The sequence below is a fragment of the Takifugu rubripes genome, chromosome 3 (genome assembly GCF_901000725.2).
Source record: "Takifugu rubripes chromosome 3, fTakRub1.2, whole genome shotgun sequence".
NCBI classification, from domain to species: Eukaryota; Metazoa; Chordata; class Actinopteri; order Tetraodontiformes; family Tetraodontidae; genus Takifugu; species Takifugu rubripes.
In genome coordinates, this window is record NC_042287.1 from 4,764,540 (window position 1) to 4,908,718 (window position 144,179).

Below are 144,179 nucleotides of genomic sequence, written 5' to 3' on the forward strand. Positions count from 1 at the left end.
TGTGTCCTGTAATGGTCAGGCTACCCAACCAGGTCGCATTCCTAACTCTGGGCTGCAGCATCCTTGAGACAGAGAATCCCCTGAGTATCGTTGGCACCTTGCTCATTTGTCTTGTTCTTTATCTCTTTTCCCTACAGTCCTCATATGATGAGAGGAAGCGTACACCCACAGTCTGCTTTCTTTCCCATCCAGCCTCTTAGAAGTCATCAACATTTCTTTGGACTACTCTGATTTTGATCTCCTCTTTGAGCTGTCATCAACCCATTGGACTTTCAGCAAAATTAGAATTATTGCTTGATTTTGTTTAATATATTCTAAGTAGTTCCTCCTTTTTAACCTATTCCCTGCAAGGGTATTTTGGGCAATCTTTAAACTCTAGTTGTAACAAAATTGGCTGAAGCTTGATAGATAAAATGTCTCATGTTTCAAGACTGACCGTGATTTATATGAACTTGTTTTCACAAGGGGAGGACTTGGGACCAGTGAAGGATGGAAACCAGCGAGGTTCATATTGCCTGCACCATCTTTAAATATGACTTTTTACATTTAGCTGTGAAAATCCCATAAACTTGATTGAAAAAAGAATTCTAATAAAGAAGCTAAGATTAACACAAGTCTGTGAAGTTCTAGATTCAAGCATTCTGAAAATACTTTTGACATTTCAGATGAGTGTAAAAAAATCAGAGTATTTGTGCTTAAAATCAGAGTGTTTAAAATCAGAGTATGTATTGTGCAGCACTCAATAATGTTTTCTCAAAAGAGAACTAGTGCTTCAGCCTTGCTCACACATGTTCATGTCAGATCCAGAGTGACATTTTTTGTATTTTTTTGTTCGCGCATCTACTCATTCATACTTGTATTTTTCACTTCAAGTTGAGCTTCCAAATTGATAGGATTAAACTTCCAGATAAACGTCAAAATGTATCATCATTTAAAAAATGAAAATCCCTTCTGCCCCACAGCTGACTTTTTTGATAACTGATACTTGCATTAACATTCCATCCAAGGAAGTTTATATTTTAAAAAGGTTTATCAAAAATGTGAAAAAAAACATGGCTTGTTAGCTGAATTAACATTTATATAAATGGGTAAAGATGTTCCTCATCGGCCATCTATTTCCTATTTATATTTGTTAAACCAAATGAAACATTGGATTTACTATAATGCACCACTATGAACTCCCTAGTCAACAACTGTGAAAGAGTAACACAAAAAAATCCGACTGAAGATTAGCACAGTGTGTTGCACTGTAGCGATCCTAGAAGTCAGTACAGCTGTGGTGAAATGTTAGCTGTAAATGTCATTGATGGATCACCATCAGGGAAAAAAAGACTATAGCATGCTGGGAAACGCAGTTGAATGGCCAAGGATCAGAGGCTAATAGCCCCAGAAGTCAGCCAGGCACAATGCGCACTGTCGAATTGACTCATGATTGATTATAGAGGGACTAGAGATAACCAAGGACGCCCGTGATCCTGTTGTCACCATGTGGACTACTCGCTGCGGCCCGGACGAATGACTCTTAATGATATGCATTGGCATTGGTAATTCGCTTGACATTTTAGAGACATCTTGGTAATTCCATCCAATCTCCTGCAAATTCCATTGATAAGCAACAATCTGGGTTTACCTGATTAATGATCTGTCAGAAAATGAAGCGTGGAGACCATCTGAATTTCACTTGGTGACGTGGAGGTGGAATAAGTTTGTATATTTATGACATGGAAATTGGAAGGTGTGAGCACATAGGGGCTTTACCTAGAAAACCCTGCAGTGTCTTCTGTCTTGTATGGACAATGGAAATAACGAGCAAATGGCAATAGGCATCACTGAATGTTTTGGACAACTCTGTTCTGGTTTATATTCTGCTCACATCTGCAGGAGAAAAAATGTTTGGTGCCCCTGGGCCAAATACAAGCATGAGCCCATCCAAATCTCCCAGACTAGCTCTTCTGAGTCCAAGATCTGAATATTAACTTTAGATCTTTAGTGCCCGAAGCTAGAGCTTGTTCTCTTCTGTCCCTTTTCAAGGAGCCTTTTGATCATGCTTTACGGCTCACAACTATAAGAAATAAGCCAGATAAAAGGTGTAGGAACACTTGCAACATCGATGAAAAAATTTGGCAGAAGAAGGTGACGCACAGCCTGGTCCTTGCCACCAACCTGCAAAACTTCCTCACACTGTTTCCATGGGAACAGAGTGTTTCCAACCTGTATGTATAACTGAAGAATGATGATTTTTGTAGTGTTTATATGGTGAGGGTAGTGGCATTGACAAGCCCACTGGGAAAAAATGCACCCCAGGAAATGGAAATTATAAAGGTGAAAAGCCAAAAGTTCGCAATCTCCGTCCCATTACTGAAATTATCATTGTATTTTAAATCTTAAATTGAGTAAAATGGAAAAGATTTTTCTTCTTTCTTTCAAAAAACAAAAATCCATGGCTTCATAGGAGCTTTGCTGGATCTGCATTATGTTGACATCGGAGGACTGGGATGCAGCGTTCCCCCCACAACACATCCTGTGGCCATACCATTTAGATGATGTATGCAGCAAATGTTTCTATCAGCGCTATTTACTGTGTGAAGAGAGACTGATTTATAGCCATCATCTTGGCTCATATTGTACAAGTGCATTATAAACCAATAAAGAAACACGAGGGAAACATGCATTATCTACCACCATCACCATATTGGAACATGCTTTTGAGCATCACCCACAGTGTTATTATCATTTTCTGCCTTTGAATACTTGGTCTTGCATTACTCTTGAGGCACACACAAAAACATGAGAATGGTGTTTAAATATCAGCAATTTTCTCATTGTTTGATTCAGTTTCCTTGCTTTTATTGGAAAGAAAAAGAAAGGTAGAGCCTGCTTTGCACTCTTCCTGTTATATTTCTCAAATGATACATTAGTGTCTTTCAAATTGGGTTGATAATAATCAACAGGACCATGATTCCAAAACTAACAGAAATTCTATACAAAGCACTCAGAAGGAATATATTTCCTTTGACACCATTATTAAAGTGAGCGATCATCTACTATACTACCTTTGGGATAACAATAATAGCGCCACGTTTGCCCTTTATTTCCCATTTGTAATTATGCAAAGCCCCTGGCAGTAGCATAGTTTTTATTGTGTAAACATGTGCGCCATATCTTTTGAGCGATTGCACCCCTGTAGAACCACGCGGATGCCTCAATGTGAATGAGGTGACTGCAGAACAACCCTCTTTGTACAATTTGACACGGGTGAATGTCACATCCATGCCCTTGAATTGAAAATTCTGAATCAGCTGCAGCTGAAAAAACCGTGTGTGTAGGAAAAAACCAAAATGAATCAGTAATTGAATTTCTGTGCACTTCTGACTATTAAAAATGTTTTCTCTAACCTAAGGCTGATGAATGAATCAAGTTCAATGCCGATATTGCCTGATCAGCAGGACCGCTAAGAGCATGCTTTCACTTGATCCGTAATGAGGGTTGTAAAATTTAAATACACCCAACGGGGTTGTAAAAATCAATTTTGTCTCATGTAAGTACAGCTTGTGCTCATGTATGTGACAAATTTATCCTCGGAATTTTTTAATAGCTCTTTTGGTTATGGTTTGTTTGCTCTACTATAGTTCAGGCGCTCTTTAAGGTTTTTTTGTGCCTTTTTTTGCACCCTCAACCTCAGAAAACAACCAGGCTTAAAGTTTCTGTGCATTTGCGAATGATGTCATAATTGCTTAATTGCATAATTGCTTTTCTTAAATAAATTTGATTTGCACAATTACATTGTTTCAGCGTGCATTAGTTATTGCATGGAAAAAGAAAACAACCATCTAGAGAAAAGCTCTGTGGTGATGTAACACATGTAACACGCTGACTGCAGAGGAAAATTTGCTCCACATTTGCTTATAATTGCTTTACTACTCATAATTGTGAGTTGTATTCCTGTTCATATTTTGAACGCAAAAACTAAGCTAGAGTGTGAGTTTCCCTTCCAAGAACAGGACCACCAAGTCAGTGATCAACTTTTGTCCATGTTAGATTAAATATTAGATACATTGGATGTATTTTAGAATTTTTCTTTTGTCCAGAATGGCAAATATGACTGCTCATTTATTGTATATACTGTACATTTGTGAATGTATTTGTTACTAAGCTTTTTTATGCTATGGAAAACCAATCGCAGTTGACTCAGAATTCTTGCCCTCTGTTCCTGTTTTCAACATTACAAACAGGAATCTCATTAGGATAGAGAGACTTCCTTCTTTCCGGTAGGTTTAGATTATTGGAAAATATGTTTAAGGTGTAGTGAAAATAGTAAAGGCTGCCAAGAGAAACTCACTTCCACACTCCTTGATTGGCTATAAAGGAATCATGAAGCTGAAATATTCTTATATGTTAGTATTAAGTTTATTTCCTTTGTGACATTGTGACATTATAACACTGTTGCAATTGGTCTGTATAATGATTCCCTATCTGTCCATTGGATGAAACACATAAAGGGTGAACTGCTGTCTTCTATGCACATATATGTTTTTTAAATCTAGTGGTGTTTGTGCCTACTGCATTTTGCTCCAATCAAAAAAGCATTGATTTCATATTAGCTAAGCAAAAGCTCTCAATAACACTTTGATCTCTGTGCCTCTGAATGTTTGGTGAGGCTAATTGACCATCAGCCGCTGCCTGGACTTTAACTGGGTCCATCTGCAGCCTATTTTCAGAGATTAGATAACCATTAAAGGAAGCACTTATACTAGGTGGAAGCATTTTCCATTTTAAAAGGTGGTTCTTTAAAAATCTCTCTTACACTTGAACACAGTCTTTTCCCCAATTTATTTATCTGTTCTAAAGCACATAAAAATGTCAGCAAGGTATACAATCACAAAAGAAAGCATGTCCTAGAAACATGTTTGACTTGAACCTGGGGTGATAAATGCAGCCTTAGATTTGCCCATCTTCCCAATTTAGACGAAATGGTAAATTTTGCAAAGGTCTGAATGAATAAAAATGAATAATCTTTACACCCTGAAGGAGATCAAATCAAAGGAAGGTGGGGTACCTGTGTTTCACCGTGATGTTATCTAAAGCACGACAGTTAAGACAGAGGTTCAGCGGTGCTGTCACATACAAAGAAGAATTCAGATAAAGAATGACGAATAAGCCCTTGTGTAGAGGGAGAGCTGAGGGGAGCTCCTGTCTCTGGAGGTGAAAGTATACAATCTCCCCTCAGGATGGAGAAGTCCATGGAACGGCCCAATTATATGGATGACAGTTTAATTAAATCACATTTTATTCATATACTGTCAACAAGAATTCATTTTCTTACATCTATACAGAACACAAAGTCCTTTCCTGTACCTGTTGCGTTGGCAGCGCTACACAGAGATAAGTGCATGTCCAAGCTCCCTGTTCTCATCTCTCTAGCAGGGTGGATATTCTGACTTATGAGATTTAGCTGAGCTGGTGGCCACAGGGGTCTGGAATAATGAGAGCAGTCCAGCATGCTGTGGTGACACAGTATGTGGCACTTGAAAAATCTATGAAAGAGTCTGGATAAAGTGACAACCCGAAGACCCTCTATGTCAGACCACAGTTCCCCAGGCTTGGTATGTTTTCTGCCATTACGGCTCTATAACGTGAGGTGGAGGCAGCTTGAAAAGTAAAGTGTAATTCACATTGTGGCGAGAACAGGTGCGGATTCGCAGACTCAAGAAGTGCTTTAGGAAGAAAAACTGGATGTGAAACAATGCAACAAATGTCACCATTTTTCATGGATACACAGTTTGAATTGAGCAGAATTATATCTATTTTTTAAATTATATGTATATCTGCTTCTAAGAATGAATTCACTGGGCTGCAGAGCAAGATGTGCATCCAAGGTTTCTTCCTGTTAGAGGGGAGTTTTTCCTTGCCACGGTTGCTTGTTGGGGGTCAGGCCCTGAGATTCTGGAAAGTGCCTAGAGACAATTTGGATTGTAACAAACGCTATATTAATAAAGATTGATTGATTGATTGATTGCTTGATCGATGTTGGTCTAGATTGTCCAGCTGTGATCTCAACAAATCTTTACTTCCATGAAACTGATCCAAATGAAAAAGGTCCAGAAATAGATTCATTCAGTCCAGGTTGAAGCAGAGTAACCAGAGTTTCCACAGTTCCAAATTAAACCAGTGCCAGCTACAAGTCATGATTCAATTATAAAAAATTAAGTTAAAAGGTTGTTTTTTGCCTCAGTATGCTAATTTTAATATTTTGTTTCTGTTATTATCGCTTTAAAGCTTTTTCACAAGAGGTGGGATCACATATTCCAGATCATCGTCCACAGATCAGTTTTTTTTTTTTGGTTTCCAGGCCTACAACATATGTTCCAGACCTACATACCTACTACAGATGTTATATCTTGACATGATGACAGCAACGTATTTGTACTTCCCTGATGCCTGTGGCACAATTTCAAGTCAGTTCCTCAAAATTATCACATTAAAAAAGGAGCCTTAACAGTCATAATTGAACAATCAACCCTGAGGTAAAAAAAAACCCAAAAAACTTCAGCGATCACGGCTGCGCGTATCCAGCGTTCACAGAAATAGATTACAGAGGAATACTAAGTCGCGGGGAGTGGCTTTTACCTGAACACAGGCTTTTAATGGGATTCACTCATTCACAAATTGATAGCACATTTGCATGCATATGTTAACAGATGGGCCCGTACAAAGTCTGTGATTACACTGTAGCTGTAAGCTTCAGTACCTTTTTTTCTGTGGCACTTTCAATAGAGCGGTGTTTGATAATTAGTAGGCCTGCTAGCATCTGCTTCCACTGGCTGTGTACTAGCTGTCACGCTGTATTTAAATGTTACAACAGTAGGAATCTTTGAGTTAAAAAAAAACAAGCAAACAAATATCCAGAATAAACCTTTATAATTAGAATGCTCTTGACATTTACAGAAATAAAGACATATTAATCATGTTCCCATTATACATTTTGCCCTAATTTGTATTCAGACCCATCCCCAGTAGCCACCAGATGGCTATCTGGCTACTTTCACTCACCCCGGGGCCAGTGCAGGTGTTTGTGGTTGGCATTCAACAGTGTTAATGATTGTGCTTGCCAACACGTTCAGGATGGATTCAACAGCCACCCAGTGCTTTGGGGTGCCAGTTTGTTCCATTTTAATTCCATCTCATATACTGTACAGCTGACTATAAAACGCTGGATAGCAAAAGGCAGGAACTCTCTATTTAATGCCTGACAGACACAATGGCTAATTTAAGCCCCTGCAGGGACATTGAGTTGTACAAGACGTTTTCTATATGTTATCTACTTCTCAACTTATTTAAAGCAGGAATATCTATGATTGACAGGCCATCCCCACAGTCTTAGCCCCAAAGGTGCTAATGCATGCATTGAATGATTATGTGTATCATGTGGATTAGTATTCAGGTCCAGATGTGACCGAAAGAGCCACGTGGATCACCCTGGCGATCTCAAAATCCTGTTCCTGGTTCCACACCTCATATAAATTGGTTTCTCTGGGAAAACACCCTGTGATTTGACCCTTTGATTTGATCAATACTGGGCGACTCACACAGCATTGCTAATGGATCAATTTTAGTCTTGAAAACAGATACTATTTTCAAGCGCGATTACATTAATTGCTCCGGTATTGTGAATAACAAGGGAGCGCAGATGCCATCATCTTGTTAGTCCCTTAGGTTTTACTGTGTTTTCCAGATTAGGCAGATAAAGCTTAAATTCATTTTAGTCACCACTTTAGAATTCATATTTTGGTACTTCTGTTATTTGTAAGCCCGTCTTTCTCCTTATCTCCATGGTTGTTGCTGCCTATTTGTCATCCCCTGTGCCTTGTTGTCTTCCTCCTGTATAAACGCTCTGTCCTCCCTGTAGTGTTAGTCAGCCTGGCTGCTGTTGCCTGTGAGCGTATGCCTGTTGCTCTGTCCGTGCTTTAAGTGTATCCCTTCCTGATTCTTGTCGAATGTGCTGGATGTGGACTAATACGTCTCTCTGGCCTATTCTCCTACCCAGGGTTCTTTGTGTTTGAGATTCGACCGTTTTTTGCTTTTGTGTCTCACCTTGTAAAAAAAATAAATCGCAATTTTAGGCTGCCACTCGGGGCTCCGACCACCGCATCCATTGTCGATTGTTAATACTGTGACATCCACAGTGACGCACTACTATTGTTCCTAGTTTCATCTAGAAGCTAGCTAGTCACCGAATCCTTATCAAATAAAGTGACTGTGTGTGCGTGTGTGTGTGTACAGGTATTTTTTTTATAATACGTATATTTTAGATGCTCATGTAATGCTTGTAAAAACTAGAAAAAACTGCTATATTAACCATTTGTGGTTCCACAATTATTGCAATGTTGCTCTAAGTGTGCTTGTGTTCTAAAAAACATAAAAGTACAATATAACATACACATATCTAATGAACATTTGCTTATAAAATGCACACAAATCTGCAGGACTACACACAGTGCATACCATTCGATGGATACCTAAACTGGACCAGTCATTGTTATTATGTTTGAAGTGAGTCCAATTAGAATTAATTTTAGTTAAAGGAGTGACATTAATTATTACAGTAATATAAATCTTGTCATTTAAAGGCCAGGATACATTTCCCCCAAACTGTCTTAAACAAAACATAGTATATTATGTGCTAACAGCAAGCACATAAACCTACGAGGTACAACAGTGAAAATATGACTATTGGCTCTTGAAATAGATTCAAACAGACAAGTATGTTCATCTTAAGTTTATTAAAGCCTGTTCTCACTTTGGTTTGAATGATAAAGTAAATTACTTTTTTTTTTTGTACATGGAAAAACTGACACTTAAGATTTATTTTCAATATATTTAATAACACTAGTTTAATTCACCTCCTGAAGCACTGGCAACTGAATTTGAATAGGGCTATTTTTTATATTTAGCCTTATATCATTGGACAGGAAGGACGATCAAGGCTAGGATGGCTGAACTAATAATCTGTCACTTTCAGCGGTTGTTCAAATTTACCGAATTTAAATTTGTCCTTTCAAAAACACCCTGCGCTTCATGAAGACAAGTGTAGCGACGTTACATAAGAGCACCATCTGCAGTGGAAACGGTTTCGGTACTTTCATTATTGCTGAGGTGAAAGCGCTTTGCAGATTTTCTGACACTCGAGACAGTGTCTGACTCTGAGAGAGAACTTTTCCACACCCAAGGACAAAAAGCCTCAAAAGGATTGGAATTTTTTCTAAATTCCCACGCTTGCCGAAGACCCCTATAGCAACAGCTTCCACGTCAACATAATGGATATGCCAATTATGTCTTAATGTGCAGATCCTGTTCAGTTTCTGAGTGCACGCTGGAGCCTATGCCAACATTTCTTTATCAGTCAACTGCGGCAAGCATAACATTCACTTGCACGCATCTGGAGAAAATCCACAAGGACCCAAGGGGAGCGTGGCAACGTGACATAAAAAATAAAGGAAGTCTCTGAGTCAATAAATTCCAAACTCAATGACAATTCAGTGAATAGATTCACAGAGAAGCTTCTTGAGGTATTCCTTTTTGTTCGTTATATTTTGGCATATATTCTTCCTTATTCACAGCGTTGCAGACGCTGGAGGCAACCCTGACAGCTTATAAAGATGGCCGTGACGCCTCAAGGAGAGTTATGCTCTGTGAAGCTGAGGTCAAAGTGCTTACATGAGAATCACCAAGTACTGCTGCTTCTAAAATCCATTTGTTGTTGAGGAGCACAGATGGTGATTTCCATCAGCTGAGGTGGCCATAGAAGGAGTTTATATATGTCCGTACGTGGGTGAGAGACAAGGGAATGAAAGTGTGAACTATCAGGCTATAATTGTTCTATATGTACCCCCTGCCCTTTACTGATAGTAACATTTCCTCCTCTGATGCCCCCAACCCCCCGCCCCCTGCTGATGCATCGCCCTACTTAGAAAGCCCCGTTGGACTCCTGTCCGATTTCAACATGAATTATCAGCTATCAAATCTCTGACGGTGAGAAGATACATCTGTGTTGCAGCCGCACTGAGGGGAAAAAAAAAATCTCTTCATCCGTCAAATCACCGTTAGTCATCACTGGATCAAGCGAGCCACCTCTTTGATTAGAAAGAAAATCAATGTGTACACTGTGGAGGCTTTTCTCTGTGGGCTCATGGCATATTCAAAAGGAAATCATCTGACAAACATATACACAGCAGCAAAACAGATCTCCTACTGGATCTATTTTCTTGCTCTCCATCACATAACAGAGATAAAAAAGATCCGCCAGAAAGCAGCGAGCAGATTCACTCTCAAGTACACGCGACTCTCGAGTTTCTTCCCCCTTTGAATAAATATCAGACCCGTGCAACAATTGAAGGAGATAACCAGCCTTGACTTTGAACTCTGCTTTAAAATGAAAACTGCACAGGAGGCTGAGAGAAAAAGTGCTTGACTGCAGGTGTTGGTCAGGCATGTTTTAAATGGTGTTAGATGATTGGATGATGAGGGGGGGGGGGGGGTATGCCCCTGGGAAACATGCTAGGAAGGGATTGAGGAGCATTCAGGTCTGACTCACAGGCACCTCTGCATGACCAGACTTTGACAAGCACCTACAGACTGCTTGCATATGAATATCCAACTGTCAAACACACACACACACACACACACACACACACACACACACACACACACACCTTTACATTCTCTCATCTCATTCACTCCCACTTGTTTTCTTTTTTTGTGTTGGTTTTTTCTCTCTCTCACTCTGTGTGTGTGTGTGTGAGAGAGAGAGAGAGATGGGAAAAAGAGAGGGCGATGAGATGAGGAGGCGGAGAGATGAGAAGTGAAGGAGGACGTAATGTAGACAGGGAGGGTAGAGAAGAGCAGAAAACGTCACACTTGGATGTACAATTCTGTGGAGCGAGGAGGGACTTTGAGATGTTGGATCAACTAAACTCTGCGCTTGAAGAAATAGATGCATGAAAGTTGGACGGACCCCGGATCAGCATGACCTCTCCTTTTGTCTAAAGATAATTGATTTTACAGAAGAATAATCGATCACTGGGACTGAAAACTGCTAGAAGTTGGAACAAGTTTACACACAGCATTGGAGACTAAGGGCATGATGGATTTATACAAACATATTTTACTCTTCTTTGCACTTATTCCTCAAGGTAAATAATTGCCTTCAATGTCTTGTGTTTCTTATGTGAAAATAAGAAATTGCAAAAAAATAATCATAGCAGATTACCATTAATTAATAAGGAAGGAAGGGGTTTTAATATTTATAGATCATATTTTAAAATGTCTCTTAATTCTGGAGTAAAAAGGTAATGCCTGAGTCACAGCACACAGAAATGAGTCTCAGACTAAATGAGTGGCTGTAACAATCTATAAATTATGGCTTTTTCTAATGTGTATGAGTATATATTGTATGTTAGCATCATTTTGCAAGAGATGAATTTAAGAACAGATGTTTACAGACATCTATATACAAACATGTGTTTCTAATGTAATTTTTATAATCTCCAGTTAATCCATCTATTAATTTAAAATTCTAGACACATTTTCTGTCAGAAAATTCAGCAGCTACCAAAAATGAATATAAAAATCACACAAAAGACAACCTTCAGCATATAAAAACACTGGTTCATAAATTCTTCATTGAAGAAGTTGGAAAGAAAAGCCTCTGTTGCTTAGTGACCTGGTAACAATTTTTATGGAGGTGCTGCCTGACTCATTAAAAAAAGGGAAAAAATGACATTTGCTTCTAATGCATTAGTGACCTGTAAGAGTACATTGATCAAACGAGGACAGAACTGGGTCCAGGAGCTCTAACACCCCTGGTTACCTGTGCAGGAAAAATCTATTTTTTGTCTTTTGAATGGAAAAACATCAACAAATGCTGTCATTGGAACTGTTTTTGGCAATAACAAATGGAATAAATTTTAGAAAAGCTTATAGAGAGTAAATAATGGAAGGAGACTTCAAGAATAATGTTTAAAAACCTGTGTAGTAGAGTGCAACAACAACAAAAAAAAAGTGCAAAATTGAGGGAAAAGTTGGTGACAGTCAACCTGCTTGAAAAGTTCCACTGTAAGCAGAATTTCCTCCATCCTGGCTGCATATTACAGTCTGTTCTTGTGCTATTCATAGTGTCATGTAACACACACTGTGCAGAAGTAAACTCATCCAACAGTAACTGCGTGTGCTTGCAGTCCCCTGCAAACATGACTGCTTCATCTGTCCGGTACATTGTCAAAGTCAACCCCACCCCCAAAACATCACCAGATATCACTCAGTCTTGATAAGTACCGAGCAAATGCAGTCTTTGTATTCACCTTTAACTGGACAAGCTTCTCAAGGTTGCTGGGCATTTGGACATGGCCACCAGATTCAGCCACAAACTGGAAGAAATTCAGAAAAAGCCGTATCCATTTAATAAGTTATTGATCTTGAGCCTTCAAAAAATTGAGGATACCAGTTTTCAAGCAACTGCAGAGCCCATCTGTTTTGATTGAGTGGCCAGGAAGACCCTTGAGGATGGCCAGCAGCCCACCAATACCTGTGTTCCTGTCATACATGTCAGAGCTGCATATCTCTGAGATGGATGGATGGATGGATGGATGGATGGATGGATGGATGGATGGATGAGATAGATAGATAGATAGATAGATAGATAGATAGATAGATAGATAGATAGATAGATAGATAGATAGATAGATAGATAGATAGATAGATAGATAGATAGATAGAGTCTAGAATACAGAAAAGCTTAACTGAGTTACACAAAGCAACAGAAACTGTAGGCGGTAGACAGGATTGCCCGTCTCTCATTAATTGTATCCATACCTCTTTAGGTCATCCTGAATGCTGTGTGCTGACTTCTAAGTGAGTGCGCGCACACACACGCATGTATATGAGTGTGTGTCCGTGCGTGTGGACATCGGAGAGGCTATGAAACAGTTGGAGAGTTGGGGCATTCAGTCCATTAGTTCATCTGTTTGGAGACAGAATGGATATCCTCAGGTTTAGACCCCCCTGCACTCCCCCATCATCTCCATTTGAGTCATTGAGATGCTGGATCTCGTGGAACCATTTTCCTACCTTTCCTACCTTTTCCTTCCCAAATTTATCTTGGATTAAAGACAGTGTGAATATGAATTTAACATGAATATAATGCACTGACTTCATCGTCTCTATAAATAGCGTAAGAAAGAACACATATTCAACGTTGCTAATCAATATTTATAAAGGCATATAAATTACTTTTGTTTTATAGACATGTGTCTTACGTTATTAAATTTACAGTCACTTTGTCTCTTTCAGTTGTTTACTATTACAATTTCAGCGGTATATTAAAGTAAAATGCCACATGCATTAGTAAGAGAGTAAACACCATTTGGTATGAACAGGGACCATCTAATTATTTGAGATTATCCAGTGTGGGGCACATTTGAAAGAACCAAATATTGAAGTTTTTTTTTTCCTGCTAAGCTATAAAGGAATAGAGCCATTTTTAAACTGAGCATTCTACCGCTTTTAAGTTTACTTTCTATTGTGTGTGTCCTCAGTAATTCCCCATACCCCAATAAACCATGTGTGGGCAGAATTGTTAGAAAGGTGTTAATGTGTTATTTTGTCCAAGACGCACAATATGAGTCTACAAGTGAATTCAGTTTATCTGGATAACCTCTTCTTCCCTTGCAGGCTTTTCCCAAGTTGCACCTCGTGCCCATGCTGAAGAGCGACTGCTTCAGGATCTGTTTGCGCATTACAACAAGCTCTCCCGGCCTGTGGAAAACACTACAGACACGGTGCTAGTGCACTTTGGGCTGTCTATTGCCCAGCTTATTGATGTGGTAAGTTACTAGCTAACAGCCTGAGTTCCTCAGGAGTTGGTAAAGTCTGAAATTATGCATGAAGACAGTGCAGAATATTTGGATAAACTGTAAATGAACTGTGACTGAGGCAAAACTCGAAAAGCATGAAAAGTGACGTCGCTTTCAGCTGAGGAAAATGTGCTGCTAATGTGATATTCCAGGCTCAGTAGCTAAACTGCCAGTCATATATTCTCAGTGCACATGAATAAATGTTTGGGGTTTTTTTCTTCTCACATGTTAGAACCTATTCATCAACATCTTCATGAATTGCCACCAGCTCGACAGGGACAGCAATTTGAATAAACAGATCATTTATCAGCGGAAATGAACCCACCAGAAACAGACTGAATCCAGATTAACATAGGCTGTCAAATATGTGACAGATATAAGAATAAATATTCATAAATGTCCACCGTACAACACAAATAGCTGCATGCTTGCATTCCAGATTAATTACTGTTGTTTTTATTGCGTGCATTTTAATAACACCGATTTACAAGTGACACTTGAAAACATGCAGAGACGTCGTTCACGCCTTGAAGGTTGACTTGGATGACAGTTACGTGCCAGCGTATGTGCCACCTGCCTGGCAATGAGAGAGACTTCAGTGGCTGTGCTTTTCTATGCAGGGCTACAGTGGTCATTTTATGAGGTTTTTTTTATATGTCTTCACTTGTTATTGGAACAAAATATTGACAAAATGGAGCTCTGATTTTAAAAAGATAATGAAGCTCTACAAAGCACGGCAGTGTGATGATAAAGTCCAGACTGGTATCTCATCTCTTCTTTCTCTCCTTTGTTGGAACCTACTCAGGATGAAAAGAACCAGATGATGACAACAAATGTCTGGGTGAAACAAGTATGTCACGATAAGTGACAACGTACACACAAACTATACGCTCTGGCACAAACCTACAGTACTTAAAATGATTAATGTTTCCCTACAGGAATGGAATGATTACAAGCTCCGCTGGAACCCAGAGGAATATGAAAATGTCACCTCCATCCGTATTCCCTCAGAAATCATCTGGCGGCCTGACATTGTCCTCTACAACAAGTGAGAATCTGAATCAATATTTTGACTAAGACAAAACTGTGAGGCATCCTGGGAGTTTAAACTGCAGTTTTCAAGGCGAAGATAATGATGTAGCAACTTAGGTTCAGATGGGGATGATTTATTTCCAGCAGATGGCCTGGCTGTGGGGGAAAACCCAGAAGACCCTAACTGCTTGCCAAACATCTTGTCCTATGCCAATGTCATAAAGTAATTTAAGTAAAATAAATGCGAGTAAGGTCAGTCTTATTGGAGATGGATACAAATAAACCTTGGGACAATGAACAATGCAGTACATTAAAAATGTATGCAAAATAAGCATATTATTTAAATTGGGTGTAATATCTTGCCCACACAATAAAAGTAATCAGAGGAAATTTCAGCAGTCATAGTTCTTGAGTTTTTGATGCTACAGTAAATCACACGAGTGTCCATGTGTTGCTGTTTATGCTTCTCATCAGTCATCTCCTCTGGGCCTATAGATACACTTAAATTTGGAAATAAGCCAGGGATTCACTGGAGTCTAACAGATGTTCTAGTTCCCGATATGTAATGAAGACGCACTCCAAAGCAGAGTGATTGATAGATAATTGTGGAGATGCTGAAGCTAATTGTAAAAAGGTGGGCAGATGACTGGAAAAGGAAGTGAAGTGTGCTCGTGTGGGTAACAGGAGGGCTGGATGACTTGAGAGGATACAACAAACAAATAATCCAATTACAGAGGAGATTAAAAAAAAAGAGCTGGCCAGTCTACAAAATGGCTGTGGTGTGGTCAACATTAGAGTTTTGTTGTTTGGTTTTGTTGGAATTACAGAGGCATTTTTGATGGTAGCAATATTCCATCTTCAAGTACGTGTATACAATAGAATACATCTTATACTTTGAGCAAGTACATGCATGTTGACTCCTTTTCAAAGCCAAACGCCTGGGAGCCATATCTGACCCATGCCGTCCAGCCTGGGGGACGATATCAGCTTTCCTGTAATAGACCAACTACTAAAAATTCAAGAATTAACTGCACCAATTGCTATCTACTGGCAATGGGTTCCCTTCCTCTCTGCTCATTAGAAGTTAGTTGAGGACTGACTGAGGGGAATGTCCCCTGATGAAGTCACAGGCCCTTCATCCACTCAATCTTGATTTAAAAAAAAACCCTACTGAAGGAAGTAGTTAATGAAAACCAAGTCTTTTGGGACTTCCAAGGAAGCTATGACATAAAGCACCTATTCAGTTTCTTTCTTTTATTTTGATGTTCAATTTGATGTCAATTTTAGAGATTTGTCTTTCCTTCTCTGTGTATCTTCTTCAGCGCCGACGGCGACTTTGCCGTAACTCACCTGACAAAGGCTCAGCTGTTCTACGATGGTCGAATAAAGTGGATGCCCCCGGCCATTTACAAGTCTTCTTGCAGTATAGACGTCACCTTTTTCCCGTTTGACCAGCAAAGCTGCAAAATGAAGTTTGGTTCGTGGACATATGACCGTGCCAAAATTGATCTGATCAGCATGGCAAGCGATGTGGACCAGATGGATTACTGGGAGAGCGGCGAGTGGGTCATTGTCAACGCAGTGGGCAAGTACAATACGAAAAAATACGAGTGCTGCACGGAGATCTATTCGGACATCACGTATTACTTCATCATCCGGAGGCTTCCATTGTTCTACACAATCAACCTCATCATCCCCTGCCTTCTCATCTCCTGCTTGACTGTGCTGGTCTTTTATTTGCCTTCACAATGTGGAGAGAAGATCACCTTATGTATCTCAGTGCTACTGTCTCTGACCGTGTTCCTCCTTCTGATCACGGAGATCATTCCATCAACGTCTCTGGTGATCCCATTGATAGGTGAATACTTGCTGTTCACCATGGTCTTTGTCACCCTCTCCATCATAATTACTGTCTTCGTTTTGAACGTACACCATCGATCGCCACAGACCCACGGCATGCCGCACTGGGTGAGGAGAGTGTTCTTGGACTTTGTACCCAAAGTTCTCTTCATGAAGCGTCCACCAGGCACAGCCAAGCAGCACTGCAAAAAGCTTATCGAGATGATGCACCGTCCTGCCACCGTGTCAGGACCGGGAAATTCGCAACCCTTCTGGACAGGGCTGGAGACAGAACTGAGACAGATGGGCCCGGTCCACAGAACAATCCCAAAGGCTCTCACTGATAGTCCAAGCATCCATGTCAGCTCGCCCTCTCCACCCTCTTCCCCTCTCGCAAACTGTAATAAGGACAATCAATCACTGAATGCCAACACCTTCTGCCAGTCCATATCGGGACGGTATTCACTTCTGTCAGAGAAACAACTCCTGCATGGACATAAATCAGCTGCCTCGTCTTCTTCCCAGTTATCGTTACCCCCCACATTGCCACTGGGACTACTTCACAAACGAACCAACAAAGAATCCAACACCATGGCTTCAATTGGACGCTCCCTCAGTGTGGAACACATGTTTGATGGCCAAAAAGAGGCGCCTTGCAGGGGCAGGTATCGGCGTCGCTCCCGAAGCTTCCAGTACTGTTGTCTGCATGATGAAGGAGCAGGGCTCACAAGAGCCACGTGGGGGCAGAAGAAACATCCTTCTGCAGATCATCTAGTTGAAATAATAATGGCAGAATCGACAAAAGACACAAGCTCACTGCAAGACTTTGAGGTTTCAACAATTTCCCCAGCTATGCAGCGGGCCATAGAAGGAGTCCAGTACATTGCTGACCATCTCAGAGCAGAGGATGCCGACTTTTCGGTGAGTTGAGAACTTGACCATAATGTAAACATCATTCATTTGCTATTTTTGAGTATTTTTGTAGTTGCACAATTTTGCATTGCAATTTATCCATACATTTAGAGATTACCGTTATTTCAGATAGAGTTAAATAAACACAAAGCCTGCAGAGTAATCAGAGCTAACATATTCATATCAAGGGTACAGCCCTTATGGTCACACTTCCATTATCAGCATCGGTTAACGGGCAATATTTAATTAAGGGTTTAGCTCATGTAGTATTTACCTCTCAGTTACTGTACAGTCATGAAAATAATTACAGTGAGACAAGCAGGCATTTAGGTATGAAAGATAGAAGTTTGTGTTTGCAACCCATTTGTGTTAGTCTGATTAAAAAACAGACCAAAACTAATTTCCTCGCTGGACAAACATTAAATAGTGTGGTCAACTGTCCAATTATTCATGCATACATCTTATGAGGACTCAAATTGGCCTAGGCACTCTACTAATGCTCAATAGAATCCCCATAGATGCTTTTACACACAAGAACCTGCTGCCTCAGCTCTTCAGTATTCAACAGTCTGTGTTGAGCAATTAGGGCAACATGCTGCATTTTTAGCCTATCAAGCTACTCTTAACCTATGTGGTACGTGTTCACATGCTGTACCCCCACTATGGCTTGACTGTGTAAAATTATTACATGACTTCAATATAATGGCAGAGACACCACTAAGAAATAATATGGTGCATTTATACAGTACAGAATCACTTTTAAGAGCTAAATCAAAGGGGATCATGATATACAGGTTCAAAAAATAGATACAAATTCCAAAACCAATGGTGGGAGGTATTGCATCCCTTGTTGGAGTCATTTCCAGAACAGCTATACATTCTCTCTCTCAGCCAGGAAAGGCCCGTGTGTGAGGGAATAAAATAGGACCTCTGTAATTTGACCTTTAATTTTTTATAAGAGAGACAAGAAAAAAATTGACCTTTAAGGAGATCGCTGTTTCGTAATGGAAAAATCAGCCATTGGAGAGGAATCACTCACAGGTGAAAACTGACAGCTGATTAAGAAGATGACGGTGATGGTGTGACTTTTTGAAAAGTCCCCCTGTGTTGTGTCTCCTCTCTTTCAGGTAAAGGAGGACTGGAAGTACGTGGCCATGGTCATTGACAGGATATTCCTCTGGATGTTTGTTTTGGTTTGCATACTGGGATCTGTTGGACTTTTTCTTCCTCCTTGGCTGGCTGGAATGATCTAAAAACTCACCACTAATCATTTTGTCTTAAAAAAGAAAACAGTCAATCCTTGCTCTTGGATCGAGTTTTACGCACGAAAAAACTAATTCTGATTCCAGTGGTAGTAAAAATTCTTTATGAGGTCAAAGGTCAACAGATATCACTCACCCAATTTCATCTGGACAAATATTGCTTCAGTAAAACAGTGAAAGCAGGCTTTAAAGGTTTACTGTTTGACTTCTGAAAATGTCACAAAATAAGATAATTTATGATATTTATTTTTTTATGATTCTTTTATAATTCCAATGATAGTATCAGTGGTATTTTCACACAGCAGATCTTCCTGCTCCCTCACCAACGCCATTATGAACTTGTTAGCGTTCAGGTTGATTTTTTTTTAATTCATCTCTTTCAATGGCTGCAGCTTATGTATATGTGCACATACCTCAAGCAAAAGTGGAATGTTTTAGGGTGACCCCTGTTTTTGCTGATGCATGATTTTCATTATTTTCACTAAAGAATACTAGTGATTGATTTGTTCAACTAGAATTCCTAATTAACTTTTCTGTGTGTTGGTGAGATTTTTATATTTTAATAGAGCACAACTTAGAAATGACAGCTCCAAAATTCATGCTTTCTCTTGCCATACAGGAAGGGAACCTTTGAATTTGGCTCTGATGTTAGTTCTGATGTTAGTTCTAACAACGAGATGAGTTGCAGCAGCTTCGAAATGTGTCTGCTGAAAGTGAGTGTGCTGAATAAAGGCATGAACAAAGAGCTCCAATAAATCCACAGAAATCAGAGACTCTATTTCACATTCCCAAGGCCAGACCAGAGTCAAATCTTAATCTGCTGTATCAAAGTGCAGTGAAAAGGTATTTTTCTTGCGAGCTTTGCAATGCTTGAGAGAGGTTAGTCTTGTTAAAATCATTACAAAATAAAAGTAATATAATAGTAATGTTCCATATGAATATAGCTGAAGTGAATGTTTTAAAACATTTTTGTTATACTTTGTTGTGTTCAGAAAAAGTAGAAGATGTTTTTTTTAAGTTGAAAAATAGATATGTGAAAACATATTTTGGGATTTATATAGTCTAAAAGCTAAAAAAAATAAAATAAAATCACATTTAATGCCCTTATGCAATACACTCGGTACACTCTGTCAAGATATATTTTGCCTCCTTCCTGTCATGTCATTTGTTTTGACATTTTTCAAGGATTTTATTTTTCTGTGCCTTTATGACTAATAAAACAGTACTGAATAAAAATAGGATGAATGTGTGATGATACAACTTCCACTTTTCTTATCTCATGAGATATACAGTTACACTTTATCAAAGCAGATTCATATTGATCCAAATTGTATCAATATGTATTATTCATCAACTCGCATCTATATCACTCTTTATTCGTCTACCAGTAAGATGCTCTTCCATCTCAGTACAACCTCTGTGATTTATTGACGTTATCCTAAATCACCTTTAATTTTGACCTCCAACAACTGACGATTGTATTTCTCCTGGCTCAGCAACCATTGATCATTATGTAAAACCACAGGCGGGAGAAAATGGCAGGCACAATGACAACACAGCACTTTAAAGAATGGGAAATATGCACTTCTGCCTGCACATGTTCAGCCACTGATTCTACAGGAAGCGCACAGTTGTCATTTAAAATGTGCCATCAATGGTGTCGAAATAAATTTCTATTAAAGGAAAATATTTAATTTTGGCCATATTCTTAAGGGTTTTCTTCCACCTGACTGCGAACCTTAGTTAAATATTAGACCTTCACTATGAAAAATGAAAGAGGTAGTATAACAAATATAGAATATTAAACTCCAAAATATAACTTTTGGAGTGTAATAGCGTGAACAATCTGGTCAGTGTTAAGGGACTTACAGTATTACAAAGTTATACCTAAACAGAATGTTGGCATCACTATTATCAAGCGGAAAAGGCAAAAATGTATAACAGTCATATACACAACACATTCATAGCTCTAGAAATATGTGTGTAGTCATCCAGTCTGAAGCTGGGTCTGTCATAAAGCAGCTAAACATTATGCTTGTCCCCTTATGGCAAACAGAATATGACCCATGACCCAAGTGCATTAATTACAGCAATATTATACAAACAATGGGTGTTTTATTTTCCTGTCTTTGATTATTTGGTTGACTGCTTATGCTAAGTCTAGGTGAGATGTTAAAAAGGTGCCTCACAATTGTAATCTTGAAGCATCCTGTTTTTGGTCTTTTCTATGGCATCCCCCTTTAAAAGGTATCATTAGAAAATTGAGTTGGAAAGACTATCAGACAGTAACATTGTCGTGATCTAATGGACAAGCACAGAAAAATGTGTACCTTTTCATTAAAACTACACCAGAATACCAATTATTTGTGGAAAAACACTGGCATTCACTTGATAAATAACACATGGCAGGATCAGGTCATGTTCTAATCTATCTGGAATAAACAGGGTCTAAACTATAGGGGACACAATGTCCAGTCAGGACCAGAAATACGGGACAGTGGGGACGTTTACATTCCCTACATGATCTGATTTTATTCTACAGCCGATGCCAGTTGTAGCCAAATTACTGCTGAAGAAAGGATCCACTCAAACGATCACAGGCTTAAATGACAAAGGTCACATTGATTCCTGTGTCACTGTGCTTTAACAACTGTCATTCAACACCTGATCCTATGTTAATCGGATTGCCCAAGATGGCAGTAATACGGCCAAAAGTAAACTCTGCATAGTACTTTTGAAAAGAATCTTTTAATAGCACACGTGCATCGAGTGTGACTGGTATTAAATTTGTTGGTAATTGAATGTTATATTTAATCAAGTCTGACTCTACCCAGGACGCATTTGAATCTGTTCATGTAGACAAGGACTGTAAATCCTCTCTGCAAATAAAAAAAATCAAAATAAAAACGGGACTTCGAACTTAACAAAGATGTATGAAGGTTTCTAAATATAATCTATGTCAAAGTGAACATCTGCCCAAAATTAGAAAGCACCACTTCAAACATTTGTAGGCCAACACCTAAAGGCTGGCAGCCGCAGCTAAACAGATTAGCATAAATTTCTGAGTAAAACATCTGTCAAAGTGGCCTTCCAATCAATTTTTCAATCACACCTCTTTAATCACTTAATCCTGCCTCTGATAGGTGCTGATTAGCAGTGAAAACACCCTTAATAGGCCGGTCTGAATCCATATATGAGATAGACAGATGTTTGCAGGGATGTGCAAAGAATACGCATAACAACGTCAAACAACACACACAGACATTAAACAGACACATTAAATCAGGTGCCTGAGCAAGAAATACCTGGAGACCTGCAGCTCATAAATGGGTTGAGGTTTAGAGCACATTGTTGAGGGATTGCACTAAATCAACACACAATGCACAATCTTAAAGTGGTGCCACTTAAGAGATCAGAACGCACCTTCCCTCAGGGTAATGACATCAGGGTTCCGAAGTGTTGCACGTGAGACTGCCACCAGTCCATCAAACTTCCCGGATTGTGCTCATTCCTGTCCCAGCTATCCATCCCGAGAGACTTATCTGCGCTTTATCAGCCAGATAAGGATTTTCCTCAGAAAAATAAAGCATCCAGCCCAACAGGACTTGAACCTTTACTTGAGTGCCTGAAGGTCATCACCCAACACTCTCCCCAAAGACAAAATGTACGTTTTTAAGAAGACAAGCGCCTTCCCAAATGTATTATTTAAAAGTGAAGTTACAGCCGCGCACAGGCTGATAGCAGCCGAGTAAAATGAGACGCCGTGTCTGCAAAGGTCTCTCAACCCCCGAGGATGTAATTTTAAAATCAGCAGTAAAGTATACTGTGCTAATCTGAGGAGCCTCTGGACTTATAAACTCCTTTGCAGAAAAGTTTTTTAAAGTTTGTGAAGCATTTCTATCCTGGAGTTCAGTTGTGTCTCAGTGTGACAAGGAAGACAAAATGCACACCGAATACACAAAAGAAGCTTTTACTGCTGATAGAGACAAATTCATTTAGACAAAATGCTCATTACAAATGAAACTGTTACACTGTGAAACAGGAACCGCTCCGTCCTTGAAAATAAAATGAGAAGCATAAAAGGTTTTGCTTTTTCCTCCCCGACCAAATGATCATTTGTACATATAAAACAGCAGCAATAGCGCAAAACCATGATGCTGATGCAAAATAAAAAATGACTAAAAAACAAACAAGTGTACAGGTAAGCGACAAAAGTTCATGCAAGGGAAGAAAGTTCTTCCTTTATGCTTTAAGTTTTAGAGAGAAGCCAGATTAGAACTCGGTCATCTTCTTGTGCGTGTCGGCCTTCTTGTGCTCTCTCTGGAGGGACATCTCCTGGGCTTTCTGTCGGGCCAGCAGTTGATGGGCCGCTGACAGCTTCTCTTCCAGCTGCTTCACTCTGGATGAATCCCTTTGCACACACAAACAGCAAATACATTAGGGGGGGGGGGGGGGGAGTAGCGAGAGGCTGGCAGTCCGCTTGGCTTTAGCTGCACTTTAGCAGAATAACTTGAGTTGGCTTTCAACTGAGTACAGGTTTAAAAGAAAATGTGTGGGAATGTGTAAAAACTGATGTAATCTGTTCTGTACGCACAGCGCCATGGAACATTCATGCAGGGGAGGAAAAACACAGCACAATGATGCTGAAGACATATCACTGAATTTGAGCAGTGATATTGCTTGTTTCAGTGACTGTCACATAATTTTATGACAGAAACAACCCCAATTGCCAAAATCTTAAACACTGAGCAACAGGTAAAATACAGTCACTTGTAAAAGAATGAAACTGCAGCAATCGTGGAGATACATAATAAATGGGAAACATTTGGTTAATATCATTCATTATTGCATCACTCCTTACTATCAGTTACGATTTACTAAATTCTGCGAGCAAGCACACATTTTCTGTAAGTTTGAGTTTGCAGCTTCACATCAGCCACTATTGGCGGGCTTTAAACCACTTTTTTCCCTCTTGAAACATTGTTTAAGTTGTTATCTTGGACACCAAAACACTACAACTGTTACCAACTCACAGTTCTTGATCAGCGTGAATCACGAAATGCTGCAGGAGCTCTCTATATTTTGTTAGTCACTGTTACCTTTGACATTTATAAGCCTTCCAAGACCTCGACGCACATTGCTTTAGTAGTGCTTTAATGGAAATCTGCAGTGGTTGGTGTGGTCTACTTTCATGGGAGAGAAGTCCATTTTCCATATTGATATTAAACATTCAAAACCAAATACAGTAATTCTCACTATCCATCTATCATCACATTTTAATAGATAGATAGATAGATAGATAGATAGATAGATAGATAGATAGATAGATAGATAGATAGATAGATAGATAGATAGATAGATAGATATTTTTGAATTCCTTTGTTCCTTCAAAAAGATAAAACTATACATACACATTCACACCTCAGGCCAATTTACCACTTCAGCCAGTTCTCCTATCTTCCAAATGCATGTCTGAACTGTGGGAGGAAGTCCGCACACATGGATAAAACCCACTCAGACATGGGGAGAACATGCACACTCCACATAGAAAAGCGCCAGTGACCCCGGGGGTTCAAACCTGGAACCCTGTTGCTGTGAGGCGACAGTGCAAAGCACTGCATCGCTGTGCTGCCAACAGATAACATTAAATATTGAGTATACGCAGAGGTCGAGATTTACCTTCCAGTTTGTTTGCTGAGGGACTCAGTCAGTTTCTGGATCTCTCTCTCAGTCTGGGACACTCGCTCAGATGCCTGGAACAGCTTCACATTCAGGCTCCTCTTGGTGCTTTTCCCTCCCCTGTAAGCCTCCAGGCTTGTTGCTACAGATGATGCAGCAGCGCCCCCCTCAGGATCAATGCTCTGGCCTCCCAGCTTATTGTTGAGAAAATCAAAGACAGTGCGGCGCTGACCAGGAGCAGCCCGATGTTTCCTGAGTTTTTTTGGGCGCCGCGTCTGTGTGCCGTCTTTGGCTGCCTTACTCTGGGTGCGTCTCTGAGTGAGCTCAGCACACTGATCAAGAGACTTTCCTTTTGGTAACACCACGGCCATTACAGGTTCCACTCGTCCCTCCTGCATTTTTCCCAATCCTGTCAACACAATCAGATGTTGAGATGCAGAGGAATGATTTCATTCTTTTTTGTGTATCAAGAGAGAACAAATTATATTATTGTTTTGGCAGCTCACCTACCTTTTCCATATTCATAGCCCATTTTGAGCATCAGTTTAGACCCAATGCCTCTGGTATGTGTCTCCCAGCCCCCAAAATCTAACGTTACTGTGAATTCTTCAGCAGTGTCCAACACTTTTGGCCAAAAGAAAATTAAAAAATTAGTTTTTTTAATAAGAGATAAAGTTAGAACATTATCTGATGGATTTATACACTACACACACCTTTTGCGTAGGCCACATCGGCTCCATCTGCAGACTCATCTGGGTCAGATTCAGAGGAAAGCGGAGCTTGTTCTCTCAGGGGCGGAATAATGCTGTCAGCCTCAACAACAGCCTCTTTGAGGAGTAGCGAGTCAAATTTCAGAGTGTAGAAACCGCTGTCGATATCTGTATCAGAAGAAATATTTCACTCTAGTTATCTTACGCCATTTCATCGACCATCCATCCGACCAGCATTAAAAAAATCCCGGGTCCTCTACCGGAGGCCTACAAGCTTAGGCATTCTGAAAGCTTGAGTATTCAGCCTCTGTCTTTAATTTGCATGTGGCTTTTATCTAAGTTTTTCTTGGGAATGTCTCATTTTGACCTTGGGACTTTTGGTTTCAAAAGCAGTGCAGATGTTTGATCGGTTTTGTTACCTTTATCAAGCCTGTTAATGTGGCATATACATGTAAAACACGCGATAAACCCCACTCATTTATACCTTTGATTTTGGCTGGGTACCAGATGCCATCCTCATGTCGAGCCAAACAAGATGAGCCTTCTTCCAATTTACTGAGGTCAAACTCAAGGAATTCTCTAAGCTCTGACACATACACCACTTCACCATGGGAAAACCTTTTGAGAATAGCAAACATTCATTGACGTCTGTAGTCTATACTGCAACTATAGACAGACCAAAGTATATTACCACTATAATTTACACATTACACAAACTAGGAAAATGTTCAATCCTAGCAGGTCACAGAACAAAAAATATTTGATAAAAGGGTGTACCGTTCATGGAGAACCTGAAAATAAGCAGTTCAGAACAATAATAATAAACAGAATTCTGCTTCATTACCTGCAACTTTCCAGAAAGCGACATTTGCCCTCTAGGTAGAAAGGACAGGGTTTCATAGACTTCTGGGTAGGGTAGATATAGAACACTCTCACTTGTGCCTCCTCTCCCTCGGGTGGTTCTGCTCCCACCACCATGGCATTGTGGTATTCCAATGTCCCCCATGCTGTGTGATAGGGCGCTCTTACTTTGGTACCACTCAGTGCATCTTCTTCCTCTTCTTCTTCTTCCTCCTCATCACAATCCTCTACTCCTTCTCCCTCCACCTCATTTCTCTCTCTGTTGTCAGAACCACTACAAGAAGATTCTCCTAGTTCCCCATAAAATGCAGCAAACTCAGCATCCAACCTGTTGTTTGCAGCATTTGTTTCAGCTCCTGATGCTGGGATGTTTGATGGCAGTCCATTACTCTCTTCGAGGCTGGCCAAAAGTTGACTCTTTTTAACAGAAACCAGGCTGGCTTCTGTTAACTCTATCAACTGAAGAAGGTCCTCTTTTAGTTTAAGCAGATCTGACTGCTGGGATGGATCAAGACCGGCTGATATGGCTGTCTCCACCTGCTGCAACTGGGCACCATAAGCTGAGATGGCTGCCTCAAGGGTTTCTTCGTCCATATTTGAACTTGAAACCGTGCAGGTACGGTATATGCAGCATCAAAGCCTTAAAACACTTAAAAAAAGAAAGTATTGTTTAGCTCAAATAGAAACAAAGCTCACCGCATACCTTCTTAATTGTCATTTAATATTAACCTGGCCATATATAGTATTTACAACAAACACATTGTTCTCTTTCAAACACCAGCAGCAACAACATACGTGTATCTTGAAAAGGTTGCAACTTCATAAATAGATTGACAGTGTTAAATAGATAATGCTGCGACATTTCAGAAGTAGTTTGGCGAAATGCTAGCCATTTAAGCTAACTTTTAAAAGTCCTTATAATACAAATCCTTATAATATTTTGTATTCTACTACATTACCTATGCTCCGGTCTAATATGTTGCAGACACAAAAAACAAAATCCATCTTTGGAAGATGAACGTAAAATTTACAAAAAAGAAAATGTCACACACCGAGATGCTAAAATGAAAACATAAAGGTTACCGGCGAAGCAGTCACGGTGACTGAAGAGTTAAATTGAATATAGGAGTGAATCGAAATGTCCTTCAAAATAAAAGCAATATCTGAAAACAAATTATATTTCTTCCATTATTTTCAATCCATTTATATTTTTATGAAAGCATGATAATTTCTATAATAATACAAATTTATTTCTCAATCGTACTATTATACGATTACTATTATTTTCAGCTTTTATTTTTTAATTAATAATGATTCTCTTTTTTATTCTGAAGACATTTCAAAAGCGGAAGTGTTATTTTGCTTGCGTTAAAAACAGGCGTCCAAGACGCTGGATTGTGACGTCGGAATGACGACATTGTGTTGTGCATGTGCGATGCTTGACGTTTGCTGCAAAAAAAAATCCTGTTTTATAGGTTTTTGAACAAAACCTCAATGGTTATTCTCTGAAGGTAGGTTTACTCTATCTGTTTTAAGCTAGTACAGCAGTGGAGAGTTTCTTTACGACATTAATACACTTTAATCTTTGTCAGTGTAGACACACAGTGTGGCTATCCCAAATGTAGCTGCACTGTACTTCAATTTTATGTCAGCCTGTGTAAACAGATTTATATTGGTGATAAAAACATCGTCCAATTAAAATCATAGCCTGTTCAACAAAATTATACTGCTTGGCCTGTGACTTTGACATGGTGGGGTTAGGGTTAGGGTTCTCTGGGGAACTGTCCCCACTTTTGAGGATTCTGTATCACTAAATTTTCTGGTTGGCATAATCAAAAGTATGAAAATAAATTTTGGTTTGTACTTCACAGTTAAAGTGGCGCCCTCATGCCTTCACCCATGGCGCAGATCACTGATCCCAAGATTGCATTTGCCTACCTGCGTCCAGCCTGTGTCTTGCTCACTAAAGAGCCCACTGTGACCAACGTGGAGACACTGAGCAACCAGCTGAAAGAAATAAATGATGCCACATTGCAGCAACTTCAAAATTATGTCCTCTTCCCTCTTCGCTTTGTCCTTAAAGTACCTGGACCGAAGAAGGAAATACTGGTGCAGACTGTTGCAGAAACAATCTCCTATGTCTTGGAGAACACTTGTATCCAAAGCTGGGAGACCCTTCATGATCTTTTCTCAGAGCTTTCCCTGTGTCTATGTTCACCAGCTGATCCTGGAAAACCAGCTGAAACTTCAGAGGAGCTGAAAATAGCTGTGCTGAGGTGTCTGGACGCACTGTTTCATGCTGCTTATGGTGACATTGTGTTCAGATTGTTTGAACCTGCTATGCTGCCTGGACTAGGAGCGGCCATATCATTACTTCTAGCTCTTGGAGAAAAGGCGAACTCTCGAGATATACAGGCTGCAGCTCTAAAGTGCCTCCAGGCCTTGACTCTACAATGTGACTGTACTCAGGAGCATGTACAGCCATGTGCAGAGGAGAGATTTTCTGTTGGCAGGACGATGGCTTCATTCTTACCAGGAATCACGATGGCTGTAACCAGGATTATTACAGGTGATATGAAACAAGGTCATACAGTCACAGTCAGAGCTATAAAGGTAATAAATCTCAATTGTTTCAAGACATTCATTTTATATTTGTTGGAGTCTATGTGAAGCTTTAAAATGTGGGTAATATCACTATTGACAATGATGGAATTTTACCCAAATTTTATTTATTTTACTGTCAATACTGTAAAAATGAGACATAGTAATGCTGTAAATCCTCTCTTTTCCCTACTGTAATTCCTTAGGTCTGGACCAGGATAGTGGGACTAGTTTTGGAAGATGCCCAGTTTCAGGCCAGGGAGGAAAGCACAACCCCATCAACGGAGCTTGGAAGGATCGAGCAGCTGGTGGTCCGTCGCACACAAGATTGGGTGAAGGCCACAGTGGGAAAGCTTTCTGTGCTCCTTAAGAAGATAATATCTTGTGCGTCATCACATCAGCACTGGAGGGTTAGGCTAGAGATGGTGGAGCTGGGTGATCATCTCTTGGCCAGGTGTAGCCAGTCACTGGGAGAGTGCGTGGGGCTACTGGTGGAAGCACTGGTAGGAGCAATCAACGATGAGGAACCCAGAGTCAAAAAGAGGTATGAAATGTTCCTGACTTTAGAGAGGGGGAGAAGATTGAATTTAAAAAGTGGACTTGTTTCCTTTCTTGGAGATGTGAGACGGCTCTCAGAGAGGTGTCGGAGAGGAATCAGAGCCTGAGCAGCAGAAGTCAGTCTTTCACTGATGTGTTGTCAGAGAATCTCCACTCTTTGGCTACATCTTTGCCCAGACTAATGAGGACATCTGATGACCAGAAGAAGCTGTTTGTCCTAAATGCATTTCTTGGGTATCTAAAAGTCTTGGGGCCACTAGTCTCTGTGGTCCTAAACTCTGCTGCACATCTTGAGAGAATTTCCAAAGCTTTGATGCAGGTTAGTTCAGGTGTTTCCTGTTGTACTCTTTATTGTACATTGAGATGAGGATAAATAAAGCTGTAAAGTAAAATTGCCCAAAATATGCCCATACATGAAGAACGTTATTGAAAAATTAGCAGAATGCCTCGCAAATAATTTTCATCCAGTGTATAATCAAGATCATTCGGATGTAGACTGCATGTAATAAAATCTTTGAAATGAATCTATTTTCCAATATCTTTCTATTCGTTGCAAGGAAGCTTGTTGTCTCTCACTGGTGATGACAAAGGTTCAACCAGCCTTCTCTGTGCTCTTACAGGTCCTGGAGCTGGATGTGATGGATATCCGGATTGTGGAGGAAAGGAATTACACAAATTCCACAGACATGAGCTCAAGCACTCCCGATGAACTCCACATACAGAAGAAGCATTTTCTTTTCTTCACAGATGAGAAGATCTTCTCAGTCCTCATGGAGATTTGCCGAACACTTGGTACTGATGCACTTTTTTACATAGCTCTTTATCTTCATAATAACTCATTTAGTTGAGCTAAAAAAAAAAAAAGTCTTGAAATTAACAATTTGTCCTTTTTAAATTTTACGTCTTACTATTTTAGGTTACTATGGTAACATATACCTTCTGACGGATCACTTTTTGGATCTATACCAACAATCTCAAGTATATAGAAAGCAGGCTGCCATGGTTCTAAATGAGATTATCAGGGGTGCAGGAGGCATTGCCGTGGCAACAGAAGGGCCAGTTAGGGGACACTCCACCACCCAGGAAGATCTTAAAGTGGCAGTAGTGTCTGTCATTGAGGAATATACCAGTCTGAAGAACTGGCACTTGATAACTCTGAGTGAAGAAACGGACAGAGATCGACAAGACCAGCAGGTGAGAGCTGTTTCAACATTGCACCCTTGACAATTTGTGCATTTTTTTTTTAAACAATAATTGAACTTTTAGGTTCCAGCCAAAGGTGGTAACTAGCATATTTTGTTCACAGTAAAACAGGAAATGTAGCTAAAATGGCCTAATGATTTCACTTTTGGTCAGAGACAGTTTCCTACTGATGCCATTACCAACCTAAGCTAACCACTCTCTTATATTTAGCGTACAGAATTCCCCAGGTCATCCTCTTTTCGGAATGATTATCCAACACTGATATCGGCACAAATCGTGTTTTGTTTTGCTATTTTTCTCTGTAGCTGCTCAGTCCATCCAGACTCCTCTCCATATCCAACAATATCAGCAGCCATGCGGACAAATATTCTTCCCAAGTGGTTCCTGCACCTTTCGGTTCTTGGCCGCTATCGTCGTCCACCCCCACGATTCACCAGCTCAACAGTAACATCTGGCAATTGTGCATCCAACTTGAAGGCATGGCCTGTTTTGCTCAGGCCCTGGAGCACAGGTTCCGTCCACTTTTGATGACATCACTATACCCTATACTAGAGAAAGCAGGGGAGGAGACGCTGGTCGTCAGCCAAACTGCCCTTAGCTCTATGATGGTCATCAGTAAAGTGTGCGGCTTCCGCTCCCTGAAGGAGCTGATCAATGAGAACTCGGACTACCTCCTCAATGACATATCGTTGAACCTTCAGAGGCTCAGCCAGCATCCACAGGTAATAATAATACAGCACATGAATGACACCCCAGAAATGCACTGGAAGACAAAAGAAACAGATGTGTTAAAAGGCAAATAGGAAGGAAAAGCACTGCTGTAGCAATGAAGTTTTGGGTTCCTGTTCTGATTCTGACGAGAACCATCAGATAATGGCAAAGATGTGTTGCAGTCATTCGAGTGAGTAAATGCTTTCTACCGACCACTTGATAATTCACCTGATCTTTGTCTTGCTCAGGCTCCACGGGTGTTGACAGTGATGCTGACTCACTCTGACGGCAGCCTGCTGCCGCTGGTCGAGGATATTGTCCAGGACGTACTCATGGCGCTGGATCTGAGCTATGACCACACCGCCGCTCTCTTCTGCTCAGTGCTGCACGCGCTCATGAAGGCGCTGGGTGAGGATGCGAAAGTGATGCATGCGATTTAGGAACAACAGCTGTTGCCTCTGCTGCAACCTTTACCTGTTATATTTGGAACATTCATAGATAAATTAATAGCAAATCGGCATTACATGGTTATGTGATGTTGGGCGTCATTCATCTTTTTTCTTAGAGAGATGGTTTCCCTCCAGTCGTGCCAGGACCGGTAAATCTGCAACCCCTAAGCCGAGCTCCAGTCACAAGGAAGTCTTTAACATTCGCCAGTTCCTGCTGGATTATCACAAACAGAAAGAGCTGGCAGAGGGTATTGGTATAGAGGAGGATGACGGTGGAGACCTTGGTAATAAAGAATTACCTTTACCTACTGTGGGATTCCCAAATTCTGATAGTTTTAATAACCAGGCTCACAGTGAATGTCACTGTCCCTTCAGACGTCCCTCCTCCTGGGGAGCCCGAGAATGTTGAAGATCTTCTCGAACCTGATGTGAAAGTGGAGCTTCCCCTCCACCTCAGCATCACCAAAGATGTCATGGAGCGCTGCATTCATTTGCTCTCCGGCCCTAGTCTCAGGCTCCGACTCAAGGTGCTGTATCATCTAGTGTTCAGGACAGGAATGGTTTTATTGATATAAATCTTGAAAATTCATCACCACAGAATCATGATGTGCAAATGCCATATATTCCTTATGGTATGTGACTTATGTTGCAACCAGAATATTTTCAGAGCTTCATCCTTTTATTTTTGAAAAGCTCTTGAGATAAGTATTTAAAACCCTTTACTCAGTAGCAGAATCACCTTTGACAGTAATTCTAGCCACCCACCTAAGGACATTCACAAAGTTGTCCCTGAGCTTAGTTCATCTGCACTGTATGTTTCCAGGAGACCTTATTCCTCAGTCTGAAGGTGCTTTCAAACTCTAGGTGGGTTTCCATCTGCCTTTTACTGAAAAGAGACTTTTGTCTTCTGAAGCGCAGATAAAACTTATGGCGCCATGCTGCAGTGAGGCCTGACCTCTGGAGCTCAGCCGCTGGCCATTAGGTTCTTTGTTCACGTCCCGCACATGTCCCTGTTCCTGCGATTGATCAGTTTGTCTGAAAAGCCACCTTTGAGAAGATTCCAATTGTTCCAAACTGCTTCTAACTTCAGGGCAGCAGGACCTTTAGTCACCTTCTTCATTGACAGACCAGTCCCTGAACCTTGGGTAGAGTCATCTAGAACTCACTGCTTGGTTTTACTCTAATGTGAGACCTTATATGATAGTTGCGTCTTTATCAATCATGTCGGTCAGTTGATATTGCTACAGATGGACTTCAGTTGAGCTCCAGATATGAAAATGGAACACTCACAGAGCTTTATTTCAAGTGTCATAGCAATGCAATATTTTAGTTTGACTACTTATTGTTTTGCAAATGTGGGGGGAAAAAGATCCAGTTTCTGTCTAACCACACTGTATATTTAGACATGACAACCATGACAGGAATACATACTTAAGTGTTGTGCTAGAAATTGTAACGCTGTGGTTGTGCTTAAAGCTCTTTGATGCTAACGTGTGGATAGTGACAATGCTAGCATGTAGATTCTCTTTAATATTTGAGACTTCTCAGCCTCTGTCATATTTTTACATAGAATAGTGGAAAAGCTTCCACTCAAGAAACTGCACGTAGAAACATTTTAATCAAAAAATTCACATACGCAAATGCACAAAACAAAGGCAGTAATTATTAGCAGTTATTTCATTTCTACTGCCAAAAGGACTATTTGGGCAGTGTGTCAATACTCAGCAACACTGCATTTTGAGGCTGAGGAGAACTATTGCTGCTCTTTGCTTGGGGAGATACTTGATGTTTTTGTTTTAAGGTTTTGGACGTGCTGGAGCTGTGCGTACGTGTGCTAAGTGAAAAGGAAAATGAGTTGCTGCCAATGGCCCATCGCTGCTGGCCCGCCCTGGTACAAAGGCTCACGGCTGATGACCCGTTAGCAGTGCTCCGAGCCTTCAGGGTATGTGATGCGCATTCTTTCCTGAATTTGATGGGGAGAAGTGTTCATTTAATGAATTAATTTATTTTAATTTGTTAATTATCCTGTTTTAGTTAAAGGTTTATGAGCTTGGAGGGCTGTTTTTTTACACACAAATTAGCCCCCTCATATTTTTTCAAAAATATATATCCAGACGACTTAACCCTAACCCTTTGTTTATGTATCTTTTTATTCGCGTTTTAATTGCTATTTTGCAAATAGTCATGTAGTGACTCGCACTGCTGATGGCAAACGGCGCTGCAGTGTTTTGTAGTAGCATGTTCAAAATGTCCCCCAGGGGATAATGTAGCATTTTAAGTTGGCGTTTATGTAACATTTTTATCACGTTTTGGCTTGTTTTTTAATGTACTTTCTATTCTGGCAGGTGCTCTGCACGCTGGGTGAAACCTGTGGTGACTTCCTGGGACGAAGGGTCTCCAAAGAGATTCTACCCAAGCTCTGTTCCTCCCTGGAACATCATGCTCCCGTCAGTGCCAAGGCTGGACCCGTTTACACACACACCATGGCCTACAAGCTGCAACTGGCTGTCCTACAGGGACTGGGCTCGCTGTGTCAAAGACTGGACCTGGGTAAGTGCCTACAAACACTGACCAGCCACAGGAGGATCCACAGGTTAGGTCTGGGTCGACGCAAACATACAGGGTAGCAAATGGATAAAAAACTATTTAGGTATGTTAACAATATGGGCTGTACATGAACATATCAAGTGCTAATGAATTAGTAAATGACATCCTTATCTGTTTTGATTTCATTTTGAATACAAAAGAGGCCAATGATTTATTGGAATCAAGCTGATTAACATAGAAATCTCTCAGCATATGAAGAAAGCTTTTATATCTCAATTTTTTTGCGGCCAGTATTTAAATGTTTTATGTAAAGGTTAAACATACTCGTAATATTACTCACGCACACACGCACTTCTACAGTTCTTCACAGACGTGTTCACAGATTGACCGCTAGATGGCAGCGTCGTACTACAGATAGTTATGGGTGCTACTTCTGCTCCATTTAGTGATGAAGTCATAATCCATTGTTTTATCTTCAAAATTTGATTGTGACTATTTTAAAGGTATTTTGTTTTATTGGGAGTATCACATAAAATATGTCACGACCCACTTGTTCCTTAAGCTCCATTTCATTGCAGTGGTGCAGGCAAAAATCTTAATCATTAATGCTGTTAAATCTTTTTCAGCTATTATCAAATTTGGCATGAGGCCATTTCACTAATCGGCTTAATAACTACAATTTTATGTTGGGGTTGTGTGTTTTGTGCTTGGCTTAGCGTCGTTGTCTTGAAGGAAATTGATCATTCACAGTGATCTGCAGTCGTCAGTGAGTCGTCAATTTATGCAGCATGAATAATTTCCCATATCTCATTATTTTCTAACACAATAACATCCAACCAGTCCAAGAAACAATATTTTAACAGAGCTCAAAGCAGCTTCATATAGTGACTTAGTTCTCAACTTGCTTTGGTGTCTTGATGTAAGTGTGCTACGGTAGTTTGAGCAGATTATCGTTGATACAAACCAAGAATAATAACTCATATCCTGCAGTAGGAAGTGATGGTTGCAATCACCGACAACAGGAAACCTTAAATGGTAATCAGAATCAAGCCGCGTGTGCAAGAGATGCTTGATGGTGTCGAAGCGGCAGAGCGTGGCTGTAATTCATCAGGGCTTATTATTTTTGCTAGAATTTAATCCGATTTCCACAAATGGTAATGATTTGCTTTAAAATGTAAACAAAAACACAGTATTTAAAAAAAGAATGGTGATTAAACTCTAAACTAATATGTATTTCAAGACCTCTTAGTTTAATTGCTCTTATAGACTTTACGGATCAACGCACAATGTTTTTAGAGAATATTTGATATAAATATTAGTGGCACGGCCTTTTTTCCTTGCTAAAAGACCTTTTTGGACTAATGGTATCTGTTGAAGATCTGCAGTTGTTCCTGCTACTGTGAAAACCTTTTCAACGGTATAATTTCAGAAGTTAGAATTTCATAGAGGGAGCGACTGGAATGCATTTCATTGAGTTTACAAGATAGAGACAGAACTCTGCATTTCAAAATGCACCTGAACTACATCTTTTAATCAGTTACCTGGCGTGCAACTCTATTTTCTGTCTACAGATGTACCTGAAGCATAATACATCTAATATACATTATACAAGACTCACAGAAAACTGCGGATGAAAGTCATTCAGCATCTGTGCTTGCATTTGAGATTGAAAGCGAAGGTTGAAATCAAAGTTTCGCAGCCTTCAGGAGTGTCCGCATACTTAATCTTTAGAGTTTCAAATGATAGTAATTTAAAATTATTTCCTCCATCTATGTGCAGTAACTCTGAATCTTTTATTCATATAAGACATTTATTTGATAAAAATCTGCAGTCTGAAGCTGCTTTGTAATGTTGAGCTAGTCAACAGTGAGGCATTTGAGTGTCCTTTAGTGGTGCCCCATCCAAATATTTCAATGGCTGGAACACATGCACATGCAAAAGAAAATGTTTTGCATCTTTTTGGTAACTGGTGTTTGTCTTGGGCATTTTTGGATAAATGACTCCAGATGGCACTCGTAGAAATAAGGGACCTGTCTGGAATTAAAGATGGGGATTAGAAAAACAAGTCAAATCAAGTAATATTGAAATTCAGACAGATTTCTTTTTGTTTACCTGTCAATACATTCCAAATTACTTCTGTTTCTGAATGAAATTGTCAACCAAACACTGTTTGCATTCGCAACCTTCCAAGAAGAGCTCGGGTGGCCTGTATGGACCTTAAGAAAAGACCTGCTGCTCAGTTGTCTCTGGTCTAATAAAGGACTTGAATGCAACTGTAGATTTGATTTAGTCTTACCTGTACTATGATGGACTCCCCTCAGCCTCAGGTCACGCTCAGGGCTTGTATTCCTTACAAATCATCTTTCCGGATGATTTGGAATCAGAATGAACCTGCTTATTGTCACCTGGATGGTGAATTAGTAAAACTTTCTTAATTTGACAATACCTTATTTAATGAATGTTGGTCAAAATCTTTGCTTGTGAACATGAACTTTTAAAAAAAATCTGAAGAAATCTGAAATACAAACTGTGAAAAATAAACGTTTCACTGCTTTCACAACTTATATTATTCCCAGTAGTTTTCCCAACTTGACGGTAGTAATTCTAAATAATTTCCTCCATGTTTAGTAAACCTGAATTATTTTTTTCTCACACTACAGCGAGACTAAACATGTCATTTTAATCAAATATGTACTTTGAGGCAGCTTATTAATGTTACATGAGCAAATTAAAAGCAAACAAAACAAGATCTCGGATGTATAATGGAATTCCATTTTGCTTTCTTCTATGAATGCTATTAAAGATAAAAAGATTTACACGATATGTCTTAGAGCACATTCACAGAATAAAAGTTTCTTAACCATTTACCTGCCAGTAAATATATTAATTGAATGTACAAGAATACACACATATTTATAGTTCTTTGTGCACATGAGAATGTATTCATTAATAGATAATTAAACACATAGTCAGGAACTTTTACCTAATTATGTAGGCAGTCATGAAATCACCAGACATCTCCAGGTCATGCTGGATTGCAGGACCTTTGTAGCACAGTTCAAACTTTGCCTCTATATGGTTATAGATCTTTCCATTCTGCAGCCTAGTAGGCTGCTATGGCAACATTAGAATACTGACAGGGCAGGTGCACTCTGGGTGACGGACAGAGTAATGCAGTACCGCCACAGCGTACGGCTCTTCGTGTTCTACAATAGCTTTTTTTTTCTACAATTCCGACAGACATGTCATTTCTGTGGTCTACATAAAAAGGATGGAACAGAAGCAGCACTCCAGAGTCCGGTTCTGTCTGCTCAGCAACAGACAATTTCCAGTCTGCTCAACAGTGAACCATTGAGATCAGTAAGCGCCCCCTCTGTGTGCAGACCATCCTTTCGTTTCATGACAGAACTTAATTGGGGCCAAGTCCAAAATTAAAGATAATACGCTGGATTTCCTCTTGTATCAGCAACTCATGTTTTTAGCTGATAGATCTATTGTATTATAAAGTGTAACAGCAACGTCTTGTAACTCCCCAGAGACAAAAAAAAAAATGCAACTACAGCAACATTGTTTTCTCGGTTCAGATGTTTTGCATACGATGCTAATCCGAGGCCTAACTAGCCAAGAAATGTAGCTTTTCTGTCACATTAATGTCTATTCTGTCCTCAAGAGCCCCGTTCGAGACTTTCTCGCTACTGCTTACGATTGTCGGTCTCCTTGTCAAAGTGAGGCAGATTTGGCATGGGTGAGAATGTGGAAGAGGAGAGGGGAAAAGTCCGCTGCTGCAGCCTTACCCACGTGAATACCGATTTGGGCTCCAGCTTACCTCTGGGATGCCTGCAGCAAGCCAATTACCAATGCTCAGTCAAAGAGAAAGACAAAAACGCAGACTGACTGAAGCAAATAATGCATTGCGGCTCCTCTTCTACCCTGTTTTTCATTTACTTTAACGCCTAAGAACACCTGACTCTCTGTTCTTGAGTATTTTTCCCATCCCCCCCTGAAGCACCTTGATTCCACAAAGACTACAGGCTAGAGTGCGGCACCAGAAAAGACCCAACAAAAAGAGATAAAAGTGGCTGCTGAATAATCCCATTTAACTCTGAAATGCACACTCCTGCTTTTATTCCTGACGCATGGCGAGCAAGCCCGCTTTAGAATGAGTGTGGGTTGAATTGGCAAATAGAGAGAGCTGTGAGGGAGACGGACCTGTCTTGAAATGAGACTTGAAAGGAGGCCCAGTTTGCAGCTTAGAGAATTGCTAAACGTCTGCTGGGGAAGATGGAGAGAGAGAGAGATGGGAAGAGGAGATTAAATAAGGGAAAGAAGTCAGGCGGGAGGTGGGAGCAGGTGCTGGCAAGGTTATGAAAGATCAAGACAGGTGGTAAAGCCAGAAGACGCAACGTACACAATGTTGCAAGAAGTGAGTGAAAATATGAAAAGGAGAAGAGGACTTTGGCTTCCTGTGATTGAACACACAGATTCTAGACCATCAAGCTCTTTTTTCCCCTTTTATCTGCCCTTTTAATTTAGATTCTGCTTGTGCTTGTAAAATATATCCAAATGCTCCCTGATCTGCCACTGCAGTAAACAGTAATGCTGTAAACAATATTTGTGTGAGGTCACATCAACACCTCATTTTATATAAAGATCCTCTACTTCTCTGTGGGTGATGTGCGCTTTCCTCTGTCTGCCTTGCACAGACTGCTCCCTGCGTGAGCTCTATTTTTAGCATATGGGGGAAATGCCTCATTTCTGTAAATATCAAATGGTTAGTTAGCGTACAGTCACGATTATGGTTTGGGGTTTTTTGCCAGGTGAGAAAGATCTGGATGTGGTGTGTGACACCTGCCTCCTCTACCTGAGTTGCAGACAACCCATCAGACTCCAAGAAGCCAGCATGAGGTGAGACTGATGTGCTTGAAATATCTTAATATGTTTTGGAATTGTAAACAGAAAAGTCCCAGATACATGCAACATTCTCACAAAACAACTGCAGCAAACATGTCCTTGGGCCATGCTAAGCATGCTAAATGCTCTCTCTCCCTTCATTTAAATATACTGAATTATTTAAAGAAAAACAAAACATGGTGTGTAATAATTAAGAGCGGAAGTGATGAAACACTGATAAATGGGTGCAGTCTTCAGACCCCCACATTACATCACCATAGGCCTTCATGGACCCGCCGACCTTTTTAACTTTAGCGGTTATTATGAGCACAACTGCAACAAAACCCCAGGAAAGATCAGTCACACTTCAAAATATGAATCATCAATTATGGATAACAACAGTAACATGTCACTTGGGCCCTCCAGTCAGACGTGACTCATGCCGTGTATTAACTTTATTATTAGTTATTATAGAGAACGGCCCCTTTCAGGATCGTATACAGTATTATTGAACTGCGTTATAATGCGTTAGCCTCAACAATATGTTTATTTATATCTTATATTCATCTAACTCTGAAGTTCCCCCTCACAAAATAATCATCTTCTGCTTTTTTCAGTGTTTTCAGGCATTTAATCCAGGTGGACCCAGACAGTGTGTGGTTCACTCTGGCTGAGCTCCACTGCCCGTCCCCCTACGTCCCACCTCACCCCGAACTGCATCCCGTTAAGCTGAGCGGGATGGGGCGACCGAGAGACGAGTACTCCGACAACGTCCTGAAACTGCTGAGGGAGGAGTTTGACTCCGAGATGGTCGGCGAGTCGGTCGGCTAATGAACTGCCGAGTGACGCGAACGACCCGTCTGTCGATGGATGCTTTGTCACGCCGCTAACTCCAGGCGAGTCAATCGAGAGAATCTGACAATCGTGCCGGAAAGCAGCCAGCGGATGTGATTGCGATAACGTCGGGGCTGTTCAGAGTTCTGATAAGCATCCAGGTACAAACGGTGCTGTCAGTGCGACGGCTCTTCTGCTGCGAATGGAGAGACGGGGAAACGCTGCAGGCTTTTGTGCTCATTACTCACTGACAGCATTTTCCTCTTTCCCCGTTTTGCCACCCTATTAAATGTGTTTTGCCTTCTGTTTCGTCCACTGTCTTTTTATTCTGCCCGGGAGCATCACAATCATGACCTCAAAGATGGTTTTAATGAATCGACCTGCAGCTTCAAAGGTAGTCGAGGGCTCCATCTTCCATACAGCATCAAACCTTTGATCTGTTGTAATTTTGATCTTTTCTGACACAAAATGAGGATGTTTGTCTCATCCAAGTGTTCAAAAAACCAAATACAATGATTTGCATTTGGTTTTGTAAATAAAATATGGTTTGTGGTACATCAGCAATGGCTGGAAAACTGGTCTACTCGACATTCTGCTTTATTTTATAGATTTATGGTCATGGCACACATACCCTGCATTCTAAGCTAAGCTTTACACTCATGACCAAGCAATTTTTAGCCCCAAGCTGTACACAAAAAAGAGCACACCTGCTTATTATATGGCATATTTTGCTAGTTGTAGTGTGTTATGGTCCAGATATCTTCATTGTTTATGTGATAAAGTCCAGCTCTGCTGTACAGCTTTGCTCCATTAAACCAAATTACCCTTGTTACACTTTATTTAAATCAGATGTAGATTATCAGTATATGAAATATAACAAAGTGAGAATGTCCACGGGTAGCTGTGGCAGCTTTAATGGAAATATTCATCGTCGGTTCAAAACAAGTGCACTGATTTGAGGTCAAAAAGAACTTAGCCGACTGCTGAGGTCTGTTCCAGCTCTGAGTGTGTTCAAGGCTACATGAGCAGAATATTTGACAAGACTGTCAGCATCGCTGCTGCATTGTGGGAAAAGTAGTTACTCTGTCGTCTCTCATGTTCAAAAGATGGATGGTGCAGGCTCTGTTGGTAATATTCACTATTTTTTCTGTTGATTCCCACAAATAGCCTGAAATAATAACAAACCAATACATGTATGTGTTCACAGCTTTTTTTATTTTAAACTCACAGAGCTTCCATATTCCCCCCCAAACTAAAAAAAACACCACACTTAAAAGAACTCCAGAGTTTGTAACAAAGGCAGAGGGTATTTATACTGTCAAACTGTCAGAAAGAATTTGTCAAAGGGACTATTTATTTCAGAAAATAATTTTATGCAAGAGACACAAATGGTATGGTATTAATTTATTTATTTTCGATAAGCTGTGCTTTTGATCAGAATAAATATTAAGTAGAATAACACTGGACACCACCAAAACACTTTGTTACATCTCACTATATGTCTTGTTAAGGACTTTTATCTCTGCAGGGGTTTGAGAGGGGTTTAAATGATGGAACCCAGTTTTTTCCTGGTATCAACTGGACCTGGACAGCGATGCACCATAATGAACAGATGAGCACTTTAGTTTGGGAAAACACATGTTCACTATTTAGCTGGCCTGGTTTAATGCTGCTGAACAGCGGCACAGTGCCTCTTTATCTTATCCTGAGCTGCGGCTATTTATCCTGCTGCCAATTGCGGCAATGATGCTATTAGTCATGAGCAGCAGTGAAATCACCGAGGGTTCCTTCAGACTTACACACAGCGAAGTCAGACATAACAAACGTGAGGCTTGCTTGATTAAAACTGCAGATTCTGTCTGATGATATGTAGGACTTTTGGGGGGAAGAAATACAGCTTAAATAACAAATAAATGAATTTACATTGTATGTTTTCCATAACACCCTGCCTAATCGGGGTAGTCAAATTGCTGGCAGCCCCTGATTTATAATAATGTTATAAATCAACAAGTCAGACAGAACATGATGAATGTGCTGTGTGTCAGGTTAGAATTCAGCAGATGGAGAGTCCCTTTAGCTTTGACCTAAAGTTTGTGTGCCATCCCTTCTGCTTGTGGTATTGGATTAGTCGTGTCTCAAATAGGCAAAATTGTTTTAGGTTCATCCCTTTGTTTTTGAACTTTTAAATTTTAGGAAATGTTTTTGTTATTGTGAGAAAGTTGAAATGCCCTGAGGGTCCCAATGTGTGAGCTCAATAAGAGGATGACGATATTGTCAATGTTGTTTCATATACAATTTATTTCATTTGATAAAGCCATACATTTAGTATGAGACCAAACATTCTAGAAGAAATGTACATTTTCCTTTTTCTACTTTTTTTAAATAGTAAATCCCCACAATGATTAATTCCCCCCCCTCCTCAGTCCACATGAACCACCACCAGTCACTATAGTTCCTCAGATGGAAAGTACAGCAGGGCTCCCTCATGGCCTTGAGGCAGGGCCTGTAATTTGAGGGAGCGGCAACAACCATCATTTCCCCACAACATTTTCTTCTCGCGAGCCTCCCTGTGGGCTCCACCCCGCGCGACACCTACATTCATACCACTCAATATCTCCCATCGTGTATTGTCCTTCGCTTTATCAGACAACCAAAGGGAAGAGATTATCGCCCCCACACAGAAGTGGCAAAAATGAAAGAAAGAAGACCGTCAAGGCTTTTCCGATCAACTCCAGAATGCAAGAATGATAAATCACAGCAACACTCAGGTTAGCGGCCCTGTACAGTTTGAGAAACACTGCTTGAGTACTAAGATACATTATGTTAAATCCCTTTCTGAGCAGCTATGAAGAGAATAGGTCATTCATTTGTCTGTACAGCACTTTTGGAAAACAGTAAAGCAAAATAATCCTACTTTGTAATACAAACAAAACGTAAAGAAAAAACACTGTCCTTGTGTATTGGTGGCTGAAAAAGGGTTTTCAGAAAATTACTGAACATGCACCCACTTCATTTTATACTATACAGTCATATATATACACGGTGGACTAGAGGCTTGCAGTGGAGGATTGAGGCTTTTTTTTAATGACTGATGCGCACTGGGTCAGAGCAAAAGCATGACAGAGCGTTGAGCGCCACTCTCCCAAAATAATCCCACATTCCCAATCGATTCATAGTCAAAGCAGGCTCGGAGGCAACACGGCAGTGTTTGTCCCCCTACTCCACTTGGAGCGAACACATCTGCGGTGACACGAGAGGTGAAACAAACGCGATCAAGGGTTTGGCCGTGTTGGGAAAAGCGCGGCAGCGCCACAGGGGGAAAAGCAGCGACTGAGTGTGGCAGAAGTATCGCACTCATTCACTGCATTTATTCCATTTATTCAAACGGATTGGCACCAAATCTGTCCTTGATGAGTACTAATTACTGGATTCATTTCATGCACCCTCAGAATGAAAAGACGACTTTTTCTTTTTTTTCTTTTTTGGTGACAGGCCTGGTGACAAATCTTTCCCCCAAGGGTGAATCAAATGAGAGGAGAAGGCAGTGCGAGACGTGTGCGCATGAAAGCATTGTCGTGTCATTTACAGTCTAGAAAGTACAAGAAGAGCATGGGTTGATAGTGAGAAGTCTAATTCTGTGTCAATGCGGAGAACAAAAGCAGCGGATCTGCTCAGATCTACACCCCCCTTCCCACGCCGATCATAAGCAATTGTTTTATAATCTATCTCTCAGTGGCGTTAAGCTGACAGCTACAGCGTGCAGCTTGGCTCGTTGGTGCAATCACTGTGGCTGTAGTTCGTGTCCAACTCCCTCTTCTTCAGCTCCCTGCCGGCCTTGTGCTGCTGGTTGCTGTGGCCATGGTGGGCTGGTGGTGAAGACTGTTTCCCATGCTCCTGGTGGTGCCCGTGAACCCTGTGATGCTCCTGGGCATGCTCCCTGTGACCACCGTCGCCGCTGTCGATGAGCGCCACTCCTCCTTTGGTGTGATCCAGGGCCTCGAAGTTGCTGTTGTGGTCACTGATGTCGCTCTCCGGGGCCACCTGCAAGTAGGCTCTGACGCGGTGGTGGCGGGGACCTTCTCCGTCGCTGAAGTCGATGACGCGGCATTCGTAGGTACCTTCATCGGATGGTTTGACGCGCGAGAGCCGGAGTTTGTGAGAGATGTTGCTACCTACAACCTTCACAACCTGGTAAAGTTAGAAAAACAACATTACAACAGGCAACATTAATCATTCTAAATAAAATAGAAGGCTTGTAAATTTTTGGTTTTACCCAGTAGTATCTGGTTATGGATAATAGCCTTATGAATCAATAGGGAACATATAACCTAAATACTGTATTACTGCACAGATGCTCACCCAAATCAACCTGTGATTTACGCTTTATGAGCATTTTGAACACAAACAAATATTAGCCATAATCACAGACCTGCTGTATTTCAGCTGTGAACAGTGTTTCACCAATCAAATATGGCCTTGGGCTGCAGCACTGTGCTGTAGCCAGCAGTGGACCCAGCCAAATAGGGAATACGCCGTGGTTAATGATATAATACACAGGCTGCTTGTAAAAGGGCTTGTGACTCCTGAGATAACCAGCAGGATGTTCAAGAATGACACTATTGTTAAATCCAACTAGGAAAAAAATGAAGAAGCAGCCTTTTTTAGCATTTATTAAATAAGAAGGAAAAGCTCTGCAACTACCCGTACGATGCTTCCAATTGAATCTTAATAGTTGATTACAGAAGTATTTGTAAAGCAATAGGGGTTTACTGCAGAGCTACAAAGCAAGTTCAAGCCTTTTTTTATGAGGCAGTCAAGCTATTTTTCCCTCAGATAAATGCTGTGGGCGACCTCTAAACTGGCTCCAGATGGAATTGTTGTCAAGATTATACAACCCTCAAGCCATAATTAATATTCCATTATTATTTGTCCTGTCGAATTGGGTGAAACGTGTCTGCGTACTTTTGTATTTATGATGGCAAAAATGTGCACTTAATAAGGAAAGGAAAGAAAAGGGAAGGGATTGGAAAGGTTTTCTTTATCATCATTATACAATTAAACATATTTCTCCTTTTCTTATTGAAATTAAATGTGAAAGGTTGTCAAAATTATAAGCTTATACACTTATTAAACACACTCTCATTGACACTACGCTCCTGTTATCTATTTGTGGGGTATTCTGGTGTATTTGTAACTATTTGTCAAAGTATAAACCCAATCTTGTAAATCAAAGCTTTGTGAGGAGCTCTGCCGAGATGACAAATCCATGTGAAGCATCTTGACATAATCTGTGACCCCTGTGAGCCTTTCCATGACTGTCAATGTTTAAGCCTCAATGCTACTGAGTCTGTAGAACAGATTACAGGTTTTCTCACCTCTTGGTACCAACATTAATCACATAGACGAAGCTCAGAGCCTGCAGAGCCCCTGTCTGTGTACCTCACCTTTAATTTATATTACATATATTACACATCTGAAACAGTGTTTAACAGTCTGCTTCTCATCCGCTTTATCCCTTTTGGGGTCATGGGGAGGGCATGCAATGAGCGAAGGCAGGGTCCACCCCTGGGTGTGTCACCAGTTCATCGCGGGGCCCTACATGAGCATTTGTGGGTTCGGTACCTTTGCTCAAGGACATCATCAAAGGTGAAGGTGGTCTTGCACCATCCCCTAATACCAGAAAACCATTCATGATTTGTTAGCACTGGGGCTTGAACCCACAACCCTCTGCTTCTCAGCCCATTTCCCAACAGACTGAGCTGCCACCGCCCAGACAGTCCACTTACTTCTGCAAATTTTTACAGCTCTAAACACAGCTGCCATCTCCGCCTGCCTCTGCAGTGTTTATTAGTTGAATTTGGTCTAGAGCAAATAAAGTCTGCTGGGGCATTTATAAAAAAAACTGAAAGAGATTCTAGGTGGACCGCGGGCCCCCTCGAGGAACACACTTAATCAGCCAGCAGCGTCAGCTCTGGCTGCTCGCTGGATGGTAATGTGATTCAACAAACTCATCAAGCATGAAGTGAAGGTTTTGATGTGTAGTCTGGAGCGCACCGAGGGAAAATTCCATCCATGTGTGTCATGTAGCACAAGCTCAACATCTGCGCCTCATCCGCAACAATAAATGATATGCAGTCTTTAGGGTTTTGTGCCTCATATTATCACGGGAAACTTACACTTATCTTGGTGGCATCCTTTGGCATCTCTTCCTCTGGAGCCACCTACAAACCACCGCAGAATTAAATTAGCATCCAAAATAATAATTGTATAACAATAACGACAATAAAAATGTTACACATAATACATTACGTGTTACACATAATACATTTTATTTGTGGGTGGCTTTACTAGCACTCATGACACATTGCATAGTCATAGATAAGGAAAATAGGCAATAAAATATTAGGACAGAAAAGAAAAGCCTAAAAATATAACTTTAAAACAGCATATTTTTAAAACAACAGTGGGGTGAAAGGGTCTAGCCAGAATGAGTAGGCTGTATAGAAAAGGTGAGTTTTCAGACCAGATTTGAATTAAGCGGGAGTGAGTTGCTGTTTTGGAAGTCCTTTGGTGAGAGTTCTGAAGACAGAATGGCAAGAAGGTTCAAAACCTCACGGTGGACAGGCAGGCGGTGGGTTGATAGGCAGAGGAGGAGCGGAGAGTTTGAGAGGCAGTGTAGATGTGAAGGAGCTGGGAGGCATAGGGAGGTGCACCATTGTGAGGTGCCTTAAAGGTGAGGAGCAGAATTTTAAAGTTTGCTGTATTTCACGGGGAGCCAATAGAGTTGCTGAGGAACCAGAGTGATGCGATGTTATGATGATAAGAAAGGAGTTCCGGTGTTGATATGGGGTGGCAGAGTTTTGAACCTGTAGAGCCTGTAGTGAAGTTTGTGGGAACAACTGTACATTTTAAAGGACATGCGTCACCTAGAAATCAGTCTGTGCAATCCTTATGTTTAGCAGTGAACATGGACATTTTTAATGGATTATCCTGTGTCTTTCTTTGTCTTTCTTTTCTCTCCCATATGCAGTGGTTAATATGGGATGTGACCAGGGCTTGAATGCTGATTTATAATGGACGGGTGGATACGATTAATACTATAGAGGCGCATAGCGACCTGTCAAGGATGATACTAATGCTCTTAACATGGTGGGGAGGGGAGAAATATGGCAATGGTTAGAGGTTGTCAGGTGTGGCTACAGTGCACTTGGAACTAATGAGAAGAACTTCTGTTTTATTACTGTTGAGAAAGTTGGATGAGAACCAGTTTTTTAGTTCTAATAGGCAGTTGCAAAGGGAAGTGGGCAGGTTTTCATCTGTGTAACAATGACATTGGATCCCATGTTTCCTGAAGGTATGACCGAGGGGTAGGAGGCAGTTAATCAATAGTAGTGGGCCAAAACAGAACCCTGGGGAACACCACTAGTAGCTGAAAAGGATCATGATCTGAAGTGCTTGAGTTGGACAAAGTGAGTGCAGCCAATGAGATAGGACCTAAACCAGATGAGGAGGGGTCCGGGGATGCCAGTGGAAGCTAATATGTCAAGGAGGAGATTAAGCGAGATGGTGTCAAAGGCTGCAAAGGATGAGTTTGGGGCCAAAGGTCAGCTGCCATCATTAGATAGATTTTTGATCTTGACCATCACCTTCTGTTCATATGAACTTAGACAGTTTTTTTAAAGGACTTCAGCAAGTTATGATAAATTTGAGACTGGGTGGAGATTAGTCACCTGCTTTAAAGGACGGGGAAGGCCAGAGGTAAGGGAGGAATAATGTCAGTTGTTAAAGCAAAAAGAAAAAGGGTAAACAGGCTTTGTCCAAGGCTGTTTGACGGCGTTTAATTATTTCACACTGTTTTCTGGTGATTGACCTACTTCATTGGTTGTCCAGGGCTGTCTGTCCATCCAGTCCACGTGGTTCCTGATGTACCACCACTGTATCTCCAGTGAATATGAGGGTGTTCCTGCCCCTCTGAAGGAGCAGGCCATCTCCACGTCCTGACCTCTGTGCGCGGTCATATCGTGAGGAACCTCTGTGAACATAGCTGCACACACATTGAATTGCAATTAACATATAAAAGTCTTTAAAGTAAATGAAAAGCCTGTGCACATTCCTCCTTCTGAAATGAATAATTATTGTTTGAAATTTAGACATTTTAGCTGCTCTCAAAGGAAGGGAGAGAATACCTCATATATCACGTACAGGCGCCTAATAATATTTACATGGCAATGAATTAATTACTGACAAAAACATTAATTATAATTATTGGGTTTGTTTCAGTAGGGCTCGGATATGCAAATTATGACTGCATATTCAGCAATTATCACTGCATACTGAATGCTAAAATTCTCCCTTGTATTTTTAAATTGCAAAGCTCATTAAAATTGATGGTGCAAATGTTAAACATATAGAGGCTAAAGTAGAGAGAGAGAGAGAGAAAGAGATGTAAACCTTAATTTAAAAAGGGAAATCATTTGAATATAATGCTGTTTCAGGCTGCCTTCAATAAAATAAAATGGGCAAACATGGTCTTCTTTTGAAAGCACCACAATAAAAACTAGCCTGTGAAGTCTATTTCACATATATTTCTCAGTAAATTCCCAGAGATATACAGCATCTCCAGAAACAGTGATTTTCACAGCTTATACATTGAATTATATTTGATTTAGTTAGCTGCTGGGGGACAAATCGGTCCAGATAGGATCCACAAGTAATGCAGGGCTCAAGAAGTCCCAAAAGGGACAGAAGTGAGAGCCCAGGGATCTGTCCACCAATGGGGCCACCACTCACAGGAGGAGTCTTTAGGACCTTAGTTGATTGGAATAACTGACCGTGGGACCAAGACCCAGGTCCAGATCAGATGCAGACAAAAAAAGCAAGAAATCCTTTTGTCAGCTGTGCTACTCAGAAAAAAGAAAATGACAGACACCCTTCATGGCATGAAAGAAACCTGTCTCATCTCTTCGACCTTTAATTGTCTATACAGCTTGTTTGATTCTATGTTCACTGTGGCTGCCTACATTAGATTGGGTCTTTCAGACCTCAGACGTCTTCCGCACCTCCACCCATTCTTTAACGGTCTGATCCCTTCTCTGTACCATACATGTTTTGTTCTGCTTTTTTACCTATCAAAGTAGTTTCGGGGGGTTAATTCTTATTTAATATGTGAGTCTAAGGCCAGTGAATGTCCACTATTGTAGGGTTTTGTAAAGCCAGTTTAGGTAGCTATAATCCAGATGGTGTACTCAGCTGGCCTCTGACCAATGCGCCATTATTTGTCTGTGTGGGGGTGAGATTGGGTTCACTTGAGCTTGATAATACGAAGGTTTAATTTGTAGAGAACAAGGATATCATCCATCTTTACAATACTGGGGAGTGAGGTTATTAAGCTGCACACATCGAGAAGTAAATGAGGAATTCAGGAAGAATCAGCACTTGTATTAATAGTGCTTGTGAGATTTTATTGATCAAATCATAACTCACTGGACCCTGGGAACTGTTCCCACACTGCAAACTTTAATTAACAAAGGAAAATAACCTATCTCGTAAATCCAGTGTTGAAGCAAGGGCAGTGCAGGAGCAAACAAAGTGTTCTGCATGTAATTTTGTTGTTGATGTCACAGCTGAGCTGTGTAAAACTTTGAGCTGAATTTAATCTCACATTTCACGCTGTCTCCGTGCTGCAAAATGACATTGAGACAAAACCCAACAGACCGCATGTCACTTTTGATACACCAGGGAACCACAGATATTCATTTAGGGGGAGGCATAAATATTCTGTACTCATGAACATGCAGTAACAAGGGGAAAGCAGCACTTTATACCGTGCTGCTGACTGGCCTGTAAGCTGTTTGCCTTCTTCTGGTGCTTTATTGTCTTAGTATGAGGATGTTAAGTGCAATCTAACAAGCTAAAATAGACTACACATACGCTAAACATTTATTAAAAAAATAAAAAGTAAAATTAGTAATTAGCATTTTTCAACATTAAGTTCCACTTTTACCAGACACCAGTGATCAGCTCATCTGGTAAGTTATTCTCTATAATGTATTTGCATGATGTCTGCCTATTGTCTCCTCTCCTCTCCTCTCCTCTCCTCTCCTCTCCTCTCCTCTCCTCTCCTCTCCTCTCCTCTCCTCTCCTCTCCTCTCCTCTCCTCTCCTCTCCCCTCCTCTCCCCTCCTCTCCTCTCCTCTCCTCTCCTCTCCTCTCCTCTCCTCTCCTCTCCTCTCCTCTCCTCTCCTCTCCTCTCCTCTCCCTCTCCCTCTCCCTCTTCCTGAGCCTGGTCCTGCTGAAGGTTTCTTCCTGTTAAAGAGATGCATTTCCTTGCCACTGTTTCCTGTTGGGTGTCAGGTAACGTGCCTAAAGACAATTTTGACCTTAACAACACTATATAAATAAACATCAATTTAATTTAATTGATTTACACTTTAAAACAAAAAACAGGGTTGCTCAGGTGTTTTTTTAATAAAATGTGCACATTTCTGTGACACCACAGCACTTCATTGTTATGCTATTATCCCACACAAACTGCGAGTATTTGGAACTTGTTGTGATTTTTTTCCATGCCTCTCCATATTTAACATACTGCAGTTTTTTTCGCAACCCTGTCAGAATTAGACTGAATGCCACATGATACTCACAGAATACCAAAACCAAAAAAGCCGATTCAATTATTGTAATCTATTGTAATGGTTTCAACTGGACGATAAATATAGAGTCATCTTCATGTTATATGTCAAGTCAACACAATGTGATGCTTAGCAACATTTTATTAGAAATGTGAGTGAACAAACAAATTAATTGATGCTTTTATTCTGACCATTTTTTTTTTTTTTAAAAAGGTGCTTTCAAATGCTCAAGAAAACTCAAGAATAGAGTTCAGAGGGAGAAATTAAAATGTTGAATAAATCCCTGCTAAACTCACGTTACGAATCACTTATTAAAAACAATAGCAGATAGAATAGTTCTGCTGATTCCACGGTGGCAGTGTTTCCCACTGGGCACATGGGAATTGTCTTTGAAACAGGTAGATCAGATGCGTTTTCCCTGTGGGAAAATCCAGCGCACAGATGAAATCGGCACCCTGGGAATTTGTATTTCATTAACATAATATCTGATCCTTGATGTCACTTCTGTTTATAGATGGAAAAACAATGCTTGTTCTTGTAATTACTGGTCAAAATTAGGTCCTTCTGCAAACTTTGCTGCGATCCCTCATTATTTATGGATCCGTCTGGTTTATTCGTTCGATCACTAGGAGTGAAATTTGTCCGGTAACCAGATTTTTATCAGAGTCCATACATTAAAGGGAACTGAGGTTGCTGTATGGATCTCTCTTGTCTCATAAGTGCAGGGCCTCAAGACAAACATCCCCCTTGTAAATTGATCAAATCTGTTTGTATTTTTCATTTGTGAAACCTGCAACACAGACGGCATCGATTTGCCATTAGGCCGCAGCAGCGGCAGCAGCCGGCAGCGATGCCCACAGCTCCTCTTGTTGATAATATTCAAAGCTGACATACGAAAACTGCTGCCTAACAGATAGAACGCGTGAAGTTGCTCTCAGCGATCATAATCTGTCTACCCCCATTGAGCCACGAAGTGTGCAATTCAAAGTCTGAGCATTTCTGACACGATTCGTCATCATCGCTTGACTAAAATAGACCTCACAATGCAGAGGATCAGCATGCACTAATTCCACACTGCTTGAAATAATAGTCAAAGCTTGTTACTCTTCTACCTATACTTGAAAGTTAAAAATGTACTGATTTTTTAAAAATCAATACATTTTTAAACCCACCTTTTTTTAAACTGGTAAGTCCATTATGACCCAATTTGACCCAATCACAATCTGTGCATGATACTGGGGTGGGGGGGGGACTTAGAGCACCCAAAAAGACCAGAGAGGTTGTAGAAATGCAACGCAGAAAGGCCTGTTGTAGCTAGGGATCAAACCGTGACTTTCTTGCTGTGAGATCACAGTGCTAACGACTATTCCAGCCAATAGTTTTGGCTGTAGCCATTCTGAAACACCACCATTACTGCCAAGATAAACAGCGGTTGGCTAGGAGACGATGGCAACCCTTCAGCTGCTTAAAAACTGCATCTGACTCTGGATCAGCCCATTGAATTATTAAATTAATAGGCAGGTCAGTGTTTATGATGGCCTTGTGGGTTTGTGTAAACACCCACATGCTGCAAGTCTAAAGGAGGGAATTAATATGAGTATGTGTATGTGAGAGAGGGACCAAGTGTGTGTGGTGGCAGATAGCTTCGCGCCGCATCGTTTATTTCTTTGAGAAATGCAATGTGGTAATTACAGTTGTGATAAAAGGGAGCAGATGACGCTTCCTTTTGCTGCCCTCCTCCTCTTGCACAAACTCCCACCTCAGTCAATTAAATAGCTTGTTTACACGTATAGAAACCAATTTTGTGTTCCAGAAGCTTATTTAGGACAACAACCGGGGAAAAACGAAAATCAATAACCAACAAACGGACATTTTTTAAGGAATAAAACAGCAATGTCAAAACTACAAGCCTCCACAATTATTTTATATTGAGTGATAACAAACTCAACCACCCCTACGGGGGATTTGTCTTCTCTATAGCCTATTATTTTGTTCGTAGATGGTATATTTCTTCATGATTCACTTTTAATCGTCCCGTTAACCAAACGTCAACAATAACAAGATGGAGAAATGAAAATATTCTGAAAAAAAAAACTCCACTCAGTGTTAGTTGTACCCAGCCAGTGCTATAAAAAAGTGCCAGCTGTGCTCTAAACTTTCTGCCTGCATCCACTGAACAGAGATGTGATTCCAAATAAACGATTATCTCACCGCTTGTACAACAGTAGCTGAACAACTGTTGCCATAAATATGAGATAATTGTAATTTAGAGGACATGCAAGTGTTTTTTTTCTGCATATAACAATCAATATTCATGAAATCACATAAAGAAACTGCAAAACTGCCTTAAATGTCTATTTTTAGCCCATAATCTGTGAGAATAAGCACCCAGATGACAGTTGACAAGTGGAAAATTGGCACATTCTTGGTTCCACTGTCAGTACTCGCTGCAAAATAGATGGTACTGGCAGCTTGTTGTGCTCGCCGGAAGCATCAACCTCTGAATGTCAATGATGCTGGGTGTGAATGATGGCTGCTTGGAAACAGTTGAAGAAGTAGCCAGGGAGTATTGAAGTCAATTCATTAATATAACGCTAATTACGATGATTTATATGCGTGTTTGTTTCTACTCTCTGTGAAGGAGCCTGATCTCTGAAACCACTGACAGTAGTGAGGTTATTTCCTATGTCTGACCCTCCACTGCTGGACAAACCTACCAACCCTCCATGTATCTCTGTTGTTTGCCGTTTACCCACCTAGCCCATTTTACATAATGTTTGATTAGAACGTCAATTTTAACCCTTTCTGATAATAGCTTTTCTATTAAATAGTCTACATATTGAACAACAGGAAAAATATATAAATATAATGGATAGCGGCACCAATGATGAGCAAAGACATTCATTTTAATGTGTCAAATGAACCCGGTTAAAAAGCTTCAGCCTTTGTAGAGGAATTTGAAATTTATTTGAAATTCTTAATTCTCCACTCTGCTTAGAGGTTTCTTTCATGATACCTTGCACATTTTTTTGTTGGTTTATTTTATATCTGTCCATAAAGGTTTAACCTCTTGAATTTGAAAATAGAAAATTGAGAATCTAAAGAATATGTCATTATTGTAATCATAAAGTTAATTTCACAATGAAATTTTGAGGCGAGATCAAGGGACAGTTTTGAGCCAATGCAGATTTGGCCTCTGTGGCCAATATAACCTGTATTCTTTGGATGTTAAATCCATTCATATTTTCGTTCCTTGTTTCTCTTGCAGAGTCTCGAGGGATAGTTAAATACAAATATTATCTACTATATGGCTACTGTTAGCATAATCAGTGATGGTTGCAGTTGCTGGATTGGAGAAATCTCTTCATGTGCCATATGGATCAGTTCAAACGCACTTTGCTTGCACAGAATACACACGCCTCATTGCCAGGGACAGCTGGCCAACACATGACAAACACATGACACAGTTAAATTTACTCAGAGCACTGTGCACATGTTGAATGTAATCAGTACTCACTGCTCACCAAAATAAATTCAAATCTGACTTAATAATCATATACCTCTATAGAATATGGCTGATGGCTGTCAATAGAACTGATTGTTCAGATCCATGCATGCATCCAGTTTTTCCAATGTCTTTCATCAGGTCATTCTATATATTTTCATTTATGGAGATGCATATTTATTCCATATTTGCCTGTGAAGACAATCCCAAAACTCACATGTTTGTGTGTACTATATCAGGATGGTTGCGTATATGAACATTCCCTCATGTTTTTGGCACGTGCGCACATACGAATGCAGACATGTGTGTGTGGATGTAGACTGATGAGCCTGGTCATTGCATTAAGATCCACTTCCTGTTGTTTTGGCCCAAATCCCAGCTGCTGGTATGGGTCAAACACTGTTTTCCCTCTTAATCAAATGAAAAGGTTAAAAGGACAACACCATTTCCCCAGCCAGAGGGTTCAGCCAGGATTGCAAGGACCTTTTGTCTTCTAATTCAAGACAACAAAGGTGCCACCCCGGCACAAGTCATTATTACAACATTAGCTCCTGTCTGGAATAACAATGATGCCTAACTTCAGTGTTCCTTATTTATTTCCTTTACCACGACATCTCTGTGAGAGAGGCTTACTTTGTCGTTCAGTGGGAATCAAAATCTGAATGATGTTTTACAGAATTACTGTAGATCATTCGATTTCAACCTTTTTCCCTTTTCTTCTAGCATGATGTGGACTTTATTTAAGAGATCCAAGATCTACAAAAATGGATCTTCGCTTCAGCTCCGGTGTATAACGGGATGGGTTCATCTTCCCACCCAGCAAGGGCTCCTTTAAGGACACATCAATCATCTGTGGACCCAGTTGAAACAATAGTAAGTCATTTCAAATGTCCTGTTTTATTCATTGAACACAGCATGATTCAAATGACTTCTAGAATTCAATGCTAAAACACCTCAGTACTTAAAACAGTGACTGGCAGGGGAAAAAGGTCTTTTTTGTCACTAGTTAATTAGTTACTTTTCGAATTTGCACTCTTGCCTACATATTGTTTTCATTATTAATTATTATCTGATGTAATTATTTATCTAAAGTAACCTATTGTTAGACATATTTCATTTGAATGCATTCACTTATTCCACTTAAAGCGAGGTAAAAGCCCTGTACAGGACCTCCTGCAGTTGTGTCTCTCACCTTAATTAAAAAAAACTTGCCCTACTGCGCCTGGGAAAATGTCAGTGATAATTTGAATAAACCAAAGCATTGCTTTCTACATTTTAAGTCTCACAGTGGGACTTCCTGACACATGCGACCTCTGTCCTTGCCACACTCTACCCCGTCTCTCTGCTTCTATCAACTCGTTTTCATCCACACTTGTCAGGCAGCTCCTCAGAAATAATTAGCAGACCAACAAGTCTCTCATACGGCCTCATAACAAGCTTGACATCCAAATAATGAGCTCAGTTCTGCAGTAAACAGCTGCCCGCTGAGCGAACCAGCCTGTGCAAGCACACATTACCAGATTGATTCGTCTCTCTGGAAGAGCTTTGTTTTTATTTTATTTCATTGTCTTTCAGTTTGAAGATTCACTAAGGAGAAACCACTAATTTACCATTTTATTAAACAAGGGAGCTGTCATTTGCTCAGCTTATTGCTTATTTATAAGGATGTGATTCATCTTTAACCAAGGGTTTAAACAGTCTTACAAAAAAGAAAAACTAAAAGGTGAAAGATTCTGGGGATATGAGATTTTGAGACGGAATCACTTCTTAAGAATAAGAAACACAGCTTCAGGGCCTTATCCTTATGTGTAGGAATCCTCCTGCTCTCCTGCAGTCTCTCGACAGTTCTCCTGTCGAGGACTTAAAACTGTTTTCCAAGTGGTGAGAATCAGCAGCTTGAGTGACAAATTTGAAAATACCATGAGAAACTCTGTAAATACAGAAGATCCACTCTCATTTTTTGAAGGATTACCCTTTGTCCTGACGTTTCAGCCCTGAAATGCGACTTCAGCTGCACGTAACTCACACCGTCATCGATCATCGTATATCTGACGCTGTTTGTGCTTCGCTGTAAAAACACCCCATCCAAAATAATACACACAGCCAGTAATATAGTATTCTGTCTGTCTGTCTGTCTGTCTGTCTGTCTGTCTGTCTGTCTGTCTGTCAGTCATGCAAATAGTATCAGACTTTGGGATCCACTGAAATAGCTTCCCCAACATGGTCTCTGTTGATATATGTATGTATTACCTTCAAGCACATTTCAGTCGAGTTCAACAAGGCTGCTTTGAAACCAAGAAACACCTACCGAAGCGGGTGAAGCTGTGGGAAGAGGTTCACTCGAATGTGAGCAGTCACCTGCAGGAGGGACGCAGGACTCGGCCCAGAAGACCAATCATTAATGGTACTGAGGTAGGTCTGTGGGATATAGAGTATAAGCAGACTGGTGTGTCTACCGAATGAAAACCTGACCAGAATTTCCTCAAAAAGACGGATATTTAGATCTTCTACTGTCCTGAAATGTAAGGACGACATGTACTTTTCAATTTGTCAGAGAAGCATCTTAATAATAGGAGGAGGAGAAGCAGGAGGGGGTTATTCCCTTTAAATGATGCTTTGACCTCAGGTTTGTGGCACCGTGGGATCATCTGTGCTTGCTCACAGTTTAGATGAACAGCATTCATCATACGGCTGCTCTTTCAAACCCTTTCAAAGGAATGAAGATGAACTGACTGACAGGCATTAGTTGTCAAGGTGACTGTGCCAGAGCAGCCCGTGCTGATTGTTTGGGCAGATGATTAAGCCATCACTTAAAAAAAAAAAGTTGTCCCATTAATCAGCGAAGCAACAAATGGCAATTTACCAATCCAGGTCCCACTGTGACACCCATGTTATTAAGGTGAAAGTAATTAATGCCTCATTATGCGGCTGCAGATGTGACAGTTGCTGCGAGCTTATACTTCCCACATCTGCATTTCCCAGCGGACTCAATTTCCCTCTTTCCAAAATTTCAACGTACCAGCGCGCGGCAATTAAAGCAGCTCGGCAAACATTCAGTGGAGATTTCTTTGGTTTTGTTTTAGCTCTGCTGCTCAGGCTGAGAGACAATGCGATCAATAAAGCCATCTTGGAGGTGAATCAAGAGCAATTCCCTACAGAAGCAGAAAAGTGCTGCGCCAAGTGCAGTGATAAAGGCGCGTCTGTAACACGCAACAGGAAACCGAAACAGCGGCGAAATAATGAACAAACACTCAAAACCGTCCTAACTTAAAGCGACAGCATTTTTGGAGTCTGGAAACAAACTGAAAGAAAAAGGGATGCAGGACAAAAGAAACAGGCCAGCAGAAATCCCAACTATCAGCGTCTTTGGTCCTGTAGCTCTGCCTCCAGCAGCCTGTTCTCCTGGGCACAAACGACAGCAGATATCAGCACTTAGTATCTAATCTGGGAACCCTCCCTAATGCACCCTGGAATAGCCTCTCCAGCACTGACACGAGCAGACGGATAGGTGTTGACAGCTGCGGAACCTAAAAGCTTGTAGCCAAGCTTTACATCTTAAGGAAGGCTTTCACTGTAGGAGAGGGGGGGGCGTGAGGCGGGTGTTGGAAGTTTGAACAAACCCAGAAAAGCTGATTCAGCTGAGCTTGTTTAATATCTTGTTTATCACCCCCCCCCAACCCCGGCGCCTTTCAAGTCTACATTATAAAAACTGTCAGACTAAGCAAGAAGCACATGCCGAATCAAACACACGACGCCTTTTCAAACAAATAAAAACTCTTTTCCAAGATGAGGTGGGTTTTTTTAATGGCACAATTTCCTTAAGGCTTATATCTACACATGGCATTTATTTAACCTTTTCTTTTCTTTCTTCATGAGGCCTCCTAAAGACATTAAGGCCCTCGTCCTTATATAATACAGCCAAGGAGATTTGTCAATATTGAAATAAAAAATTGTTCCAGTGGAGAGGATGCTAGCAAAGACTTTCTTCCAGAGATATGTATTTTAGCCTAACATGAGGATCTTCGAGATTATATGCATATATATGTGTGTGTGTGTGTGTGTGTGTGTGTACTGTATATATGGAGTATATGGGGAGGGGCAGTAATATGGAATTGCATTGCTAGTCAGGATTGTGCACCAGTAATGTGATGTGATGACATTATTAACATTTTCTTTTAACTGCTACCTATTGGTAATTAGAGTCGTGACAGTTCTTGAGTCTGGGGCCGTCATGGATGACGAGCAGAAGAACACCTTATCCCTGGGCACCCACACGTTCAGTAAGACACTCACATCCAAGTCATTTAGAGTCTCCCGTGAACTTAATGGGCATGTTTCTGGACTGTGAGAGGAAACAGGACGAGCTGGAGGAACGCTACAGAGGCTTAATGAGAGCATACAAAGTACACAGAGAAAAGCTCGGGCCTCTCTACAGTCAAAGCAGGAACCTTCTTGCTATGAGGACACTTTTAAATATCAAATGTAGCTAAAAAGCTAGAATTATACTTTGCACCAGTGTTTTAAAATGGTTATTTTCCCTTCCTACAGCATTGTAGCGCTCCAGTCACCGTGACACTCACTTTGGCATTTGAATTAAAAATCCAGTTAGAGGCAGAAAATCTGCAACAGGGAGAAGGAGGAGAAGCAGAAGGAGGAGGAGGCTCATTGATAGACTGAACAGTGGAGACTGAGCCACCCTGAGTGGCTTGAATTTAAAAATAGATTTTAAAGAAACTGCTGCTTTTCACGGACTTTCTCTCCTCTTCGCTGCAGGTTACTGTCATGTAAAAGAGACTTTTTGTAAAGCTAAAAACAACATTAACAACAGTCACACAAAGCTGCAGTGAAATGTAGTTGTTGGTGTAAAGAATTGGGTGTCCTCCCATTGAACCGTGTGGCCCAGAGGACTTGTGCTATATGTTATGATGGAACGATGCTGTTCAGGTTCAAAAACTAAAATCTTGACAAAAACTGCAAAGCTATTGCGCTTTGTCAAAACCCAAAGAACCCACGGACTGGAACACAGCACATTAAGCTTACAGATCAGTTATATGCCTCGAAAGGAAGAAGAAGTCTGGCGGGCAGGGTTTGTTTGTTTTAGAGGTTTCTTGACTGCTTTTTACAACAGAAATCACATTTCAGAAATGAGAGGTGGGTGGAAAAAATGCAGCGTAAGCATCAGCTTTCAGTCTTTTCATCCTCTCTGGCGCCTGTGCCATTAACACATGCAGAAAGGGAAAGTAATAGGGGGGAAAGGGAAGTGAAAAAGAGGCAAGCACTCAGCTCTTTGTGACTGACGACACACGGGCAGAGACGACTGAAAGGCGTCAAGAGTACAGCCTTCATGAAGCAGAGGGGGGGAAAAAGAATAACTAGCGGAAAAAATTGTCACCGCTGATCCATCCTCAGAGCGACACTTTAAGCTCCTGCTGTGATGCCGAAGTGCTGAAGAACACCTCTAAAAACAGAACAAGTGGCATTTCTGTGGCATTGATCAGAGACGACGTGGAGAAAACAGCAACGTGGTTCAGAGTCGAGGAGAGGCAACATACAGTGATTCTTAGAATCCATCTAGTGTCGATGAGCTTAACGTTGCTGAGAATGCATCAGAAGCTTACGTTAGAAACTAAAGAGAATGCCATTTTATCCATGAAATCAAAAGCAGAGGCAAAATGAACTGCAAAAATAAAACTATTAAATAAAAATACATATCCTTCATCCTCCAAAACCATGTTTCTTTAGATCTGCGGGGCACTTGCAATAATCTCAGAGGAACAGTGAAGGAGCTCTTTCTATCGCTGTCGGGCAGGACAGATTGTTCTGTTGGATCACCTAATTGATGCAATAAGGTTTAAACGTAGGAAGGTAAGATAAGCAAGGAGGGCGTTTTCTCTTTGAGAAACCTAAGAGTTCAAACTGAAAAAGATATTGTTCAGAGAGACAGGAAACGCGCTGCTAATTTGGAACACGCTCGGATTTTTAGTGCTATGAAAGAAGTTACTCAGAAAAGGGTCAGTAAGAAATGCCTGGAGATGCCACAAATTGGGAGTGAAGTGCAGCCCCACCTGGACCCAAATTGGCTTAGACTATAGCTTGTCCTGCATTAGATACAGAAAAATGCATTAGACTATATTTCATGCATTGAAACATAAGACTGAGCTTCTGTCACATGATCCACGTAATGAGAAAACACTTTTTGTCGGCTCTTTAATCACTTTGCGATTTATATTAGTGACGCTTTACAGTATGAGAAGTGTTGTCAAGGTCTTCCAAAAGCATCCTGTTATAGCAACAAATCATCCAGCTTCATACGAGATCATCAGAAAGGGCTGCGAGTGTTTTCATGTTTAATTCACTGCCCATCGGTATCAAATTGTCTGCCTCTGCAGACCTTTGTAAATACCACACGGTGCCTCAAAGATGGCCAAGAGCCTATTAGTTTGACATGAAAGAATCACTGGCAGACTGCTAAAGGAAAGAAAGAACAGGGCTGTGTGTGTGTGTGTGTGTGACTCCCAAAGCAACACTTACAGCTCCATGTGTGTATGCCAGTTAATTTGGCCTGACTTTAGCTAATTGTGTAACCGATCCGGTGGCTGCAGAGGCACACACACACACACACACGCACGGGGCCACAATGGAACACAAACACACACACAGCACGTCTATATTCATGTCCGCTCACACCAGCGATGTAGAAAAGAGGCTCTCCACAGTGGTGTAATTAGGCCTGGTCACTGCGGACTGGTAATGGATAACCCTGTCTGGAAATGGCTGGGAGCGGCACACGTAATTGAGCCTGCTGTGACTACGCGCCTGAATGCGTGTTTGCTTCACAAAGGAGGGCTATAGAAGACGGTATTTCTTGACACCTGTTTTGTTTCAATTAGCTGCATTATGCACTTAACAAATGGATGCAGCAGGCGCCCGTATATGAGCACCCTGGGGTCCACATTTGACTTAAAGGGGTGCCCAAAATGACAATAGATTCGATTTTGGGGTTCTGTAAGGAAAAAAGACAAACCTCCCCCAAACATTAACATGACGTTAACATCTGTTTAACAAGTGTTCATCTCCAGAACAGTTTGTTTAAAATTTAAAAAAAAAAAGCTAAAATGGCTGATCGTAAACAATTCACAAGCATGTGATGGCACCTATGTCCCTTTTTTTGGGCACATGAAATAAAGTCCTAAATATGAAATCCTTATGCCAGTTAAAGGACAGTTTGAAGTCTTGGAAGGAATGTTTCCAACCATGTGAATAAGAGCAACATGGTTGAATGTGGATAATAATTGTGCATGGGCACGTGCACCTATGCAATTCCTGAGTATCTGGGCGTGCTGCTGATGAGACGACAGATGATCTCCTGAGGGATCTCCTCCCTGACCTGGATTAGGGCATCAGTCAGTTCCTCTACAGTCTATAGTGTGATGTGGTGGCGATAAATCCAAAGATGGATGGGGGGGGTCCATCAATACCATCATCCCAGAACTGTTGGCACAGACCAGCCACAACAAAGGGAACCCAGCATCCACTACAGCAGCATGGAGTCACATCCCAGTACCTACCAGCAGCCAGTTCCTCTGGCCAGCATGCCATGGTCGGTGTGGCCCTCCATAGATGTGCCTCCGCCAACGGATCTACTACCAAAGGTAGCTAGAAAAATAACAGCGCAGAGAACAGAGCCTATTTCAGCAGCCGTAACGAACTGGAGCAAATTACAGAATAAATCATCAGTCGTCATTTCACCCCTTCCTTCCAAATGCCTGCTGGCATCTGTTTAAGTCCCCGGGCTTTAACAGAGGTTAATTCCGAGTTTACATATGTGAACGCAAGGTCCAATTCGAATACTGACGTCAACGTTTCCGTGCTAGACTTTAAACTTCCAGCAAATCCTCCCAATGAAAATTCCCCTTCAAAATCCGCCACATGAAAGGCAGAGCAAGACGCGCACATATTAAAGCTTCAAAGTGAATTCGCTCCATATGCTGGAAGTGATACTTTCCGTTATGTGATGGGCTGATTTTCAAAGCACTAACGTGATATCATTGCACATATAGCCGGATAAAAGAGGGCAGAAAAAGGCAGTTGCCATGGTGAGGAATTGGTAGGTACGGCCACGGAAGGTGGGCGTAAAAGAATTAAAGCAATGCATGACACATTACTTTAAAATGGGAGCTCGTGTTAGTTGCAGTCTATCCTGTCAGAATTTTGAGTTAGAAAAACTGTTGTTAAAGGGAGATTTTGGTTTGATTCGGGGTTTTTTTTTTATCCACATTAGGATATATTATGATTATTGTTATTATTACTAACTTAACCAGCACCAAAAAATATCCCACTACATTGTCATAAATCTGAAATACTCAAGTTAAATCTTACAAATTAAATCTTTCAAAATAGAGGAAATAACTTATTGTAATTGGAATTACAATATGTACTAAAAAAGGTAGAAAAAAAGGTTCCAACAATTTTGTCAAGCACATGAGAACTGTGTTATACAGTATATATGAATAATTACTGCTGCTTGGGATCATTTGTGTTTGTATGATCTGTCAGAATTTCATGATTTGCTATTTTAATATGCATGCCAAAGTGTGCTTAAAAGATAGGCAGGATTATTACCGCCTCAGCAGAAAGGGAATTACAAATTCACTGCAGTAGTCAGACAAAACATTGCAGCATTAAATGGGATTAGGCAGCAATATGGCAGGGTTCTGCTCTGTTGTTGCTTGATTCCTTAAAAATGTAGCAAATATAGAGCCGGTATTCATTTTTTATGACTGATTTACTATTCTCATTTTTCTTCCCTGCATCCTGTGGGGCCACCAGAGCTGAAACACTCTTACTTAATGTACAGAACCAATGTTATTGTCCTCAGAGTTTAGGAAAAAAACCAAGTCAACCTCAACTGGAGTCTGGATCTTTCCGGCTATCAGGCAACAATATTTGCCTTTAAAACTGCTCCTAGTTTTGAATTGAGTGATAGCTGAAGTGCAGCAGGCCCACCTGTTGGCCCTTCTCGGGGTGATCTCTGAGGTGGTGCGTTGTGCCGTCATGGACCGTGGCCTCTGTGATTACCTGGCACTCTAAAGCTAGCTTTTTCCTCACTTCAGGTCTCGGGTCTCAGTGCCTGGCCCCTGATGGACAACTTGTGTGTGCGTCAGTTGCACAGTGTGAATCTGTGTGTATATGCACATGCGCGTGTGTGTAGCATTGTGCATGCAACTGCATGTGGGAGGATCAGGGCTTCTTGTTTTCTTTGTTGGTTTACCCTCTTGTGCTACTCAACCGTTAGAAATGTGCTCTATAAATAAATTTGTTGTTTAGATAGCAATAAAAACACATTTTTCCGTTACATTCAGGGACGCAGCTGAGAGGGTTTGTCCCAATTTCATCCTTGGTTATTCTTTGGCATTTAATGTTTTGGGTTTGTTTTTTTAAAGAGAAATCCTGTGGAAGCACAACTGCGGTGTGTCTCTTAACGTTTTAACGAACAGGAGAACTTGTCCTCATATTCCAGTATCAAACACGTCATCAATGTGCATATTTACATAATATGCACATTGATAACGTGGGGGTCTGCTTGGGTTTGGACTCAAATTTGAGTCCTGGATTTAGGGTCTGCATTTGGACTCTAATCGCTTCAGATTCCAAAACTGAGAGAATCAATCATAACCTACTATTTGAATTAGGTTAAAGGCATTTTATCCTCGATCTCTGTATTTTTGGAGGGTTTATTTAATACTTGTTGCACGGCACTCTTCTTGGGAATAAATGATTCTTCAATACTGTATCTAAAGTCTTAAAAGAGACTCACCAGGTTACTAAACTACAGGACGATCTGCTGGAGGTTGATGAGATCCTTTAGACGGTACCTAACTGATTGTGGATACATCACATTCGACTATCTGCCTGTCCTCCCTGCTCCTATTTTTCTCCCTCTGTGTGACTGCCAACAGTTGCACACTGCCAACTTCCTCCCCGAGAGGTGTGTATGTGTGCATGTGCGTGCGTGTGTGTGCGGGGGTGTGTCTGTTAAAATCTGTGTCCATGTGTGGGGACGTGCCTTTCCACTCTGAAGGCAATGTTGGCAGTAATGTGCCTAATGGAAGATAAGCAGCCCTCTCTCAGACAAGCCTTTACAGCCAAACGTTTCACCCCCCTCGACATTATCACGCTGGGTGCAACAGTAGGGAATACGCTAACCCTCTCCATCACTTTGAACACACACACGCACATACAAGTAACTCACAATGGACAGCCACAAACACACACACACTGCTTGTGATGGGTTCCGATGTGCCCTGGTAATGAGTGCCACTCCTGTACACCTTGGAGAAAGTCAAGCTTTAGATGGCCATGTTCAAAGTCATTCACAGCCATTCCTCCTCTAAACTGTGTCTTCACACACACATACTCCCTCTCTCTCTCACACACACACACACATAGAGCTTTGGAAAAACAGAGTGATAGACCTGGAGTCCTTGACTGCTAACTGACCCAGGAGCTTGTTTGTGCCTGTTTTGTAGCGGATATTGTGACGGAGGGAGGGAAGGAGAGGATCCAGGGGTTTTCGGTACACAAAACACCGTGAGCAGTGACAGACGGGGGTCAGACGAGGAAGCAAGAATGATGGAGGACACAAAAGGTCCCACAACACATTGTCAAGCAATAACTATAACAGCCAAACATCCATGTTTGGTTGTTATAGTTTCTTTAGGGGTCAGACTGATAAATAGGTTGGATGAATCCCACTGGAATCCCACTCATGGTTGTCCACCAGGATAGCGTCTATATGGACCCTGGCTACAGAGGGTTCTGGAGGTGAAATGTGATGCTCCAGGTCTAATGGATTGTCTATTCATGTGTAGGTACATTAATTAGGCTTCTCATTTATAAGCATGCTGTGCTCCAGATCTGTTGTAAGGGATGGCTCACCTGAGCTATAAACACTGGAGGCACCGATGAATCACCTCACTTCCAGGTACTTTATAAATGCAATGACTATCAATCTAAAGAACTCCAGCCTTAATTAACAAATAAGAGATAAAGTAGAGATTTGTCTATCCAGCTAAAGGTTCTTTAAATGCTTTAATGGCATCTTTTCAGATAAACTTCTTCTAAATTGCTATTTGTTTATTTATAAATCCATCTCTTTTCTCCTGGGGCTTGATGAGCAGTGGGGTGACACCGTGAAGATGTCAGCAGCTCATCTCAGGGAGGGATTTCCTAATATTTCAAATATAGGTTTTGGTGGTTGCAGTTCTCTGATTCGCGATTTTGTTGTTGTAATGGCAGGTTTTTGATCTTCCATTTGAATTTTCAGCCAAATGTTGGCACGTACAATAATTTAATTGATGTAAAACCTTTTTTTTCTTTGACTTTAATATCTATTCTGTCATATTTTTGCAATTCCAAGTTAAAACCATTGAGTGGGAGAACAGAAAAACTTGGATGACAAAGCAAAGCAAGCGAGAAAATGGTGCTGTTGTGTTGGATTTAGGTTAGTCTTTGGTTATTTCATATTTTTTTTGCAACACCTTAGTGGGGGGGGGGGGGGGGGGATGACTGTATCAAGAATAGATTTTACCTCTAGAAAATGTTATGGTTCTTCAAAATAAGGGGAAAAAAAGAGAAAGAGATTATCCGGTGACCCTCAACCCTGAACACTCATGATCAAGTACAGCAGTTGAAATTCAAATGGCTGACAAGCCGAAAACTCATTATTACTAAGTACAATTTGTTCACGGAGGGATGTGGAGACGGAGCCGGGAGATCGGTGCAAGATTGATTTTTAAGTCCTGTGACAACAGAGCTGTGCATTGTGTGAGGACGGTGCAGCTACAGTAATCATTTCTCACCTCTCTGTAGTTCATCTCCGACTGCCCTCCAGCACTTGTCTTCACAGTTAGACTATATACTGAGGTCAGGACCTAAATACATCACCTCTACCTACTGCTGAGCGCCAACAAGCTCCAGAACTGTTCTTTCCTCTGTTCCCTCACCCATCATCCCTGTTTGCTCCGACACTTCCCGGCTCACATTTTATGGCTCAGCGTTAACAGCTGGCAAAAATGGACACAGCGTATAAATCACAGTGCCAGAGCTTCGAAACAATAATATCAGAATCATTAGCATTAGCTGACAGATTGAAAATGATTGTTTTTTCTCTATATATATAAAAAATACCTTTTATACATTTTTCATCTGAATGAGACCTTCAAAAGTGGATCAAAGTTTAGATCTTCAGATGGAATTTGAGAGGATTTAGAAAGAACTAAAAGAATAAATGTCTATTTTCAGGTTCTCACAATTGAATGACAACTGGTTTGATGGTCACGTGTGGCCAGTTATATCTATATTTCAAGGCAAATAAAGTAGATCAACGTTTGGATTGTGGTCAAGGGTGGGACTGATGTGAATACTGTAAGTGTGTGTCCACAGAAATACTGTAAAAACATGTGTGCAAAGGTGTGAAAATGGAACAAAACAAAGGGACCAATCACAGAGATTTCAATACAAATGATAAATAACATTCAAGGACACAAATGTCAGGTTAAAATTTGTATGGAATCAGCCAAACACAGTTCTAGCTTCAGATTCTTAGGACTAATGAATGAATGAATAAAGCGGAAGGGGTGACCGCTGACACGCGGAGGACAAGTGAACCGTATAGGTCTATTCTCTTATCTAGACTAATGCTGCGAACACGATTGGATTGCTTCACAAAAAAGTCTCTGAAGGTAAAAAAAACAGAACAATATTCAGTGGCCAAACCAGTCGCCTGGCCTCAACCCCAAAACGACAGCATCCGCTCACCAATTACCTGATGGCAGACAGAAAGGTCCGTTAACTAGCAGCGAGTGAGGGGAGCTGCAGCAGAGGGCTGACAAAGCCTCTCCAGGGATGAGACTCATTTGGTGGTGTCCTTGGACTCCAGACGACACTGACATCTGTTGTCGGCGGCAGTGTTACTTCACAGCAGTAAGTGCATATGCCTCTGACGCCATGATACAACCATTAAGTTCACTTAAGAACAGAAAGCAGTGCTGAATCAGGGCGTGGGGTCTGTAATTCTGCTCCTGACATGAGTAAATCTCACACCGCAGCTGCTGCAGCCACCATGACGGCTTCTGTATAAACCGAGCGGCAAATGATTCAACTTTTTGGTGCTGCCGACCCGACTTGGTAATGGTTTTTCCACTCATTTGCTTTGTTTGATTCAATGTCAGTAGAGAACTCTACATGTCTTATTTGATCATTATGGAAAAATGTTTGGACACGGGCTGATGCTGCAGTAAGAACAGCGGCCTGTCAGGAATCGGATGGCAGGAGAAATGTTCGCAATGGCGTTTTTGCCTCATTACTATTCATTTTCCTTTGTTACGTTTCCCATCTTGCTGGCCAGACAGCTCATTTACCCGCTGCTGATTAATTGCGGCAATTGATTGGCTGGAATAATCGCTTTGCAGGATAATCATGGCCTAATTAAGAGTTAATTTAATGACCAAAGCAGAGAGTGGACAGATGCACTCGCAAACATTAAAACAACCCAGCAAATTCAAACTGTTTGCCCTTCATTTTAACAAATGGCGGTTAATTTTTCCTCAGCTCTCTCTTCTTTGGCAGCTGTGTGCAGACGGGGGATAAAAAGTAGGATGATGGTGGCCTACGAGGTCTCAAAAATACCAAATCAACACCATATTCTCAAGAAAGCAGAGCTTTTTGATATAGCCTTTATCGTCACTTATTTTGTGTTAGAATCAGCTGCTAGCTATAAATGCCTTTTTCCAGACAAATAGAAATATCTTTGCACATAAAAATGCTAAAACTGAATTGGAACTTGTCTCATTAACATCCAAAAACTCAAACATCATCAGCTATAAAAGTCATTAAACCTACAATTTATCTGCTGATCGTAGAAGAATTAGTGCTGCATTATTTAGCATTATGTGCTCTGTTCTGAATATAATACTGCTAATTATTGCCCTGTGCTGCTGCTTAAAATTTCAATTAGGACATTTGGTACATATGCTCTTTGCAACTGCCTGCACTCGCCTCGGGACAAAGCAAAGAAATCCTCTGTGCGCACATTTCAACAAAAAAGTGAGAAAAACATAATAATGAGGTTATATTCACCGCAGTTTAGTAGCCTTTTAGACATGCCTGTTGGTAAAAGGTGAAGGCATGAGACAGGACTGCACCGGTAGCAGCACAGAGCCGGAGGAGGTCGATGTCCATCGACCAGGAGGAGGGCAAAGATCAAGTGGAACGTTTATCTGTGGCTGGATGCGTTTGGACAACTGAGCCATTTTCAGGACACTACATCAGCAGCAGGTGTGGCTTATTATAGATTATATATGCCTCTCCGTTCATAGCATGCTTCAACGAAGGAAAGTAAGAAAGATTCCTCTGTATTGTAACCATGGATACGATTTCATTTTAAACATTGCAGAGTGCAGCTCCTTGTGTGGGATGGCCAAATAGAAGCCAGCGTATTTGTAATTCGTAACAGCAATTAAAATATCTGCCTATTTAAACCAAGATGAGGGGAGGAAATCTAATTTTCAATACTTCACGTTTCGAACAAAGCCCTTTATGATGACACAACGTGACATCCGACCAGCACTGTGCGTGGCTGTGTGTGCGTGTGTGTGTGTGTGTGTGATGAAACAAAGTGTAAACATTTACGGAAGCACTTGATGGAACAGAAGGCGTGTGATTATCAGCATCCTGAACGAAAGAATATTAACTTTCATCTGCCAGCTGACATCACCTGTGCTCCGTCTGGCTGAAGCAGCCAGTGAGGAAGAGGAAGAGGAAGAGGGGGGACGGGGAGCACTGGTGAAGAGCTGCAGCTCTCAGAGAAAAAAAAAAGGATGCTGCCAAGTCGTGAGGACAGCCTGGAACAATAACGCAGCCACGCCAATTACACCAAAACAGCCGAAACACTTGTTAGAAAAGGGGAGCGCACCATCCTCACTCCGCATAATTGATGATGAGGACGGAGCAGCCTGTTTAGATGGTTGGTTGCCAGCACGTCGACAAACTAATAAAATTGCGCATCGGAATGTTTTCCTGATGTTTTTGTTGTTTTAAATCGCCCTTGGGTTTGTGACTGCCCTCCGATCACCCATCACCTCTCAGCACCACATTCATCAGACGTACCGTTCCCAGAGATGTGGTTCCCCATCTCTCCGTGTCCAGTCTGTCTCCCGGAGACACTAAGTTGGATGTAAAGTCCCACATAATGTAAACTCCTTAGCAGCAGCCTGAACGCCCCCATCTCTTTTCTTGTATCTGCTTTTCTTCCCTTCCCGATCGCGTCTTTTTCACATAGAGTGAAGTGCACGTTGGGAAACACTTTTTTTTTGTCCCCCTCCTCCTTCCTTGTGGTCCTTTCCTTTCAAATCCAGATGAGTTGTTCCGAGGAGAAGAGAGGAAAGTGGGATCTGAAGACACGACTGAGTTGCTGCGGTTCTCCTCAGTGTGAGCTGACTCAACGAGCCTCCGCTTCTCTTCCGTCGGCTCTACATGCGGCGGAGGGACATCTCTCCCGACAGTGCTGCGGCTCTCAGTGGAAAATGTCAGACGGAAGGAGAAATATTAAAAACGTGTATTTTTGGGGTTTTTTATAGTTTAAATAAACGAATAAATATCACACACACACACACACACACACACACACACACACACACACACACACACACACACACACAACTATTAATCCAGGCCTTTACTGTAGTACAGTTGTCCTAGTGCCGCTGTCCATTGTGCTGAAAGTCACGAGCATCGGTGTAAGATAATATTTCTAATGAAAAGTAGCACTGTGGTGTGGATTGATGGACTTTAAGAACTAGTTCTTTCATCTTTATTGAGCTCAAGGTCTACCCAAGGCTGTTTGGCATTTAGTCATGCACTTACAGTTTATGTTGGGCTAAATGATAAACAATGTGGCCATTTTATCGCAAAGAAGAGCAGAGAGAAAAACGACTTTTTCCTTTTTTATATGAACGGTGTTGGGGGGAAAGTGATCCGTTTTCTTCCCGTGCTGTTGCCGTCAGAGGAATGAGACGGAAGCTTCAGTTTACTTGCTGCAAGGGCAACCACACGTCTGCAGTGTGAGCTACAAGTGTGGCCCTGGTGAGGTTTATTCTTATACTAGCACACGGACATGTAAGATTACAATAAGCGTACGTGTAAGCGCCATATGATAAGACAAAGCATGATATATACAAAAGGAACATATAAGAAAATGGGGGATGGATGGTCAGGTTGTCTCCTGCTATCCTGAGGCGATAGATCATCAGCTAAAGTAGGTCACAGGGTTCTGCTCAGGAGTGATAATAAGTAGTTACAGCATTGTTATATGAACAGTTTGAACCTAACAACGGAATAAATTATTTAGTTTAGAGTCTTTCATTTGATGAGTTGATCAGATATTTCATTTAGTTCGTTTTCTTTATTTTGGAAGTTTCTGGCTATAACCTTTTCATTTGTAGATATGAAATATGTGCATCTGGTGGTGAACTTCAACTCTAACCTATGCATATCTTAATGTCACATTGATCAGTCTATAATTACACCATTTAGTAAAGGGCATTCTGCTTGTTTCAGCCCAAAGGTTCCATGGAAAAAATAAATGAAGAAATAATGCCTCAATAGTTGACTAAAACAGATGGAATAAGGTATAAAATGAATGATATACAGTAGTTATTTTGTGCCTGATGGAGGCTGGATGCCAGTTTAGTAACATGTTGCAAGATCCCAGTAAAACAATCCCAGGAATAAAAAATGTGCGTGGGCAGTGCAAGTAACAGGAAGGGAATTATACATTTTCCGATTAGCAGTTTCAGTAATTTGACATCATGCAGTCACAGCAAATGAGCAACACGTCCATAAGCCAATTCCTCATGTTGCTATAAAAGCCTATAAAATTCGTATGCCATCATTTCCTGATGTCACTCAAACATTTTTGTTTGACAGCTCTCTGTCCATGCGTTACTGAACATGCCCGCACCAGTTCACTGGACACCTGTCACATGCAGAGATGGGGCTCAGCAGTGGACACGGACTGGGGCCTTAATATGTGTAACCACAGTGAGAGCGCACCATTATCAGCAAATTATATCTGCATTCTTGCAAATCTAGTTTTTCAGGTCCGTAGTGGTGAAGAGAGCTGAGCCGAAAGGCGAAGCTCTCGATTGACCGGTTGATCTTCGTTCCTACCCTCACCTATGGTCATGAGCTTTGGGTCATGACCGAAAGAACAAGATCACGGGTACAAGCGGCCGAAATGAGCTTCCTCCGTAGGGTGGCTGGGCTCTCCCTTAGAGATAGGGTGAGAAGCTCTGCCATCCGGGAGGAGCTCGGAGTAGACCCGCTGCTCCTCCGCGTTGAGAGGAGCCAGATGGGGTGGCTTGGGCATCTAGTCAGGATGCCCCCTGGACGCCTCCCTGGTGAGGTGTTCAGGGCATGTCCCTCCGGTAGGAGGCCCCCGGGAAGACCCAGGACACGTTGGAGAGACGATGTCTCTCGACTGGTCTGGGAACGCCTGGGGATCCCTCCGGATGAGCTGGAAGAGGTAGCTGGGGAGAGGGAAGTCTGGGCTTCTCTGCTTAGGCTGCTGCCCCCGCGACCCGACCCCGGATAAGAGGGAGGGAGGGAGTGAGGGAGGGATGGATGGATGGATGGATGGATGGATGGATGGATGGAGTTTTTCAGGAAATAAACTCGAAATTGTGGAACCTTCTCTTGTCTGCATGATAGGATACTTCTGTTCTTTATTTTTGAAATTAGACATTTGTTCTTTTAAATCCATGTGCGATATTTAATCCTGTGTTTGTACTTTCCTCATCCACCTTTTTTTAAAATTTACTCTATTATTTAGTTGGGTTTCATTATATTTGCTCAGGTATTGTCCTAAATATGCTAAAGCTGAATTAGAAAAGTCACAGAAACCAATAGAGACGACACGTGGTCTATATGTCTGAATTGTAAATTAAACGTAACGTACAACGTCACACATAGATAAGAGTCATCAAAGATGTTGGTGTGCTTTTCATTTGGCATGAAACTCGGTGCGCCATAAATAAAATTGATAGCCACATTTGACAGTGAATAAAAGTGGCAAACACGGAGCCATGTTTGTTATTAAAAACAAGAACTGTGGCTCTTCGCTCCGCTGCTGACACCCGGATGATGTATTTTGCTGAGCTTTATTTTCAGGTCTCAGAGGTCACATAAGCTTGAAGACACCCTGCTCGCCGTACGCACCAATAAGAAAATACCATCCCCTCTCGGTCTCTACAGCAGCAGGTTTGGACCCAGTCATTCAGAAACTATGATTATTCTTCCCTTTGGCTGTGGAATTGCTGTACAACTCTGTTTAACACGCAGCTGTCATAATTACTGGTGAGAGACCAAAGATATCCCTGCTGTTTTGGCCCATTAAACTACGGAGCGTCGCCACAGCTTCTAAAGGTATTTAGAGGCTGCCAACAGAGGTGACGCCTGTCCTGGAGTCTCATCCTTCCACTGTCCTGACTGCTGCTTTGAGAGTCTGAGAGCTGCGAATGAGTGATTAATGACAGAGACTTAGATCAAATGCTAATAAAGCCTTCATCTTGGACATCTGGAAAGCCGTCTAGACCTCGTTATTGTAGTCAGAGGGTGATATTGCTATTAAAGAGAAACTAAAATTACTTAGTTCATTTAGAATTTTATAGACATTCTGTAGGATTTTACATTAGCAGGTATGTATGTACCTTTATTACTGCAGAAAACAGACTAAATAATAGCTTACAACCCTTTACTGAACACCATCTTTTACTTATTTTATTAATTTGTCCTAAAAGCCTAAAAGTGAGGAAAGCTATTTTTCACTGATAAGTGAAGGAAGAGAGCTGTGACGATAAAGGGAGAAAAAGGTGATTTATGTATACAGGTCGACCAAAACACACCTGTTGTGTGATATGGTAGACAAGTGTTGTGTCAGAACAACGCCACAAAGCAGACAGAGAGCTGAGAGCTCAGGGACATTGAGCGGTGGGTGGGTGGAGACAAGGCCAAGAAAGAAGCTGCACTCGCTTCCATCTGTGCAACAGTAACCAAGCAGAAGCACAGACTGTTATCAACAAGCTGTTCCTACCTCACATACTAAACCGTGATATTAATCAAACAAAAGTAAACATGGAATTGGGATTTTATCACCATATGTTTTATTAGAAAAAAAAAAAAATTACAAGGCAATCTAAAACAAACAAGCCAATGTGGAGAGGGTATTAAAAGGATATCAAGTTCACATCTAAGTAAAGTCTGTCTGTAATTACCCTGCAGTGTTCAACACCGAGGTACAAAAGATAAACTGGAGCTCTGAGAACAAACCGTGTTGGAGTCTACTGTGCATGGATTCATACGCAGCGACCCCAACATGTTTTGATGGGGTTGAATATTTGTGTGTGACTGCGCGAAAACAGCTACTAGAAGTTGTCTACGAGGTCCATGATCCGTTTGCGCTCAGCCTCTTTGTACTCTTCGCTCTTCCCGTCTCCGATACTCTCGATGTACTCTGCAGGAGAACAAAAACCAGGAGATTAGACATAAATGTGATGTGGCTGACTTTTTAGGAACGGTGGTGAAGCCAGCCACGTGCAAGGATTCCTCTTGAACTTGCACTACTGTGTTCATGTGAGCAAAATAATAGTGAGGGAAGGTTTTAATAAACTGCACAAAAGGGGAAAGAAACTCTCAGATCAGTAAGCAATCCTTTCAACACACCTAGAATAGGCGGTATAAGTTTATATTAAGATATCTGGGTGAGAAAAACAAAATATTAAGCGGCGAGCACCTTTCAAACAGTGGAATTATCAAAGTGCCACCACCCCTAACGACGCCACCTGAGAGGTCTCTCTTTGAAACACCGATGAGGGCAACCTTCCTCTAGTGCTCAATGTAATCGGGTCATGTGCACCGAGTGCTGCACATACTGCACTGTGTGCCACCGAGTCTTTGACTGTTTTCTTCATTTTCTTGCATCTGCCTCCCACACGAGACCTTGGAGACTGTCAGAGTTGGTTTTGAAAGTCTAATGCGTAGCAGAAAGAGAGTTGCAGCTGCCGCAGCCTCTGTGGGCTCCAGGCATTGGCGCCGTCTCTCAGCCGCTCCCTGAGGCTCATATTATATACACAAGCCAGTGTTGCTGAGACAGAAAGATGAGAGACTCGTTGTCTCCACAGAGGGAGAAGAACGAAGCTATCGCTCCTGACAGGTGAGTCGAGATGGACCAAACATTGCTGTCAAGCTCAACAAGGGATTTTTGTCATTTCGGCAGGTAGGGGTGTTTTTGTGTTATTTGATAGAACACAAAGAATGGTGACAGCCACAGAGGCAGGAGGCAAGACCTCTGAGACGTAGGAGAGGAGGAGTGTGTGTTTGAGAGGAAAACTTTCAAAAGTAAAAAGTACCGGTTGAAGTACCGGTTCAAAAATACAGCATTGTGAAGAAATGACATGGTTCGACAATAGGACCGGCTCTTTAGAAAAACATCGTAAAGATTATCGCAATAAACTGTGATCGACTTTAAGGACTGTAACTGACATGAAAAATTCCAATAATATAACGTTTCCTTCATATCAGTTTCAGTTGTAAAGCAAAATCTGTTTTTTTGTAACACAATTCCCTTTTTTGTGAACACACCTCTTCCGCTGCAGGCTCAGTAACACAATCTGTAACTGTTCCGAGCGAAGTATCAAAGGATACAGAATATACATATACAGCAGCTCTTTAACTCCTCAAAATCTGTTCTTTGGTATGCTGGCAACCTCCCCTTCCTGTCACCACGGCAACACAATGGAGTACAAGTGAGTACGGAGCATCGCCATTACTCAGGTCAGTGACGAGGACCGATCTGCTGTGAGTACAAGGAGACTCGCTCCCAGGAGCAGCGGCGGCCAAGAACAGGGACACGTAAAAGTGGGAATAACAGAGTGCGTAAAGCTGCAGCAGAGACGCCACGGGTCACTGAAACACTCGCTCGTTGGTCTGAAACCAGCCAGATCCAGCTGGCACAAACGGTCCCGTAGGGTCTTCATTTGTTCACTAATGTATTTTTACAGCACAACTGGTTATGGGGTGTCTCAACATCATGATTAACAAGAACTAAAATCACTGCACCTTCAGAACAAAAACGAAATAAAAATGAACAAACGCATGAGAACAAGGACACCTTGAAAAAACATCAGCAGCACTAAATACTGCGCCTCGCTCAGCAATTTGCCGCTGCTTTCTGGGATCAATGCTTTTTTTTTTCTTTTTAAAAAAACAACAACCTTTTCAAGGACAGCCTCATTAATGGAGGCGAAAAAAAACTACTTAAGGCGCTAAATGGCCAACAATTATAGCTGTCACTTTTCATGTGAGTGGCATACAAATGTCATCCACATGATTGCCTAAAATCATGCACTATTTTGCACATATACAAATGATTTCTAGTCTCTCTTCCTGCTATGACGTCTTTTGTCCATTTGGAAAAGCTGCTTATCATCTTCCAGTCAAGGTCACACACAGTGAATATATTAATAAAATAATTATATCATACCTAATATAGTAGTAATAGCTTAATATGGCTGCTCATACCTTGACTCTTTATACTTGTGCTCTGGCCAGCGTATCAAGATAACTTCTATTCAGATTCATGTAAAACACATTAGTCCCCCAAAGTTCTATTTTTTGTTCAAACTATCCATGTTGATTTGTCTCACTCCCTTTAAAGTATTGCACCCCAAGGTTCTGGAGCAAAAACCTCCTATTAAACATTAGTGAAATCGATATTCCTTCTGGCAGAATGCTAAACTGTCTTCCTGCTGCTGCCCCTCATTCAGTGAGCTGTGGGTTTTAAGGTCAAGATGACGGAGCTGGGAACACACTCTGCATGTGCTTAACCTTTTTCTGAGGTTTCACTTTGGAAGGATGGGGCACTTGAAACCGGAAAGGTCTCTACAGTGCAGGTTAATGGAACAGCTGAGGACGTGCACAATACATACACACACATTTTTAACAGAATTACTTGTTCCCACACGCACACAAACGCACGTATGCAATCTGAAAAATTAATAACGTCGAGATTGCGGAGGGTCAAGTACAGCCAACGTGCAAATGGGAATCCATAAAAGTGATGCATTCAAATATAAACATGCGGGGGCAGATCTGAACACAGTGTAAACATACACTGAATACAAACAAAAATCAAAATATTTTTTAGACATTAAAATAAGGACCTGAAATTGACATTAAAACTGCGACCATGACGAACTCATTTAAAACTACAAATTCTACTTTTCTACATTCATGGTAGCATTTCTTTAAAAAAGTAACTACACTCCAAAACGTAATGTTTTTGATTGATTCGGTTGCATCTCTTGACATTTTAGTCAAAGCTTTGCAATTTGGTGTATTTCGCTGTAAAAATGTAAGTGAATGCCCTCTATGGGAGGAACCCGGTTATTACACCCAAATGTTCGGCCTCCATCTTAGCCCCGCCCCTCCTATAAAATCTGGCAACTGTCGGCTCTGCAATCGGTGGCGAGTAGGTTGAATCAAGAGAATTGCTGTGCTCACGGCTCCAACGGGTATGGCTCTGGACCACCGTGGTCGTGATTGATGCGAGGAGACTGTGGAAGCGACAAGTCCTCAAATGACCGCTCTGTGGTAAAAGTTAGCGATTGGCTACTGGTACTGTCAGAGTGGCTCACCGTCAGCTTGTTAGGTAGCATACATGTCGATGTCTGTTGGAGAGTAGCTGGGTGTGTCATAAAGAGCTCATAATCCAGCTGTGACACACGTCAGCCAACATTTAAGGGTTTACTTACTCTTTAACTAAAACTAATACGGCTTTAATTCTTCAACAAGTAACTGTGCCTGAACTCAGTGATAAACATAACAGATGCCAGATGGTCTCTTATACATCAGCTAACCTTTTAGCATTTAACTAAATTTTATTTGACATGGATTGATGGGAGATCTACGTGAAATATTAAGATCCGAAGGACCCGACAGCTATTTTAATGAGCTTTTTGGGGGGAATTTTTGAAAAATACAGAAACGGGAGATTAACATTAACAGGTTTCATCATCAGAATCCACAGGCATGTGTTTGTAGACACACTGGAGGGAGTTGAGCGTGAGGACAGACACGCTAAGAAATACAAAAACACAGTGGGAAACCTGCCATGCTGGCACTGCAACGCGTGACCGATGACTCCATCTACACTATTGCATGCCACGGAGAGTCGCTCTGTGCCCAACGGCTTGTCCTTAAGCTGACACTGATACAACAAAGATGAATGTCACACAGGAAAGAAAGCAACATCACTGCCAGCTTTAGCAAAAAGTAGCCAGAACACAAATGGCACAAGACATTTTTGAAATGGTGAATTGAAGGACATTTTCATTATGACTGAATTCAGAGTTGTGTAATTCCACAATTTCATCTGTTTGCAAAGATTTAGAATAAAAAGAATACTTAATTTTTTACTCTGCTCAAAAATTCAAAGACGTTTTAAAGTAAAATGGTAATGCTTCATAGCCGGGTTATAGTAAATTACATTTCTTCTTCAATTTCCCTGCTCTTGTGGGTAAACTTGTGACCACAATGAGCATAATTGTGTGACCAGTAGGATTTAGTTTAAATCTGTGTCAGTGTACCAAAATAAACACAGCAGATTTAAATATCAAACAGTGATTATCTCATTTATCCTAATCTATACTAAAGTTGTCAAAAATGAATCCCTGCTACCTTTTTTCCGTGACTTTCTTACCTCTCATTATGTGGCGAACAATTTTGACAGAACCTCCTCTTAGGTTGAGAATCTGATGAACCCTCTGTTGCAGCTAAAAGGAAAGAAAAAAGGAGCAAATTTAAGTTTTAAAGTTAGTCTGATCAAAGGTAGTTCTCATTAAAATGGAACTGCCAGAAGAAAATGTATTTTAGAAATATACGCACATAAATATATAAATAAAGATTGTCAGGACATGATGCATGATGTCACTTCTTTTTATGTTCGAAATAAATGCAAAAAAAAAAAACAGAGCAACCTCTCCCCTCTCCCCAAAGTTTTCGTAGCTGTCCTGAACGTGCATCGAAATTGAAAGTGAATCTGTGCTACGCTAACGTCCCTAAAATGACTGTGCTAACTCGATTGCTCGGTCTGTCCATTTATATCTATATCTTCATGCACATTAACCCCATCCACCCCCTTGGCCATCTTGTCTGTGATTGGCTGGAATGGGGTTGGTAATATTCTGCTGCACTGCCTGTCCCTGCGTTGTCTCCAGAGACAAACATGAGATGCGTTGAAACCATGCAACACAGTGCACCTTTACAGACGCTCAGACGCTTAGCACGTGTAGACATGTTGCTATGCCTTCTGAGCACATTTCAGTAAAATATCTATTCATTTCAGCAAGTTTGAGTCATCTTATGATTTCCTCACTAGTCCACATGCGCCGCTGTAAAGCGAAGTGAATCAGCAAAGGAGAAAATGAATTCAATCATGGGATCAATAGTGGTAGCTTAAAGTAGCTTTTAAATTGCAGTGTTCTGAAAATGGATCTGACACATTTCTGCTTCAACCGTATGGGACATCAGAAGAAAAACCTCCTTCGAGACGCCAGAGTCGGTGTGTCTGTAAATGTGTGTACCTGTGATATTCCTGAGTTGTTGATCTCCACCATTATGTAGCAGATCAACTGAAGTACAAAAAGCCCGGCATCCAAACGCCGAAGATAGAACTCATCCTCCATGTCATCATCCAGAATCTCCCCCCGGCGAACCATCTCCTGCACACACGTAGCCAAAGGTAAACACACTTTACTTGCACGCATTTGTAAGTGTGGTGAAAGAAATAAAACATACTGCTGGATAAAAGTGATTCTTTTGTTCCCTGCACACCTAAAACAGATCCTACTGAGAAAATTTGGACGTGTATTCAGCTTTTGCCGCAAATCTATTTATTCAATTGGCCATGCAAATCAATTGCTAAGCTGTAAAACAGAAGCCTCTGTTGCTCATGCACACACACACACGCACGTACATACACACACACGCTCACACACACTGTGTGTAGTTATCCATCTTAACAACCCTGTCAGTATACCAATAACACCAGGCTGCCAATATGCAAGCAGCCTACATTAATCATTATTAGAGTTTAGAAGCAGACCTGAAAGGAAGAGGGGAGTGTTAAGGGCAGAGTGCTACATAAATACTACGCGCACATCTGCTGCAGATGCACCGGTGGGCTTCTACACACGGGGGAAAATAATTTACATATAAATGTATATGTACATTTCAAATGTGTTTTACTTAATGGTTATGTTAGTTACAGAAAATGCTAAAAGCATTTTATTAAAGTACTTAGATATTTTCTAATAGACTTGAAATGTATATTTCCGTTTAAAGAAGCAAGGCCCAACATGAGATCTGCTACACTACAAGAGAAAGAGCATCAAGAGAAAGGGCAACATGTTAAGGCCGTGCTAATGAAAACAAATAGCTTGTACTGTCACGCTAAAGGGTAAAACACATGACATTTACATTCCAATGATTTAATTTGGGAGAAAATTAAAACTTTCAAAAGGCCTTCTCCTTAAAGATCAATTACATTGCAAAAGTCAATTATAGCTTAAGTTCAGCTCATTAACAGGTCCTAATCAATGAGCAGTTATTAAGACTACAGAACAAGAACAATCTGAAGGGGGAAAACAAAACTCTTGCAGCCATTTTTGGTGATATTAAGGAAAGACAGGAAAACATTCACTTGTTTATAAATTAATAAATGCTAATTCAGTATATTAAACTTTGATCAATGTAGGATATGTGTCCATTTTATTTCCCTCATGTAATCCACCAAATTCATTTAGTGCACAGAAAGGATTACAGAAGGTTTGGTAAAGTACCCCTCGAGCTTGGCCTTCTATAAACCGTCCCTAACAATCAGCATTCAATTAAAGATGCAAGGAAACAAAGCTATTTGAATGTAAGCTGCATATATGTCTCCTGTAAGGGGAACATATCTCTGTTTCTAGGACAAACTCATTATTATCCAGTGTGAAAGCTCGTGGCAAAGTTACAATTCATACTAGCACACTTAAGCCAGATAAAAGATAGTAGAATGTATAATTAAATGGCTGAAAGAAATAATTTATAAAAGACCTGAAGAAAGGGGGGGAGTGTAGCAGTGTAATAAATACCCTGTCTCTCTTTTCTCAACAGGAACTTAGCACATTTGCAACCACCGCTGTACAAGTTCTTCAACAGCTAGGGACATTTAGCAAGGTGAAACTAAATCAGTTGTGGTCTACAGAACAGAAAATGGTACATTAGATCTATGTTTTGTGCGCTGGCAGACACGAATAAAAATCCAACTAGAATTAAAACAAGGAAAAGCACAATTCTCTTCCATATGCATCAAATGGCAAATGGGTTTTTTCCTGCTTCTCTTTGATTGAGAGAAAGCCTGAAAGGCACAAGAGCTACAAGGTGAGCCTGGAAATGGTCTCTGTTTGTGTTTAATTGTGCACATTAGGAGTGGATAAACATGGGTTTTAATTCTTCCTCATGCCTTTCTGAGGTGAGCCAAATTAAAAAATCTATTAAATAAGTCAAGTTCTCATCAAATATGTTTATCATTTATGTAGTTCTTATTATGCTAAGTAATGAGGGCTAACCAATGGAATAAGGTCAAATGTCTTTATTGTCATATAAAATGACCTCTGCTTGTGATTCCTTGGAAAGTTGACAGTAATTCTTCTACTAGCACCATATGCTAGCGCTTATATCCCAGATATTTGGCTTTAAAAAAGAAACTGCGGGCTTCCTTCCTTCTTCATTCATATCAGTGGTATGGCTTAAATTTTGACATATGCATTAAATATTCATTGTCACAGAAGAGGTGGGCATTTGGGATAAAATAAGAAGATTAAACATTTAACTGGTTTTGGACAGTATGACAGTGTTCATTAGAGCAGCACAGTTGTGTTCGCTGGTGAGGTTTGACAGTGGAGCCACTATCTTCTGTATGGCAACTTGGTCCCTCTGGCAAACACCAGACAGAGGAAGTAGAGAAAGAATAACGTGTTGAAGGAAAGGACTCGACAAGTCAATTACTGCAGCCCCGGGGGAGCCTGGCAGCTGAGCAACAGTGCAGACAAAGTAATTTGCAGTGATTTTTAGTCTGACTTTCTTCACTGTACTGTAGTGAGCTTGTGCATGTATGTATGGGGTAGCGATGATTTATGAAAGCCTGGACCTGTAGTTCAACTGTTACTACTGTGCATATTAAAAACCATGTAGGCACATTTTTATCGTATTACCGCAACTTTAATCTGGGAGTGTTGACTGTGTGTGTGTGTCTGTACAAGATTTTGTGTGTGGCTTTGTCTGGTTGTTATTTCGGTGCTTTCTTTTCCACTGGGATGCTTAGATGCAGGATTAAAGGGATTTCTTTGTCAGCACTTTGCAGAAATCCACTGTGACAGTGCTTCTAGGATTTTGTGGAGGTCGCAATGCTCTTTATGCAGCTTAAGCAAATGCTGGAAAGAGGGAAGTAAGATACCCTCATTAAGGACACAGATATACAGGTCGATAATGAAGCAACGGGGAGAAAAGTTTGAGAGTTCGAGAAGACTTAATTCAAGTGGTTTGTCATTAATTAAGTTATCGGCCTAATTTATATCTGCCGGGCTCCCCTGACGTCGCACTCGTCCAGCAATCAGTCTTTCACATTTAATAATTATGCTCGCATCCCCTCATGAAATATCTGTTATTTCCATGTAAAAGGTGAAGGGAAGGGCAATTCTGAAGAAATGGTGACATGTAAAAACATATCGTCAGCAAAGTTACAGCCGCCAATTTCATGTACTCGTTTTTTACAGCGCAAGGTATACACAACCTACCAGGCAGACAGACAGGCAGACAGACAGACAGGCAGACAGACAAATATGAAGCAGTATGTGCTTAGCTATTAGAAAAGTGCACTGAGGCATTTCACAGTATTGAGGTCGCCTCAACCATGTTTTGCTGAGCTTCATCAATCTTTAAGAGCTTTTTTCAACAAGCTGAGAGCAGGGAGACTGTTTGCAAGGAAAAAGAGGCGATGAGAGAGGGATGGAAGCGGTTTTATTTAAGAAGGATCAGAAGGAATCGGTTCCATGTGAAAGTGAGACAGAATTAGGGACTACAGATAAAGAAAAATGACAGAAAGGGAAAGAAAAGAATGGATCTACTCAAGAAGACAAAGCAAAAAAGTGAGATACACAAAACCAAGACCTATAAAAGAGGGTGGAGATGAGTGACAGTGTGAGGTATGTAAAAGACAGCAAAAAGAGGGATGAAAGAAGGTGTTGCAGAGATGACAATCTAAAAATACCGCAGGATGGTGGAGGCCGCTTTAAGGGAACGAGGGAGAGAATCAGGAGGATTGAGAGAGAGAGAGACATACCAAGGTGGAGGAGGAAAATATGCAGCTTATTAAAGGAAGTGGGCTGGAGATGGAGAGAATGAGCAGTTGCAGCTCTTTCTTTACTATCCTCCTGAGAAATCTTTGAGTAATATGTTGCAGAGGAAAAACATTTTGCTTACCGCCTCTTAAAACAGGCTTAACTAGGGGGAACCAAAAAGCACCGTGGAGAGATTTTTTTAAAAAAGGCCATAGCTGGCGGCGTCCGATTCTGCTGAGACCGTGCACAGGACTGCTGTTTATCACCTCATTTGAATAACACGCGATAGTCGGTGGAGGTTAATTCGCACACATGATGTGGATTTTGCTCCAGTACAAAAGAAAGTGCACACACAAACACACACCGTAAGTCAGGTATGGTATGCATAATTAAACAATATGTGTAATATAATAAGTGTTTGACTACAAAGACAAATAGAAATGTCTTTCAGCTTGATTTCAATCAGTTTATCCACAAGGAAAAAAATGGGTTGTGTACATTTCTGCAAAATTCTTAATCTTAACTCAACAACTGCAATACTAAGAGCTGAAGATAATGTCTGTCTTTATTACTTCTTTATTAATTTTATTATATTATATTATTAATATATTACTTTTCTATTGTAATAGAAAGACTGTAGATTCTCTGCAAAGAATACCTTATTTTCGCGACCATAAGGCACACATAGAAGTCTTAAATTTTCTCCAAATTGGACGGGGTGCCTTATAATGCGGTGCGCCTTATGTGTCCACCAAGTTCCAAAATCTGTAAATGCTTTTCGGCTTTCGCAAAAGCCATTTCGGATTCATTTCAGATACAGAAGCTGATGTACGTGAGTACATTGCTAAATACACGCTAGTATGCATGTTTTAAGATAGCGCACCGGTATGTTTTACAGTGCCCACGCCCTATAATCTGCTGCGCTTTATGTACCGTATTTTCCGGACTATAAATCGCACTTTTTTTCATAGTTTGTCAGGGGGTGCGACCTGTACTCCAGAGCGACTTAAATAAATACATTATTACAGAATTTCACATGTTCGTTATTTTCACTGACAACCACAAGAGGGCGCTCTAGGCGTGTGTACCTGAGGAACGAGTTCCTTTAGCGATGCAGAAGAAGAAGCGGTGCTTCGTTTATGGAGTTAGACTTGATTGTTTGGTAAACTTGATGATGTTCTTTATGCTAGTTATCTGAATAACTGTTAATATGTTACGTTAACAAAGCAGACACGTACTCAGTTCGTTGTGGGTCATGTAGCTGAATATGTTACGTTAGCATACCGTAACCCTATTGCTAATCCATGCTAATTGCCTTTCAAGATGAAATGTATGTTCTTGGTCTCGGATTTTATCAAATAAATTTTCCCCTAAAACGCGACTTATATATCTATTTTTCTTCTTTATTATGCATTTTTTGGCTAGTGCGACTTAAACTCCAGAGCGACATATAGTCCAGAAAATACAGTATGTGTTAAATACAGACTGCGCCTTTTAATACGGTGCGCTTTGTGGTTGCGAAAATACAGTAATTGATAACTGGTTTCTTCCGGTTCATTGGAAAAGGAAAGAAAGAAAGAAGAGGCTTAACAGAGATCCTAGCGCACACATGGACACAGTTTGTTATCAGGAGGTTATCACAAAATCAAGCCTTGGCCATTCTGGCGAGGAAGTGAGCAGGTGCCAGCAGGCATACAGTGAGACAGAGAAGAGAAATGGAGAAAATGTCAAACTGTCGGGCCTTTTCTTGGCAATCTCACTGCGATGTCTGTCTGAGATAAAAACCTTCTGTCATCATTAGAGAGGAAATCAGACAATTATGTTTGCATCAATACATCCCAATCTCTTAGGCAAATACAAGGAATTTAATTGAAACGAGAATTCCCTTTATTACACTGCTACAAAGCTATTTGTTTTATGATATTTTCCATGTCTGACTTATAGTCCAAAGTGACTTACAGTGAAAGACAAACAAGCCACTGTGCAATTGTCCTCTAATTACAAGATTCTCAACTGATCTACTGCCCAGCCAGTTATTTTGCAATTTCCTCTCCTGAGCCTTCCTTATCCTTCCTATTATTATTATTATCATTGGTATTGATGATGATGGTGCACTTCATTGAAACAAATCACCTTTCAAAAAGGTGATATGGGGCCAAAGGAAACATTAAATGTGTTTGCTGCACTAACATCATTCATTAACATTTTGTCATTAGTTAGTCTAACATGATGGTTGATTTAAGTTTTGAATGGAAGCTTGGAGAGCGCTCCTGTTTCTGTGTGTACAAATTAATGAGTAAAAACTTTTTTGTTGCCAATTATCCCCCCTGGTTCAAAAGCCAAAAGTATTGAGAAGTAAAAATAGCAAGATTCTTTCCGATAAGCTTATGAAGAGAAGGTAGATCAAAATAATTTTAATGATTGTTGGCTGCTGGATGCCTATTTCTCCAATTCCAAACTATAAAATGTCCATCTTTAATAGTTTAAGTCAAATAAATGACTTAAGTCCACTGTTGTTCAAAGCTAAAAGCTTTGAACACATCTAGCGGATCATCTGTAGTCTAAGAAGAAACCAAAGATTAGGTTTTGGGACGCTTACGTGTTTCTCTCCTTCGATTCTCTTGTCAGCCAGTTGAACACCTTCCAGGTACTTAAAATACAACTCCATCAGTCGATCAACCTGGAGACAAAAATATGAAAAAGGGTCCGTTTAAAGACAGCAAATGTAAGATTTGGCCTGACTGAGCATAATGAACACAAATCTAAATCATTTAATCTGCATTTTAACATATAACATGAGAAGGATAGTGACTCTTATATAGTGTAATGACTTTCGTGACTGTCACGAATGAAGAGTTTTGTAGTATGAGACATGTATTATTGACAAGGTGACGACAAGCCTTGTTGAAGTCAATATTGTATTGAGTAGAATAAAAAGTAAATGAAGTCTGTAATTGTGAAAGTTTTTTTTTTTTAATTATTGCTGCCACATGATATAGTAGTATTAATAATATTGCTATTAGGAATCTCTTACTTACTCCTAGATTTAACAGAATTTAACTTTCTGTATAATTAAACCTTTCTTAGAATTACGCCAAAAACTGATAGACACTCATGTATGTTTTTTTTTAATAAATCAATTTTAAGATCCAAGCAATTACAATTACTTAAAAAAAAAATGAATACATGATGAACTTTAGTATAAAACCAGTTCCTGCAATTGAATGGTGATGTGCAAATGTGTAAGGATGACGAAGAAGTAAGCAAAGTAACCCTGCACAAACTAACCTTCTCGCAGTCGTTTTCTGTAAATTTATTGTGGAGCCTGGTTCTCTGTTGGGACTTGAGATTTCTCAGCATGGAGGCCATTATGGAGCAGACGTGTTCTGACAAAAGACAGTAGGGTGGATACATCAAAACACACAGCAAAATGGTCAAACACCTCTTCATTCACATATATAAACTTTCTTTCATTTTGTTAGCCCTTTACAAAATATCTTTAGGACAGATCATAATAATTGGCAGACACAGCACCTGGCCAGCTGAGCAAATTTAGAAATCAATTTTAATTTGAGGGCATACGCTGGGATGGGAATAATAGACTTAACTGAGGCATACATAATTGCGGCATAATTACCGGGACATTTCTCACGGTGAAAGAACGTCATCTCTGACAGACCTCGTAGGGATTATGGTCTGCACAGAAAACATTGGTGCAACTAAGACGAATAAGGTGAGTGCTGAATGTTTTTCTGTTACTCATACCCTATATTTAGTCCAAGTCTGATAATGTTCGTGACAATCATGGTTCGGTATTTTTCAAATATTAAATAAAGAACAGACTGCGACCAGAACTTTATGCTGTAAAACCCCAGGTACACGAAAAGTGGGGGCAAATGTAATTGGACTTTATCAACAAGAGGTCAATATTCTCTCTTTTGCAGTTGCTAAGCAACAAGAGCACAGGAATCAAACCCTTTTCTGCTTTTTAAAAAGGGGTTGTGTTTGCTCTCAGCGCCCTTTCTGCAATCCTCTAAACCACAGCGTGCTTGTTCACAGGAATTGAAGGCTGACAAATCCATAAAGCGTAAAATCTGTGGCGACTTTGACTGATAAACAAAACAAACATTAACATGTCTATAACGTTTTTCATCAATTAAGACTAAAAGACAACTGTTAGTTCCTACTTCCCGATGAATACCATTAAACCTGTTGAAAGAATTTTTTGGATGTCCTGTAAAACAGCTTCGTGTAATGAAGGAAATAACAGTTCTAGAGAAACTGCTCGTTGCTGTAAATATTGTGTACATTGAGTGAGTGAGTGAGTGAGTGAGTGAGTGAGCGAGTGAGCGAGCGCCATCTAATCTAGTATTCATTATTTATCCAATCATTATTGGGACCAAACATTGCTTTTCACCTGAAATTTGAACGTTAATGTTTAGTGTCACTTTTATGAAAAAAGACAGCAATATTTATAGAGTATTGTAAGAGACAAAGAAACATAGGCTTAAATTGGTGCTCTACTTTTCGTTTGTTGGTTTAATGATATGGAGGATACCGTAATTTCCGGACTATAGAGCGCACCTGATTATACGCCGCATCCAGTAAATTTTAAAGGACTAGCAACTGCTTTTTGTCCAAAAAGGATGCTACATAATCAAATGGTTGCAACTGATAATTGATGTCATCACCTTTCTGATATGCCAGAGACTATAGCTGTCTGTGGAATGGGCTCTACATGCAGTTTAAAACAGCCACTGCTCTGTTGAGATTTTTGCTAAATATGAAATAGCTTTGTGGGAACAATCTATGTAATACATGTACATGTACTTATTTTCCCTCTACCAGTCATTTAGGCGAAGTCTCATATTTGACCCAGGTGGATCGAAGGTACTAAGTTAATGTGCAAAAAGATTCATTTTTTGAGTGACCCGTTTTCAGATCGGTGCTACTTCACTAGAAAACAGATTTAGGCTTGGTCTACAGGGATAGTCTGGCTGTGCCCCGGGGAGCATAATCAGACTGCATGCACCACAAGTTAGTCTATCAAGGTTTGCTGAGACACCTCTGACTGCGTGAAGAGATGGATGGATCTGTAGTTTAAGTGGCCCTGAAAAAGGCATCAATCCAAAAATATGGGTGGGTGGATGTTAAATAACACGAGGACCTCCATAATCAAAACAACTCCTGAAATAAAAAATAAAGCAATCAATATCATGTGATATGGAAGCTGACTGACCGCTATCAAGGGCCAGCAGCTGGGTTGGGAACGCAATTCCGTGAAAAAATTAGGAGGATCTAACACGTATCACGTTCCTTTTATCTCAAGACTGGTGACACTGGTCCACCCAGAGGCTGAAAAAGAGCTGTCCAGTGCACTGATGACTACACAGACCTGGACATTGGAGAAAACAAACATTTGCTCTATTAAAGTGCACGACTCCACACGGGACATCCACTTCCTCTGGAGAGGACTCAGCTCTTCACCTGCACCTTAAGGACAAAGGTCACTCATTAAAAGACAGCACCTTAAAAAGTTTAGTCAAAGAAAACTGGTGTTTGAAAGAGGGGTAAAAGAAGCCATCTTTGTCACGCTATAGAACAACCATCCTTAAATAGAAGGAAGGTTACAACTAGAAACCTCCTAATCACAACCCTGTAGTGCGTGCTCTCCCCAAACAGGTAAACAGCCATTCAAACCTGGGTGCAAACACTCCACTTTCACATTGGGCGTGCAACCTTAAACCTGATAGGCATTACAATCACAAGGTTTCTATGAGTCTTAAACTGGCGACCTTTAGCGACAGCTTGTCATATAACAAACTTGCCAATGAAAACCAATCAGCCCTCTGCTCTAACAGAATTGCGGGGCTTCTGTTGGTTGAATAAGCAAAACGTCTTCCAGTTTCCAGCTTCACAGATGGAAGTTGTATTTCCTGTTTTCCCTCCGATTTTAATTAGAACTCACTGCTCCACAGTTTTAAAAACTTTTCATGTAACCCTAAAAATCCTCAAGTAAATTCTAAATACAGAATAAGTTTGCAGAGCTGGGAAAACAATCGCCCACACCAGAAGAGAGACCAAATGTGAAAATGTTAATTAGACACATCTTTATGGAGGGGTCTAACAGTAACTCTCTCCCTCTGAAATGCACTATTAATAGGATTACACAGCATGACTCAGATTACAATCAAACTTGTTTCACGTAAGATGTTGCTGATCTCTATCAGCACCAAAGGCACTCTGTGCTAAGAGAAGGATGATCGAATGAGAGCTGTGCTTTTCACTGAAATATATCGTCCGCATTTCATCATTAAACCCAGATAGATGAGGATTCCCTTGTTACAGGCACATATCTAATCATATATACTTGGCTGCACAGCCAGACTTTCTAAATCCATTTATTCATATCAGAAGACAGATACTAATGATAAATTAATAGGTTGATAAAATTCTATAATTTATCTTTATAATGAAACTGCCTCTAGAAAGCCTTCCAATATGATTAAGCTAGGCTTTTTCCATCTTCCCCTTCTCTGTATACTTTGAACAGAACTTCAGAGCCAGACACAGTGGGGCTGGCTGCTGCTCTCATGCTTTAATCACTATCTATTTGAATACATTCATTTGAAAACACAGGTCATGTTAAGGCCATTCTCCATGCTTGAAGGTATTTGTGTGGCCCTCAAATGTGTACCAACAACAAAGGCCTCATTGCTGCTATGCATGTTCTGTCCAATAAATAAAACTTACTTTCACATACACACAAACAAATGCACTTATATAGACTTGGATCAAACAACTCTGCCTCACCGTGCAAATTAGTTGTTTACTTCTGTTGCCTCTCAGGCTCACTCGCATCATTAACTTCCTAAATATAACAACCAGCTGCCACCAATTTCAATCATATGATTTCATTTTCACTGGTAATGACAGAGTATACAAACCAATAAACCGAGACCCTAAAAACAACTCAGCAAATGGCAGGACATGACCAGAACTTTCCTGAGTAGAAAAACTCAAACTGATTTGTTATTCAGATTTCCCTTGATTTTAATTCTTTTCCCTATCCCCCATCTTTCCCCTCTCTAATTAGTCCATTCTGAATACCCCAGCAATTGCAGATTGGAACTCCGTGATTCCCAGAATGGATTTCTCGGGGATACATCTTGCTGAGTTTTACAAAGGACAGCCTTGCAGTCACAGTATGAGGGAGAGCATTAAAAACAGAATGACACAGGTTTCTACTTCCTAATTACTTTTGTTTGACATGGATGATTGTTAATTAATCTACAGTGTCATTGTGTTATTCTGGAGAACCACTTGATTCACACCATTTTCAATTAGCAGTTCTAAAGGAGAGCATACTCAATATGCCTCTTGATGACAGACATATCATTTTGCCTGTAGCTGTTGGAAAAACCAGTGAAGAAGGGTTGGAGGACTTATAGCGGCTGAAATTAATGGGAAAAAAAACAATGCAAGCAAAATCTGTCCAAAATTAACAGCCTAACGTTTTGCATTTTTGCTGGTTCAAACAGACTTAAACAAGTTTAGAATGCAGATGAAGCTGACAAAATATACATTCAATTACATTTTTACTATAAGGTATTAATATAATGTGTATGTTGGGTTTAAAACCAAATTGCCTGAACATTTATGAAAATAATAAGCGTGCAGTAAACATCCAGGGTGTAACATCAAGGACCAAAGAACGATATGGTAGTCTGCCCCCCTTCCTGGTTCCCCCTTGTGAACCGATAGGGGATGCTGAGGACCAAAACGTTTTTCTCCATGGCCATATCCATAAGTAAATCCAGTTCAGAGATTTGTTGTAAGCCCATTAGGAGTTATAGTGGGGAAAAAGGGGATTTGAAGGGGATTTGATTCACTCCGGATTTTGCAAGTTTTCCTAAAGAATGGAGAGGTCTGTAATTTTAATTTTAAATGCCCAGTTCAACTGTGGAAGATAGAATAATAGAATAGAACTTGTTAGTATAAATTTCACTGGCTGTGGAAGAAGGATGAGTACAATCCCAAGAATTCCATCCCAACTGCGAAGCATGGGGTGGAAACATCTCGCTTGGGTTTTTTTTTCCCCTGCAACAGTCCGAGCAACCGCACCGTGTTGACTAGAGGATGGAAAGGGCCATGCATTGCGAGATTTTGGGCCACAACCTCCTCCTCTCAGTAAGAGCACTGAAGATGGGTCATGGCTGGTTCTTCCATATCATTATGGAAGAATGGGCCAAAATCGCTGTTACGGTGCACGCAAAGCTGCTCAAGAGCTACTGTTCTATTGTCCCAAATACTTACTTCCTACAATAAAATGCAAATTAATGATTTAAGAATCATAAAATTTGAGTTTCTGGATGTTTTTTTTTATTCTGTCTCTCACACTTGAATGAAAATGGAAATCAGACACCTCTCCATTTTTTGTGAGGAAAACTTGCAATATCTGTAGTGTAACAAATTGTTATTTTTCCCACTGTAAGCACTAAAATTATGAACAGACTATAGCTCACAATATTAAGTGTGTGTTCCAGTCGGGTTTTTTTCCCCCCATTCTAGGAAACTGTAAAAACATGGATGAGCAACACTATATATTGTAACACTATATACAAGTAAAAATATGCTGTAAAACTATTGAATATTTTATAGTACCCAAGAACATTATTCATTAAGTAACTGCAGCAGCAAAGAATGAAGGCTTAGCAAATAGCTGCAGAGTTAAAAGGGCAGGAACATGATGTGGATTTCAAGACACAATACCACTCTAAACATCACAGGAATATATCGCTTCCAGGGTATACATCCACATCTGTCTTTCAAGCGTGTGACAGAGACAGGGCCTCTGACACACAGGGGGGTTAAGTGTTGGGATGGGTTATCTTGCACACTCCTCCCCTTCTGCTTGATGATGTCAAAGGTTAATTCATCTGTTCCCTAGTTGAGTTAGGACACAAAGGCAGGCAATTTGTTCCTCTCCGAAGGGCTTAAAAGCTGCAGCAGATGAAACTAACTTAATTAATATAGACAGTGAGAGTGGGAGGGGTTCCACATTCAGGGTGTACAGTTGGTAATGAAGTGACGAGCAGAGAACCGCACAAGCTATCTTGGGTTCTTGTCTGAGCTTGTCTGAGCTTGCCCCAGCTTTTACCAAAGAGAGAAGAAAGGTTCAAGAGAGCAGACGGGAAAATCAATGACAACTGGATGGATAGCGTAAACTGACAGCAGCAAACGATTATGTCCACCTGTAGGAAACAGGTAACAGCAAATCCCAACAAACCAGACCCAAATACATCCAAGACTTTTCCCCAGTCCCCCTGAAAATGTCTTCTTAGGTACTGACCTTCATGTTCCTTCTCTGAAGTCCCGGTCTTTTTCATCTTTTTGGGAGTTTTCATAAAGAGTGGAAAGATAGTTCGTAAACCCAGGATGTCCACAAACTTATGACAGTTGTCTGCCCCCTCTGACCCGATCATTGCATGGTCCAGGACCTTCAGAGCACTGGTGCGGGATATTTTTTTTTCTCTGTGACAACAATTTTAAAAGGTCAAAAATTGTAATCATTATTATTTCTTATTATCATTGGTATTGTTAATGTTATTCATCATTAGTTATTATTCTTAAATGACATTAGGCATTAACGTGTATTTTATTTTTTATTTAAGATTTGTCCATTTTTTTCATATGTATCTTATGGGTGGTGTCTGGAAGTTTGATTCTATTATATATTATTTTCAGCATTCTACATAAAAATGTGAGTGTTTTTTTTCATACTTGCAGCCTGGCATATGTTTAAACATTGGTTCATATGCATTTTTTTTTGCTAGGCCAAATACTCATGCCAGTTGTGTATATAATGCACAACTAAAGTATATTTCAAGCTAATAAAAATTATATTGGTTTCTTTTTCCAGTCTGATTGCATTTTGTTTTTGTAAATCAAGGTCAATCCCAATTATTCAACATCAAGCACTCATTCATTTTATATTTTAAAGCTTTCAGTGCCATTTTGGAGCATCCCACCCAACCAGGATGAAAAGACTGAAATACAGCCACATCTCACGCTGGTTGGCAGTCATCCAGAGACAGACAGAGCCATACAGACACACTGCTAGAGTGTTAATGAAGAGAGGGCAGGGAATGTGTGGCACGGCATTTATGGTAAAAATCCAGTATTTTTTCCCTCTTCCATATATTGCAAGAGTGATGTTACAAAAACTAAATGCAAATTTAGGGCTTTGGGTGTTAAAGGAAGAAGTTTTACCCACCAATATATCAAAGGTTTATATCTTTAGCCTAAATGTCATCAAAAGTGCCATACAAAAACTAAAAATCACATTTTGCTCATACTTTCCACAGCATCATCAACATAGTGCAGGTTAAACATTTGGGCTCCATCTCAAAGCCTCTCAGGATAGACAAGTGTCTACCACAACGTTACTTCTCTCATTCCTACCAATAACAGTTGTGTTAGTGCTTTTCTTAGAGGAGGGGCACATATTCCTGACAGTTGAGTCTGCTTGTCCAGAGCATCGAACATTATAGATTGCAGGGAAAGCTGGGAATTGTACTTTCATTGTACTTTCTGAAGGAAACTGGGCAATTTAGATAGCTGACAGCTGACTTAAATCAACAATGGTGTTGTGAACTAAGCTGTAATTAAACCCAAAACAATGATGTGCCATGTGATCTGAAGAAGAATGAATTTGAAGCAACATGGTAATCCCAATGGATTTAGGTTTTGCCTCCAAAAAGATCAAAAGAGACACATGTAAAGGGCATCTTTTACATCAGAAATTATTCTGAAAGTATTTTTCATTAGATTGCTGGATAGTATCTAACCTCATAAATTTACAAATTGTAAGATTAAAATGCATCTCTGGTGTCTAATCAAGATCTGATTGCTCACTGATTGTGCTTAAATTAAAGCTACATCGGTCTCCTGTATTATTGGGCTAAAGAGCTGTCCAAGAGCAACCCAATCAATTGATTTGACAAAATGCATTTCAGTACAGTCTAAAGTGTGGAAGAAAAAGAATATTTAATACTTTTCCGCTTTAATGATATAACTCTTTCTATATGGAGACGCGCAGAAACGCCGATTTGGGCCATTTTTGTTAGCATTTAAGTCTTCTAGTTCATTTTTATTGTATGTCCTGTGACATAGCTCGTCTTAGCCACTCGCTGATGTTTCTTTGGGATTTATTGTTTATTTAAATAGCTTAAAGAGCTGTGCTACTAGTAGTATTGTGATTATAAAATCAGCTGTGGAGCTACAAATGAGGATTCATCACACCATGAAAGGATTCAGAAAAAATATTTTTCAAAATAATGTAAGAAGAACCCTGAACAACAAAATTGATATCAACCTTGAGGTAAAATCAGTTAGTAAAATGCAGTTGTGAAGCAAGCCTGTGCACCTTTGCCTTCACTCCTTGTATCATTAGAAGAACACAAGAGAAAGAACCATGAAAGTGAGTTAAGGGAAAATGGGAGAAGCTGCATTATAAAAGGTTTTAAAGCACACTAACAGTTCTTTTGTGTTGATTGAGCATTACACATCAAAAAATACACATCAAATTTGAATGTGGGTCCATCCAATGAAATCTTGACAACTTGTGGCATGTTCCAGTCTCACCTGAGCATAAGATTCATGAGCTGAAGCCCTTCCCCTCGGAGGAATCGCTCCCGATTGGCTGACAGCATCAGGCAGGAGCACAGAGCATCGAAGAGGTTCTCCATCATTTCCTGTTCCTCGGCTGTGGACGGGTTGTGACGTTTAAATACCTGAGAAGGGAAGCAGAGGGAAAGTGTGCTTAGAACGGGGAGGAAACTAGGTCAGCTGTATTCATGCTGGATAAAAAGGAAATTCATTAACAGACAGCAAATGCTTTAATAAGATGTTTGCTGGAATAGGTGATGAAAAAGATAAAAATGTTTGAAAAGAGTTAACAGTTTCAAAACAAAAAAGAGCAGGAAGATACAAATAGCCAATAAAATGCTTCAATAGTCATTGAAATGTGATAGAAGTTTTAATCTGAGGCTACAGACCAAACATTATCACAACGAGTTTGAAATGATGGCATTTACTACAACTGATTTAAAATATGAAGCAGGATGATGCGAACGTTAAAATATAAAAACAGAAATCTTACTGATAATTGTTGTAGTAACACATCAATACCATCCATCTCACCCAACAATTCTCTGGTATCTGCAGGAAGAACAAGACCGTAAAATATGAGTACAGCAACCGCATATGAAGCAGATTAAATTGAGTTTGAACTAGTAAGGATAAGTGACTGACAATGATTTATAAAACAAAAGCTATAACAGTTCTTTAAAACAAATAAAGCCATTTGTTTTTTTTATTTTTAACGGCTTTAAAGTTACCACCGTTGCACATTATGGTGCTTGGTGAATTTAGTATGAGGAAAGAAGAAAACCAAAAAATATTGAGGAAAAAAACAACAAAATTGTACAGCGGTAAGGGGAAAATAATTCCAAGACCTAGGATAACATTTTTTAATGTACCCTTGATAACAAGAATATATAAATGATAGATATCTGAATTTATTTCCAAGTACTTAAATTAAAACTGTAAAAACTATCTAAGTGTTAAATGTTGGGAAAGCGCTTAAAGTCAAGTGTCTATGCCTCAACTGCAGCCCCATTAGCTTATTTACCAAATATTGTAGTGGACCAAAATGATTAAAACTACTACTACAACTAACTACAAATGTGCAGTAAAATTGCGCTATCTTCTTCTATCACTATCTCTGTGCAAAATTTTACAGACTTAACAGTATCACATATAGTACAAAGTGAGTCTTTAAACTACAAAACACATTAGTGACAAACTTACTGTCATTGTTTTGAAGTAAGATAGCAAGGATTTCACTGCAATACAACTTGTTGGCATCAAATGGCATCTTTGCCTTAGGGAAGATACAACAGAGCAAAGTAACAAGAATTTAAAAAGTGAATGCAATATCATTTGTTTTCACAAAAACACAAAGAAAATCAGCAGATAACAGCATATTAAAATCCTCAATGTGAGAGTTTTGAATTTTATTTTAAAAAAATATGCTAATTTGAGGTTTCTCAAGATTTTTAGTTACCTTGAGTTACCATCACATCCTGTAATTACCTTGATTCTCTTGAGCAGCCACTGCATGAGCCCCTGCTGAGCTGCCTCGGTGCACAGACCAGGTCTGAACTCTGCCATATTTTCTATAATTGCTGAGAAATGGAAAAAAAACAATGAAGCTGAAGACGCACTAGACACAAAATACACATTTGGGGACATTTGTGTTGAAATGTTCAAAGTGATTTACTGATCTGGGGTCAGGCCGTGGGATTCCGGAAAGCGCCTTGAAACAATTTTGATTGTAAAAGACACTATATAAATAAAGATTGATTGATTGATTGATCGATCAAGGATTTCTATGCATTTTGTTTTTCATAATCAGACAAATTTTAGATGAGCAACAATGAGACCAATACGGCCACTTTTCAAGCTAAACTACATCCAATGTTAAAGATGCCACATGATATCTCCATCACAGCAGATTGTCTCAGAAGGGGACAACAATAATTGTATGGTGCTGCTGAAAGGAAAGCCTATGGGACAAAAGAAGGGAAAATAGAGAGGAGGAGGTGGAGGAAAGGCAAGGAGGCACAGGAGTTGCAATTTTTGGCAATTTTAAAATAAAAGGTAATGAAGATAAATTCATGACAGCATATATAACATACAGTTTAATAGAGAACAACAAATACAAACGCAACATCCAGACAAAAAAAGACAAAGGATGGAAACTAAAAATGAAATACAAAATGTGATGGAGAGGATGGGTGCCGAGGGAGAGAGAGGAAGGGCTTTTATCAGTGATTCAAACAGAGCAGACAGAGAGCATCCTGGAGGACAGCATGCTCAGAGCAGAGAGCAGCCAAAGCAGACAAAAGGCTTATTCAAGCTTGGAGAGTTCCCTTGATAACAGACATTCACACACAAGCACACACATAGACAAACTCAGATGGCTGATGCATAAATGCTGCTCTCACTATATGACCGACACTTACAGACACAGAGCCAAACACACACATAAACCACTCTCCAGACACTTAGCCTTAACCTGGCAACAAGAAGGAAATCATCTCAAATAACGCACTGAACACAAACACACAAACAAAAATAAATTGGATTCATGTGGGGTTCGTAGAGAGTGCATGACTTTGACAGTCTGCCTAATCTTTGACCATGTTTCTTACTTTATAAAGCTATTAAAATGTATTGAGTCACTTATTAAAAACATTCACATAATTAATTGCTCATTTTCATGCTTTGGGGTGGCGGCAGCTCAGTCTGTAGTGGACTGGCCTGAAAAACGGAGGGTTGTTGGTTGAAGAACCAGCGTGAACAAAACATGGAAGATGTTCTGGTAGCAGGGGGAAGAGCAAGGACGTCTAGGTACCCGCTTGAGCAAGGTAGCGAATGGTCCTGCAGTGACCTAAGGACTTGTCCAGAGGTGTACCCTTCCTTCGCCCATATGCAGCACCACCTCATGACCCAAAAAGGGATACAGCAGTCAAAAAGAGAAAATTTGATGTTTTATTACATTTAAAAAACTACTTATCTTAGTCAATGACAATTAAGAGACTATGAAAAAGTAGGAAAAAATATGCTAACATACGTATATTGCTTAATAAAACTGAAAATCCCCATTTTATATCATCTTTTATAAATAAATTATAAACAATACGATAAACTAAGATTGCTTTCATAAATGGAGGTTTTAATAGTATATTTTCATCAATTAAAAGAGTTTGTTAATTTTCTGTGACCACCCTTTTCCTTCAAAACGGCATTTATTCTTAGATCTTCTGTGTATGTAGGTCTCCATAAATCTTTGTCTGTTTGTATAATCCCAAAATAATTCAATGACGTAGAGCCCCCTAGCTGCGGGGGACACGCCATCATTTCTAGGACTTCCTGCTCATCTTTACATTGAAGGACGTTCCTAATGAAACCGACTAGGAATGTTGGGAGTCACTGTCCTTCTACAAAATAAAGCTGGAACCAAAAATGCATCCTTGGCAACATAGCACGATAAGAATTATATGCTTGTATTTCTCAGCATTGTGCCAAATCTCCGACTCTATTCACAGAAAAGCATCCTCAAACCCTGCAGGTTTGATTATGGCTCAATGTTGCCTGGAGATACTCAAAATTGCACCACTATCCAGACTGTTGGAAAACAAATAGCCATCTGCTACAGCCAAATATAACAAATTTGACTCATTGTTTTAGAACAGCAATTGCCATTTTTTGCACTGCAAATCAAGTCCCTTGGCTTTGTTTCCATGTGTGAAATAAAATAATGCAACTCTTCCATGAAGACCACTCTGAAACAGGTGTACCTGGGTCCCACTGGTTTCTCCCAGTTCTGATCTGGCGATGCAGCTACACGTCTTTCATTTAAAGGGAAATAAGCTTGATGCATTTCTCATTAGCTGCACTCAGTTGACTACAACATCTCAGCATTGTTTAATGCTGCCTTTTGTGCTTCTTCAATGTGCTCTTCAGCATACCTTTCTTCACCTTTAAAGCCCAGTCTGCTTTGAAATCATTGTTTGGGGGGCACTTACTGATGCTGTAGCCTGCATCTTGTTGTGCTCAGTCTGGTCAGATAGCCATGCACAAATGAACGCTGACATGCTCTTCCACAACCTCACCTTGGTCACAGAATTTGGCTGCTCCTCCTTTTTCTATCTAGATGTGAAGTCAATCATTAGGAGTCGTTTGGTATAAATTGTTGCTCATGTGCCCGACTATGATCCACAAAATCCCTGATTTTCTGCAAGTGTATGTATAAGAAGTGATGCTGGTTTAAACCGTAGGAACACAAAATATTAAATTGATTTTTTTTCTTTCATTGGCTCACCTGTACGTTGATAAAAATGAAAAATGGTCATTGTTTTCAAAACATTAGTTTACAGCATATTTTCACACGTGCCTAAAACATTTGCACAGTACTGTTTATTCCCATATGCAACTTGAACTTAGTCATTACTGCTGTTGGAACAATTATTCTTGATGTCCCATTTATTGCCATAAAAGTCATTTTCCTTAAAAATTCATTCCTTTAACTATTTGCATATTGTTCATTTTCATAATCACATAAACTAACTATTAGAAATAAACTTTTTGTTGGTCAAAGTTTCACTCTTATCATCAACTATTCCCCCACATCTATGGGTTATTTTGTTTTTACAATACTTGCTTCTTTGTCCCAAATGTACATGCAAGACCCGCTGTTTGCAGCAGATGCCGAAATGAGATATTATCCATCTCCTCTTTATAGATGCATCAGTAGATGAAACACCAGCACAGACCCACGCACACACACCCACACTCACAACTCATGACAAACCCAAGATCTCAAACTTCCCAGTCTAAGGTTCATTAACCTTCCAGTCATTATATTGTTGCCTTTCTCTCCAGACACGCATAAAACATCATATTGGCTATGTAGATCATATTTTTAATAAAGATATGTTCAGTATGACCAAAAACTAGTCTCTGCAAAGCCTGCAGAATGCAGTGAAATCTTTCCCAGCTAGTCTTCCCTTATGTTTTAAATATAAATGAGTGAGTATGCATGATAAAAATCCTAACAAGGTAGGTGAATTTTTTATGTTGTTATTCACAGTGTGTTTCTGTGCCACAGTAAGGATATTCTTCAGCAACTCTGCTTAGGCTTTTTATCATCATATTTATAGAAGTGAGAAAAGTGTTGTTTTCCATTGTCTTTTAGTTTTTCTTAACCACAGTTGGATAAATGATGTAATAACTGTGTCCATGTTGTTATTCTTCCACCAGAGTCGAATAACCAATGTGATAAAAGCAAATATATTAAAAGGGGTTAACATCCAAAACACGAAGATAGGGTGTTATTCCTTTGTTCCCCCAAGTATTCGAGTTGCCATATTTAGTTCGCTGGAAAAAAGGTGGCATCGATTGCTTGAGATTACATCAGCTGCTTGTAATATGCAGCAGCATTTCAGTATAGTTAGGACTACTTCTTCATCTCACACTTTAATCTATAAAAGGTAATGTTGCTGTCTCTCACTTAGGTGTAATATTATCATATTACATGTAACTGAATTCTTATTACAGTATGAGCTTATCTTTAGTTCGTAATACTGGGCTATGTGGAAAATAATAAATGTCAAAAACTCTGGTTTGCATCGGCAGGTCATTGTCTTTCTGCTAACAGCTTCTTCTCAAATAAGCAAAGTGTCAGAAATCTATTCCATATAAAATGTATAGTTGTTCATTAGTAAACTTATAACGAGATCATGCTGTCCTTCCCACTGATTTCCAGCAATGTTTCAGCAACAAGCACATGATGGGAAACTATTTCCTGTGGAAAATAACAATTTGATATCAAAGCGGATATAGCTGAGAAAAGCCATAGTGAGAAATTATTTTGAAAACAAAAAATGCCAAAAATAACCTTGTACTATTTGCAGGTGGACATATTCTACTATATAGATGTTCACAAATCTCTCCAACAGACTGTAGGAATGAAATGGTCATTTTTCAGTTCATTTGCACATTTTGTGTAAATTAAAATTAATTATTAATTCATCTGTTTCAAAGTGAGTTTCCAAAATGTCTTCTAAATTTCTGACATTTACAACAGGCACGTTTAAATTTCTATTTTGCGGTATAGATGTAATGTCGCATTCTTTCATGTGACCGACCACAGAAGCACTGAGTTACCAACTTGTGGTGTTGTCATCAACTATACCGGTAATTGCTTCCATTTCAAACTAATGATACTTGTTTATAATGGGACATAAACTAACGATTTCTTTTTTCTTTGACTGGACTCATTATTCCAGCAACAGACTATAAGAAATCCATTTAATTGGGATTTATCTGAATGCACATGCTATTATTGAACAGTCATGCTCACAATGATGAGACACTAGATTAAATTCCAATTCAGTGATGCACATTTGAAATGTGCATAAGTACAAGTATTATATGGTTTGTAATATAACGTTTTTTTACATGTAAAATCATGCAGATTTAGATGAATGCGTGGATATATAGCAGCATCGAAGCCTCACAACTCATTTAATGACAAACAATTAAATAATGTTACACCCTTATCTAAACTATAAAAATACTCAGTATTATATAATAAATAATATTAAGGTCATATTTTGAAGAATGTTTGCTCAAGACATACAAACAGCTCTAAATATATTTACTGTATATCAAGACACTGTGGTAGCATATAACAAGTTAAAGAGAACAAACTGTGGTCCTTACCCAGTGTATTATGGACACCATCGCCTTCCTCCTTAACGGTTTCATCCAGCCGCTCCATATTTTGCACCAGCAAGGCCACCACCTGACCCTCCAACTATAGTATGTAAGATGAATATCAAATTAGACTTTGGAGAGAAGCTCATACATGCGTCTCAAACAGGAAAGAGAAGAGAAATTGTGTTTTTTGTGGGGTAGAAACAGTTTGGATTTTTTTTTTCTTATTTTGAATATCCTCTTGTATTTTCAGATAAAAGAAACATGTGCCCTCATAAACAAAACCTATACAAGCTGGTGTCTGACTGTAAACAGAGCAATACAGATGGGAAAAAGCACAGGGAAAAGTGACAAAGCGTTACGAACTAACAAAGATGACTGTGAACCATTTCTATTCACTTTATCAAGGACAATTGGACTGGTAACAAGTACAAAGGAGCCAGACACAATAAACCGAGAAAAAAAAGCAATGAAGTTTAAGCAGATTGCATTTATGTCATGTATATACCCTCCCAGTTTATCACAAACATGTAAAATACACTGCAGCCATCTTATTTTATAAATCAGTCTATGCAAGTATGCATGTATGTATTAAATTAGCTGTAAATTGGAAGAATCTGAAGGCAAGTGTGAGAGATGTATACTTTGGTGAAGTAAATTTGAAAAACACTGCCATCAAATATAAAATGGCATCAAGCACATCCAAGAAAACACATTGATCAAAGAACTGACATGGTGATCGCCGTAACAAAATAAGGATAAAACTGAAGCAGAGACAGAAAATTCATTATAATATGTGGGATGAAATGTCATAACCATATTTATTTCCATTTGCCAAATTCTTATTCTTATTATCTCCTAAATATAAATGTATTCCATTAAATTGCAAAATACATGTACTTGACAAACAGTAAAAGTAGCTCTCAGCAAAATCGCTGTAATATTGATTCACATAGGACAAAAATCTTCAGGATTGTTTTTTGGGTGATACATAGAGTTAATGTTATAAATAAGAGCTCATGAAAAGGCTGCAATACATACGCTGATACCATAAATGATGCATGACAAAATGCTTGACCACCACCTGATGTACTCACCAGAGCATCTATAAGAACCTCGGCACCCTCCTCACTCTCATGGAGTGTGTCAATATCTGTCAGCTCCTGCAGCAGGTCCACCACAGCTATGGCAACATGTTTTTCAAGTTAAGGGTGAATAAGCATCAAAGTATGTTGATCGGTTACACAACATTAGGGCAATAAATGGACATATGTAAAACCAATGTAGCAACCATCTGCTCAGCCTCTTAAAAAAATGCATTTTGTAAAATTAGCAACACATTTGACCTTGTTTGACTTTGTCTACCATTTCATCCAACTCATACTTACGGGTGCCATCATACTGTACAAAGTAAGAGAAATACAATTTTGGTTTTATAGCTGACAAAAACAGTATTTTAAATGAAAGGATATCAGTGTTTTCATGACTGAGAAGACCAAGCAATGACTGGACAGCATGAAGCTCCACCAGCAGATGGTAGAGTTCAGGAATTGTGGCAATTACATGCATTTCTTGAATAATGTCATTTAGATCCAACTCAGACTCCATGAACCTGGTAAAATGAGCAGGAAGGTTTAATTAGAGCTTTTCTGAATTGGTCTGTCATATCAACATGCACAAGAATTCAGTGACTACTCACTGCTGTACAAACTTTTTTGTGACAGTGAGGCTAATACGAAATGTTCTTTGCATTCATTTGCATTATATTTTGCTTATTAAAGATTAACCACATAAAGAGAAAATACTGGAAACAGTCTTACTTTTCTGGACTGTCTGGAAACTTTATTCTCAGTTCCTGATTTTTGTACGACCTTTTCTCAAAGGTCAGAATCATTTTCTTCACCGAACTCTCATCCACTGGTTCTGCCTGTTTGATTAGCAGGTAAAGAAAACAAAAGGAAATCAGAAGCTTTTCATAAGTCTGATGTAAAAAACAATAATGCAATGACACCAACAGCAAATCAGCTAGTATAACGATGTCATTCTCAGCTTTATTTTGAGTTAAATCCTGACAAACTTTGAAGTTCATGACAGTATCGGTATATTATGCTTGTCCCATATTGGAAGGGTATAGCACTTGCTTGCTATAAATATTTTCTTTTCTGGTGATACAGTTAATGTAGGTTTTTTTTAAAACAATGGACCTTAATCCATTTACACAGTTACCTTGTCCTTTGTCCATTATGTAAATATGATTATCACCAAGAAGACATTAGCATGGCTTCTGTTATGGTGCTTCCCCAAAGCTTTCAAAAAACATAGCTTTATTTTACATTATAACATATCTTTTAGGAAAAAACAAAAAACAAAATATAAATTAAATTTTAGCATTGTTTTTCAATTTTCTCTCTTAGAAACGCACAAATATTTAACAAAAGTAGCAGGATCAAATGCAAACCTAAAAAATCCAGACAATGCCACCCTACATGTTTAAGATAGACAATCAATTTTTCATATACATCCTACAGTTTAATTGTAATTAGTAATACAATTCTGTCAATACATCAAAATGTAGGCCTACATCACTGCTGAGATACTAACATCAATGAGCAACAGTTGCACACATGACAGACTGTTGCAAGACCCTTATTATTATCGGTGAACACTAGCTATTTAATAACATCTATGGCAATACTAAATAGTAATACATTTAGAATGTGGTTCTTTTCATGTGTAAAAAAAAAAGAAAAAGAATTGAACCATAAAAAATGTAAGATACCTCAAAACAATGCAAAATATAAATGAACGACTGTTTTGAACGGACAAAACTAGTTGAAATATTGAAAATATGTTCACCCACCTCTGGTTCCTCTTCATCCCGGTCCAATAGCTTTTCCAGGATAATCTTTTTTTCTTCATTCATCTCCTCATTTTCCCTCATTTCACCTCCAATTTCAATTGCCAATGATGCTGCCTCCCGGTATCTTGCACTGTGTCCTTTTTGATGCTTTCCTCCTCTCGATTCTTCGTCCCCTAAGGCTGCTCCTTTCTCCTCGGCCCTGGGACGCTTTGCTCCTCTGTCAGGCTTAAATATTAAAGCACATGGGTAAATGTGTTTCTTTAATGTCCTAATGAAATCACCAACAAACATGTTTGGGTTTAGCTAAATCCTAAATTCACATGTCCAAAAACGTTGACCTCAGCGACTTTGCTTGGGTTGCAATTCCCTTACATAAGACTTTACAAAACTTTTAGTAGAGATTAGTTCTGTATGAAGATTCTTTAATCCAGTGGCAACCTGCTGAAATGCTAACTGCGACAGTCATTTATGGATAAGAATAATCTACATCCCAATAAGTCAGCTGGCATTTGACGAGGTCTACGAGGAAGATGACACATCTGGCAAACGAACGCAATAAGAAAATAGCTTTGAAAACAAAGTAAAACTTTACATATTTGCAACGTTGTCTTATAGCAGCAAGCTAGCTATATCCTTCGCCTGTATCCGAAAGAGAGTTGCGTTCGGGTTTTTTAACAACGGTAAGCAGGATAAAATGTTTACCTGATATTTAAGAAGCTCTCCAACATCCATCTCTTCAAATCTTTCAAAGCCTGAGCGCAAAGGTACTTAAACTTTCGATAGTAATATGACACAACAACGGCTAACAGTTAACAACAAGCTTCCCGGCATACACACATGCTTGCCGTAAAGCGATTTTGTTCACTGTCGTAGCGAGATATTGTCGGAAACACTATTGTGAATGTCCATAAGACATACTGGACTTGGTATAGACATCATTTTTCAAAGAAAGAAATGTATAGTTTATATCAACGGGATAATGTATTATTTAATCTAATTAAAACAAATTAACAACCACCCAGGCTGGGTGAGCACGTACACACACACTTGATGAAAGAGGGGGACGTAGAAAATCGAGACAAATATAAATAATTAGAAATAATTTCAAGCAGCATAATGAAAATGCTACTGATTGAGAATTTTTCAGGTGTTTTGTTTATTTAGCATTGTGTTGTTTCATGTCTTTCCAGTTTAGCATTAAACATTTCCAAAATTGCTATTTGCATTGACCCCTTGATCTACAGCATATATTGTCAAATATTTTATTTCTGTAGCTTGCTTGCAATCCAAGTTTACACCCATTTAATATGACTGCCTGCTCATCAATTCCAAATAAAGAATTCCAGTTCATTATGGTACAATTATTTTTCTTCATTTTCATACCTTATACAACACAGACTTATATGCCAAGCTGTTTTATTGTTCAAGTGAGGCAGAAAATCACATTTTTAATGCGAATTAACAGGAAACATAGGAATTATACATGGTGTAGAAGGTTCCGTTGCCACTCTAGTGTGTGGTCAGTGATCTGTGACAGTAGAGCAATAGAGCCATTTAAAAGGAAGGTCTTTGCAAAGCAGTCAAGCTTGTCGTTCCTGCAGAAATGAGGAAGACGTCAATGATCAAAGGAAAGAAACAGGGTGAAATGAAAAGAAGCAAGATAGCTAGAAAGAAAAATTTATATGTAAATCCCACAGCTACACGGAGAGGAAGCGTCACTTAATTGGACTTTTTTTTTTTATGAAGTTGACAACTGTACTCAAGAATTTTACCCATATCAAGTGATAGGATTTTATTATATTATATAATAGTAGACAATAAGAATGAGCATTAAATACTTATTAAATCCTAATTCATCTTTCTACAGATTTTATACTGATTAGGTTCATATTGTAAAATATATCAGTTTAAACTATTTGCTGCAGGAGACCATGGGAAATGTCTTTTAATATTCATATTAGCAGGTTTTGTCTCAATAAAAACTATTATTGTGTCTTTTAGCTGGAGCATTTGGATTTTTACAGATCCATTTTTTTAAAAATTGTGTATTAATGGGCACCTTGAAATACTTGCCTAAACATAATTTGCTGTCAACCAACTTACCTTTATCCACTGTCGTCAAAATCCTGTGAAATGGCTATAGGATTTGTGGCTGGAAAGGCACCAACCCTTAAGCAATTTCTAAACATATGAATCCGCCATTTGCACATTGATCCGCACTCTCAAAAAAAGTTCAGCTCATCAGTACCAACACAAGTACCAAGTATTCTGCAAAAAAAGATTTAGTCACAATCAGTGAGGTGAGATGAGGTGAGGCAATCTACTGCCATTCATCTCATCCCTTTCCTGTATGTAAGCAGGAATATGCAAATGCAGCTTTTGTGATTGTAAAATTAAATTATCTTGATGATGCAGGAAAAAAAATTGCTTGCAGACGAATGATGAAATAGTGTTGTGAGAAAAACTGTGTTTTCTATTTTGCATCCATTTTCTCAAAATGACAATACACCCCCTTGCCAATTTCAGGACGTAAAGTTAATAGTGCAAGGTGGGTTGGACCAACCTGGGCATTGGTATGTGGCAGGTATGGAGGTCCAGACAGAAAAATTCTGCTTGGGGCTCTCTACTGAATGGATTAAGCTATTCTAACATGTGTGCCAGGTCCAAGGAATGGTGAGTGGACAGGCTAACAAGTTCTACCCTCCTGTTGGTCTAGGGCAGTGGTTCATTACTTTGTTGGAGGTACTGAACCCCACCAGTTTCATATGCGCATTCACCAAACCCTTCTTTATTGAAAAATAAAATGTGAGGTTTTTTTCAAATTCAAGACATAGTTACGTTTTACTGGTGCATTAAATGAACCGTGCACTAACCACAATGTGTTCAAAAAACAAAACCAGCAGCACTTGATTTTTACACAAAAGCAAAAATACTTACTGCAAATCACTGTGACGTCTGCTGTTACCTTTGAGAGACCAGTTCAGAAATGCGTGGCTTCACCTAGGCAAGTGACACTCTCAGATCATTTTTGCAAAGTCTGTTAATTTTCTCTGTTTTTATGTTCAGCATCCTCGAAAAGGTTGCTCGAGATAAAGATATGTTGAAACAAATGGTATAAAAATCTCCAGGGCTTTCTTTGCAATAACAGGGTACATTATGAAATCATATGAGTGGTGTGTGCCTTGACCTCCGTCAAACCCCTGAGACTGAACTTGCCGAACCCCTGGGGTTCGATCGAACCACTGGTCTAGAGGTTTCGGATATTGAAGAAATTCAACTTTTCACTCAAGGGTCTGTTCTGACCAGGTTTCTACAAATCTCATTTCACATGGTGAGCTGCAAGTGGTGTGGCCCATCTTGTGTACACAGTACTTTACAATGACCAACTTACTCTTGGAGGGCCTGCCCAGTGCATGCAGACAGATTATCACGCATACAGTTCCCTGTGACTGCGTCCAAGGTGCCGTGCAGTGCTTTCCAGTGGTGCCTGCGCCTAACTCATAGTACAGACACAGAGATGCTCTGTCTGTCCCAGTCATCCTCCCTTTGCCTGGCAGATATGTCTTCCGGGTCCTGTTGAACTGTTGTTCTTCTTAGAAACACATTTCTCTCAACTCTTGCACATGGCAAGGGAGGTGAGCTCCTCCACCCCCCTCAGCCTGCAAGGGATGGATGGATGGATGGATGGATGGATGGATGGATGGATGGATGGAAAGGGTGTTCTTTCCTTTTCTTCAACGACCTTCGGGAATTTCTAGACCTCCATGTTCTCCCTGGTTGATCCTCTAATGGCAAATGCTCTTCTCAAAGATTGAGCCTAGTTAGCTCATCTAGCAATGCAGAGATGGGTATAGTGAAATGGAAAATAGCTCATTAAATCAATTTTGCTTTCTTTGAAATCACTCGAATTGGAAACTGTGGAAATTCTACAGCTAATACATGCAAACCAGCAGTGACCTCTGGAGACATGTGCATTTATCAGTCCCAAACCCCACGCAGGTGCTGTCCACTCTTGAGCCTGCATTGGTGACTCAAGATAACCTTGAGACAATCTCTGGCTGTCTGGGGGCAGTGATGTCTCATTCAGGCGAATACTACTAGACACCTCTGAGGCCCTGTAATGGGGATGATTACACACTGTAACTTTTAATGAGGATCCATTGGAGTACAAGTCTGGTGAAAGCAACCTCGGTAATTCCAGCACCAGTAGTGTATCTAGTCTGAGTTGTGGTCACGAATAAGAGGGACAGCTGGGGCATTCGTACTCAGCCTCCTGAGGTGAATTTCTTTGACCGGTGCAAGATGGATGAAAGCCAATGTTTGCCCAGAATCTTTTGATTAATGAAGAACTAATATTGGAGGCTCAACGACTTTCAAATATGCTCATGAACAATTCCAAGTGTGGCTCATGGAGTGTTATTTCCTTGACTACCCACAGCACAGGTCCCTGGAAACAATCATTTTATTGACAAAAGCAATTTCAAAGGTGACAAAATGGTTCACACTGTCAACTCAAATCATGTAGGTTCCATTTTCATGCTCCGTGTTAGAGTTTTCATGTTCTCCTGATGTCAAAAGACATGTGGCAAGCCTCATTTTTAGCAAGTCTGCACTGAGTCATGATGGGAGTGGATTAATATTTTGTCATGAGGTAAAATGTTGGACCAACCTGACTTTTAGAGTCAGATGTATGAATCCAACATTACATTTACACAGACAGTGTACTTGCTCTGCACCCTCTGTTACACTCACTATCAATACAATTTGCTGTACAAAAATCACTGCGCTATACACGTTACAAAATCCTCAACTGAGGAGCGTTAGTTGCCATTGTTGTGAAAATACTTCACAATGGTGTCTCTTGTGGATCTTATAGTTCATTAGAACCTGTGGTGTTGCTGCGGATTTAAAGGAATTACCTAGGTGGTGTCATCAGATGTAGGCTAATTGGGCTTGTTGATGTCTGACTGTGTAGGTTGTTGAAGATGAGTGCATTAATGTTGCTACTTTATTTCTAATATTATTTCTCTCAACCATGAAGTGTTTGAGTTCTGGGTGAGTTTCTTTTCAGTTTAATGTCAATTTAATATAAGAGGAGTTTTTCCATCTTCACTGAAGATGTTGAGATATTTCAGAAGTAAGGAGGAGATTCAAGCAATTCATTTTGTTGAGGACAAAAGGAAGGACATGCAGTAAAGCAACCAATGTCCTCTCATCAAACAATTGTTTGTGAGGGCCATCACAACCATTCTGTTCCATTTGAGCAGATATTCTGGTTTGCCGGATTTATAAAGACATCATCTGACAGCCTTGTTTAAAAAGTAAATTGTGCTGAAAAGCATAATTTAGCAACTTTTTTTGTAATTATACACCCCATAAATATTGAAATGTATAATGTACTTTACCAATTGTGAATGACTTTTCATGTTTAAACTATGTCTTGATTAGCTGCTTTGATGATTAGTTGATAAAGACCATCAGTCCGGTGGACCCAGTATTTATACATATATACTGTATATACCCAGGAATCACAATTCCAAACCCAGTTGGATGCATCTTGATTGTTGATTTGATCAAAATTTAATGCAGAAATGGACATTCATGTTCCTCATAGATGATTGAAATGGTAGACCCTGATTTGTTTTGCTTGATAAATGGTTACTAAAATGCTGATAGAAGCTAAATAAAGAAATGCTGAATAAAAACAGGTTCTTTTGATAAGTGTGGGCGGTGATAGCTCAGTCAGTTGGGAACTGAGCTGAGAAGCCGAGGGTTCTCAGTTTGCGCCCCAGTGCAGACAAAGCATGAAAATTGTTCTGGTAGAAGAGGAGGTGCCAGAAAATCTTTGGAGCACTGCTGAGGTACTCTTGAGCAAGTTACCGGACCCACAAATGCTCATAAAGGGCAACTCATCCAGGGGTGGACCCTGTCTTCACCCACTGTGTACCTTCCTCATGACCCCAAAAGGGAAAAAGCGGTTAAGAAGATGAGACCAGCCTTTGTTAAGTAGGCTAAAAGATGCTACCAAGGGTGGTTTTGTTTAAACTTAGGCCCAGGTTCAGTAATGTAGAACGTTTCCTTGTGCACGCTCTATCCCATAGGCTTGGGTATTTGGTATTTTATTTGGATCACATTTTGATGTATTTTTGCCCATCCCTGACTACAGGCATTGTTGAAACTTATTTTAGAAGGCTTTTTCAGTCTCAACACACAATTGTTGAGGTTAACTCATTAACAAAACAAATTTCATGTGTTTGTTAATTTAAGAAGTTAATACATGGAAAGAATTTGGTACAACTTTGGAGAAAGTGGCAGTGAGGAAAGGACAGGAGGTATAGCTGGAGGTCGCAGATGAGAAAATGTTGAGATTCTTTCTGATTGACACAGAGAAATATGAAAATGAGGGAGTGCATGTTTGAGGTATAGCCAGAAAGGCCATGCATAGATATAGAAAGACATGATTGTTTAGACATTTCAATTTAGTAAAAAAGAGCCTGAAGGTAGTTGCTGGGAGGCAGGATGATGAACAGGATAGGGTTAGATGGAGAGAGTTGAATCACTGTGGCGACCCTTGAAAAAGAAAAGCCTAAATAAAAAAAAGTATTTCTCCTTCAGATGCAGCTGTCAGACCAGTGGAAATGTTTAATCCATCATTACCGCCTTTTCTTCTGGTTTATCTACCATTGTGATAGCTGGGTGATTAGCCATCAGCAGTTTGTCAGTCTGAATCTTGAAAATGGGAAATGAACCTGCAGCTTTTCCGCCACCACAGGGGTGTCTTCATTTTTGGTCTTAGCACAGACCCCTGTTGATGCCATGCAGCCACAGACATTCCATGGAGTTTGTAGGTACGGAGTTGATTGGCCCTTTATTTGACTGTCTGGGTATCATGTGGCCGTGTGCTTAGTATCAGACCTTTCTTTTTCCAGCCATAGGAGGATAAGTTTCGTTGATATCAACCATAGATGGTCTGTGATATTGGTGGTTCTGTGATGAGGGGAGACATAGGCCACAAAGGCAGACTCCTGAAGCTTGGTATTTGATCTTGAGCAGGGTTTCAGGACAAGCATACTCTGCGCAGTTATTAGACTATAACTTTAAAATTTTTGGATCTGTTTCCAGCAATAGGAAGTGGGTTCACCTCAAAAAAGACAATTTGTTAAGAGAGCTGGAGAATCTTCCTTTGCATTTTTGTTTACCACCACACCACTTATATACTTTACCACCATACCACTTCATTTACCTTCCTAAACTGATTGCAATGCTATATTATTAAGGTGAATGGTATAATAATCCAAAAGCTTAAAATGCATTGTTTTGGGCTGCTTTTTAGTTTGTTTGTTTTTTCAAACAAATTTTGCGGAATAAACAGCAAAGAACTATACAGTTGCTTTTCTACACTGCAACTGTTCTATTGTTAGAAAAGTCTGTATTTGTAATAGGTAAAATCAACAATTAATCAAAAGTCAGTTGTAGATGTAGATGCTCTATTAATCACACAGGCAAATTTGTGTGAGCTAGCATACAATTATATAACACCCTGACTGATATGAAACAGGCAGCACAGGTGTTTCACCACAACAGGATGACAGGACACAGCTGGCTACCTGGAGACTCTTTGAATTTCTTCCATTTCTGCTAACTGTTTTTCCAAACAAGGCAGCCCAAAGATTTCCTTCTCCATTAATCACTCAGCTCTGCAACTGCCTATGTTGCATGCATCGTTGAATCGCAAGTCATGTTTAGACTGCTGAAAAATATTTAAAACTTACGCTGATAGAAAATAACAACTTTCAACAAATATTGTACCAGATGGTGGCACTGCTACAAAGAAACAACTTATTTTTATTTATACAAATAAACTCAATGAGCCAGGCAAACAATTAATCAAAGATATTGTTACAATAAGTGATCAATGGACATCATTGACAAAATATTGCTTTGATATCAGCAAAAAAATGGAAACATGCCACTGATCTCATCCAGCTTTGTCTCCAAAGCCAATAAAAACAGAATTTCAGTTACCAAAGCTTTTTCCCTAGCATTCAAGGAGTTCTAGGAGCTTTGCACGTTGGTGTGATATGGATTTGGGACACCAATTATCTTCATTATGGACAACAGTAGTGTGGGGGGGCGACACTCTATATAATAATATAATATATAAATAATTTGGAGAATCCCCAGAAATATGCCCTTTAAAAAAAGACTTGAGCAAACATTGATCATGTTTGATTGATGTCATATTGTTTATCATCAAAATTTATGATTCCTGAAGGCATATGTATGAGTTCCATATCATTGCCTGGGGTTCAAACCTGACAAAAAATGTTATAGAGACAATGAGAATATTAAACAGCACAGAATGAGACGAATATATGAAAGATTCGTATGGGGAGGACAGAACTTTGTATGGCGAGAGAGAAGAGCTGACGAGAAAAGATAGTGAGAGGAGGAGCAGACAAACTCTTTTTATCTCCATTATAAAGATATAAAGAAGATGGCTTTGGTGTGCTGTGGCAGTGGCCCAGGTCCTTTGCTGATAGAGGGTAACAGCTTGCACACCCCCCCACATTTACACATACTTGGGGTGGGGGTGGAAACAGAATATGTGATACAAAAAAGCCTAATGAAACTGATACTGACAAGAGTGCTTTATGTGGATTAGTAGCCCTTTAGCAACATGAAAGTTAATTAAATTATTTCCCCTGCTGTGCCTTGTGTTAATCTAAAAAGCCATTATAAGCCTAGTATGAGTCCTGCAAAAAGTTATCTGGGATAATACTATTCTGTCGTGTAACGAAAACCTGAGGTTTGGAGACATGATAAGATATTTTTACCAAGGGTTTCAGAATAACATATACTGTCCACTGTCTATAAGTGATTTTGGCTGACCAACAAATTAATATACATATACTGGTGACTTTATTAGGTACAACTTTTCAATTGCTTGTTGACACAATAGCTAATCAGTCAAACACATGGTCACAACTCAAATCACTGAGACTTGTACACATGGTCAAGACACCTTCTGAAATTCAAACTGATCATCCAAATGGAGGAGAAAAGTGATTTCAACGGCAAGAGGCGGTCCAACCTTTACAAACACATTAAACAAAGTTACTTGGTAGCATAATTACATTTACAAAAAATCAGTGCATATAGATTGTATAGTAACCAATTACTATCTTTCTCATGCAATGATTTGGCATACCTTCTAATATTTTTGTAACAGTTTCAACTTTTTAGACCACAATATCAATTTTAAAATGCAACAATCAGGGAAAAAAATTCTTTGCAACAACCTTTAATGCTCAGTCTACATTCATGAGATAGTTTAAAATAGATTAGATAAGAATTAAGCACTTAGAGACAACAACCATCCGTCAAGCAGGTAAATTTCCTATGTATTGGGAGTTACAACCAAAAGCAATACTCCATTTACCTTGATCTACGCATCAACACCAGCAAGACAAAGGAGGTGTAGATCGACTTCAGTAGCAAGGCTTCTCACATTGCACTCGTGAACATCCAGGGTTTGGACATTGAGATCGTGGAGGAGTACAAATACCTGGGTGTTCATCTCAACAATAAACTGGACTGGACTCATAACACAGACGCCCTGTACAAGAAGGGCCAAAGTCGTCTTCATCTGTTGAGGAGACTGACTGCCGTCAGATTGTTCAACATGCACAACACTTAATTGTAGCACCAATAACCCAGGGTTGGCATATTTGCACTAACTAATCATCCTACCTCTGGAATGTGTTGTGACTCCTACTCTGGCCCCACCTCCTCCTGGGCAATCAGCTCAACCACCACCACCTGGGCCCTCTCCTGCAGCTGCACCCAATCCACCCAAACGACTCTGCACCCATAAAAGGCCCCTATGCACTCAGGCCAGTGCTTGATCTTACTGATGTTTTTGGCAACACGTCCCGTGGACCCAGCATCTCTCCAGGCTCCCCAGCGACTCCCTGCGTCTCCCTGCGTCTTCCAGAGACTCCTCTGCAACCTTCCTAGCCCCTCTTCCTCTGACCTCTTCCTCTTCCTCGGACGGATTTCTCCTATCCTCTGGACACTTGGACTCTCCCACAGACTCTCGCCCCTGGATCTCGAACTTGGTTCGTCTGCCGCATCACGCACCTATAGTTTGTCTCGGCCTCTCATTTTGTTTCTTCCCTCCTGGTTTTTTTGCTTCATTAAACCTTCAGAGTTTACTTTTTTAATTCCCGTGTCTGTCTGCCTTCTTTGGGGTTCCGCCACACTTGACCGCCAGTCCTCTCGAGCGTAACAGAAAGATCAAGCCAAGATGAGTCAAGGTGGAACCCCGGGGCAGCCGGGCGACCCTAGGACCCCCACGTTACCCTCCCCCCTCGAAAGAAGAGTGGAGGCCCACTCTGCCCAGCTCTCCTCCCTTCAGTCGGAGCTAACCAAGGCCTTCCCCACAATCCAGGGGGAGATTTCCGAGCTCCAGAGCTCCTCCCAGACCACCTCCAGTACCCTGTCCGCCCTCTCCAACCAGATGTCCGCCATGGCAACCGTTTTGGCTTCCATTATTCAGAAGCTAGGCAGCGACCCCGGTGGGGCTGCTCCATCAGAACCATCTCTCCCCGCTTTCTCCCCGAGCCGAGCCCAACCTTGCCAGCCCCCGTGTGTTCGGCGGGGATTTCGACCTGGGCAAGGGGTTCCTCCACCAATGTGAGCTGCTCTTCCGCCATCAGCCCTCCAGATTTGTTTCCGACGAGGCCAAGGTTGGATTTATAACCTCCCTCCTGGCCGACAAGGCATTGAGCTGGGCCATAGCTGCCGTCGACCTGGACCCCCGCCTCTCCTCAGACTACAGCGCCTTTCGACGGGAGTTCAAGGCTGTGTTCGAGCACCCCACCTACGGTGAAGACGCCGCGAGTCGTCTGCTCGCTCTCCAGCAGGGGTCACGGTCAGTTGCGGAGTACACCCTTGAGTTCCGCATCCTGGCTGCAGAGAGCCGCTGGGGCGAGACCGCGCTCCGTAGCGTCTATCGACGGGGCCTGAGTGAGGCAATCAAGGACCTGATTGTGAGAGACCGCCCCTCGTCACTCAACGAGCTGATCACCCTCTCGCTCCAGATGGATGAACGACTACGGGAGCGCCGCCAGGAGCGCGCCCAACGTGCGGGCGGTTCTACCCGCCAACTCTCCCACCGCACTTCCTCTGTCCCTGACTTCTCCCTTACCAGCACTGCCGCCCCGCCTCCTCACATCCTCTTGCAATCCCCAGCTCACTCCTCCCCCAGAGTCGGAGAGGAACCCATGCAGATCGGCCGGTCCCGTCTCTCACGGCAGGAGCGGGAGCAAAGACTCCGAGACCAGTTGTGCCTGTACTGCGGAAACAACGGCCACTTCATCCAAGCCTGCCCCGTCCGACCAAAAGGGCCTGCTCACCAGTAGGGGGAGTACTGGTGAGCCGAGCTGTGATTCCCCAACCCACCGAGCAACACAACCGCCTCTTCCCCGCAACCCTCTCCTGGGATAAGGAGTCTATTCCAGTGAGTGTTCTCATTGACTCTGGGGCTGATGAGTCCCTGATGGACTTTTCTCTCGCGCGTCAAGCTGGCATTCCCCTGGTTCCTCTCGATCGCTCCCTGTCCTCCCAGGCGATCGATGGCCGCTCTCTGGGTAACATCACGCATCGCACCATCCCACTCACCCTAACACTCTCGGGTAATCACATAGAGAGTACACCTTTCCTGGTTTTGCACGCCCCCACCGCTCCACTCGTGTTAGGAAGACCGTGGTTGGAAAGGCACGACCCCCACATCTCATGGACTTCGGGTCGGATCCTGGGGTGGAGCGTGGCCTGTCACGCCAACTGCCTTCGCTCCGCCCCCTCTCCATCCAGTAATCCCAGGCCCGCGCTCACTCCCCCGGATCTCACTGGTGTTCCCCCTATCTACAATGATTTAGCCCCAGTGTTCAGTAAGGACAATGCTCTGTCCCTTCCCCCTCACCGGCCCTATGATTGCCCCATCGACCTCCTCCCCGGGGCTCCCTACCCCACGGGTCGACTTTACAATCTCTCCATCCCAGAGAAGGAGGTGATGCGCAACTACATCACTGAATCCCTTGCCTCTGGGATCATAAGACCATCGTCATCCCCCTTAGCTGCAGGTTTCTTCTTTGTAGCCAAGAAGGATGGCGGCCTGAGGCCCTGCATCGACTTCCGCAAACTTAACAACATCACCGTTAAGAACAAGTACCCTCTTCCCCTTATGAGTTCCACGTTCGAGCCTCTCACTCATGCCCGGGTGTTCACTAAGTTAGACCTCCGCAACGCTTACCACTTGGTGCGGATCAGGAAAGGGGACGAATGGAAGACCGCCTTCAACACACACCTCGGGCACTTCGAATACCTGGTCATGCCCTTCGGCCTCTCCAACGCCCCCGCCGTCTTCCAGGAGTTGGTCAACGATGTGCTCCGGGACATGATCAACGTCTTTGTGGTGGTCTACTTGGACGACATCTTGATCTTCTCCCGCACCATGGAGGAGCACCACCAGCATGTTCGCCTGGTCCTACAACGGCTTTTGGAGAACCGACTATTCATCAAAGCCGAGAAGTGCGTCTTCCACTCCGCCTCAGTGGGGTACCTCGGCTACATCGTGGAGGAGGGGCGGGTGCGCGCAGATCCGGCCAAGATCCAGGCTGTGGTGGAGTGGCCACGCCCCACCGACCGCACTCAGCTTCGCCGGTTCCTTGGGTTCGCCGGGTTCATCCGGCGGTTCATCAAAGGGTTCAGTCAAGTGGCTGCCCCTCTCTCCGCTCTCACCTCCACTTCGCGCCCTTTCGCCTGGACACCGGAGGCTGAGACCGCCTTCTCGGCCCTCAAGGACAGGTTCACGACGGCTCCGGTGCTCGCCCATCCAGACCCCGCTCGGCAGTTCATCGTCGAGGTCGATGCTTCGGACGCGGGCATCGGGGCAGTCCTCTCCCAGCGGTCCGAGGCAGACCAGAAGATTCACCCATGTGCCTACTTTTCCCGCCGTTTTGATCCGGCTGAACGAAATTACGATGTGGGCAACAGGGAACTTCTGGCGGTCTATGGAGCCTTGGTGGAGTGGAGACACTGGCTGGAGGGAGCAAAGCACCCGTTCCTTGTGTGGTCGGACCATAAGAACTTGACCTATGTGAGAACGGCCAAGAGACTGGGCTCTCTTCTTCAGTCGGTTTGATTTCACCCTCACTTTCCGTCCTGGTTCCAAGAATATCCGGGCTGATGCCCTCTCCCGCCAGTTTCCGGAGGAATTCCCCGGCGCCCCCAGGGACCCTGACACCATCGTTCCCCCGGCCCGGGTCATAGGGGTCATCTCCTGGCCGATCGAGACGGCCGTCGAGCAAGCCCAGAGAGACGAGCCAGATCCTGGGAACGGGCCTCAGGGCCGAATGTTCGTGCCTTCCTCCGTCCGGCCGCAGGTGCTAGAGTGGGGCCACTCCAGTTGTTTCGCCTGCCATCCGGGCGTGCGTCGGACGGCGGAGTTTGTGCAGCGGCGCTTCTGGTGGCCCAACCTCCAAGAGGATGTTCGGGAGTTTGTGGGCGCCTGCACGGTCTGTGCCCGCAGCAAGGCCTCCCATCGCTCGCCAGCAGGCCTTCTGCACCCCCTTCCCGTCCCCAGTCGACCCTGGTCTCACGTAGCCCTGGATTTTGTGACGGGCCTCCCCGTCTCGCAGGGGAACGACACCATCCTGACCATTGTGGACCGCTTCTCCAAGGGGGTCCACTTTGTCGCCCTCCCCAAACTCCCTTCTGCTGCAGAAACAGCTGAACTCCTGGTCTCCCACGTGGTACGTCTCCATGGGATCCCCCTTGACGTGGTCTCTGACCGTGGCCCCCAATTCACTTCTAGGGTGTGGCAGGCCTTCTGCAAGGGGATTGGGGCCACGGTCAGCCTGTCCTCTGGGTACCACCCCCAGTCCAACGGACAAGCCGAACGGGCCAACCAGGCTTTGGAGGCGGCCCTGCGCTGCGTGACCACCAGCAATCCTGCCTCCTGGTCCAAGTTCCTGCCGTGGGTGGAATACTCCCTCAACGCCATGGAGAGCTCTGCTACTGGTATGTCCCCCTTTCAATGTTTCCTGGGCTACCAACCCCCTCTGTTCCCCCAGCAGGAGCTGGAGATCGCAGTGCCGTCTACCAGGGCCCATCTCCGCCGATGTAGGCGCATCTGGAAGACTGCCCGCAAAGCCATCTTGCGGGCCACTGAGCAGTCCCGGCGTTCGGCCAACCGGCGAAGGAGGCCGGCCCCTGCTTACCGGCCTGGCCAGAAGGTCTGGCTGTTGGCCCGGGACCTGCCCCTCCAGACCTCGCAGACTTCCTCCAGAAAGCTGAACCCCCGCTACATTGGTCCATACACCATCTGCAGCATCGTCAACCCCTCTGCAGTCCGTTTGGATCTCCCTGCCGCCCTCAAGGTCCACCCGGTCTTCCACGTCTCGCTCATTAAACCCTTCTCCACCAGCCCCCTGTCCCCTCCTGCTCCGACTCCACCTCCCCCACAGGTCCTGTCGGACGGAGAGCCGGTGTGGAGCGTTAACAAGCTGCTGGCGGTCCGCCGACGGGGAAGGGGCTTCCAGTACCTGGTGGATTGGGTGGGTTACGGCCCCGAAGACCGGAGCTGGGTGCCCCCATCCTATCTCGCTGACCCCTCCCTCCTCGAAGACTTCTACCGGGAGCACCCGGATGCTCCTGGGCGGTCGTCCGGGGCCTCCCGTAAGGGGGGGGGTACTGTTGTGACTCCTACTCTGGCCCCACCTCCTCCTGGGCAATCAGCTCAACCACCACCACCTGGGCCCTCTCCTGCAGCTGCACCCAATCCACCCAAACGACTCTGCACCCATAAAAGGCCCCTATGCACTCAGGCCAGTGCTTGATCTTACTGATGTTTTTGGCAACACGTCCCGTGGACCCAGCATCTCTCCAGGCTCCCCAGCGACTCCCTGCGTCTCCCTGCGTCTTCCAGAGACTCCTCTGCAACCTTCCTAGCCCCTCTTCCTCTGACCTCTTCCTCTTCCCCTTCCTCGGACGGATTTCTCCTATCCTCTGGACACTTGGACTCTCCCACAGACTCTCGCCCCTGGATCTCGAACTTGGTTCGTCTGCCGCATCACGCACCTATAGTTTGTCTCGGCCTCTCTCATTTTGTTTCTTCCCTCCTGGTTTTTTTGCTTCATTAAACCTTCAGAGTTTACTTTTTTAATTCCCGTGTCTGTCTGCCTTCTTTGGGGTTCCGCCACACTTGACCGCCAGTCCTCTCGAGCGTAACAGAATGTCTTTATTTGCACATCTTATTTGCACCTTCATTTTTCTTCACACTGTCCGACACTCCTTCTGTACATAATTTTAATTTCTGTTTATACTGTACAATGTACATAGCAATGTACATAATATAAGAGTCTTTTTATTTTTATTTTTTTCTTTTAGTACTTTTCTGTATTGTACACCACGGGCTACCGCTGTAACATGTAATTTCCCCGATGTGGGATCAATAAAGTTTTTTATCCTTATCCTTAATAACTTCATTGAGTGTGTCTGCCTCTGTATATTTCCTGTCTTTTTTCGAGGGGTGGCCTGGGTGAAATGATTACTGACTGAGGTGGCACATTATAGAGTATGATTTTGATTACAGAATCAAGGCATTAGAGAGAAATGTCTGTTAAGATTCTCAATCATCCAGGTCATAGTTATCCAAATAAGATCTCTGCGTCAACTGGACCTGTTAGGGTTTTCCTTGAATACATTTCGCCTTCTCTCAGAAGACTTCTTCAGTTCTAAACTTGCTGAGGGCAGAGCTTGAAAATATAGCCCTTGTGGTGAGTCACAAGGTCTCATGAAACAGTGTGTACTTTTGGATTGTTGGCAGAAAGAGTGGAGGACTGCTTTGCATGTGGGTGATTGGAAGTGCCTTAGCCCACCACCACTGTTGAAGGATGGATTTTCCAATTTAACATGGATGGCTACCTTGACACCCCTCTCAGTGGCCCGTTCTTGACTGTCCTCAAAAGAGTGCCTGCTTTACTTTGAATGTAGGTGTACTACTGAGTCCTGTCCTGAAGAGGTGGCATGTCTGTGTTGAGCCATTCGTGTATGGAAGGGCTGTTTGGTTTCACCAATGTACAGTTCCTTGCATTCCTCCTGGCACTGTACAGCATAGACTCGCCACCATGTGACCCAGCAGACAAAGGGGAAGCACCCAAACTGAAATTAGGTGAACAACCCCACCAAAATCCCTGCCAACGACTCTCAGCTTACCACCAAGATCGTTTGCATGGTAATGGTCCACATGGGCTATATTTTCAAACTCTACCCTCAGCGAGTTTAGAACTGAAGAAACCTTCTGGAGAGAAGGTGAAATGTGTTCGAGAAAAACCCTAACAAGTCCAGCTGATGCCGTGATCTTATTTGGATAATTAGAGAGAAATCTGAGTTATCTTCCTTTAATGGAAGTTGTTGAACTGAAATATAACTACACAAGTTAGGCTGTGGTATATATCGATAGGCAGTAGTAATACAAGGTTGCATAACATAATAGGTTGGTTTGATCTTTGGAAGGGGAAAGGTCAAAGCCCCTCCAGAATGCGGAACATCCCATTTAATGAGCTGTTCCTTTTTTCATTAAAATCCGTTCATAACTTTTTGAGTTATTTTGCTAACAAATGTTGGCTATCACAAAACCACCTTGGATGTAATAAGAGATTTTAAGGGTCCTTGTGAAGGTGCTTGAATTACATTACCATTGGCAGTTTGAAAATAAAGAATTAGATTTATACATAGAACCCAAGTAGAACTTAATCAGGTACTCCTGTGATCATATTTGTAATTGTGATCTAAAGATAATAACCTAATGTGATTTCAGTGTTTCAAATCTTTATGACAATGATCAAACCCGACAATATTTAAGTCCTCAGCAGCTTCTGTCCATTTACATGTATTCTGCGGTTCATTCAGACAAGGTTTATGTCATCAAATGTGCTTGGATGTGGGAAAAATATACACAGACAACTCTTACAATCAAACCAAAATTACATTGATCCAACCCTTTAGATCTATTGATACTGTTGCTACTAACATCCCTCCTTACTCAGGACCAGCTGCAAAAAATGATGAAAGGTATGGATGACTGAAATAAATCTGGTCTTTTCAATGCTTCTTTTCTGTTGTGTGTTTTTTCTCAGATAAAGGGAGCAGATTGTGTCATCTGTCAGAACATCCTATAGTGTATTTCTTACCTCTTTTACAGCTGCTGTCACAGACTAAAAGTATTTTAGAGGACAGATATTGATGCTGGTTGACTTTGACTGGCTGAGGTTTGACAGTGAGGTGGATTCTTTGGCAGTGTAGCATCTCTCCTTATCAGTTCCAGTATCTCCTCCTTCGATGTCAACTAAATCTCTGACTCAATACACTGCAGCTTAATGTTATGATCTGTTGTTTAATGTCAGAGCATCTTCTCTATTAACAGATGGATCAGGTGTCCAGATGTCTTCCTTTCAAATGGATTGATAATCTCACTTCTCACTTAAGGATCTTCACTTCTGTCTCTCTGCCCTGGATTTTGTGTTGGATTGTTGGTTCCCCTCCGGCTTCTCTGCTGCTCACTCCAGCCTATTGAAATGATGCCATGGCCTTGATGTTACTCCCCATCCTCACCACCAAGAAAATGAAATTGCTGATTGGGAGTGTCAGACAGTCCATTCAGGACTTGACAGCGCCGTCTTTTCTCAGATATTTAGCAAATACATTTTGGACTCATGCTCACCTCCACTAAAGTTGCCAACCTGGTGTTTTTCGTCAGGAAAGACACATTTGTTAATGCAATACTTGCTGTCCATTAATGTTAAGGAGTAATTCACTTTCCATCATGTCTATATACAAACATTTAGAAACTTACTGTGTTTGTTTATTGATTTTAATGGTTTTTTATGTACATCAAGATAGAAACTAGCATATTAGACAACTGTCATTTATCACTGCATACACACTGCATATGTATGACTTGAACCCCAAATAAAGAACAATAAAGTTCCAATTTCTTGTCAAAAAATGGGATATGTCTGTTTGAACAACAAGTAAGATGAGATCTTTAGTGTCACTACCAAAGGACGGCAAGGACACGATCTGCATTAGGCGAGGAAAAAAGAAATCCAATTTTGCTGCGTGTACCACAATTGCATTTTAATGCCAAGCATGCTGAATCATGTCAAGAGGCAATCTGTGTGCGAGATGCATGCTAAAATGGCTTTAAGAGAAACAATTCCAGTCTATACATCAGAGAAGTTTAGATGCTGTAACCAGCATATTTACTGTTTCTATTGTCGGACTCTGTGTCTGGGCTGACGTTTGAAGCATTTGCTTCCTGCAGTTTCTTGTCTCCTTTTCCACATGACAGTACAGATTGTTTAAAGTCACTGTGCCGATGCTGCTTCACTGCAGATGCAGTGGTGTTGGTCTTTGCATTTAATTCATTCGGTCTAGCTGCCTGTCTGCGTAATTCTTACCTACGGAACTGCACCGTGGTGAGCTGCAGGTGGCCGGCCTCTCTCTGTATGAGCCTGATCCCCACCACCGATGTAGTCAAATGGTGACTGAGAATCACAAACCAGATCAGAATACTAAAGAGGCCGAAGCGTGTCTTTATGTGGCAGAGAGATAAGAGAGAGAATGTGTGTGGGTCTGTGCTCTGAGATTACTGCAGTGTAAAACTTACAAGCTTGGCAAAGACTCATATTTCTTAATTCAGGATATTTTATTGGTGCTGGTCACTTCTCATTAATTATGCTAGTTTCCCTTTAAAAGTCAATGCCCCCAAAACAGTTCACACTATGCTAGGAAAGGAAAATAAACTATCAATAAGACAAGCACAACAGACAAAATGTTTTGCAAATCTTTTTTATTATTGTACATTTAAAAAAATACATGATGGTCATATTCTTTTTCTCTTTTCCTCTGTGGGGGTTTGAAGAAAGAAAATTTGTACGTAACAGAGATGAAAGGCCAATGCTGACCAGAGTGGCTAGCCTTGGCAGGCTCTGTGGAGTTTCAAGGATGTCTTATAGTCATGCAAATGAACATGAACTCTATCAACTCACTGAGCCATATCTCCTGGGCTGGGTGTGCCTGGTTTGGTCTGTGATGCTGTCTGAACTCTTTAAAATTAAAATTTGCTGTTGCAAAGTTTAATGAAGTGTGTTACTTCTGAAAAGATCTTTGTCCATAGAAATCCAGCATAGTGGTTACCACGGAGACATTTTCTAGTCTCGAAAATGAATAAAGTCGCAGTAAAATAGGAAAAAAAAAATGAAAATCAATTCATTGCAATTTAAATTTAAGCTAAGTATTTATATTTTGTTTTCCAACATATTTCTTTTATTTATTTATTTTTTAAAATGAAGGTGTTGATATTGTCCGGGCTTGGCTGTGTGTGGCCCATGGTCTTAAAGGACTTTGACACGCTGGATAAACATTTTGATTGGGAAAATGCAATTATATGCTGAAAACACAACTATTTCTCCTGCATTGTCTCCCATTCCATGTTCTCTTTGTTGCATTTCCTGTGTTCTACCATCTTTCCACTGCAGTCTTCCCTCATCTTCAGGGTAATCATTTAACCTTAGCCTTATCTTGAGATCACATTGATTTTCTTCTCTGGTGTTATTGGTATTAAAACACCAACGTGAGGAGACTACAGGCCAGAGTCAGTGTCAGTTCCGACTGCAGAGGAGGCGGAGTGTTTCCTTTCCCTTTCCTCTATGTTCCTGTGACATTATCTGAATTCTGGCACATGTTTACTCACAGATTAAGCATGAATTTGACAATTCGTCACTGCTCTTCCCTGTTGATGAAGTGAGCAGATTAGCAATAGAAAAGTTAATGAGTTTTTTTTTTTCAAAATGTCCATCTAGTGATTTAGAGTTGGATTAAATTGACTCACTCTGATTAAAATTAATTGACCTGTGAAATGAGTGTGTCCCTCAACAGTTCAGAATAGATTGATATCGCAGTGGGTCAAGAGGGAGGAAGACAGCCTTGGAAAAAAAAGGAAATTAACTGGATGAAGAGACTGAAGAGCTGTATCATACTTACTGTTGGCATGTGCATGATGTGTCATTAAATTCTAATCGAACTGTAAATTCGTAACAGTGCATTTGTAATTTCTGTGAAAATGTATATCATTGTGAATGTTCTGTTTTTAGAATGCAATGTGAAGTTTCACTAAAACTGAAAGATTTTATATATTAAAAACATTGCAGCGTAAGTGAGAATATATATCTTGTTGGTTGTAACAAATTCCAAGCTTGTAAATGATAATTTCTTGATTAAGTAGTTAATTCATTAATTTGTAGACTATTTGTTGTAAAATTACCGTACATATACCGTAGACCCTGCCGAGAAATCAAGGGAGTACATTTTAAACCTAAAACAAGCTTTAAGACTTTATGATAAGATAAGAAGTCCCAACACTGTTTAAATCAATGACACCAGCAGCATTTGTTCAGAATGATGATTTGGCCCTCATGCATGATGGTGGATCAATGTGTGAGGTGACTCAGGCTAATTATCATGTTAGAGGAAATGGGTTTTATCGGGTGGGGGATGTGTATTTGAGGCCTCGTGATTCTCCACAGTGAAAATACATCATTATTCAGAATTAGAACCAGGAGGAATGTTGTCAGTGACACACTGTCTAACACTGAAAGTTGTGGCACATTTCAGTATAGAAGAGCCATCCATTTTCTTTTTACTGCATCTTTCTCTAGATCAGGCTCACTGTGTTGCTGCTGCTGCTCATCTCAACAAAAGTGGAACAAGGGCAGATGCAGCCTCTCACCTGACACCATTTACTCACGCTCTCCACCTCGTTGAGTTACCACCTAGCTGCATGTGGTTTTTAGGGTCTGTGGGTCCCACTGAAAACACACACCTTATACAAACCTGTAGCTGCCTTAGTGTCTTATTAATACTCCAACACCTTGATATTAATAAGGTACAACTCATTTTCTTAGACTGCAGATTACAGTTTATAGTTTTGGTTTCAAAAATAAAATGACATTTCAATTGACTGATCGAACAGATTTGACATTTAGACAAACACACACGTTTAGATGTTAACCGAAGAGTGACACTTTAGGTAATCAGGAAAGGGGAGCGCCACCATAATCATTCAAAAGTATGAGAATACTCAAGGCCACAGAGCCAGGCTGGTTGAAAAAGATATAAAAATTATTTTTTCTCACATTAGGTGAAGCAATGTCCCACAAAGATAACAGGGACGCTGATTTTATAGTAGCAACAGTCCAATGAGTAGGCATTACAACCACACGCATTAAGGGAAAGTGATGGATAGTTGGTTTTATTGTGTATTTATTGGGGGGAAAAGATGTGTTCCCTGAAAATCTCACACTGACACAGCACAGCATTGGCTGAGGATTCACACACATTAAGCTACCAGAGTAAAGTGTCCTTCAGCAAAGCACGGACAATAAGTGTGGAAGCCCGTTCATCTTGTTTACTGATATCTTATTGTAATTAATTTATTTGCATGACGTGTGTCCATTTTCTTTTCTATCTGTCCTCCAACCTCTCTGCAATCAGCAGTTTTTCCTTTACACTGCTGCTTGGTTGAGATCAGATCCTGGGTTTCTTTAAAGCACCTGAGATAGTATTGAGTGTAACAGATGCTAATTAAATAAAGATGAGTTTAAGTTTTTCCCTGTGACCCAAAAAGGGATAACGTGGTAAAGATGAAGATGAGAGGACTTGATTTGATAGACTGCAATATTATCTCAGGTCAAATTATTTGAATCACCATCTTAATCCACATCTTAACCCACTCATTATGTATGTTTATGTGTATTTTCCCATCAATTGCTTATTTCATGTTATGAGAGCAGAGTTAAGGACTATAACTGACAAGATGGCTCCCCCCAAATCCCAGACACGCCTTTCACTTGGTATTCTTCACCATTCCTTGTCCCTTTTCTCCCAGGCCTGACTGATGGTGTATTGAGGTGAAGCAGATGGACAGAGGTTGAGGGATTGGCCCTGCCAGCCTCTGACATTGGCCCCTATTCAAGCCAGGTAAATGATCGATGTTAAATCTAATTTTAAACACCTGCAGCTTCACTTCAGCAAACAGGTGGAAAATGGAGGCAAGCATCTGGCAACACAGCTGGGGCATCCTGATAAGAGATTTTAAGTCTACCCGCAGCTGCCACGTGCATGTGTATTTGTGTATTGCTACTTGTCTTTAAATAGCTTACTTAACGTGGGGATCATCTGTCTTGCACTTAAGAAGTGGATTTCGAGGGTGTTATTTTAAAGACAGTTCATGATGAGAAAATGAAGATAATGATAATACGCAGAATCCACCAACAATTTTGTGACTGCAGATCACCACTACACCATGTTTCCCCCTCTTTTATAATATGAAACTGTAATGAAGGTAAACATCCTTTACAATTACTGCATTCTTTATGCAGATTAAATATAATACTGGAATAATTATACATGTCTTTAGAATAAAAAACAATGATAATTAGTATGAACAGAAATAACCGGTATTTTCATTTCACAATAAACAAGAATAAATTTTAATTAAATGTTTAAATATTATTTGAAATAACATTATCGCTAAATATTTTGTGACAGTCAGTGGAAAGTAATTGGACCAAGCATCAATCTGTAGTTCAATGTCAACATCAATTAGGTAGTGTAAATTCCTATACTGTGTTATGGAATGAGCATCGATATAATCAAATATTAACAGACACATTGTCCTTTGGCTGCTTACCACTTTACCAAATCAGTCATCCTTAATATGACAAAATTGTAGTTTCTACAACAATTAAAAGTCAGTTAGTCAAGAAGGCCAACTGAACGTGGTCATGAGTTTTTATATATCTAACCCCAACCCTAACCCCATATATATATATATATAAAAGACTATAACCGACAAGGTGGCTCCCCCCAAATCCCAGACACACCTTTCACTCGGTATTCATATGTATATATATATATATATATATATGTATGTGTGTGTGTGTGTGTGTGTGTAAATATCTCTCTCTCTCTCTCTCTCTCTCTCTCTCTCTCTCTCTCTCTCTCTCTCTCTCTCTCCAGAGAGGCAGAATAAAATTTTATATATATATTATAAAAGTGAACCCATAACACTGTTAATTGTTCCCTTTAAAAGTACTAAACACAGAAGTCAAAGCAGCAGGTTTTTCTCTTCAGCAACAGCAACAGCGCTGCAGCTAAGTTCAGCTTGATGATGATTTATGGCTCGCTGGGTGAGCTGATTAAATCACTGAACAGTATGCCAGGTAGCATTACCATGGCTATCACCACTCTTTGGCTGTCGCATGGCAACCCCTGCATTCCTATCTGCCTGCCTGTCGTTTAAAAGGCTCAACTACCTCGAACATTTTCTTTCTTGCTCTCGTTGCTTCTCACTTTTACACGATCGCTGTCTTACAGACACCAAATGAATCTAATTAATTTCTCTGAGTATAAAAATTACAAAGCCTGGTCTTTAAATTGCATATACCGGTAATTATTTTGCGCAACCCACAACAGGGAAGCAGTAAAATATGAACGACATGTAATGAAGTCGTTCATCCTGCATGCAGGTCTCCATGTATCCATACAGGCTACTATGGAAGTACTTATGGGGACGATTATGTTCATAATGATGAAGGTAACCTGTGTTCTATACTGACCTATGCATTGTCTAGTATCAAAGTTAATCCTGAGATGTTGCTTCTTTGATGTTTAAAACAAGGATTAATATAGCTACTGTAACTGTTCTGTCAAGTTAGACACCTAATATACTGATTAAATGGCCTCCCAGCAGCCCCAGAAGTTGATGGCCTGTAAATTGTTGATCAGTGGCTTGGCAGAAGCAGGGTAAATTGATTCCAGGAGAATCCTCCAGAAGCAGCGCTATCTCTACAAAGGCCAAATATACAGCCATGCATCTGAATGAGATGGGGGCAGGAAGACCAAGGGAAGGTTGAAAAAGGGAGAATAAAAAAGATGAGTGAAAATGTCAGTGGTTCTCTGTCCATGTGTCAAAATGGAGAAATGCACAGGAGACATCATGAAAGTAGATAGAAAGAATAGCAGAGATGTGTGTGTGTGAGAGAGAGGGGAAGCTGAACATGTACTCTTTAAATACATCTTTCATCTTTTGATAAAAACATTTTGATCAAAAAGTGAATAAGAAAATTAAATACAGTTGATTGTTGTTGTTTTTTTTAGCACAAAGTAAAGTTATGCTGAGAACTAGCAAATGGAAATTCCTGATCTGGGGATATACATGTATCTCTTGGGAGTAATAAAAATAAACAGAAAGACAAGCGCCGAAATTGCTATTCAGCTTTAAAATGAATAACATGATGTATTGTTGGTCACTAGAGATTCTAATTTGGTCATTTCTCATTTCTTTTTGGCCCTTTATACTTGATGCAAAGGGTTATATATTTTTCCTCCCCTAATTCTTTATAAATGCTGTAAGTGTGTCTTTAATACTAACATTGTGATCGATCAAAAACACGAGCTATACAAGACAGAATTAGAAATACAGACAGTTATATGGCAATTCATCTTAAAAAATAAATTAACAAAGAAAGAAAAGAATGTAGCTGAATTTGAAGCTGATGATCCCAGGATGTCCAACAGGGAATTGGGAAAATTGGGGAAATGATCAGCTGAGCCAGGGTCAAGGAGCGGGTGGAGGCGACAGAGGAACAAGCATTTTACAGGGGCATCGAGCGCGGAAATGTCCTGAGCTTCCACAACAGAGGCATAAGACCCCACGCTGGCGTCACAGACATTCCTCTGGGCTAAAGCGAATCCGGCCAATCTGGGATGATGAAGGAACCAAGCCTGGCTTTAGCAGTTGAGACCCTGGTGGGGTGCTGACCAAAGTGGGTGCAGCAGTGTCATACTGTCTCCAGACCCCTGGAAACACTCTCGGTCTTGTCACTGATTGTCTATTACCAAAGCCTCAAACCCGATAAATTGTCAGAAAAACTGAGTTAAAACAAATCAGCCGGAGTGTCATCGTTCCAGCCTCACTCATCTGCTAGTGTGCAGAAACTGATAGCATGATCAGAAAGGCAGCTCGTGCCCTGCCTGAGACTGCCAAGCACACGTTCTGCCTTACGGCCTGTGGTCACCTGTCCAACGACACTGGTGAAAGCAGCAAAAAGATCAGCCACAGAGTCACAGCTTGACAGGTGCCTCGCCTATTCGGCCGTAGCCCATTGTCGAGCACTGCCAGAGAGAAATGACCATAAACGCCACTCTGGAGCATTCTGTTGCAAAGGGGGAAGGTTGCAATCCAAAAGTTAAAGAAAAAAGTCAAAATAGGAGGGTCATGTCCGGGAGAACTACATACCGCACCTCTCAATTGGAGGGGTAGGCAGGTTATGGAGCTGAGTACCCACAGTGCCTCGCTGGTTCAAAAGTACCTTTGATTTTTGCTATTCCACAATACAATTTGGGATGATTCAACACAATTTAGGAGCATCACTTCCACATTCGTGAACAGAAGATTACCCTTTATAGTTAGCAGAAACACTGTAAAGAAACACTGCACCAGCACATCTGAGGAGGTAAAGCCTTATACTGCTGGGCCATAACACTAAAGAAGTTCAGATTGGAATCACTCAGCAGAAAAAGCATGGAAAAGTAATCGGCCTCCCTGAAACGACAGTATGTAGCAACTCATTTAGTTACGGTTCTGCCTCACACAAATACACACAAAGGCACCGATTAAGTGTGATTCGATACAGATAAAACGGGTCGTATTTCCAAGAGAACCTACTCATCTCAACATGACACTGTGCCGTGTGGAGGCTTTTCCATTAGGGTAACAGACCTGAGTAGGTACTTTTGTTTGTACAAATAAGAACGGACAGACAGACGGACGGACGGACAGACAGACACCAATTAAAACATCTGGACTTCTGGGACTTTGCTCATTACCTTGTGAAGTTCTCTTTGAAAACAAAGACAAAATTCATCAAACAAAAGTTCGGAGCGTTATTTCTATCCCTCCAGTGTAATTCATCACATTTAGTGAAGCTGTCACAACATAAGTGGATTGCCAGTAATTGTGGGTGGCCCACCTCTAAGCAGAACTGACTAAAGGAGCTCATCGGGGGGAAGCTTGTGAAACAGAGGGTAGCGATCTCTTTATCCCTGGGCATTGCAGGTGGAGATCAGTCTTTCTCTAAACTAGTTTTTTTTTCCCCTGTCTGCTGTTATTTTATTATTTTTTTAGCTCTCTATATAAGAGTTTCGGATCTCAGATCTTCCCTGGAAACATAAATTCGTTTGTTTAAGTTGCTGAACGATAAAGACAAGTCCCTCTAATTGTGTCATTCCCACACAAACCCGACTGAAAAACAGGTGTTTACATGCGATCAGTACCAAACCAATATATATTTGAAGTGGAAAAGAAAGCAAGATCGCATTTAGGGATGCCCCCGTTTTATGCAGATTTCTGTCATTTTCTGGGATGAAGAAATCATCCATGGACAAACTGACGTAATGAAACAGAGAGCAAGATTCAGTGAAACCTGAAGCCAAATTATTTCACTCTCGACAGCAAAGAATTCATTATATGTAGTTGAGTTTGTTCTCCTGACATATTTAGCTTTTGCTTCATTAGGTTTTGTCTCCAATAACCAAATAGTCTTCATCTCCAGAAACTCTTGGTTTACTTGCTAATTATTTATTATGGTGGTTATTATCAATATGTCGTGCGAGGTACTATCTTTTGGAGCAGTTGAATGGACATGACTGTAGACCATAAATCTTTACAGATTTTATCCTGCCACTTCTGTCGGTAGTCACATTATCAATAAACAGCAACCAGTTTTATTGGCAGCCACACGTCAACACTGCCCCACAATGTTTGACAAATGACGTGACTTTGATTGTGAGTTGTTGTTTCCCTTTCCATACTCTCTCTCTCTCTCTCTCTCTACACACACACACATATTTTAGGTGAGATAGATGAACCTAAGTCTTGTGTCAGATGAATAGTTGCCCTGCAGAAAACCATAGGCATTTACAGAGGGCCCAAATCTCCCATCACTCTCATCCTAATGGAGAAAAGAGCGATGACACCGCTTTCCACCATCAACCACAAACTACATTTAAGAATGCTCACCCTCCGAAAGGGGCACTGTGTTATTAAGAACCAAAACCAGCTGTCAGGACAGCACTCAAGCCCTCTGTTTTTCCCCGAGGAAAGAAAAAGGAAAGGAACAAATGTTTCCACAATCTCTTCGGCCATTGTTTACGCGGTCCACTACATAGTTAAGTACGTGTTGCAATACGCTCTTATCTAAACAAAGAAAAAAAGGTAAATGTGAAATTTAATCACACACAACTTTTAAATAAATAAATAATTTCATTCTGCATTACATTTAACGTCGGCATGTGCTCACAAAAATGGCACTGAGTTGACTCAAAATGGCATGATTTATGTGCTTTTTTTTTTTTAAAGAGAAGACAATACTTCTAATGTGAATTGAAAACCAGTGGAGGAGAAAACTGTTTTATCACTCTGTATGTAATGGTGTCAGCAGAGGGTGCGAGAGACTAGTGTGTATGTATGTGTGTGTGTGTGTGTGTGTGTGTGTGTGTGCGTGTGTGCGCACGCGCGTTCGTGCGTGGGTAAATCATTACCTCTGTTAAGAGGGAGCCTTGAGCTGATGACAGCGCTCCTGTGATATTGAGCAGTACTTCACACCTACATTATCATCTCATAGAACGTCTAAGTGCAGAGTGAATATAATGTGTCAGAAAAAGGAGTCTAATGTCTTTTTCACCATCCATTTTCTTGGTGGTTGCTGTTTTTTGTGCGAAGGATAAATTTGTACATCCTCCTGTTTCTTTCAAAAGAAAATCAGTCAGGATGATGAAATAAAGACGGACACAAGAAGGAATCCAAAACATCTCAATCCCCCAATTGATAGTTGCATTGTGTTGGATGGCAATACTCATATGTGTCACTGCCAATCCACGTGTTCTTTGAATGAAGACTTCAAGAAGAAAAATGCCAATTTCAAAATGTATTCAACAATAGAACCAATTCAAGATACAAATATTACAGAGCCCTGGGCCAGTTCATAACCCTACAATAACAGAGTCCATTGCCAGGGCATCAAGTCTGACAACCTAACTATCCCTTGGCCCAGTCTTTTATAGAAACACGTACACAAATTATTGATGCTAATCCAGTCCAATCCAGTCCTTCTGCTTGGATGACCTCGTCTTCTTCTTGACCTGTCTCCCCTGATTACAACAGTCATGTCAAGGAAGAGTCAGCTGACTACTTATCTACTACTCTTGCTAATGATTATATTATCCATAACTTCTAAACTAACTGTAACAGAGAACAGAGACATATACAAAAAAAAAAAAAACACATGGTAACAAGGTGAACACAATTCTCTTCAATTGCTTAAGGCGCTATTTGAGCAATCTTCTTCAATTTCAGTTATTGTTGTCGTATCAAGGTGCATTGGATCCTTGTAGTACTGTATGTATGTAGTATGTATACCTCCTTTACATGGCGGAGGTCGCCATGTAAGATTTGGCCAGCTCAACTCTAAAGAGGTTGAAATGGACACAAGTGAGGACAAAGCAGTGGCTTGATCATCAAAAAAGCAATAAAAATTATTTTCATCTTAATCGCTACACACGTGTTAAATATCTGATCTGACAAATGGACAGAACATTACTTTAAATATGCTCCTATAAAAGACAATTAAGTTCCAAACTGCTTTCATTTATCCCAATACTGAACTGAACTACGGTAACTGCATTTAGAATCACCACAAACAGGATTAACCTGTGCATGGGTGTGACACCTGAGATGTGTTCAACTTTCTTGACAGTTTACAGGAAGGACGAAAAGCAAAATGGAAGCTTTAGGCTGAACGTAAGAGCTGCATTGTGGAGGAGCTTCTAGAAACTAGCAATCATCAATAAATAAATTATTTAGATGGATGGATGGATGGATGGATGGATGGATGGATGGATGGATGGATGGATGGATAGATAGATAGATAGATGTTTGTTAACCTTTTCTTCTGACTCATAAGAAAAAAGTAAATGACGTTTAGTATAAAGAGGAAAATAAAGATTGATGTCAAGACAGTGTAAACTGAAGAAGTTTCGTTATAGTTTCTGTCTCCTGTTTCTTCTAAGTTTTTGTTGCTAATGCTGATCACTGTCACCAAGCTGACTGTTAGCCAAACAATTATTAATTTGTAATTATTTAACATTGCTGATTACAGATTGGTCACAACTGACCAACCCATTGGCAGGAAAGGCCTCGATCTACCGTAATTAATTTGGGAATTGTAAGTCACAAATCTAAGTATAACTACAAAACAAAGAATGAGAACATAACACTGAGTAATGTTTTACATTTCAATCATTGTGTTTTACTGCGGTCTCAGTCATTCAACCTCACTCTCAGAACCTAAAGCTCAACCATATAGAGTATTCTTTTCTGTCCTATCTTTATTCTAATTCCTTTGGTCTATTTTTCCTCTGTCATGACTTTGGCTGTGACATTTTTGTCCTTATGTTCGTGCAAAGCAGGTATGTCTTTCTGATGCTTGGCATGAATATTTTCAGCTTTTTCATTGCAGCAGCTTTAATGTCTTTGCTGTTTAACACTTAAAACTGAATCCGAATATCTAACATGATAAAATATATCATTTTTTTTGCTAGTAGATAAAATAGATAACAAATGTCCCTGATTTTTGTTCTCTCCATTGTCAATTTTAATGCCGACAGCAGACACAAATATTTGAGCTCTTTTAGCAAATCAATCACCAAAATAGAAAAGCTTTTTTCAAATAGCAGCTCTTAGGAGAGGTTTGAGGTGGATGCTCAGTCCATACTTTTAATCTCTATCTGCTTAGATGAGGAAGAAAATCAGTGGTTCAAACATCGAGTGACAAAAACCAGACATTATGTATTTCTTTTGCTGGTGTATCCATAGCAACCTGGTTTCCTCTAAAGTGTGTAATGTGAATTGTACAGTGGAGGAAGGACTGCATATATGCCCTCCCTTATCAGCTGTATGCCTTATATGAACTGCATATATGGTTTGCCATGTTTGATTGGTCAGACATGATTGAACAGGGATTTTTATAGCGATACAAACATACAAGGAACATTTAGTTATGGGACTTTGGAAAATCTGGTGTGCCTGTCCTAAAGGCCTCACTTTAAAATGATCAACTATAAACAAACAGCATGTTTTAAGATTTGGTTTAGATGATTTGAAAAATCTCAGTCAAACTGGGGATCTGGTGTTGCAACACTCAAGGACAATTTGCATTGATCAAAACTGTCATGTTTTTCTTTTCTTTCTTTTCATTACTATTGTTTAAATAAGCTTAATGGAGTTTAAGCTAATATCTGCTTCCAATCTGCTTGCTGGAAAAACTCATAATCATAATTGTCATCACATTAGAATATAGAATTCATGCCAGCAGAAGCCACTGAAATTACACTCGATAAACACAGTCTTTTCCATTTCATGAAAAGTTATAAAACAGCAGGAAACTCACATCTTTTAAATATGGGAATTACATTCCTAGAGGGAAGATTTCTGTAGGTGGGGAAAAAATCAACAGGCAGGGGATAATTCCATCATGAATAAAAATAAATATAAAAAAGGAGTTTCAACCTTGGACAAATGCCAACCTCATCAGAGGGGGCAAATTTATTTTAGAGTCAGAAATGCAGTGGCTTTAATTTCACGCTGCGTTCATTTTGTTATGAGTGAGATGGTGGAGAAGTCTGAGAAGAGGAGGAGGAGGGAGAAAATATGAAGTTTAATTTTCTGCCAAAAGTCACAATACCAAGGAGAATTAAAGCTGATTCACTGGTCAAACAATAAAGCCAACGTGTCGGAAAATGGTTTCTTTCGATGTTATGCAAATGCACAGGGTAATAATTCATTTTAATTATGGGTGCATTTAATATATATAATGACTAGCTGCACTGCATAGACAGCCATTTAAACATGAGGAAAAAAACTCTGGATTGCCCTCTGGTGGTTGACTCATGAATTCATACTGATGCAGTATAAGTAGAATAAAAGTAATCTGATTACATATTTTTCATCTTCTTTCTTGTAAGACGCCAAATTACATTACACATAGGGCTGTAGGGGCTGGTTCTTCATCATTGCATTCAGTAAACAAGCCATATAAAACCAATGGTCCCACAAAACTGTAGTCATTAGAAGTCAGAAGGCTTCTCCTGCTGGAGGTTAGGGTCAGGGGTTAGGGTTAGAGCAGGTTAGGGTTAGGGTCAGAGGTTAGGGTCAGGGGTTAGGGTTAGAGCAGGTTAGGGTTAGGGTCAGAGGTTAGGGTCAGGGGTTAGGGCCAGGGGTTAGGGTTAGAGCAGGTTAGGGTTAGGGTTAGAGCAGGTTAGGGTCAGGGGTTAGGGTCAGGGGTTAGGGCCAGGGGTTAGGGTTAGAGCAGGTTAGGGTCAGGGGTTAGGGCCAGGGGTTAGGGTTAGAGCAGGTTAGGGTTAGGGTTAGAGCAGGTTAGGGTCAGAGGTTAGGGTCAGGGGTTAGGGCCAGGGGTTAGGGTTAGAGCAGGTTAGGGTCAGGGGTTAGGGTTATGGTTAGGGTCAGGGGTTAGGGCCAGGGGTTAGGGTTAGAGCAGGTTAGGGTTAGGGTCAGGGGTTAGGGCCAGGGGTTAGGGTTAGAGCAGGTTAGGATTAGGGTCAGGGGTTAGGGTTATGGTTAGAGTTAGAGTTAGGGTCAGGGGTTAGGGCCAGGGGTTAGGGTTAGAGCAGGTTAGGGTTAGGGTCAGGGGTTAGGGCCAGGGGTTAGGGTTAGAGCAGGTTAGGGTTAGGGTTAGAGCAGGTTAGGGTCAGGGGTTAGGGTTAGGGTCAGGGGTTAGGGCCAGGGGTTAGGGTTAGAGCAGGTTAGGGTCAGGGGTTAGGGCCAGGGGTTAGGGTTAGAGCAGGTTAGGGTTAGGGTCAGGGGTTAGGGCCAGGGGTTAGGGTTAGAGCAGGTTAGGGTTAGGGTCAGGGGTTAGGGCCAGGGGTTAGGGTTAGAGCGGGTTAGGGTTAGGGTTATGGTTAGGGTCAGGGGTTAGGGTTAGGGTCAGGGGTTAGGGTTAGAGCAGGTTAGGGTTAGGGTCAGGGGTTAGGGCCAGGGGTTAGGGTTAGAGCAGGTTAGGGTTAGGGTTAGAGCAGGTTAGGGTCAGGGGTTAGGGTTAGGGCCAGGGGTTAGGGTTAGAGCAGGTTAGGGTCAGGGGTTAGGGCCAGGGGTTAGGGTTAGAGCAGGTTAGGGTTAGGGTCAGGGGTTAGGGCCAGGGGTTAGGGTTAGAGCAGGTTAGGGTTAGGGTCAGGGGTTAGGGTCAGGGGTTAGGGCCAGGGGTTAGGGTTAGAGCGGGTTAGGGTTATGGTTATGGTTAGGGTTAGGGTCAGGGGTTAGGGTTAGAGCAGGTTAGGGTTAGGGTCAGGGGTTAGGGCCAGGGGTTAGGGTTAGAGCAGGTTAGGGTTAGGGTTATGGTTAGAGTTAGGGTCAGGGGTTAGGGCCAGGGGTTAGGGTTAGAGCAGGTTAGGGTCAGGGTTGAGGTTAGGGTTAGGGTCAGGGGTTAGGGTTAGAGCAGGTTAGACAAGGTTAAAATGGATTTGTTGATAAAATAGTTTTGCAAATAAAAGATCCAAATAAGTTTTTAAATAAATAAATGATGGAGGTAATGAACAACTATATGCATAAAAATGAAAAGATTTTGTAAGAAAAGGAGTTTATAAGTAGATAATAGATAAATAAACAAATAGAATCTGTACATAAATCAAGAGTCTGGTAGGCAAAAGGGATTATGAGATTTTTTTTTTTCGGTAAATTAAAATTGAGGTGAGGGAGAGGAAATTGGTGTGTTTAAAATAAATAAATAAGTGCTGTAAAAACGGAACACGCAGTCAATAATCTATAAAAAGGGGCAAAAGAAATCCCAAAGCAATCTACAAAATCATGCACTTACCCATAAAAATGCTGTCCCCTCAGTCTGTACTCTGATTAAAGGCAGGATGAAGGGGGTAATGGTTCTATTGGTCATGATTTAGACCTTTTGGCATGACTGTGTCCAGTTTCCCAATCAAGAGTTTCTCTTTTCTCTTCCTTTGTCCACCTGCCCAACAATTGTTGTTCCCCAGGCCTGACATGATGAGGCGGCTGGTGAAGTGTGACTGGAAATGCTGGTCCGGGGGGGCATTGCTAAGTCGACCTTCCGTTATATTATAAAGGTGTTGTGTAACACGGACGTGTATTGAATTTTTGGTTTTTCCTACACAATGGGGCCAGAGTGTGTGTGCGCTGGTATAAATTATGTTGCTGGTGAGGATGGATGTAGGGCCTAAGGTGGCGAACACTGTGCCAGTTTATGAGTTATGGATGGATTTCCTGTTTTTGTAATGTTGACTGGGTGTGTGAGTTGGGATCTGAAACTATGGTCTGGAATTTTAGTAGGGTTAGGGTCAAGGGTGGGGTTAGAAATTGGGTTGGGGATGGGATACGGTCTGAAACCCGGGGTAGGAAGTTTAGTGGTAAGGTGGGTTGGTGAGTGGGAGTGAGAGAGGCCAACATGTTATTTGAGCAAAGAAAATGTTTGAAACAGTCTCTATGGTCAAGGCTGTGAAATAGCCTGTTGGTGGCAATGTGGAAGTCTGGTCTAGTTTAGTGCAGATATGGATGATTTGGGATCAGATTATTCCTTTGAATGTGTGTTTTGGGTGATAGCTGGATTTATGGAGTAAGGCAGTAATGTCTGTGGATTTATAGTAGACATTTGCCTTCTGCACGTCTGATTTGAAGAGATGAAGAAAACAAAACATTAAGCCAAATACTCATTCTAGGAGCCAAGTGAAGACAGTTATGGAAAGTAAGGAGATTTCCTCCCAACCTAAAAGGCCTGTATGAGGGATAAGACATAGTTTCAAGGTTGAGGTTAGAATTGAGAATTGATTGTGAATTGGGTTGAGGTTAGGTTTAGGGTGTGGAGTAGGGAAATTTATTATCTCTTTGAAAGAACAGGGAAGTGTGCGTGTGTCTGTGTCGCAGGCTAACATCCTTGCTACTTTTACAACCTGACTGAAATCCCCCGTGTGCCATCAGCAGGCACAGAATCCTCTCATTGTCTTTGCCTCCGTCCGTATTCAGTAGTCCTTCTGTCTGCTTAACTGTACCTGCCAAGAGCGGCTTCTATTTACGGGGCTGAGACATTGCAACACAGGGCTTATGATACAAAATACAAGATTATTCAACACTGCATTCTATACAATGGCACAAGCCCAGGTATTCATTGTAGATTTTCAAAATGAGATATCTGGTATTAATGATAAAAAGAAATAGCAGTGATCCTCTTTATTTACAGGGTTATAATAAGAAAGGCAAAATGTTGCATTCAGATATTTATTGGTCACAAAAAGAAATTTCCCTGTCAGTGTAATGGAATGAAACACTGAAATAAGAACAGACAAACAAGAATTGTTCAGGCTTCTTTGATCAGGTCACTTTAGCTTTTGCTCAGAAGGGGATTCGAGTTTTGTTTATAGCCACTTTGCGTTTTTGGTTTTAATATCTATTTAATTTTGTGTGCGGAGGGGATTTTTCTATTTAAAATCTCCTTTCAAAAATTCAACATTCAAAAGTGTGAATGCAGCTTACTGTATGAGCAAACAGATGGGTGTATTGTCCCCATAGTGTGCATCTATCCTCCCCACATGCTCATTTTAGAATGTAAGATACGGTGCAAGCTGTGGGATGACATGATGACAATGATGGATGACTTTATAAAGCAAGTGTAGCATGAAGAAACATGTTCTACATGCACAAGTGAGAAAGCAATTACAGCAAAGATAATTTGCAGATGTACGCAAATGCCAGCTCTCTCCATTCTGCCAATTTCATCCAGCATCGTCCCGCTTTTACTTTTTAAATAGTTAACATCAGACTGCCACATTGTCATTAATTCCACAGGCTTGAGACTGACTGAAATCCAGGTAGCTTTTGGCCAGTATTGTCAATATTTCCAAAACAATAACACACAAATTAAAACCTCATTCAGTGTGAGTCACTAAAGTTTAGTTCAGGCTCTGCATGGAGTTGTACCTTACCCAGTTCATGTTTTTGCAATATGAGGAGAAATATTCATATGTCTGTAACAGAATAACACTGACAACAATAATTCATGTTGAAATACTGGGGTCACAAACCCAATTGGGTTCAAATTTGCTGAAATGATTTATATAATGTTGGGGGCAACAAGAAAGCTGGAAAACCTGGGAGGGAATAGACAGACAAAACCTCAGCTGGGCAGATCTATGCACTCTGCAACACCTCTAACTCCTAGCAATCTTGTCAGGCTGTAAGATCATGCTCTCCCAGGAATGCCGTAGATGACTTTAAGAAAGCTGGCTGAGATGCTGAAGGGGCGCTGACAGGGCAGGAAAAGGTCACCCCCAACAGAGCAGCAGAGGCCCGGGTGAGATCACATTGACGTCTCTTCTCCATGACATAGTGGTGTGGTCCACCAAGGCAAAATCCCTGGTCCTCATCGAGCTCATAACAGCAAAGGAGGAGTGGGTAGAGGCTGCCCTTGAACACAGGGAGGCCAGTTACTCAGACCTGGGTGTTGAGTGGTGGCTGGAAAACCACCATTTATCCCGTGGTGTTTGGCTGCTGAGGCTACAGCGGGGCTGCGAACCATAAGCCTCATGAGGGACGCAGGAGTAACTGCAAAGAGTCTAACGAAGACTACCACAAACAGCAGAAGATGAGCTCTTGGCTTTAGTGGAGGAGGAAAGATAAGTACTGGGGTTAGACCAACTAATCTGAGGGGGGTAATAACTATCAGCTGTAGCGGCGACAGAGAGGTGTCCCTGTCACTGCTCTGCCACCAGGAGATGCTCCTGGATTAAAGAAGCCATACGCTGATGAAGAGTGTTTCCTGGTTGATGACCCTGACCGTCCAGAGGACGCAGCAATGCCCCGCAGGGGATTCCGTACATTTCCTTTCAAAAACAATGTGATTTGTTGTTTGAAATTGTTCCAATTGTTAGAAATGCATGTGATTAAATGAACATTGACAGGAAATTTTTGAGGTGAAGGTAGAATTTAAGAGCACTGTTGTAAATGTTTTTACTGGACATATTTGGTCGAAAGGCATGTTAAGGACACGCTGAAGGTGTGAGCAGAAAGTTATCAGTAGCAGCAGCATTAGGAGGAGTAGCAGCAGTAGGTGTAGCAGCAGCAGTAGTAGGTGTAGCAGCAGCAGCAGTAGGAGGAGTAGTAGCAGTAGTAGTAGTAGCAGCAGTAGGTGTAGCAGCAGCAGTAGGAGGAGTAGTAGCAGTAGTAGTAGTAGCAGCAGTAGGTGTAGCAGCAGCAGTAGTAGCAGCAGTAGGTGTAGCAGCAGCAGTAGTAGCAGCAGTAGGTGTAGCAGCAGCAGTAGTAGCAGTAGTAGCAGTAGCAGTAGGTGTAGCAGTAGTAGCAGCAGTAGGTGTAGCAGCAGCAGTAGGTGTAGCAGCAGCAGTAGTAGCAGTAGTAGTAGTAGCAGCAGTAGTAGTAGCAGCAGCAGTAGGTGTAGCAGCAGCAGCAGTAGGTGTAGCAGCAGCAGCAGTAGTAGTAGCAGCAGCAGCAGCAGTAGGTGTAGCAGCAGCAGTAGTAGCAGTAGTAGCAGTAGTAGTAGTAGCAGCAGCAGCAGCAGTAGGTGTAGCAGCAGCAGCAGTAGTAGTAGCAGCAGCAGCAGCAGTAGGTGTAGCAGCAGCAGTAGTAGCAGTAGTAGTAGTAGCAGCAGTAGTAGTAGCAGCAGCAGCAGTAGGTGTAGCAGCAGCAGCAGTAGGTGTAGCAGCAGCAGCAGTAGTAGTAGCAGCAGCAGCAGCAGTAGGTGTAGCAGCAGCAGCAGTAGCAGCAGCAGCAGTAGTAGTAGCAGTAGGTGTAGCAGCAGCAGCAGTAGTAGTAGCAGCAGCAGCAGTAGGAGGAGTAGCAGCAGCAGTAGGTGTAGCAGCAGCAGTAGTAGCAGCAGTAGCTGTAGCAGCAGCAGTAGTAGTAGCAGTAGGTGTAGCAGCAGCAGCAGTAGTAGTAGCAGCAGCAGCAGTAGGAGGAGTAGCAGCAGCAGTAGGTGTAGCAGCAGCAGTAGTAGCAGCAGTAGCTGTAGCAGCAGCAGTAGTAGTAGCAGCAGCAGCAGTAGGAGTAGCAGCTCCAATAGCAGCTGCAGTAGGAGTAACAGTAGTAGTTGTAGTAGTAGTAGCAGCAGCAGTAATAGCAGCAGTAGTAGTTGTATTAGCAGCAGCAGCAGTAGTAGCAGCAGCAGTAGTAGCAGTAGTAGTAGTAGTAGTAACAGCAGTAGCAGCAGGAGTAGTAGTAGTAGTAGTAGTAGTCATAGTACTAACATCAGTAGTAGATTATTTAAAAGAATAGGGGCGTGTCTTCCCCAACAGCAACAGTTCTGTCATGATTTGGTCGACTTTGCCATTTGTTCCATCTATTCCCTTTGCACCTTTGGAAGCAGGACAGCCTCCAGTATTCTTGGGTGTGATGCCACAGGATTTGGACACCTGGATTCGGTGATATTCTATATATAACCTCTCTGCAGGTCCTCTCACATTCTAGCAAATTGAATGTGGACCAAGGGTGGACGGACATTCATTTGCTGTGCATGTTTAGGTTCATTGTCCTGCTGGAAGGGGACCTTCATCCCAGTCTGGTTTCTGAGCAGACGCACTTGCTCCATTCAGCTTTCCCTTGACCCTGACCAGTTTCCAGTCATGTTGGTGTTTTTGTTTTTCCTCACAGCCCTTTGGATGCTTTTTTTGCAAACTTCAAATGTGTGTGTCTTTAACAGAGAAGAGGCTTGCAGGTCACAGTTGAGCTTCCAGAACTTTCTTTCATGCACACTCAGGATCTCTGAAGCTCTCCTTCAGCAGATCTCTTCCACGACCTTTTTCCTGATTGCCCAGTTTGACGGGATGGCCAGCTGAGCTATAGAAGTTTTCTATTATTGTGACTCGTGCTGCTTTGCTCCAGCACTACAGTGGCGATTATTCACTCTCCAACCCATTTTTCTCGTTGCTGAGGTTCCTCTCAGTCCAGTCATATTAATCCACCAGCACTTATTGGCTGATCTAATCATGTCTCCAGAAGCCAAAATGACTGGCTGGGTCATTAGACTATGACAAGCAGTCTATTAGCAAATTGCTGAATCCAAACCAACTTCCCATCTTGATTTGTATTGATACAGTTAGTTTCCCTTTTTACTGCTCTAAATGTGGAACTATAAGGCACATATTGCACCAAAAATATGGCTAAAAAAAACAAACAGCATAATTCTGATGCACTGTCAAAAAGAAGGTTAAATACAGTTAGTCAAGCCAAGCATTTCATTTAGAAAATCAAGCAAATAATTAGAAACCCAGTGTGTGAACAATCCAGTTGGATAGTATTTGTGAGCGACTAACTACTTGTAAAATCAGAGCAATTGTAAACCATTAGTGAAAAACAGTGACAAAGTAACAAGTTTACAGGTTTTGGTCTTATTTTACAAATTCCATTTCCAAAGATTGTTTTTTCGTCCCTTGGTCAGGGGAGTTTTTCCTTGCCACTGTTGCTTGTCTGGGGTCAGGCCCTGGGATTCTGGAAAGCGCCTTGAAACAATTTTGATTGTAAAAGATGCTATATAAATAAAGATTGATTTGATTTGATTTGATTTTGATCCAAATTTATCCGACTGAGTATTATACATGAACAAATGAAGCAACCTGCCATGTGTGAAATCAAAGCAAACTATTGTCTTAGTCTGAAAATATCACAAGTGTTCCATGGTTCCACGCTTTACATTAGAGAGAACACGTCTGATCTTTGGGTTCGTTTCCATTTGGATCTCCCACATGCGCCAACACCAAATGTTCATCCAAGTGAATTTTACTGAACGGGAACTCATCTGTTCTGAGCTAATGAGGTAGTGCTGCATGGTTGCGAGTGTGCCTAATCTTGGTGGAACCCATACAGAACCAAAACACGGATCAGCACCATGCTGGGTTTGAGGTGCAAAATGCTACATTTCAAAATATTCAATCTGCTCAGGTCTTTTAATGTAAATGTACTGGATGAGCCAAACCTGAGCAGCACATTTAGTCTCTGATGTGCTGAATGTCTCGCACAAATCCAGATTTGGGGCATGCTTGCAATCATGCGGTCTCCCAGCAGAGACAGACGGATCAATGGCGGAAGACGAGCAAGTCAATCAGCAATTTCAGCCAAACAAATAGGCTGGCTGACCGATGCACCTGCTGCTATTGTGTGCTCCATCACAGAGCAACATTACCCAACGTCGCTAATGAGCTATTACAGCAGTGACCTTGAGGACAAACTCATTACCAGGTGACAATAGACAGTGGACAGAAGCTAGATTCATTATCATAATTATCAGCACTGCCTTTATTGCAGCTCACAGGGCTTTGCTGGTCAGGCTGTTTATGTACATGTCTATGTGTGTGAATGTGTGTGAATGTGTTAGGGGGGTCAGTTTAGATTCTGGACCACTTTGTAAAGTCCTTTTTTCCCAGCTATATAAACAATGTAACACAATACTTGGGCTATTTTTTCAAACTCCAGTGAATTATAAACACGGTGTCAGTCTGCTCACACCAGTTCGACGGTGCACGGCCACTCCAGGGCTTCTGCAGCTGCTCCATCTGTTTAGTGGTATTCGTCACATCCCTCTAGCTGCTTATCAATCTGCCCTCTTTTCTCACTTTTGCAACATTATGAATACATTTTTAAAAAATATTTTGGATCGTCTTATGTTATTATTTTAAAATTGTAACACAAGGAACAAGAATAATGACATTTACTTTGTGGAATAGCCAGTGTTGAAGAATATGAAAATTACTCAATGACATTTTACTGGAGGTTCCCCCATTTGGAATGAAATTCATTATTTGCATTATGCTCAAGTATTTTTCTTATTTTGTGCATATAGACAATTTAATTCAATCTGAGAAAGAATTTAAACTGTATACTGAATATTCAACAGATGTAGGGGCTTATTCTATTTGCTATAAGTTCTAACTAGATAAGATTTGTTTAATATTTTGACTATGGGAGCTCCAAAAATCAGATTTGGCTTATTTGCATGCGTATAAACTGCTGCCGAGCATAGCAAAACTCTGCTTCTTAAAAATGGAAGTAAACCAAATAATCGGTGCTCAGTCTATTTCACAGAAAAACAGTCACATAAGTAACAAATATAACTCC

At 41.0% G+C, this 144,179-nt stretch overlaps 5 protein-coding genes and 1 long non-coding RNA gene across 7 annotated transcripts; 2 read left to right on the top strand and 4 right to left on the bottom strand.

The window, feature by feature from the left end:
- The first annotated feature begins 10,918 nt into the window (after positions 1-10,918).
- Positions 10,919-18,961, top strand: LOC446090 (neuronal acetylcholine receptor subunit alpha-2). The gene is made up of 6 exons (XM_029834562.1): positions 10,919-11,189; positions 13,726-13,877; positions 14,713-14,757; positions 14,846-14,955; positions 16,262-17,699; positions 18,818-18,961. The coding sequence occupies exons 1-6, from the start codon at positions 11,138-11,140 to the stop codon at positions 18,941-18,943; spliced, it is 1,923 nt and encodes a 640-aa protein (XP_029690422.1). The 5' UTR covers positions 10,919-11,137; the 3' UTR covers positions 18,944-18,961.
- Positions 18,962-22,911: 3,950 nt separating this feature from the next.
- zgpat (zinc finger, CCCH-type with G patch domain) lies at positions 22,912-27,318 on the bottom strand. 2 transcript variants are annotated; one of them, XM_003962977.3, is made up of 7 exons: positions 27,162-27,318; positions 26,186-26,851; positions 25,826-25,959; positions 25,345-25,509; positions 25,142-25,255; positions 24,632-25,040; positions 22,912-23,363 (listed from the first exon to the last, which is right to left on the bottom strand). In XM_003962977.3, the coding sequence occupies exons 2-7, from the start codon at positions 26,794-26,796 to the stop codon at positions 23,225-23,227; spliced, it is 1,572 nt and encodes a 523-aa protein (XP_003963026.2). In that variant the 5' UTR covers positions 26,797-26,851; positions 27,162-27,318; the 3' UTR covers positions 22,912-23,224. The 2 variants fall into 2 exon arrangements, with proteins under 2 accessions (XP_003963026.2, XP_029690103.1); XM_029834243.1 differs by having other exon boundaries at positions 27,255-27,307.
- A 276-nt stretch (positions 27,319-27,594) lies between these two features.
- On the top strand, positions 27,595-40,301 carry tti1 (TELO2 interacting protein 1). Its single transcript, XM_003962993.3, has 14 exons — positions 27,595-27,713; positions 28,074-28,815; positions 29,010-29,347; positions 29,422-29,680; positions 29,982-30,153; positions 30,278-30,555; positions 30,870-31,286; positions 31,524-31,683; positions 31,841-32,008; positions 32,100-32,251; positions 33,526-33,666; positions 34,070-34,274; positions 39,089-39,176; positions 39,779-40,301. The coding sequence occupies exons 2-14, from the start codon at positions 28,090-28,092 to the stop codon at positions 39,990-39,992; spliced, it is 3,318 nt and encodes a 1,105-aa protein (XP_003963042.2). The 5' UTR covers positions 27,595-27,713; positions 28,074-28,089; the 3' UTR covers positions 39,993-40,301.
- A 1,975-nt stretch (positions 40,302-42,276) lies between these two features.
- On the bottom strand, positions 42,277-69,640 carry vstm2la (V-set and transmembrane domain containing 2 like a). Its single transcript, XM_029833723.1, has 4 exons — positions 69,299-69,640; positions 47,870-48,039; positions 46,172-46,216; positions 42,277-44,183 (listed from the first exon to the last, which is right to left on the bottom strand). The coding sequence occupies exons 1-4, from the start codon at positions 69,414-69,416 to the stop codon at positions 43,746-43,748; spliced, it is 771 nt and encodes a 256-aa protein (XP_029689583.1). The 5' UTR covers positions 69,417-69,640; the 3' UTR covers positions 42,277-43,745.
- Positions 69,641-73,327: 3,687 nt separating this feature from the next.
- ctnnbl1 (catenin, beta like 1) lies at positions 73,328-104,707 on the bottom strand. The gene is made up of 16 exons (XM_003962995.3): positions 104,537-104,707; positions 103,835-104,059; positions 102,795-102,901; positions 102,447-102,586; positions 102,072-102,169; positions 100,981-101,074; positions 95,785-95,876; positions 95,500-95,572; positions 94,790-94,848; positions 94,273-94,421; positions 91,979-92,160; positions 85,915-86,012; positions 85,226-85,306; positions 78,829-78,966; positions 77,946-78,018; positions 73,328-73,700 (listed from the first exon to the last, which is right to left on the bottom strand). Exons 1-16 carry the CDS (start codon positions 104,564-104,566, stop codon positions 73,612-73,614), a joined length of 1,728 nt encoding a protein of 575 aa, XP_003963044.1. The 5' UTR covers positions 104,567-104,707; the 3' UTR covers positions 73,328-73,611.
- A 363-nt stretch (positions 104,708-105,070) lies between these two features.
- LOC115249177 (uncharacterized) lies at positions 105,071-106,764 on the bottom strand. The gene is made up of 3 exons (XR_003887884.1): positions 106,398-106,764; positions 105,938-106,102; positions 105,071-105,429 (listed from the first exon to the last, which is right to left on the bottom strand). It is a non-coding gene; the product is annotated as an uncharacterized lncRNA (long non-coding RNA).
- Positions 106,765-144,179: the final 37,415 nt, after the last annotated feature.

Bases quoted from the DNA above. Each gene is read 5' to 3' on its own strand.
- vstm2la (XM_029833723.1), bottom strand. From the start codon at position 69,416: ATGGGGGCGTTCAGGCTGCTGCTAAGGAGTTTACATTATGTGGGACTT. The intron at 48,040-69,298 runs GTACGTCTGATG...ATGTGTGTGCAG, and splicing joins GAACCACATCTCTGGGAACG to CTATGTTCACAGAGGTTCCT. The intron at 46,217-47,869 runs GTAGGTCAATCA...GGTGGTTTGTAG, and splicing joins AGCCCTGGACAACCAATGAA to GTGGCTCCAGAGGAAGAGAT.
- ctnnbl1 (XM_003962995.3), bottom strand. From the start codon at position 104,566: ATGGATGTTGGAGAGCTTCTTAAATATCAG. The intron at 102,587-102,794 runs GTAAGACTGTTT...TCATTTTACCAG, and splicing joins TTTCCAGACAGTCCAGAAAA to GTTCATGGAGTCTGAGTTGG. The intron at 95,877-100,980 runs GTAAGGACCACA...TCCATTTCTCAG, and splicing joins TGGTGTCCATAATACACTGG to CAATTATAGAAAATATGGCA.
- LOC446090 (XM_029834562.1), top strand. From the start codon at position 11,138: ATGATGGATTTATACAAACATATTTTACTCTTCTTTGCACTTATTCCT. The intron at 11,190-13,725 runs GTAAATAATTGC...CTTCCCTTGCAG, and splicing joins CTTTGCACTTATTCCTCAAG to GCTTTTCCCAAGTTGCACCT. The intron at 14,956-16,261 runs GTGAGAATCTGA...TATCTTCTTCAG, and splicing joins GACATTGTCCTCTACAACAA to CGCCGACGGCGACTTTGCCG.
- tti1 (XM_003962993.3), top strand. From the start codon at position 28,090: ATGCCTTCACCCATGGCGCAGATCACTGATCCCAAGATTGCATTTGCC. The intron at 29,681-29,981 runs GTTAGTTCAGGT...GTGCTCTTACAG, and splicing joins TTTCCAAAGCTTTGATGCAG to GTCCTGGAGCTGGATGTGAT. The intron at 31,287-31,523 runs GTAATAATAATA...TGTCTTGCTCAG, and splicing joins GGCTCAGCCAGCATCCACAG to GCTCCACGGGTGTTGACAGT.
- zgpat (XM_003962977.3), bottom strand. From the start codon at position 26,796: ATGGACGAAGAAACCCTTGAGGCAGCCATCTCAGCTTATGGTGCCCAG. The intron at 25,510-25,825 runs GTATAAATGAGT...CTTCTGATACAG, and splicing joins GTACCCAGCCAAAATCAAAG to ATATCGACAGCGGTTTCTAC. The intron at 23,364-24,631 runs GTAAATCTCGAC...GTGTGTGCAAAG, and splicing joins CTCAGCAAACAAACTGGAAG to GGATTCATCCAGAGTGAAGC.